This window comes from Barbus barbus (genome assembly GCF_936440315.1).
Source record: "Barbus barbus genome assembly, chromosome: 14".
Lineage (NCBI taxonomy): Eukaryota > Metazoa > Chordata > Actinopteri > Cypriniformes > Cyprinidae > Barbus > Barbus barbus.
This window is the reverse complement of record NC_136742.1, coordinates 1,019,044-1,163,222: the sequence shown is the minus strand read 5'-3', so window position 1 is coordinate 1,163,222 and position 144,179 is coordinate 1,019,044. Positions and strand designations below refer to the sequence as shown.

General features: G+C 40.8%; 4 protein-coding genes and 1 pseudogene across 5 annotated transcripts; 4 read left to right on the top strand and 1 right to left on the bottom strand.

Moving 5' to 3' along the window:
- Positions 1-14,202: 14,202 nt before the first annotated feature.
- On the top strand, positions 14,203-23,602 carry LOC306879993 (annotated as a pseudogene). The gene is made up of 7 exons: positions 14,203-14,325; positions 14,581-14,709; positions 17,342-17,534; positions 19,590-19,706; positions 20,461-20,637; positions 21,788-21,903; positions 23,398-23,602. The product of its transcript is annotated as an uncharacterized misc_RNA (transcript).
- Positions 23,603-25,401: 1,799 nt separating this feature from the next.
- LOC306880708 (serine/threonine-protein kinase pim-3-like) lies at positions 25,402-28,588 on the top strand. The gene is made up of 7 exons (XM_079434432.1): positions 25,402-25,767; positions 25,918-26,175; positions 26,489-26,851; positions 27,042-27,190; positions 27,299-27,680; positions 27,760-27,936; positions 28,037-28,588. The coding sequence occupies exons 1-7, from the start codon at positions 25,698-25,700 to the stop codon at positions 28,129-28,131; spliced, it is 1,494 nt and encodes a 497-aa protein (XP_079290558.1). The 5' UTR covers positions 25,402-25,697; the 3' UTR covers positions 28,132-28,588.
- Positions 28,589-30,774: 2,186 nt separating this feature from the next.
- On the top strand, positions 30,775-41,552 carry LOC306880709 (ribosome production factor 2 homolog). The gene is made up of 6 exons (XM_079434433.1): positions 30,775-30,898; positions 34,116-34,324; positions 34,411-34,510; positions 36,039-36,141; positions 36,219-36,354; positions 41,249-41,552. Exons 2-6 carry the CDS (start codon positions 34,253-34,255, stop codon positions 41,399-41,401), a joined length of 564 nt encoding a protein of 187 aa, XP_079290559.1. The 5' UTR covers positions 30,775-30,898; positions 34,116-34,252; the 3' UTR covers positions 41,402-41,552.
- A 24,380-nt stretch (positions 41,553-65,932) lies between these two features.
- On the top strand, positions 65,933-113,735 carry LOC306880444 (monocarboxylate transporter 10-like). The gene is made up of 6 exons (XM_079433944.1): positions 65,933-66,280; positions 92,884-93,028; positions 94,261-94,690; positions 100,235-100,378; positions 106,345-106,573; positions 111,214-113,735. Exons 1-6 carry the CDS (start codon positions 66,025-66,027, stop codon positions 111,441-111,443), a joined length of 1,434 nt encoding a protein of 477 aa, XP_079290070.1. The 5' UTR covers positions 65,933-66,024; the 3' UTR covers positions 111,444-113,735.
- A 15,429-nt stretch (positions 113,736-129,164) lies between these two features.
- LOC306880088 (interferon-induced protein 44-like) lies at positions 129,165-143,685 on the bottom strand. Its single transcript, XM_079433383.1, has 7 exons — positions 143,467-143,685; positions 142,003-142,036; positions 141,697-141,895; positions 132,079-132,225; positions 131,757-131,922; positions 131,373-131,473; positions 129,165-130,478 (listed from the first exon to the last, which is right to left on the bottom strand). Exons 1-7 carry the CDS (start codon positions 143,495-143,497, stop codon positions 130,299-130,301), a joined length of 858 nt encoding a protein of 285 aa, XP_079289509.1. The 5' UTR covers positions 143,498-143,685; the 3' UTR covers positions 129,165-130,298.
- Positions 143,686-144,179: the final 494 nt, after the last annotated feature.

The following is a 144,179-nucleotide window of genomic DNA, read 5'->3' as shown; positions in this document are numbered from 1 at the left end:
TACTAAATTTATATTATTATTTGATGATTGTTTAATATAATAATTGATGCTTTTGATTTTGGTACCCAAATGTTGACTGGTATGGTCCTGGTAATGTTATAGCGAGGGGTTTATTTCATGTCGGCTCCTGCTCTTATTTCAGATCCAGGAGCAGATGGTTGCGCTGCACAGGGAGAAAGTCCAGCCCTACAGGATTGAAGTGGCTAAAGATGCGCACCGAGCTGAAGAGCTCCGGCTGGAGTTTGAGGCTTCAGTATACACTCACGCCATGGTATGTGACCGTTTAAACGCGTGGTTCAGGTTTTACACACATGATGCGTACCGTACTCATCATCAGCGTAGTACATGTGTTCTGTACATGCACAATCAGATCTTTCTAAATGTCCGTACAATTCGTGAGCCGAGCGTACATGCGCTTTGGTTTTCTGTTGTTTTTAATTAGTTTGTCCACAAGGTGGCAACACTGGCCTGAGATATTGTTTCACATTCTGTGTTCACACATGCCATTTGAATTATGGTTGTTTAATTGTAAGTATTTGCCTCAAAACTGAAGTGTATTTTGGGCTTCAGTCTGATATCACCAGTTCAGATGTCTTTGGTCAGATTCACAGAAACCGACTCTCTTGTCATCTTGTCCTGTTTTCATCAGGCTGTTGAATAAGACCTTTATGATTGATTCCTGTGGTCAATATCTGATGTTTAATGAAATGAAAGGCTGTTGTATTGATCTGTATTAATGCAGTAATTTTCCAGCTGCACAGAAACGGAGCATGAAAAAGCGGTCGCATCCACATGCCTGGCAGAGTTTGTGTATGACCGAATCTCTTGTGAGCAGGCGCTGGTTCGCCGTGCGGAGGACGTGATGCACACGTTAGCGGAGACGGTTCCGCTCAGCGAGAGAGAGCCTGCGGAGCTGTGGCTGGAGGATTTGAACCTCTGCTCTGCTGTTCAGCATCTGTACCAGACTCTGTTGCAGGTGTGATGGAAGTCAGACACAGTCCTCAGAGTATGTGCTATTCGGTGTTCGGTGTTCAGGCAAATCAGTGATTCTCTAGTGAGTCTTTAACAACGTGTAATTAACTTCTGGAAAGTGCTATTGTTGGTCACGCGTCAGAACTGTACAATAATTTGGTGCGGATTCATGTGATAGAAACTGCCCTAGTAAAGAAGTAATATACTGTGGATGGATCAAAACCTTTCAAAGGTGTCCTAAAACCAAAATGTGTTCTTGTCTTAGGACAACTTAGATTTAACCTTTTGATCCACTTCAAATGTTAACGACTGCATATAAAATGCATTTATTTCATACTAAGTAAAGTTTAGATCTATTAGCACTATTAGATGTACGTGACCCTGGAGCACAAAACCAGTCATAGGGGTCCATTTTTTAGAAAGCTGGATAAATCATCTTTCCATTGATGTATGGTTTGTTATGATGGACAATATTTGTCTGAGATGCAACTATTTGAAAATCTGGAATCTGAGGGAGCAAAAAAATCTAAATATTGAGAAAATCTCCTTTAAAGTTGTTCTAATGAAGTTCTTAGCAATGCATATTACTAATCAATAATGAAGTTTTGATATATTTATGGTCTTTATTTTTATTTAATATCCTAATTATTTTTGGCAAAAGAAAAATCAATCATTTTGACCCATACAATTTATACAAATATGATATACCTGTGCTACTTATGACTGGTTTTGTGCTCCAGGGTCACATCTTACAATTAAACTTTATTCGAAGGACTACTTGTGCAGAATGCACATTTCTTAATATTGAACTTAATGTGTTTTAATGTCACTTTTATTTAAAGTGGACATTTACCACAATCAGATGTGCTTCAGTATATCTTTTAGATGGACTTCAGCACTATTTCCTTACAATTAAAGTGCATTAAGCACAAAATTAGTGGTTCCAGTTTAGTGTTTTATATACGTACGTGTGTGTGTATGCATATATACAGTGCCCTTCAAAAGTATTGGAACAGCGAGGCCAATTCCTTTATTTTTGCTGTAGACTGAAAACATTTGGGTTTGACATCAAAAGATGAATATGAGATGAGAGATTAACATTTCAGCTTTTATTTACAGGTATTTTCATCTGGATCTGATACACAACTTCGAAGATAGCACCTTTTGATTGAACCCACCCATTTTTCATGTTACCAGAAGTATTGGAACAGATAGAATTAACAGATTAAAGTGAAATAGACGTAATATTTAGTTGCAAATCCTTTGCTTTCAATAACTGCATCAAGCCTGTGACCCACTGACATCACCAAACTTCTGCATTCTTCTGTTGTGATGCTTTTCCAGGCTTTCAGCGCAGCCTCTTTCAGTTTTGGGGGGTTACTCCTTCAGTCTCTTCTTTAGCAGGTAAAATGCATCCTCTACAGGGTTTAAGTGTGGAGATGGACTTGGCCAGTCTAAACCTTCCACTTCTTGCCCCTGATGAACTCCTTTGTTGTTTTGGGTCATTATCTTGCTGCATGATGAAGGATCTCCCAATCAGTTTGGTTGCATCTTTCTGTAAATTGTCAGACGAAATATTTCTGTAGACTTCTGAGTTAATTTAGCTGCTGCCATCATGTGTTACATCATTAATGAAGATTAATGAGCCTGTCCCAGAAGAAGCGATGAAAGCCCAAGCCATTACATTACTTGTGTAATGTGTACTATAATGTACACCTGTGTACACTGTGTTTCAGATGAGCTTAGATCCTTTCTTTCTCCAAATCTTAGCCTTACCATCACTTTGGTCCATAAAATCAGTTCATAAAACCTTGTCCCAGAATTTGAGGCTCGTCTCCTATTCTTCTTGCTAATGAGTGGTTTGCATCTTCTGGTGTAGCCTCTGTACTTGTGTTCATGAAGTCTTCTGCGAACAGTAGATTGTGATGCCTTCACTCCTGCCCTCTGGAGGTTGTTGCTGATGTCACTAACAGTTGTTTTAGGGTCTTTCTTTACAGCTGTCACAATGCTTCTGTCATCAACTGCAGATGTTTTCCTTGATCTACCTGTTTGAGGTGCGTTAGTACAGCAGTGCTTTCTTTCTTCCTCAGGAGATTAATGGTTGTACTTGCTCTTGCCAGTGTTTCTGCAATGGTTTGATTGATTTTCATCTTCTCTCAGCTTCACAGTTGCTTGTTTTTCACCCATAGACACCTCTCTGGTTTTCATGTTGGTTACACGTCTAACTAACTATAAATGCAGTCTGCACGGATCTGAAACTGAGCGCAGACATTCAGTGCTATTTATTGTTTGCATAATTAATTAATAGGACACACCAGGGCAACAAAACACACCTGTCAGTCACATGTTCAATACTTCTGGTAACATGAAAAATGGGTGGGTTCAATCAAAAGGTGCTATCTTCTAAGTTGTGTATCAGATCCAGATGAAAATACCTGTAAATAAAAGCTGAAATGTTAATCTCTCATCTCATATTCATCTTTTGACGTCAACCCCAAATGTTTTCAGTCTACAGCAAAAATAAAGGAATTGGCCTCACTGTTCCAATACTTTTGGAGGGCACTGTATATACTGTATATGTATATGTATGTATGTGTGCATATTTATGTGCATGTATCTGTAGAGAGATGAACAGTGGGGCATTTGACAAACTACGCAAGGCCAAAGATAATGAGACCCAAGCAAGGGTCTTGTGTGTTCACAGTGTGGTATTAGTTGCTTCACACTGTAGACTCAGTCCACATCGAAGTGAAGTGTGTAGGCTGAGTTGTGGTTTGGTTCTCTCCAGTGTAAGAGCTGGTACGATGCAGTGCTGTGTGAGAGCCTCCTGCAGGAGCTGCTGTGGAGTGGACACTGTGAGGTCAGCCGGTCCCCGGACCTGTCCAGCTGCAGGCGACGAGTCCAGACCTTCCTCAGGAGAAACCCCTGCCCCGAGGTGCAGGAGCTGGTCAAGCTGGCGCATCTCGCTACCGCTATAACCGACCCACACCTTCGGCACACTGGCACGCAGCTGTCTCACAGGTACACAGAGAAAACTGTGGGTCTCTTTCGTGCGTTCTGTGCTATGGCTAGGACACAAACATTTGTCAACATGTGAATTGTCCAATGCATTAGGGGCATGCAGCCTTGTTCAATGTGGAACCTTGGGTTGCTGTGGTGGTAAGAAACCTCAATGCATTGAATAGTTTACCCAAAACTGAGAATTTGCTGAGAATGTCCTGCTCTGCGGTGAATGGGTGCCGTCAGAATAAGAGTCCAAACGGCTGATTAAAAACATCAAGTAATCTACATCAGTCCAGTCCATCAGTTAACATTGCAGCTCGCGCATTTACTTGCATTTAATTGTGGATTACTGGGATGTTTTTATCAGCCGTTTAGACTCATTCCTGACGGCACCCATTCACTGCAGAGCATCCATTGCTGAGCAAGGTATTTAACGGTCATAAAATTTAAACTGCAATTATCTTTAAACTGATGCTCTATGACCGTTTACCTTAAACTGAAAACTGGCCACAGAAAACCATTTGCACCCGTCAGCAATACTGACAAGGTCATGCATGCAAAAGCATCTTACTAAACCGTTTCATTACATTTAATCATTTAGCAGATGGTTTTATCCAAAGCGACTTCTAAATGAGGATAATAGAAGCAATCAAAACCAACAAAAGAGCAATGATATGCACGTGCTATAACAAGTCTCAGTTAGCTTTACGCAGTACACGAAGCAAGGGTTTTTTATTATATTAGAAAAAAAGAAAATCGATAGAATGGAGCAAACTAGTATTAGAGGCCTTTATTTATTTTTTTAAATTTTTTGGAAAGTCAGGAATGTTGTTGTGGATTGTTATTGGGGCAAACGGAATGCAAAACTGATTTGTATTTTCTGTTCATCACTATAGAAGTTTAACTAACTTCTGCTTCTCGAACCCTGTAAACATGAACTATTGGTTGGTTGAGATGCTGTGCATTTATATATTCAGAAACGCATCCTACAGTGTGAAATCAAAGTCTTGTGCAGCATGGAGCTTCTGTTTGAGTGTTTTCATGACCGTCCACAGATGCATGACTCTGAGGAGACTCTTGACCTCACCTGGAGCCGTTCCCCTTCACGACCTTCAGCTTGCCCTCCAGTGGCAGTACGAGTTCCTCAAGGGTCACCACAAGACCTCTGACATCACTTCCCCCGAGGACGAGCATGTTTCCTGCGGCCTGCCTCCAGACTCTCTTTCTCCGTGTGAGAGCTTGTGTGATTTAGCCAAGTGGCCTTCTGTTGTTGATCACCAGATCTCGTCCACTCTGGGGTCTTCTGCAGGCAAACCTCCCTCTCTCAGCTCCTTTGACTCTGGTTTCGATGGAGCGGCTAGCAGTGACCTGGAAAGCAGGAGCAGAAGAGAGCCGCTGCCTAGGATTCTGGGAAACGGAGACTCCGCTCTCAAGTCCAAACCTCTGCATGGACAGATCCACGAGGAGAACATTGCAAGCGTGTCTGATTCTGAAGACTCATGTGAAGAGCTATGGTTTAGTTTAAAGAGGGACTCCACTCGTGCCAGCATTCAGATCGTTCCCACAATTACCTCCAACTCTCTGAACCTTGAGGTCAAGGTGAAGCGCTCTGCTACGCTTCCCAAGAACCCCTGGCTGAGCCTCCTGATAGATGATCTGGAGAGCTCTTATACGATTACCATCACGCCCAGCTCTTCCAGAGACCCGCGGAGCCAGACACAAGATCGAGACCGGCCCTCTCCGACTGAGGAGCTGGGATCCGCTCCGCTCCAGAGTCAGGAGAGCTTTGAGGAGTCTGAGCTGGATCCTGTGGGAAATGTTCTGTCCAGTACCTTAACGGATAATGAAGACAAGCCCAGCAGCACGGTGGATGGGGACGCTTCTCTTCTCTGGGACACGTTTGATCTTCACAATCTCAGACAGGACTCTTACGAACGGTTAGACTTTAAGTGTTTAAAACATTAGTTCACCCAACAATTAAAACTTGCTAATAATTCAAACTCTTCTACATCTTGGATGCCTGAGGGTGTTTCTTGATGGGATCAGGTTTGTAGAAATGTGTCTCTGCATCAGTGTCTCAGCAGTGGATGGGTGCCAGATGTTAACTGATGGACTGGAGTGGTGTGGATTATTGAGATGTTTTTATCAGCTGTTTGGACTCTCATTCTGACGGCACCCATTCACTGCAGAGCATCCATTGCTGAGACACTGATGCAGAGACACATTTATACAAACCTGATGAACAAACACACTCATCCTGATCTTGGATGGCCTGAGGGTGAGGGTGTTTTCAGTCAATTTTTATATTTTGGGGTAACTCTTTAATAGCACACTGCAGTGAGCAGTAACACAGTCAGAAGTCCATGCTCTGCTTTCTGCAGCATGTTTCAGATGTTTCTTCTAAGGGTTTGTGTTCTCTGGTAGGTTGGACGTGTCTCTCGGTGACTGGGTTCAGAGAGAGCAACAAGAGCTGAGGGAGGTGGAGGAGACTTTAGACAGAGCAGCTGAGATACTACAGGTGTGTGTCTTCAGCATCTCTCAAGGTGGGGTTTAATTTCTTCTTTTTATCAGAAGTAAAGCACAGCTGTTGTGGTTGTTGGATGGAATGTGTTCTATATAATGTCCTGTTAAATCCTGCATCATCTTAAGGAGCATAGATGAGAAGAATATTGATTCTTAAATTCCAAGATCAATCTAATTTGTTTGTTTGCTACACATGCATACTGAACCAAAAGAATACGTGTGCCATTAAAACTCCACTCTGCACGATTATTCAGGAGGAGGAGAATGTGCTTGAGCAGGAGGAGGTGCTGGATGAGCTGTTGAGGTCCGAGGACTTGCACAAACACTGGCCCTTATGGACTGAAGGACACCAGCTCAGTACGGTGAGTCGGAGTCCGCCTGGACTCTCAAAATATGAAAATGGATTTTAATTATGAGAGAAAATAGTTTCTTTTTAAAAAAAAAAAAAAAAAAAAAAAAGGCAGTTGCCAAATGCATAGGCTTTCTAGCATTAATTTTATGCTACTATAGCAACAATTTAGCACAGTCCATTTCACAAACTCACATTTGAATTGTTACATTTGAGACAAACATCCAGTGCAACTAAATGCATGCATGAAGTAATTTGTTTAATAGAGGGCTAGATGATCGTATTGTTCGTTGCTGTTCAAGTTACTTCAGTGAAGCAGGCACAAGGAGCGTGTTTTCTAGTAAAGCAGACACAATTCAGTTTGATGGTGCCGGTGGTGTCACAAGCAGCATTTTCACCACAAATACAGACATAAGTCATTTATATCTGGTGATCTAAAATGTTTGATTCCTCTGTCAACTTTTCGAATATGTTGGCCTGTGCAATTTTTGTTTTGTGATGTTCAGTACTCTGCCATCTGTATTTGCTAAGTAGCTATTAGTAGTATTTCCATTGTATTTCAATGCAAGCGCGCTATGGACGTCTTTTTGAATGCTGCGCTCTCATCTCAGGTGTTTATAGCAGCTTCTGGCACATGATACAACATTTATAAAACACAGTGCTCAAGTTTAAAGTTCAGGTTTTAAAAACACGTCGAAAGACCTCCCCCCCCCCCCCCCCCTTTTTTTTTAAATTTTATTTCACTGACAGGTCTTGCATTTTAACAGCCCAAACACTTATCTGTTTGAACCATTATCCAAATAGTACGGGCAGTGTTGTTTACAGGCCGATAAGCACGTGAATGGGACGGAATTCCTTTTTTTTTTTTTTTTTTTTTTTTTTTTTTTTTTTTAGGGGGTTAGAACGCCCTATCTGAGGGTTGTCCCCCCCCCCCCCCCCTAAAAATATAATTACAAACCACTGTGTATTGTATATAATATAATGGACATATACTTAAAATAACTAAGTAGTAAAACAATATAAACCACAGAAGTGTTTTAAGTTTAGAGACGTTTGGAGTAGGGCTGCAGCTACTGATTATTATACAGATTATTCCATCGAGTAAGCGGATAAGTGATTTTTTTTCTTGATTAAAGAGCAATACTAAATACAATTTACAATTTGCTTAAAATACTAATAATTCTCTTAAACTACTTTGTTTCTTTTTTAGAATGAAAATTATTGCTGAAATTGCATACATTAATAACTGTTAAAACTCAATCCATTTAATGCATTTTAATTGCTATATTGCATTTTAAAATGCAAAACCAATACATCAATAATTTAATAAATACAAAAATCAATTTCACATTACTTTAAAAAAAAAAGGTAAACGGTACAAACTAAAACTAAGGCATGAATAAAAATAATAGTAATATAAATACATAAACGTTGCATTTGTTGTGCAACTTAACTTTCAAGTTTCAGCCTAACTAAAGCTGAAGCATGACGAGCCTTTACGGTCTTCTTGGAAGGGTTTGTGGCTTTTGTAAGAGGCGTAAATCAGTGGAGTGGAAGGTAACAAGAACAAGAGTCCATACACAAGTTCTAAACTAATTTTTCTGCAACATGAAATTAGATCGGAGAATAAACCCTCTTAAATGTCTGTGTGTGAAACTTGTTTTTGATCTCCTTCATATTCTATGTACTGGTCAGCTCACAGCAGTGATGGAAATTAATCTGTTCCAATAAATTTAAATTGATTTTTACATTTTACAGGCATTTTTTTTTTTTTTTTTGTGTGCATGTTTTGAGTCAAATTCTTATTTAATCAGTGAATTAGAATAAGATATTTGGGCTGTTACCAGGCAAATGAAATCCGTATCAACAATATTCATCTTTGCAATGCATAGGAAACACAGAAGCTGCATCTGAAAGGGCATTTAGATGTAGGCCTATTTACACACTATTACCCCACACACACACACACACACACACACACACACACACACACACACACACACACACACGGGTCTGTGTAGTGCTTCAGTAGTTGTGTGTAAGTAGGCTGTCAATGCTATTTCATTTACTTTAAGCATCGGATGAAGTGATTCTGTCTCTATTAATGATCCAGCATCATCTGTATTAAATTGGTCATGACGATATCTGATGTATTTTTCTGAGTGATTAGGTTACCTAGCTTAGCTTAACATCATAGCTTATCACTTACTGCAACTAACACTGCGATAAGCTGTGTGTGAACTGATATTAGGCTAATATTGTAGACCAGATGTGTTGGGTTATGCTCAGTATCATGTTAAGTGGCAGATCAGTGGGCTTGCTGCAGTTGAATATCTAAATAAGAGACCGTCTCAGTCCCAGACCAAACCTAATATATTATTTTGCATCCTCCACATAGTAATTATAATATGACCGCATGGTGAACCTATGAACTGAACTCAGATGTGTACACAGCATGGAGACAGGGTTTAAATATATCTTCACAAGTACAGTTTTGTACCCTGACTCTGAGACGCTGAGATCCTGTGAGGTTTGTGAAGACGCCTCAGGATTATACGATAACGGTCCATCCACACGTGAAGGGCCTGTGCCGTGGGACACGGGATGTCCTGAGGAACACCGAAGCGGGATCCTTCAAGAGCTGAGACACATTCAAGCTCTTGAGGAGCAAATTATGGAAGAGCATGTGAAGCTGGAGGCACTGCGCTGCAGAGAGACGGAGAGCCTGGACCCCGAGGAGCTGGATCAGGACCATGTCAGGAAGCGGAGCGTGTTCCTGCTGCAGCTGGAGCAGGAGAAACGGCAAGTGGAGAAAATGGAGAGAAGCCTGAGCAGAGAGATGGAGAGAGCGGGCAAGGCGAAGAAGAGGTCGAGCGAAGGCTGCAGAGTTGTGAAGTGTTCGGTCACAGAGAGGAACTCGATGCTGAAAGATCTGGATGACGAACTGTTGAGGAGCTGTGGGCTCCAATCGCTTCCAGACTCAGACGAACCTCAGCGTAAAGACTCTGCGTTTGAAACCAAATCAGAAGAGGTTTTCTCAGAGGAGTGCACCAGTCCAAATCCAGCTGATCTTACAAACTCGAGTTTGACTTCTGAGCCTGCTTCTACCGCGAGCCTCAGGCAACTTGACTCTGAATCCCTTCAGTCTAGTCACAGTGAGCCTGTTGCCTCGAGCGGTTTGTCTGAGACTGGAAAACTGGAAGAGCCCAGTGCAGTCTCATCACTCCCGGCCAGCGCACACGTGTGTCCTGAGCATTCAGAGGATGAAGAGTCTTCCTGCGCCGGTGCAGATCTGCTGGAGATGGGTGAGGCCTGCTCGACTCAGGACAGCGCTGATGTGCGAGGTGCGTTTGATCCTGGAGGCGTCTCGATCACACCGCGGAGCCCGACGCCGAATGACCACGTCTGTCAGCGAGAGGAGAGACGTCCATCAGACTGTGAAGCACTGGCGTCAGTCGTTCCCTCAAAGCTCATGCAGAACAATAACACTGCAGTGCTGCGCAGCAGAGACAGCCCAGGGAGCTCTGTCTCCTCCACCGAGACGCAGGAGGACTTCAGGTCTGTGGTCTGTGACAGATCCATGAGAGCGGCCTGCGCATCTACTCTCCAGCTGCTGCAGCTCCACGCATCCAGCAGACAGGTGCACTTCCTCAGAAAACACTGGGAGACACCAGTGGTATACGATACACTAATATCATAATTATAATTGTTTTAACCATAGTGAAGTCACTCACTCTGCAAAAAAACAAAAAACATTTCTGACAACACCTTCACTCTCATAATGCGAATAAATAAAATAGATAAAAGAAATTACTCTAATGCTAGTAGAATGTAGTCACTGAAATTCAGTATGGTGTGAAAACGGCCCTGTATGAGTTATACATTTCTATAAGATACAGCATTGTCACATGAGCAAAAGTGCTGTTTTGCACTAAATATCAGCATGATTTGCAAATATGATTGAACTTTTACAGTTATGGCCAAAAATATCGGCACCCTTGGTAAATATGATCAAAGGCTGTGAAAGTTAATCCTTTTGATCTTATTTAAAAAACAAAAATCACATCTAACCTTTCATTGGATAATAAGAATTTAACATGGGGGTAAATATCATTATGAACTGTTTTTCTCTAATACACATCGGCCACAATTAACGGCACCCTTTTATTCAGTACTTTTTGAAACCTCCATTTGCCAGTTTAACAGCTCTGAGTTTTCTCCTATAATGCCTGATGAGGTTAGAGAACACCTGACAAGAGATCAGAGACCATTCCTTCATCCAGAATCACTCCAGACCCTTTAGATTCACAGTTCCATGACGGTGCTTCTTCTCTTCAGTTCACCTCACTCATTTTCTACAGGGTTCAGGTCAGAGGACTGGAATGGCCAGCAGAAGCTTGGTTTTGTGCTCAGTGACCCATTTTTGTGTTGTTTTTGAGGTTTGTGTTTGGATTATTGTACTGTTGGAAGATCCGAATTATAAGATTTCTAACGGAGTCAGTCACTTATTGATTTTTAATTTTTTTTATCTGTTGGTATTTGATAGAATCCATGATGCCATGTGTCTAAACAAGATGTCCAGGACCTCCAGCAGAAATATAGGCCCACAACATCACAAATACAGCAGTATATTTCATTGTACACATGGGGTGCTTTTTATCCCTGTGTTCACCAAACCCATCTTGAGTGTTTGCTGCTAAAAAGCTCATTTTTAGTTTCATCTGACCATAGAAGCCAGTCCCATTTGAAGTGCCAGTCCTGTCTGATAACTAAATATCCTGGAGTTTGTTTTTGGATGAGCTAGGAGTTTTCTTGAAACCCTCCCAAACAACATGTGCTGATGTAGGTGCTGTGGTCCTTGGAGAGTCTTTAGCCACTCAAACTCTCCTCCTCACCGTGCATTAGGACGATATAGACACATGTCCTCTTCCAGACAGATTCATAACATTTTGTTGATTGGAAATTCTTAATTATTGCCCTGATGGTGGAAATGGGAATTTTCACTTCTCTAGACATTTTATTTTTGAGAAACAAATTATTATTGTTTAGCATGCTATTAAAATCTATTTTTGAACAGAGTAGGCTATTAATAATAAACATGTTGTAAACATACTTAGACTCGTAGCATTCATCATGTTACAATGTACTCTCATATTACTTTTATTGTTTTATAAAAAGCATGAAATTTAAATATAATGAATTGCCCATCATATTCAAAATGTTTTACTGGATTTCAAACATTTTAGTCAGGAATTATAGTTTGGGGAAAACCCAACTATGATTTTGTAGTCATATAGCCATCCTGAACATCATGTATGATTTTATAGTATAGAGGATATGATTCTGCAGTCATAGACTCACCCATGCTTTATACTATAAAAGGATGTACTTCGTACTATAAAAAAAGGATATTTTATATCTGATAACTAATTGTTATCGTTTAGCACACTATTCAAATATATTTGTGAACAGATTATTAATAATAAATATGGTCTAAACATTCTTAGATGCGTAGCATTCATCGTGTTGTAATTTAGGAACAACCCAACTAGTAATGTGTTCAAGTTTATGTCACAATAACAGTTAACTAATGCAGAACATAAACATTACTTACTCATTAGATCATCAGCAGCCTTTACTCAGCGCGTCTTCTTCCAGAAACTAACAGTATCAGCGTTGAACAGTCTCCGTGTTTGTTGTTGGGCGTCTCCAAGCGCGCGCGGGTCACGTGGTTATTTGCATGTGAACACGAGGGGGCGGGATCTCATTAGAAACAATGAGTTAGACGGGACAGACTGAACATGGTGTTGGTTTCATACGGATTACTTCATCACAGAATATTTGTTTTCGATATGACTTACTTCATTTGAAAGAAGACACTTCAGGCTTTACTCTAATGATAACTCTCATGTGTCTGTGTTGAGTATTCGCTGAGTTACACTTCATTTTAGTGACGCATTTCTGAAAACAGATCGCGGAGACGGAGAAGACCGAGAGCGCACCCTGTTTGTTTTCTTTATTCTTCAAAAGCACAACATTTAGTTGTTATTATGTGTATACAAATAAAAGACCCCTTACAGATTCGAATGGTGTATTGCTCTTATCTGAACGATCAAAAATGGCAGAGTAATTCAAGCTCTTTTCTGCCTTATCAGGAAAATCTGCCCCAAAACGCGTATTCGCGTTTGTCGGGCTCAGAGGGTTAAAGCCACTTCACTAATTTGTGAAGCTCATTTATCTTTTGCTGCACATCAGAAATATATTCTTTGGTTATGGATTATGGAATTTGGGCTTTGTTTTCCCTCCTATTTATATTTCTGTGAAACAGGAAGCCATGGCTGGATAATTTCATGTTCATAATCACCCTGGAGTGCTCAAAATTGTGAATATAAATGAGAATATACTTCAGAGATATTTTCCTCATAGGTTTTTCTAGGGGTGCCTATAATTGTCCAACGTGTATTTGACAAACCTTTATTTCATAATGATACCCCCCCCCCCCATTTTAAATTCTTAATCTAAAAAAACAAAAACAAGTCTAACCTTTCATTGGAGAATAACAAGGATTAACAATGCAGATTAATTTTCACAGCCGCCTTTGATCATATTTTTTCAAGGGTGCTGATATTTTTGGCCATGACTGTATCTAAAATAAGATAATGTTGTTATACTGATTCCGTTTGATTGGTAATGGCCTATGCCGTCTTAACTAAATGTCTAAAATTTGATCGTTAAATTTAAAAGATGCATACATCTAAGAAGTTCTGAAATTGTCCTCAGTGTTGGGGAAAGTTACTTTTTAAAAGTAATGCGTTACAATGTTACTCCATAGAGTAACCGTGTAATGCATTGTTACTTTTTTTTTTTTTTTTTTTTTTTTTTTACTTTGTCATCTGGACTTGCTTATTTGTTTTTAGTAACAAAAAACCCAAAAGTTTTGGCAACTGTAAAGGCCCTTTCACACCAAAAGAGACTGAAGGAAGCGCTTCTGTCTCCTGATTTCTCTCAACACAGGACGGGACAGGCGTCAGTAAAGAAATGGGAAAAACAGTAACTTACTTATTTGAAAGGTAACTCCAATATTGTAAATTAATGCAGAAAATACCCCTCAATCAATCAATCAATTCGGTGGAGAAAATAGAGCTGTCACAGACAGGTCTAAACCAGCCAAGATACCAGCACAAAAGCAATCGGCAAAATATCTAATTATAAGGTCTAATTAATGTCAAAACCACTTAAAATATTGAAATCTGTTTTGTCTATCACTCAGCCCTAGTTGTCGGTGTAGTTGCTCTCGTTTGCAGTAGAGTGTCTATTATGAGACGGCTGTTTGTCTGTTCTCTGTTGTGAGATAGATGAGTGATTGTAAGACGCCCATCGTGCTGGACACGGGCTCCGGTCTGATGAAGGCTGGCTTTGCAGACCAGGACCTTCCAACTACAGTGTTCCCCACAGTCATCGGCCGTCCCAAATATGAGGTAAACGCTTTCTCCTGCTTTACCTGAGTGCACTGTATGCATGTGGATAAAGCAAATCTCAACTGCTAGATTGTTTGTCACACAATGGAACTATCATGGCTTTAACACAATAAATATGACTAAGGCATGAAGTGGTTCTAAACGACATGGTTTTCTGTCCAGCTGTTTTGGTGGTGTTTTGTGAAGGTGAATCGGAGCCGGTGTGAGGTCCTCAGCGCTTCTGTTGGTCTGGACTGAACCGATCTCTTGTTGCAGGAGGTAATGAACGGCTGTGTGCACCGAGAGCTGTATGTGGGTCATGATGCGCAGCACATGAGAGGAGTGCTGACCCTCAAGTATCCCATCAGAAACGGCATTGTGAGCAACTGGGATGAGATGGAGATGGTGAGTCCTGTCACTACGCCCAAACAGGCAGTACTATTGGATAGGGATGCTCCGATCAGGATTTTTGCAGCCGATACAGAGTACCGATTTCTTGTCATGGTGATCGGCCGATACCGATTCTGATGCTTCAAGCTTTATATAACATATGTAATAATATTATATAAATCATAAAAATTATTCCTTATACAGTGAACATTTTAATATTCCTTTAAAATGGTGTTTATGCATAACATTATGTATATCAGGGATACTTAATATAAGACAAAAATAAATGCAAACAAAATGTCTGATGCAACCCAAGGCAGAGATGGGCTCGGACTAGAGTCGCAGTTTAATAGCCTTCAGACTTGACTTGACCTGAAATGACTCCAGACTTTGTTCGACTCGAGGAAAAGGACTTGTGAATATTTTAAAGCAACTCGAGTCTTTTATCCTTAAATACTTCTATAAGTGCATCCATCCGGACTGCGAGCCGTAACAGCAGCACCATTTTAATTTAAACTTTGAAACTGTTATTCTTTTCTGCTCAAGATGAGAACGTTTTGATTGTTAGAGAGAGGACAAAACATAGAAACATTTAAACTTCAATATGGAGAAGTCTGATGTAACTCATAAGGTTTAATGCTGTCCAATATAAGACTGAAGAGGAAAAATTGAAACATTTAAAACTACTGAAAGAACAAAACTGAGTAGTGTCACGGTTATCCACGGGCGCTGCAGATAATCCGCGGGTCGGGTAATAAAACAATGCATTCTGATTATTTGCCGGTGGATAAAATAAATCACAAATGATGGAATATTAACACAATTTTTTCATTAGGCAGATGATTTCATTTGTGTGTGTGTGTGTGTGTGTGTTCGTTCGCCTGATCGGGAAGTTGCAGTGACAGAAACGGTGACATTCCAGATAAAGTTTAAAAGGAGTAAAGCCTCTGTTAATGCTATTGAGTAGGCTAATATGGCCAAAGATATTGTTTTATTAATAAAGGTTCATAGAGTGGCCGCGATCAGCTCCGGTGCCGTTAAGCCTGCGCTCCACAGACACGTGCAGTGATGTGCAGATCAGCTCTAACGTCACTGAATCTGCTGCTAAAAATGAACCATACATTCATAGTATCATGATGCAAAACATACACCACATAGTTTACACGACATAACAGTTTTTCATTGTTTCTTGAAATGTCACAGGATTTCCACACTGGCGATGACTGCAGCAAATTGTGATCTGTACATGAGATCGGCTAAATGTATGAGTACCGATCGAGTCATAAAATGTGAATATCGGCCGATGCCGATCGATCGGAGCATCCCTTCTATTAGAGACTAGGTAGTCATTCTTTGACCTGAATGAAGGATTTTATCTGCCAGATTTTCTTAACCCTCATAACACATTTGGGTGCATTTTGACCCAGAAGACACAATAAAAAATTTTTTTTAAAGAAATGCAGTATTAGTAAGGGAACAAACCTTTACAAATGCTTTGAGACCCTCAATTTTTCTTTTCTTTCTGATGTATAGCGAGTAAAACATTGGACAGAAAATGTTAAATTATAGAAGAGAAAAGTTGTGACTGGGGGATCTAAACTCTTGACATCTGGCAACCGCTACCATGAACGCTTGTGGAGGTTCATGACCAGTGCAAGATAATGATAAATTAAACTAGCATTCAGATATCACCAATGCTTATCCTTAAATCATGAGAGGCAGAAATGATCAGGATTAAAATGATTGCTTCATCAGGTCTGCTCAAATGACTGAAGACTGACCTGGGGCATAACACAGACTAGTTAAGACGGTCTTAACATGGTGTCTGAGTAACTAGTGGTTACCAACGGGTAAGGAGTTATTTTTTGGATTCAAGTTAGACCAATTGACACTTTTAGATTAGATTAGATTAGATTCAACTTTATTGTCATTTATGCAGAGTACAAGTACAGAGCTAATGAAATGCAGTTAGCATCTAACCAGAAGTGCAAGAATATAGTGTTTTATATACATATAAGTGCAGAGTAAATGAAGATAAGATTTACAGAATGTACAGTGGAATTGCTATATACAGTATTGAGCAGAGTATATACAGAATATAAAATAGAAATTTTATGTAACAGGCTTGGTTGTGACAGTCTTAAGATGACTAACTTGTAAGACTAGTCTAGGGGCCAGATTTACTAACCGCTTGCTCCAGCGCAAACCATCTTTTGGCTTTAAAATAGTACTGTCAGGATTTACTAAAGACATGCAGTGATGAATCAGCGCTGAAAAGATGTAGACGGTTATTTTTGCACCTGACTTTATTTTAATATGCATTTGTAGGAGTTTCCCTTTCAGACGCAAAATTTATGGGAGAGAATTAAAACTAATCATGCAACGAGATTTTACTAACGTTCACACATCAAATTACTAGCATTTGTGGCATTATTTAAAGCAGGTGGTAATCTTGTGCTGCTCTTGGTGGGTTGCGCTGGTAATTATGGAAATTAACTGTTGCGTCTGCGTTCTTTAATGTGCACATTGTTAGTAAATTACACGCAGTTTCCCCTCCCATCTGCTAATTTGCCCTGTTTAATAAATCTGGCCCTAAGCCTTTTATGCAACTGGTGTTTAAGTAAAGTCGTTTGTGTGTGCGCTGCAGATCTGGCATCATGCGTTCCAGCAGCTGCGTGTGTCTCCTGAGGATCATCCGGTGCTGCTGACCGAGGCTGCCATGAACCCGCTGCAGAACCGCCAGCGCTCGGTGGAGCTGATGTTAGAGGCCTTCAGCGTCCCGCTCGCCTTCGTGGCCCTGCAGGCCGTTCTGGAGCTCTACCCCTCGGGACGAACCACCGGTCAGTCGGCTCCGCTTGCACACTTATTACTGCTCTAGAGTAGGGTTCATTTTGTCAGCTCTTTTTAATTTAGCCTTAGTCTTGTCTCAAATGTAATTTTTGTTTTTAGTTTTTATCATATTTGTGACCCTGGATCACAAAACCAGTCATAAGGGTCAATTTCCCAAAATTGAGATCTATACATCATCTGAAGCTGAATAAATAATCTCTCCATTGATGTATGGTTTGTTATGATAGGACAATATTTGTCTGAGATACAACTATTAGAAAATCTGGAATCTGAGGGAGCAAAAAAATCTAAATATTGAGAAAATCTCCTTTAAAGTTGTTCAAATGAAGTTCTTAGCAATGCATATTACTAATCAAAAATGAAGTTTTGATATATTTACAGTAGGAAATTACAAAATATCTTCATGGAACATGATCTTAATATCCTAATGATTTTTGTCATAAAAGAGAAATGTATAATTTTGATCCATACAATGTATTGTTGGCTATTGCTACAGATATAGCTGTGCTACTCATGACTGCTTCTGTGCTGCAGGGTCACATGTTAGTCAACTTGTCCTTGTCAACTTTAGTTTTATGTCTGAGCATTTTAGTCTAGTTTTAGTCAGTGGAAACTTAAACACATTACACATTTTTGTCATTTTCGTCTTACTGTATAATGGTTAAAATTATAAATTATTTTGCTAAATTTGAGTTTGAGCTAGATTGTTATTTGGGAAATTTACTTTTACATTTCATCAATTTTCCCTTTCACCGATAAGCACAAATCAGTAGAATTTTGCATCATATGCATGGTTTTTACCTCATCTAGTGTACATATTTATAAAAGGATATCAGAGGCTACAAACACCAAAAACTTGAGATATACATTTGTCCTGTCTATGTTATGAGAACTGATGTAAAACAGAAATTCCTACTAGTAATTCCAAATTGCATAGTTTCTCTTAAAACAATGGCAAAGAACGACTTGCCGCACCGAGGCAATCACACACAATACAGTGGAGATCCACGACAGAACAGACTGGATAAATGACACTTGAAGCACAACACCTCAAATAGAGATTGCTGAACTCCAGCTTACTTGGACAGAAAAGCTCTGTATAGTACTTGCTGTCCATGTAGTACTGTTATCCGTTTAACAGAAAAGCTCTGATTGGGGGACTTGAGCTCTGGATGTGTCAACCGCAAACATGAACATAAAGCAGTCTTGTACAGCAGTGTGAAATGTTTTGGCTCCACTTTTATTCATCAAAAGATTTAGGTAAAGTGTTCTTCATTTAACTACATTTTAGTCTCGTCTCATTTCGTCAACAATATTGCGTGTTTATATAGTCTCAGTTTTCATCTAATAACCTTGGCGTCTCATTTTAGTCAGGGGGAAAGATCTTTGACGAACATTTTTCGTCGTAGATTTCATTAACGAAATTAACCCGTGTTGAGCTCGTTTGGATTCCTCCTCGTGCATTTACAGTCACACCTTTACCATGTTAAAGGGACCGTTCACCCAAAAATGAATGCTTTTATTTACTGACCTTCCGTTTGTTCTTTGAGTTTGTCTTCTGCTGAACACAAGATATTCTGAAGAATGTGGGTAAACAAACAGCTGATGGTAGCTCTTGCCTTTCATAGTATGGCAAAAGTCATGGAAGTCATTGGCTAGTGGCAGTTGTTTGGAAACTAACATTATCGGTTAAACAAGATCTTTTGACTAAAGAATGCCACGCAGGTTTGGAACGGCATGAGAGGAGTAAACCATGACAGCATTTCCATTTTTGAAGGAACTATCAGTTTAAGTTTAATTTAAACCAGGATCATTTCACATGAAATTCTCTAATTTTCTCCTCCCCTTTTGTCAAATGTTTCAGTGGCCAAAATGTTGGTGTATCTCTAATTATAAGGACATGCTATTTGGTGGGATTAGATGCTGTTTTTACTGTAGAAATGTTCTGAAACCTAATGACTCATCTTGCTCTGAGCTCTCTGTGAGATCTGTGTCCGTGATGTCTGACTGTGTGTGTGTGTGTGTGTGTGTGTGTGTGTGTTCAGGGGTGGTGCCGGACTCTGGTGACGGCGTCAGTCACTGTGTTCCAGGGTTACTGTCTGCCTCAGGCCGTGCAGCGCTTTGACCTGGCCGGATCCCACGTCACCCTGCAGCTCCAGAAGGTGCACAAGAGCACTGCTGAGAATTACTCGCGCACTCAATTAGCCAAACTGTAGGGCAAACATCACAGAAACAGTGACACTTAGTGTTTCTCCAATGGTTCGTTTCAGTGTTGGTGAAAGTTACTTTTAAAAGTAATGCATTACAAGCTTGTTACTCGATGTAAAGTAAGTAATGTTACATTTTCATGAAGTAATGCATTGTATTTTTTGCGATACTTTGTCACATGAGTTGGGCTTGCTATTTGTTTAATAAGTTGTATTTTTGGTGACCGTAAAGGCCCTTTCACACCAAAAGTGAAAAGCCTCAGTCTGGAGGAAGTGCCAGTGCACTGAGACAGGAGTCCGTCAATAAACGGGAAAACAAAGTCATTTGCGTTACTTATTTTAAAGCAACTGCGATATGTCTTTTGTAAATTAGAAGTTAAAAAAAAAAAAAAAAAAAAGTTTTACTAGTTACTTGACTAAAGTAACTGATTGTGTTTCTAGCATAGCATCACTTGTAATGTGTTTTCCCCCAACACTGGTTAGTTTCGACTGTCAGCATGGATAAACGATAACGGGTAAGCATGTCATCTGTGTGACGCTAGTGCTGAATCTTAGTCTATGCAGTTTGCTATTATTTAAGTGTCACAAACAAATCAGCCACTCTTGTTTTTTTTGTGTTTTTTTTTTAACAAAGAATTGTAGGAACGTTAAGAGGTTGATAAGAACTGCCTTGTTTTTCCTGCAGCTGTTTGATGGTGTTTTGTGTGTGCTGCTGCTGGAGCAGGGTGTATGCATGCAGACGTCTGCCGAGCTGGAGATCGTGCGCGAGATGAAGGAGAGGTGCTGCTGTGTGGCGCTGGATTACGACTCTGAGCTGAAGAGCGCCTCAGAGGTGCACTACACTTCCTGATGGGCGGATCGTCTCGCTGTCCTCTGAGTGCTTCTGGTAACTGAGTGCCTCCGCTTCTGCTGGAGTCTTGCGTTCACTGCAGACCAGTGTCTGAAGCTCAGATTCTGTTTGACACTCTTTTTCATGTTTTTTTTATATAGCTTTTTCATATACTGTAAAGCTGCTGGCTCTAAAGCAATTTAGACAGAACATATCATTTATTGACATGCTTTTTCTCCAAATTAACTTCATAAGGCCAGTGTTTGAAATAACTTTGTGACAAAGACGTGGTTTCATATTACAGAATGAGGCAGAAAGCTTAATATTTTATAGTATTATGTACAGTGATAAAGGCTAAAATGTCGATTAGCATTGCGCGTGTGTGTGTGTGCATGTTTATGTGGTTTATGAGGACACTGCCTATGTCCCCGTAATTCAAAAGGCTTAAAAAACATACTAAATGGTGTTTTTTTTTAAATCTAAAGATGCACAAAGTCTCCTGTGAGGGCTAAGTTTAGGTGTAGGGTTGGTGTAGGGCAATAGCACACACAGTTTGTTCAGTATAAAAACCATTACGCCTATGGAGAGTCCCCATAAACCACAAAAACCAACATGTGTGTGTGTGTGTGTGTGCCATGTATTGTTGCAGTATGCGTTTATTGTCTTCAAGTTTCCTCAGTCAATTTCTCTCTCTGCATTTTTTAAAGCGGCTACAGCAATAACTGATACCTTTGTCCATATCAGGGATTTCCTGGAGTGTCGTCTTCAGTCGTATTACTTCTGCTATGCATATGTGGAGCTCAACGCGCTGCAACTTCAGAAAACGCATGCAAATAGAAAAAACACCTGCAAACTAAGAAAACATCTTCAACAGTTTGACAGCAGGTGCTGCAAATACTCAACACAAACAAATAAATAACTTTATTTGCAGCACCTGCTGTCAAACTGTTGAAGATGTTTTCTTAGTTTGCAGGTGTTTTTTCTATTTGCAGCACGTTGAGCTCTCTCAGCCACCGTACATTTACGTTACGTGTGTATTACATAATGTTCACAACACCCTATTTTGCTGATCTAAATACCAGAAATTACCATGATGTATTTTTAAGCTCATATTGCCCGTCCCTACCCCTGAATGAATTGGCTGTGAGTCTGTGTTTGTGTGGCACAGGAGTTTTATTGAGATTGACCGTCTGTTATGGTCACACAGGGCACCGGAGCTGATCGGGCGAGATCATTATGGGATGCACGAGAGCGTCTTCAGATCCGTCCTGCAGTCAGACATCGACCTGCGGCGCAGTTTTGTGGGAAACGTCCTGCTGTCAGGTGAGTTTGCGGTCCTGTGTGACGTGTACTTCTATTCCAGTATTCGATTTTTAAAAATCCTTTCATTTTGCCTGCATCGAGTAATCTGCTAAATACCAGAAGTGGTGCATTTCACCAATAAGAATCCATGAAACGCATTATTAGACCGTTTTCCAAGGCTGCATGATATTAAACCTATTTAAAAATCATAAAACAGTGCTATTGTGAATTCACAAACGCTACAATTCAATTAAATAAATGTATGCGATGCAGGTTTAGTGTATTTACATGCGTGTAGGTTACGTGCGTGTCAGGCTCGGTTCACAGTAAATAAACGCTCCGCACAAACTGCTATTTACATGTGTGGAGCGCCTCACTCCATCTCTGCATGTTGTTGTGTGTTTGAGTTTATTATAACATCTGGGAACGCAATGTGCACCATTTCATCAGATTTGTAAGGTAAATCATTTATAAACCTACGCAAACACAGGAGAATACATCAATATCTTTATCAATATGCTAACTGTTCATCGCCATTTCAAAATAAAATGAGTTTACACGTTTTGATGTTCACATATTCAAGAAATTACACTGGCTGTAAAGAATATGGTCAAATATTAAAGATTAAATGGACATTTGTCTGTGTGTGTCTCTGTATCTGTCTGTGTGTCTCTGTGTCTGTCTGTCTCTCTCTCTGTGTGTGTGTGTGTGTGTGTGTTTGTGTCTCGGTCTCTGTGTGTGTCTGTCTGTCTCTCTCTCTCTCTGTGTGTGTGTGTCTCTGTGTCTGTCTGTCTCTCTCTCTCTGTGTGTGTGTCTCTCTGTGTCTGTCTGTCTCTCTCTCTCTCTCTGTGTGTGTCTCTCTGTGTCTGTCTGTCTCTGTGTGTGTGTGTGTGTGTGTGTTTGTGTCTCTCTCTCTGTGTGTGTGTGTGTGTGTCTCTGTCTCTGTGTGTGTGTGTGTCTCTCGGTCTGTGTGTGTGTGTCTCGGTCTCTGTCTGTGTCTCGGTCTCTGTGTGTCTGTCTCTGTGTGTGTGTGTCTCTCGGTCTCTGTGTGTCTGTCTCTGTGTGTGTGTGTGTGTGTGTGTGTGTGTCTCTCTCGGTCTCTGTGTGTCTGTCTCTGTGTTTGTGTGTCTGTGTCTCGGTCTCTGCGTGTGTCTGTCTCTGTCTCTGTGTTTGTGTGTCTCTCGGTCTCTCTGTGTGTGTGTGTGTCTCTCGGTCTCTGTGTGTGTGTCTCTCGGTCTCTGTGTGTGTGTCTCGGTCTCTCTGTCTGTCTCTCGGTCTCTGTGTGTCTGTCACTGTCTCTCTGTGTGTGTGTGTGTGTCTGTCTCTCGGTCTCTGTGTGTCTGTCTCTCGGTCTCTGTGTGTCTGTCTCTCGGTCTCTGTGTGTCTGTCTCTCGGTCTCTGTGTGTCTGTCTCTCGGTCTCTGTGTGTCTGTCTCTCGGTCTCTGTGTGTCTGTCTCTGTGTGTGTCTCTCGGTCTCTCTCTCTGTGTGTGTGTGTGTGTGTGTGTGTGTCGTAGGTGGAAACACGCTGTTGCCGGGGCTCCCTGTGCGTCTGCAGCAGGAGATGCGGCTCCTGTGTCCGGCGGATCTGAGTGTGAGGGTCAGGAGCCCGAGCGATGTGGAGCGGCGCTGGCTAACATGGCTGACCTCTGCGGCGCCTGGATCGGTGCAGACGAGTACGAGGAGTTCGGCCCGCAGATCGTCTTCAGGAAGTGCTTCTGAGCCGTCACCCATCTTAAAGTGCTTTTAACACTTTTAGACAGGGTCTTTGTTGTTTTTGGTGCTCTAGAGTACAGTAGAGTATGTGCCAAGTGTTGATGTGAGTCTTGTAGGACTCTTCTAGAGCCTGTGTTTTTAGTTTCCAAGAGAATTACCTTTTTAAGCTCAACATGAAGAGCTCCACATGCATACACTGGTTGTATCAATAAGATTGTTTGTCTCTTTGCCACGTTAATTATAATCTAATCAATCGATTGTCTATGTAAATGTATGTGTGTTTTAATATATCTGAGATATTAATGTGACCTTTTCAGTGTTTTGATGCTTTTCATGAGGCTCACATTGCAACCGTGTCTCATGTCAATATGAACCAGATTCATAGATATGATTAAAGACATGAGGCTTCACTGTATTAGACGTGCCACGGATCCTTTCCTCCATGTGTTTCTCTGCTGTTCCTCAGACACCTGTGTGTGTGTGTGTGTGTGTTTCTGCTGTGTAGAGTTGATTTGCATGAATCTCACTTCACCTATTTGAGTTGTATTTTCACTGGGGTTTTGTTATCTGAGGTGGTTGAGCTGCATATGGATCCGTCTGTTGATCTCTGTGAGGTTTGTTTACATGAGGTTCATTAGCTGATCCAAATCCTGTGATGTGTTCAGTTTAAAGCACTCAATGTGTTTGCCTTGAATACACTGTGATCCCAGCATGTGTTTGGCATCGGTGTCTGGCTAAAGTCTGGGCCTTTTTATAATAAATATGATTTCTAAGCAAGACTCTTGTACTCTGTTTGTTCTTGTTGACCTTCTGCTTGATGGTTAAGGAGTAGATTTGTTTGTGGCAGGATGTCGTGCTGATCTCTCTGCTTTGAGACTGGACTCTTGTTGAAATGAATGTATGGGACAGCACATTAATAAGTGACCGCACAAGCATACTAAACACTTGACAAATTACACTTTCTACAAATTACTACAAGACAAACACTAATGGAAAGTTATGCATGACCGTCTTAAATGGAAACTGAGGACTGGATTCTTGACCGTTTGTCCGGTCTGGTCCTTTCTGCTATTAAATGTAGTGCTCTTTCTGCTCTGTGTTTGGTTTAATTTGTTAATAAAACTCTCTCCAGCTCTCGAATCACCTCACATTACAGTGGCTTACACAGGTCTGTTTTGTGTGACCCATGCTAACGAGCTCTTCTCATCACAGCTGATGATGTGTTGGTGGCTGTATTATACTCTTCAAGCACATTTGATTTTGTGAAGTCTGCATGAACCATCTGTAAAAACATCAATGTTTACTCAGAAATGTTTCAAACCTATACGACTCAGTTTTGCTGAACACAAAACACTTTAGAAATAAAGTGTCAGAAGCAGTTTGTGGCTCATGTGCCATGTCTTGTGAAAAATGAGTTTAGGAGCACAGCAGTAATTCAATTATATAATGATGTTAAGGAGCGGACTGGACAGAAACCATCTCAAACATGCTCGTGTTTGCAGTGCACACATCAGAAAATGTTCAATAAAGTATTGTCTTGTATTGTTATGGGTGCTTCTAAAGGTTACTTATGCATCTCATTATGCTGTGTGTGAAATAATGTCTGTGTGCAAAACAACCTGACGAGTTATATGCTTAATCATATGTAATTGTTTACATTGTTGTGATTGTGGCTTGGAATAATAATGTAGCAGTAAAAATGTTTGAGATATACATCTTCATGACTAGATAGACACGGTGAGTTTGTGTTAACTATACATAGTCACTCAACCCAAGAGGAATCTTTCAGCCTCCAGCTAAGCCCCGCCCACAGGAAAACTTCACAATGTTTACTAACAGGAAAAGGGTCTATTAGTGTTAATTTTAAAACAAAACAACTACGAAACAAAGAGAAAGCAGCGCGAGCGCCTCGAGTGTGACGTCACAGCGCAGCGGCTATATAAAGGGCTGCTGAAGATTCTAAAGCAGACGCGGATCTGATTGAGTTCGTTTCGAATCAGCGACCGATTCCACTTCAACTCTTTAGATTCACGGTTTACAGACAGTCTTTGTAGACTTTTCAGTCACACTTTACAAACGTTTATCAGACTAATCAAATAAGATGTGTACAGCTGAGCCTGTCGCTCGAGGCGCCTGGGCCTCCATCGATCTGAAGAAACACAGCCCAGCAGGTGAGATGATCAACAGCAGTTATCTCTGTAGGGTTGCTTTGCTTCTCTCGGTCGGAGCTCAGTGTCAGCTGTCAGGAGTTTGTTGTAAACTGTGTCTGATCTGCAGTCAGAGGTGTTTGTTTCTAATCGTTTCTCTTCTTCCTTCCAAAGGCAAGCAGGAGAAAGCGGTGCATGTCTTCTTCCGGAAGCTGTGCGAGGCTGTGAAGAGGCCAGACAGAGTGGTGCGTCTCTCAGCACAGACGGATGCTCATCTGGACGACCCCGAGGTGACGGCTGTCCCGGGTCCGAAGGCCGCTCCTGAGCTGCTGTGTCTGCCGGGTCAGGTGTGTGAAGATCCGGAGCCACGTTCCTCCGGGATCAGAGAGCCGACGCTTCTCCCAGATTCATCCGCTCTCCATCTCTGTCACAGTGAGGCACTATTACTTTAGCTCATGCATCTCTAGTAATAATAACTTGACAATGACATCTGTTGTACTTACTTTACTTTTACTTTACTTTTGTCATTTAGCAGACGCTTTTGTCCAAAGCGACTTACAAATAAGAAAAAGTAACTAAAACTAAAAAGTTACAACTCTATAAATACTATCTTCCCACATATTTAAGAAAATAAAGAAATTAAATAAAATTAACACATGCATATACTGTTTCCATGTTTAATTGTTGGTTCACATGTAATCTGTGGTCAGAGATGTTTCTAATGTTTGCTCTTCATTGGTTTTAGAAAAAGCTAAGAAAGGAAGGAAGAGGAGAGCGGTGCGTGTCTTCTTCCGGAGAGCATGTGAGGCTGTGAAGCAGTTCTTCCCCTGCTGCGACCCGGACAGAGTCCAGCCTCCTAAAACAGAGCCGGATCCGGACCAATCCCAGCTCATTCTGCCAGAGCAGGACCAGGTCTCTGCTGACCTCCGGTCGTCTCCTGAAGAAGACGGTCCCTCCAAGATCCAGGCCAATGATGCAGTTCTGTCCGGTCCAGTGTCCGGTTCAGAGTCCAGTCCAGTGTCCGGTCCAGTTCCTGGTCCAGTGTCGATCGTGTCAGAAACAGCACCGGACACAGTGTTGCCTGATCCAGAAATCCAGCTACTTCAAGGTGAGTCATTACTGCTTTGCATCATGTTATTTCTGCTCTGTTATCTTCTCTTTATCGATGCTTGATCTGCAGTGCATCTGAGACTAAAGAGAGTCTTTAAGACTCTTGACTTGGTGGTTCTTCAGCTCTGCTGTTGACAATCAAAGGAAGTCTCAAACCTGTCCATCTTCTGTTTCTGTGTGTTTTTCAGGATCCGTCGTGTCTTTGTTTGAAGTGGGACATTTGATCGCATCAGGGAGCTTCAGCAAGGTCTATGAGGGAACACACATATTCAGCGACAAAGTGAAGGTTGCTCTGAAGTGTATCCCCAAGCGCAGAGCGGACCGCTATCTTGGCATTGTAAGTTGGCAAAACCTGAAGAATATGTGGTGTTTTATAACCTGTAGCTGACATACAGCTGGAGCAGAAGACCGCAAGCTAACTGTTGTTGTGTTTGTCTCTTCTCAGCCTGGTCACTCCAAACCTGTGCTTGCTGAAGTGGCTCTGATGCTCCGGCTGGGAGAAGCTCCCTCGTGCCCCAACATCATGGCGCTACACCAGTGGCTGGAGGATGAGAGCAGCTTCACTCTCATTATGGAGTACCCTGAACCCTGCAGGACCTTGGAGGATTACATCTTGTTCTCCGGCCCCATCAGTGAAGCACAAGCACGCTTGTTCATGCTTCAGGTGCTTCAAGCGGTCAAACACTGCCATGAGCGTGGAGTTTATCATGGTGATATCCGCTCGAGGAACATCCTGGTGACTCTCCACAGTCTGGAGCTCAAGCTCATCCACTTCCGCTGCGCTCGTCTAATCAGCAGCGAGGGCTTTAACAGCAGCCAGTACCAAGGTGAGTCTGGCTGATGATCACGTAATGTTGTGTTGTTGATGAAGCGTACAGAAGCACTGAAGCTGTGTATCTCTCACAGGATCAGACGCATACACCCCGCCTGAGGTCCTCGGCCAGTCCATATTCCACGCCGCAGCAGCAGACGTCTGGGCGCTGGCAGTTCTGCTCTTTGAGATCATTCACAGATATCTGCCCTTCGAAAGCTTTGATGCCATTCAGCACGGCTACCTCAGGATGGATCCCACCTTATCCACAGGTGAACACACAAACAGCTCCACATTATGCTGTTCTGATGATGTTTACTGTTCATGTTGGATGTGTGGAGACTAACCGCTCTCTCTCTGAACTCTTCCCAGCGTGCCACGACCTGATTTTCCACTGCTTGAGCCGTAATCCAACTCACCGGCTGACGCTCCAGCAGCTGGAAGAGCACCGCTGGATGAAATCCTAGACGGGAAGAAGGCAGGGATCCCAATGTGCATCAGACAGCAGAGCTGAGGAGTTTAATGAGTGAGCAGCGGCGTCTCGAGGAGACTCTGGAGCTGCAGGTAAAATGAAGACTGTGTTCAGATGCACAGCAGAGCATCGGCAGACAGCAAAGCAGTGTTTGTTCACATGCTCATATTCTTAACCCACGAACACCTGCAGCTCCGTCAGTGATCGGAAAACACAGAACCACAAGAAAACGCTGCTCAATACTTCAGAACACTGCTGTCTGTAGAAATTAGAAAGATCATAAGAAATTCTAAAATTAGAAATTCAGAAGTGCATGTAAACATAGTCACATAATTAGTGCTTCACAAATTAACGTAAAGGAATAAAAAAAAAAAAATAAAAAAAATTTAATAATATTTCAGAAAGTAAATGTAGTCAGTCACTAATTAGTGCTTTATTAGTAACACTGAAGTAAAAAATGTAAAAAAAAATAAAATCAGAAAGTAAATGTAGTCACTAATTGGTGACTTATTAGTTACATGTAAGAAATATAAAAAAGCCTATTTTTAATTTCAGAAAGTAAATACTATTTTTAATAATATTTCAGAAAGTTATTTTTGTATATTTAAAAAAATAAGTGTAGTCATTAATTGATGCTTTATTAGTGACATTAATGTAAAAAAAATGCTATTCTTGTATAATATTTTGTAACATTTCTAATAACTAATAATTTATTAATGTAGTAATTTATAAATGTAATAAAAATATTTTTAATCCAACCAGTGATCATTTCATTGCCAGTGCAGGCAGTCAGAGTGATGAACGAGTCTCTCATTGCTTTACACTGATGACCCTGCCATCCTGTAATCCTCCGTGTCCGATAGACTGATACCTGAGATTTCACAACATTCGCTGACAATGTGTTGAATAAAATAGGATTGAGATCAGAAAAGCTGAGATCGCATAGCTCAATATCACACATAGAGCACCCATGAGACATAATAAGATCGAGAGTGTGTCCGTGAATATGTGTAGGTCCTTTAACATGCTGCACCAAATCAAAGGGTTCTGTTAGGCTATTAAAGTCTTGTGCAAATGAGTTTTGAGGGCAGCATATATGGATGTTAAAATCCCCAATAATTAAAAACCTATCAAAATTGGGGATGATTCCCCCAAGAAATCTGAAAAATCTGTTAAGAAGTCTCTATGTGGCTTAGGAGGCCTGTAGACCACAGCAACAGCTAAAGGAGTGTCCGAGTCCAACACTACCATCTGCAGTTCAAAACTGTTCTATGCAAGATCCGACATTGAAAACAATCTTTAAAAACTGAGACCAGACCGCCACCCCTTCTCCCAGAGCGGGGGGAATTAAAACATTTACACTTGGGCGGGAATAGCTCAGAGAGAGGAGCTAGATCTCCATTGGGAAACCACGTTTCCGTGATAAATCGAAAGTCCAGGTCTCGTGACGTGAAGTCTTTAAGAATTAAAGTCTTATTTACCGCAGACCTCGCGTTGACCAGCGCCATCTTTATCTGCAGAAAGTCTTCAGGCAGCTGCGTTGTTCTGCGCAGCGGGTGAAGATGATGCATAGAAACGCCACGACGGCGGATGTGTGGTGAGCGGTATAGAGGCCGTTGATCCTGCGAGCTCGGTATAACGGGGACGTTCCAGGAGTAAACCCCACTAATGAACGCCAGCTGATGGAGCGGTTGCCATCACCTTCCCTCGTAGGCAGATCCTGAAGAATGTTACACTCACGGCTTGTCCGAAGCAGAAGCTTGAGCTTGACGACCGCACTGCTCCACTTACCACTTACATGATCTTCAGAAATCATAATAATATACTGATTTACTGATCAACAAACATTTCTGATTATCAATGTTGAACACAGCATCTATCTGAAATAGAATAGTAGAATAAATAGTATAGTGTATAATGTTACAAAAGCTTTTATTTCAGATAAATGCAAATCTATTCAAAGAATCCTGAAAAAATGTACTCCACTGTTTTAAATATTGATTATTAATTAAAAGTTTTTCGAGCAGTAAATCAGTATATTATAATGATTTCTGAAGATCATGTGACACTGAAGACTGGAGTAATGATGCTGAAAATACAGCTGCAGATCACAGACATACATTACAGTTTAACACATATTCACATAGAAAACAGCTGTTTTAAACTGTAAAAATAATTCACAATATTACTGTTTTTGCTGTATTTTGGATCAAATAAATGCAGGCTTGGTGAGCAGAAGAGACTTCTTTAATAAAGCTTTTGACTGGTAGTGTATAATATAAAAAGCGAAGCCTGAGATGGGCTCACTAATATAGTGAGAAACCTGTTTGTGTACCTACTTGAGCATATTTTGATGTCATCACTTGAAAAAAACAGTATGAAGGAAAATATTTGAGTGTGTAAGAAAGCAGTAATGTTTCTGTGAGGTGACTGGACCGTAGAAGAGCAGGAGTCAGTGATCTACGGCTCTGTGTAATGCTGCTGTATCTGAAGCAGGTGAAGGAGGTTTACTACTGATCACAGAACCGGCTTTACTGACGAGATGCGCATGAACATCACATTTGATTAATTGTGCAGCCCTAAGATACTCCTTCCTTCACTGCTTGTGTGTCTTCATCTGTCTGTCTGTTGTTCTCAGAAACCCAACGCTGTGCTCTACAAGAGGTGAGTGTGCAGCGCCGCAGCAGTTTGAGCTCGAGGTGGATGTGATCGTTGTGTTGTCAGGAAGAACATGGTGCGGCCGGTCGACGACTCCGGCGCTGGTGACCTCATGATTCACGACTCTGACATATATAGCGTCTGCGGTAACATCATAACTGTTGTTTGAATGAGCGGTCTGACATCATTGTGTATCACAAAACACCTTCAGAGCGCACTCTTGCATTACGTGAGGAAGTCTAGTAGGTTAGATTAGTGCGAGTGTGCTCTTTCACTGTCAAAATACACTTAGAATGAGCACAAAATCAACATATGGGACAGAAAATTTATGTAGTTAATGACAAAAAGAGAGCTGTTTTTTCTCCAAAAATCGACATGACTACAAATGTAATATTGATTTTATGCAACAGTTCAATAAACAGTAAGTTAATTAAGAGACTTAGACACCATATCACCTGTATTTGCCATATTTCAATGACATAAATAATTCTAAACACGGCCACAGCGCTGTTTTGAGTCTCTGAGCAACATGACGGTGATTCGTTCCTTAATGATTCAATCCTTTAAATGATTCGGTTCAATCGCAGTGACTCATTTACTAGGTGCGTTCGACTTGAAGCACGGCTACAGACGGTGGTCAACTATGGAAAGCCAAAGTGTTCTTAAAAGTACATTTTTAGGTTTCAGGATTTTTTTTCTTCTAAACTTTAAGGATGATTCTCAACTATGTTATAAAATATATAACAATGATTTTATATACCATTTTGTTTTATGCAATATGTCTGTAAAAATTTCCATAAACTGGTTTTCCCTTTAAACACAGTGTATCTATACTATATCTAATTTGCATATTAATGTGTTGCTGTTGGGACAGAATGTTGAAAAAAGAATTGTCATAATGGGAGTAATAACTGGCCAGATGTTCATAACAATATATAATATTTAATAAGAAAATTGATATATATAATTTATTTTTCTATTCAATTGTTATGTCTCCCAAAATGCACAATATCCTCCTGAGAGCCAGCTATGGAGCTTTTGCCTCTGTAGTGGATATTCTATTTCAGTGAGTTTCTCTGAGACCTCACATGTCACAGCTGTAAGTCTGGATGTCCTGTTCAGAGCACATTCAGGGCTTTATAGAGATACTAAATGATTGGAAGTTTCACCAGGACCACTCCTAGGTCTTTAAAGATGGCTAAATTTAATTTAGTGAAACATTTTACATCCTTATGGAAATATGATTATATTTTGTAATTGTCATTTAAATCTGAATAATTTTCTAATTGTTTGTCATAAAGCAACATTGCAGGAAAATGTTATGGGTTTTCAAATTCAAATATGACTTCCAGTTATGATAAACGCACGTCAAAAACGCGCGTTTATGGTGACTCCAAAGCGCGTCAAGAACGCGCGTTTCATAGGAAATCACACGTCGAAGACGCGCGTTTTGATACACAAAACCGTGCGTTTCCGACGCACGTTCGCCATAATCCCAAAGCGCGCGCTAAGAACGCGCGTTTTCATGGCAAAACGCGCGTCCACGACGCGCGTTTGCTGTCAAAGCGCACGCTTTTGACGTGTCAGTGTGCAATCAGACGCCCGAGCAGGCGTTTATGAATACATTGGCTTTCCATAGTCAGCACGGCTACAGACGGTGGTCAACGAGAGTAGCTGCTTGCAGTCAGGGGCGGAGTTGAAAACGGAGTCGTCAAGTCGGACACTTCGGGGCTCTCGTAGTTTGCTGCATCTACCTCAGTCATGGCAGATCACGTGGCGTTTGCTTGCTTTATTGCAGACGAACTGGAAGCTATAGAAATGCTGTTATTGTTGTATGAAATTGAGCACAATGAGCAACGAAAGTGAGTAAAGGTTCAATGTAATAAGTATTGTTTTAATAAACCTTTAAGATGTATGTAATATTTTGAAAGGGTGTCATCACGACAGAAACAAGTTTTAAGTAAATAAACAGAACATATTGAAAATTTGACTTGTGCAGTATGATTCATTATGTGTGTTTTTGCTACTGCAACTTAATAAAAATAATCTATGAAGATAATAATTGTATGTACTAAATGTGGTTTTCATTACAGATAAAAGAATTAGGATGTTACATATTTGTTTACTTATTTTACTATTTCTCCAGTTAGGTAAGCACATTTTAGTAAGACAAAACACCATGAACATTCATACGTGAACACCATGAACAGGCCTACGGATAAACCCAATTTATTTGCCTTTCTATTATGATTTATACCAGCTTATGAAAGTGATCTGAATGTTGTATTAAGTTGACATCCAGCCAGAGTTGTTGGCAGTAATCACATGCAAGTGAAGATGGATGAACCCAGCAACTAGACAATTAGTATCAATCAGAATCCATGATGACCACATTATATTAAAAGTCTGTAAGATTGACATTTGATTTATTCCATAACAAAATGATTATCTAAATAGGTTATGCAGCAGGGTCTGTATGAAAAAGGTCCAAAATAAACCTATGCACAAAACCTATATAAACGAATAAAAAGTGATTGCAGTAAAAATAATTGTAATCTTTTAATAAACATGATTTACGAGATGAAGATGACATGAAAAGTTAATTTATTTTTATTTTTTATTTTTTTTTAAGTCCGTATATGAGCATTAGTGGGACTGAAGTTGTCAGAATAAACCCGAAACACACGTCGTTGTTGTCATGTGGTGAATTTGGCCAATCGTGAAACAGCTGTGTCGTCATCAGCGCTCCCGCAGTCGCTCTGGAGTCAGCCGGCTGCTCTCGAAACGCTATCGCGGTACTTTGTTGCCACACGTGACAGTGACGTGTGGTCGGCGCCGGTTCAAGTCGGACTAAATTTCTAACCAGCATGCACTGCTTCAAGTCAGCCGCCGATCGGTCTGCGAAGTGCTGCATGAAGTCGAACGCACCTATTAACAGTGGCTTGCTGCCACCTGCTGGCGGTTTTAATTTCACATTTACAGTATCTTTTAAAGAAATTAATAATAATTTCAAATATCAGTATTACTGAAGAGGATTAGGGCCAAGCAATAATACAAAAATTAAACCATCTTGAACTTAAAGTACTAGACCACCGCACAGAATAGAAGAATATCACAAACTGTAGGAGTCAGCTGTCCACAACAGTCCTTAAGATCAGAGGCACAATAACACTCTGCTAAATATCGTCTGATTATTGTTATCGATAAACTCTCAGAAAATATGGAGAGAATCTGTCCGTATTGCACAGCCCTGCTCTGACCGTAACGAAGCGCCATGTGGGATCCTCAATGCCTAAAACTCGTCTGTTTGCTTTCCTTCAGGAATTCTTCTCTAAGGAATCAGACTGTTCCTTGTTTCTGTTCGGCTCGCACAACAAGAAGAGGCCCAACAACCTGATAATCGGTGCGTGAGAGCGGTCAGAGGTGAGGTTAGAGGAAGAGCTTGTGTTGACAAACGCATGTTTGACTTCCACCTGCTGGACATGTTCGAGCTGGGCATCGAGAGCTTCGTGTCTCTGAGAAACCTGAAGGTACGCCGCAGAGAAGATGACCTCATGAACATCATTATCTGTGACGCGTCTGACCCGAGCTTCTGTGTGTGTGTGTGTGTGTGAAGACGGACATGTGTCCTGAGGGGACCAAACCCCTGCTGGTGTTCGCCGGGGAGCTGTTCGAGACGGACCGGGAGCACCAGCGCTTGAGGAACCTGCTGACAGGTGATTGACCTCACTGACACACACACACAGGGGTCACTAATGTCTCACTCATCATGACTGCTGCTCGTTCCAAACATCAGTTTAGAGCAGGAACAGAGGACTGAGTCAGTGAGGCAAGACCTGATCAGAGATGATAAAAGGTGATTCAGTGGGAAAAACATGGACATTCTTCTGTTGATGGTTTCTTTGCTAAGTGGGTTTTTTGGGAGGAGCATCTCGCTGCAGCCCACAAGATCCAGGGGGCGTGGTCAGATTCAGATCCAGCTCCTCCCACCATACTTATACCTAAACCCACCCATCTCCACCCCCTGGAACTTGTGGTCTGCAGCGAGCCCTACTTGAGTTTTGGTTCTTTTGCGCTTGTTTTTATATTTTGGTTGACTCCTAAGTTTTTTTTTTTTCTTTGTGAGGCCAGATTTATTCTTTGAATTTTTTTTTTTTTAATCGAAGATAACCTTTAAAAACCTATTAATGTTATGTTCTTTTTTTTCTCTCTTTTTTCTCTTCTTTCACCATAAATATATCTGTAAATTATAAACAAATTCTTTTTAAAAAAGTCAATTTTTTTGCATCCAAGATAGTCAAAAACCTGAATATTATTTTAGTTTGAGACATATATAAACTAAATTATATGTAATACTTGAAATTGAATGTTTTTGTTTTTTTTTGTGAGCAAATGATAATGTCCATCGTACATTTTTACCCTGATTTACAGAAAAACTGTTGTGTAACTATAGTTTATATATCAGAAAATCCTGTCCGGCGTATTTAATCAAGAATTATTAGATAACATTTCAAAGAATGTTTAAGGATCACAGTGAGGCCCTAAAAAACTAACTTAATAGTTAATTTAAATCTTCCTTGAAACCACAAGGTGTTACGTATTTGCCAGGAAGAAGTTTGTAATCATTTAAAATATCATTTAATCTGATCATTTTTCTTTTAATAAGTAAAAGTCAGAATAAGCATGTTGTTTAATTTTTACATAAATATGTGCTACACTGAATAACAATGGAACGTTTTCACCATATTGTGACATTTTATCTCAAACAAAGTAGGCTACGAGTAAGGTGGCACTGTTTGCTAATGAACGCTGGCGCTGCCCGGGACACATCACAGTGAAAGAAACTCTCTGGGCAGCCAGTGCTGTCGATATCTGCCCGTCTCTATAGTCAGAGTATGACCGCTCAGTCTGTACCTCGTCATCTGTCTTCTTAGTTTACAGTCTTTCACTGTACTCAGATATTCTGCAGTTGTGTAATCTCTATTTAGGGCCAAATAACATTCAAGTTTACTTTGTGTTTCTGTTGTTTCTTTCCAATAGGTTAGATAATTTTCTTTTTGTTCTTTTATAATTTGGTTGGGCCAAATGTTGTGGCTGATTATTTCAGTGTCCTGCTGCTGGATGTTAGTCATGTTAGTCTGTGTTTGCAGCTTCAGGACCATCTGAATCAGGGGACTTTTTTCAGGGTTCACTTCATGGTTTTTAAGGGCTTTAAAATGATCTCTCTCTCTCTCTGTGTGTCAGATTTCTTCTGCGGGCCGCGGGTGTCAGCGGTGCGTCTGGCTGGACTTGAGCACGTGCTTCACTTCACGGCGCTGGAGGGCAGGATCTACATGCGCAGCTACAAGTAAAACCCCTCGGTCCGTCAGACGGCTGCAGATGTGGATGAGTGACGCTCTCCTGACGCTCTGCTCATGTTCACAGAGTGCTGCTGAAGAAGTCCGGCTGTCGCACGCCCCGGATCCAGCTGCAGGACATGGGCCCTTCCCTTGACTTCGTCATGAGGAGAAGCCACATGGCCTCAGACGACCTGTACAGAACCACCCACAGAGGAGTGAAGGTAACACACACACACAGTCACACACACACACACATATCCTTGTCTATACTACTTTGTGGGGTTCTTTATTTGGACAACATCTTACAAATGATTATAAAGAATGTTTTAAATCAAATCAAATCACTTTTATTGTCACATCACCACAGCACATGTGCCTTCGTGAGTGAAATTCTTGAGAGCGTGCTCCAGACAGTGCAGAAACAATTTACATATAGACATTACCATACATACGTACAGACTTATACAGATGACAATGTGTAATATACACATACATATACTCAGTACACACAGTGTACTATTAGACAGACATACAGGAAAAAAGCTATCCCTCAGTCGGCTAGTGCGGGATCGGATGCTGCGGAGACGTCTTCCTGAGGGCAGCAGAGAGAGCAGTCTGTGGGACGGGTGGCTGGAGTCACTGATGATCCTCCGGGCTTTCTTTATACACCGCCTGGTGTAGATGTCCTGGAGGGAGGGAAGCTCACCTCCAACAATGTGACGGGCAGTTCGCACAACCCTTTGCAGAGCTTTGCGGTTGCCAGCAGTGCTGTTTCCAAACCAGGCGGTGATGCAGCCGGTCAGGATGCTCTCCACAGTGCAGGTGTAGAATGATCTGAGGATGCTGGGGCTCATTCCAAACTTCCTCAGCCGTCTCAGGAAGAAGAGGCATTGGTGTGTCTTCTTCAGCACTGCATCTGTGTGAGCGGACCATGTGAGATCCTCAGTGATGTGAACACAGAGGAATTTGAAGCTGTTTACTCGCTCCACAGGTGTCATGTCGATGGTGATGGGTGTGTGTTCTCTGCTCTGTCTCCTGAAATCCACCACCAGCTCCTTGGTCTTGTCGATGTTGAGTGAGAGGTGGTTCTCTTGACACCATTTAGTCAGGGTTCTCACCTCCTCTCTGTAGGCCGTCTCATCGTTGTCAGTGATCAGGCCTATCACCGTTGTGTCGTCAGCAAATTTGACGATGACGTTGGAGCTGTGTGTTGCTGTACAGTCGTGTGTGTACAGGGAGTACAGGAGTGGGCTGAGGACGCAGCCCTGAGGAGCACCAGTGTTGAGGGTCAGCGGGGATGAAGTGTTGTTGCCCATTCTGACCACCTGACATCTGCCTGTCAGGAAGTCCAGGATCCAGCTGCACAGAGATCCGTTTAGTCCCAGAGTCTGGAGCTTCTCAACCAGTGTGGCAGGCACTATGGTATTGAATGCTGAGCTGTAGTCCACAAACAGCATTCTCACATAGGTGTTCTTATTTTCCAGGTGGGAGAGAGCAGTGTGCAGGGTGAAGGCAATAGCATCGTCTGTGGAACGGTTTCTGCGATATGCAAATTGTAGGGGATCCAGTGAGTCAGGCAGCACAGAGCAGATGTAGTCTCTGATGAGTTTCTCAAAGCACTTGCTGAAGATGGGTGTCAGAGCAATGGGCCTCCAGTCATTCAAGCATGTGATTTTATTTTTCTTTGGTATGGGCACAATGGTGGATTTTTTGAAGCATGCGGGAACCACAGACAGAGAGAGGGAAAGGTTAAAAATGCCAGTTGGAATGCGCATGCTCGGAGCACACGGCCTGGGATGCCATCGGGACCCACAGCCTTGCGGATGTTCACCCGTCGGAAGGATCGGGTTACATCTGCGACAGAAAAGGAAAGTGCGCTCGCCTCTTCTGCTACAGCCGCGGGAGCGCGCTCTGTGTGGGCGGTGTTGTGAGCCTCGAAACGAGCATAAAAGTGATTAAGTTCGTCCGGTACAGAGGCGGCAATGTTCACAGTAGCTGGTTTATTCCCTCTGAAATCTGTGATGTTATTGATACCCTGCCACATGCTTCTTGCGTTGTTGGTTTTGAATTGTTCTTCAACTTTGTTTTTATATTGTCGTTTGGCAGCTTTGATTGATTTCCTGAGATCGTAACTGGCTTGTTTGCGATCGTCAGAGTTTCCGGATTTAAAGGCAGATGTCCGCGCTGACAAGGCTGCTCGAACATCGCTGTTAATCCACGGTTTTTGGTTGGGGTAGATGCGGATTGTTTTTGTCGGTACTACATCCTCTACACACTTCCTGATGAAACACGTTACAGTATCTGAGTACGCCTCTATGTCGTCATCAGGCGCTGCCCGGAACATGTCCCAGTCCACGTGATCAAAACAGTCCTGTAGTATAGCGTCTGATTGGTCCGACCAGCATTGAATTGTCCTGAGGGCGGGTGCTTCTCGTTTCAGTTTCTGCCTATAAGCAGGCAGGAGCAGAACGGAAGTGTGATCCGATTTGCCGAAAGGTGGGCGGGGGAGCGATTTGTAGGCGTCCCGGAATGGAGAGTAGCAGTGATCAAGTACACGATCACCACGCGTGTTGATGGTGATGTGTTGGAAGTATTTTGGAGCTATTGTTCTGAAGTTGGCTTTGTTGAAGTCCCCCGTAACAATAAACGCCGCGTCTGGGTACGCGGTTTCCTGCTCACTTATATTCCCGTACAGTTCCTTGAGTGCCTGGTCTGTGTTGGCTTGAGGGGGAATGTAAACAGCTGTGATTATGATCGCTGTAAATTCCCTCGGTAGCCAGAATGGTCGACACAGAAGCATATGAAATTCCAGATCAGGGGAGCAGGAGGATTTAATAGAGTGTAGGTTCCGTTCATCACACCATGAGTTGTTGATAAATAAACAGACGCCCCCACCTCTGCTTTTCCCTGTGAGCTCTTTCGTTCTGTCCGAGCGGTGCACGGAGAACCCCGTAAGCTCGATGGCTGAGTCTGGAACCACTGCAGACATCCAGGTTTCTGTGAGGCAAATAATGCAGCAGTCCCTTGTTTCCCGTTGGTATGAGATGCGTGCCCGCAGTTCACAGAGTTTGTTGTCCAGTGACTGAACGTTAGCCAGCAAAATAGTTGGGAGAGGAGGTCGGAGGTCAAGTCTGAGTCTGACAAGGACGCCGGCTCTCTTCCCCCTTTTCCGGCGGCGTTTCTTCGGTCACGATCGTGCAGCCCAGACAAAGGGCTCTGATGCGGTGTCTGTAAACAAGGCGCCGGCGTTCAGGAACTCAAAGTCCGGTTTGCGTTGCGCGACGAAGGAACCAATGTTTAAAAGCGTGTGTCTATCGTAGACAGTTATACTGACAACATTTAACACGTGAAACAACAAAATAACAAATAAAACATAAGAAACATAAGAAAAACTGCAGAGTTTTCTTGGAGCTCGCAACACGGCTGCCATGCTCGGCGCCATCTTGGTCAGGAACATTTTATAATATGTTAAAGGGATAGTTCACCCAAAAATGAAAATTGTGTCATTTACTCACCCTCAATTAGTTCCAAACCAGTATGAATGTCTTTTTGTTCTGCTGAACACAGAGGAAGATATTCTGAAGAATGTGGGAAACGGAGCAGTTTTGGGGCACCATTGACTTCCATAGTATTTTTTATTATAATTTTTCCTACTATGGAAGTCAATGGTGCCCCAAAACAGCCTGGTTACAAACTTTCTTTAGAATAACTTCATTTCAATTTCACAAAGAAACGTGCATCATTTTGTCCAAGCAATAATAAAAGCACACCTATTCATTTAGAATTTCTCTTGAATGAATCGTTACATCCCTGATGATAAAACTCTCTATAGTATGTTCCTAACCTACACCAACCCCAAACCTACCTGCCACAGAAACAGAACTTCATTTTAACATTCATATTTTATATATATATAAACATTCCTTATTTTACTATCTTTGTGTGCGGTCTTTTGGTCTTCAGAAAGTAAAAAAAAAAAAAAAAGCTCTCCTGTAGCTCAAATAGTAGAGCATGGCGCTAGCAACACCAAGGTCATGGGTTCGATTCCCAGGGAAAGCAAGAGCTGGTAAAATGTTAAAACTGTAACTTGAATGCAATGTAAGTCGCTTTGGATAAGTGTCTGCTAAATGCATAAATGTATATGCAAGAAGTTGACAAAGTGGACGGATGGCTCAAAGATATTTAAGCTGTGCTGATGTCTTCTGTTTTCATGTATATCTCATACATAATTGGTTCAGAAATGAAAACAAAATCATAACATTGAAGGCATCGTAAGTAAACACAAAATACAGTTTTAAATGAAAATGTTACTGAAGCAGGACAGGTCTCAAACTGACAGGCTGCGAGTGAAAATGTGTTTGCAGCTGCGGTGACTGATCTCCAGATCTGTGAAAGTGTTCATGTCTTCTCACTCAACTCATGATGCCATACAGGTCACAACACTGATTCCATCAAAAAGGCACTTTTTTTCTTTTCTTTTTTTACAATATATATATATATTTTTTAATGATTTTCTCAACTTTTTTTCAACAAAATATTTAAGACAAATTATAAATGAAAAGGTGCTCTTTTGTTAGTTCTCAGTCAAAATGCTGCACATTTCTTTGTGAAACTGACATGCGTCAAAAAAATCCCCAATCAAATAAATGTAGATTTTGCCTGTGCTCTTTCCAATTAAACTTAGAAGCAACCGCTGCAAACAAAGATGAGCTGTTTCTGATGTCAATTAGACTGTCAAATTGAGGCAAAAACTGAATGCTCTGAAGTTAGTTTTGTGAAATGAAATGATGCTACATAAAACACAAAAGAGCAGCAGCAGACGGCTAAACGAGACGCAGATTCTCTCTCTGACAGCAGGTGGCGCTGATGAAATTGCCATGCTTTTTGACAAAATGAAAAAAATGCCATTTTGTCATTTCTGCTTTTAGTATAAAATTTAAGAAAGGAGTGAGTGACATTCAGGGTCCCTCGCCTCGTAGAGCTGTTTATCTGTCAGGTTAATGAACAGAGACCTGACGCTGCAGATTAAACTCAAACCTCATCTCAGCGAGTAAAGACTCTCCAGCCTCTCATCCTGATGTCAGTGCTAATCATCTGCTTCTGTTTCACTCACAGCCCAAGAAGAACATTTCCCACGATGCTTTCGGCACCAGACTGGGCCGCTTGCACATGCAGAAACAGAACCTGGACAAGCTCCAGACGCGCAAGATGAAGGGCCTGAGGAAGAGGAGGGGAGAGCAGACGGCCGAGACACCGGCGGACAGATGAGTGACGCCTGAGACTTTCTACAAGATCCTCCTCCAGACACTAACAGTTAAAGGACTAGATTGACTGGTTGAGTCAAACCATTGTTTTTCCTGCTAGTTTCTGACCTAATTTCATTTAGACTTTCCAATAAAATGCATTTAATTGTTATTCTAAGCTTGGCATCTGTTTTATTTTTCACTGCTGTCATGGATCCACCTGTGCTCCGTATTAATTCTCAGCTTGTGTGCGTGCGTGTGCGTGCGTGCGTGCGTGCGTGTGTGTGCGTGCGTGTGTGTGTGTGTGTGCGTGTGTGTGCGTGTGTGCGTGCGTGCGTGTGTGTGTGTGTGCGTGCGTGCGTGCGTGCGTGTGTGTGTGTGTGTGTGCGTGCGCACATGCGTGTGTGATATGAAGCCTTAACACTCTTGATTCTTCACTGATTGGTTAAGACACTTCAGTTTAGCTGTGTTTTGAATCATATTAGTAGATCATAGAGTTTCTGTTTGAGTTCATCAGGTCACTGAGAATGAATGTGCTTTGCAAACGAGTTGATTGTCTTATTTCATGATTATCCTCTGATCAAATGAGCTTTAAAGCAACATCACTGACCTTCAGACATCATTGTTCACAGCTGCCAGCATAAAGACGACAAACAGATTCACAATCATAGCATGACATTATATCACAAAGCACATTAGTGTTGAGAGACAGAGTGAAGTCAGACTGAACCTGAGTGAAGATGATGATGATGATGGTGTTTCTCTCTACATACAGCCCAGCTAAACCCATCAGAGAAGCACACAAGATAAAGACTAGTTAGAGCTGGGAAACATTCACCGTTTATTTTACTGACAGCTCAAAAATAAATCTGCTAAAGATCGTTTACAAACTGAGAACCAGGTTTAGGTTGTCATAGAAACAGAAATGAACCTGTAAGCTGAATGGTGCTGATGAGAGTAATTTGATGGAGAACAACATTGATAAATCTGAGACTCCTCTGGAGCGCTGGCAGTGTGTTTCTCTCATCAGGACTGTACGCTGCTCCACAGAAACAACACATGCTGGAAGTCAGGATCAAACGCTGTAGAATCCAATCATTTTGTTGAGGACCAATGTGCTGGCTTTGTTTGCAGTATAAATAAATGAATGTATTCATAATTTTTATTTTAACCACAAATGGCTTTAATTTTCCATTCCAGATAATTTATAAAAAAATCATTTCTGACTTACAAAATGTTGATGCTTTCAGTTTTGGTTCAGTTTGTCTGTATATATGCCGCTCAAATGTTTTGTATCAGTAAGATTTGTAATGGGTTTTTTTAATGGAGTCTCTTCTGCTCATCGAGGCTGTATTTATTCGATCAAAAATACAGAAAAAAACAGTAATATTGTGAACAATTCACACAGGCTCACCAAAACTGGACAATAGAAGATTGGAGAAACGTTGCCTGGTCTGATGAGTCTCGATTTCTGCTGCGACATTCAGATGGTAGGGTCAGAATTTGGCGTAAAGGACATGAAGGCATGGATCCATCCTGCCTTGTCTCAATGGTTCAGGCTGGTGGTGGTGGTGTAATGGTGTGGGGGATATTTTCTTGGCACACTTTGGGCCCCTTAGTACCAACTGAGCATCGTTTAAACGCCACAGCCTACCTGAGTATTGCTGCTGACCATGTCCATCCCTTTATGACTACAGTGTACCCATCTTCTGATGGCTACTTCCAGCAGGATAATGCACCATGTCACAAAGCTCAAATCATCTCAGACTGGTTTCATGAACATGACAATGAGTTCACTTTACTCAAATGGCCTCCACAGTCACCAGATCTCAATCCAATAGAGCACCTTTGGGATGTGGTGGAACAGGAGATTCACATCATGATGTGCAGCCGACAAATCTGCAGCAACAGCGTGATGCTATCATGTCAATATGGACCAAAATCTCTGAGGAATGTGTCCAACACCTTGTTGAATCAATGCAAAGAATTAAGGCAGTTCTGAAGGCAAAAGGGGGTCCAACCCGGTACTAGCAAGGTGTACCTAATAAAGTGGCCAGTGAGTGTGTGTGTGTGTGTGTGTGTGTGTGTATATATATATATATGTGTGTGTGTGTGTGTGTACGTGTGTGACCCTGTGCCACAAAACCAGTCATAAGATCTTTCCATTGATGTATGGTTTGTTATGATAGGACAATATTTGAAAATCTGGAATCTGAGGGAGCAAAAAAATCAATCTAAATATTGAGAAAATCTCCTTTAAAGTTGTTCAAATGACGTTCTTAGCAATGCATATTCTAATCAAAAATGAAGTTTAGATATATTTATGGTAGGAAATTTACAAAATATCTATGTATGTATGTAATGTATTGTTGTCTATTGCTACAAATATACCTGTGCTACTGATGACTGCTTTTCTGCTGCAGGGTCACATATACATCACTAATCAGGCTACTTATATCTGTCTTGCTGACCTAGTGCTTATGCTTTACCCCTGAAAGCAGTAATCAGTGCCGGTGTTTTCCGACACTCTGTGCTACCTCTCAGAATGAGCTACCCATACACAATGCGCATGCGCAGTACACCACTACTCTTGGAAACACTCTGTCTGAAGACCCGCACATAAATTTGAGCTACCCTGTCTGAGTGGTGAACGGGTGCGTAAGTAAAATCAATTGAGCTTAATTAAAGTTTTTTTTGTTTGTTAAATTCAATCTTTCCCATTAAATATGTAATAATTTCTTCATTGTCTAATAATTTATAACAACGAAAATGAGTTTTCTAATGTTATCAAGAGGGCGCTTCTTCAAAAAAGCATGCGTTTTTGACGAGTCCCTGATTTACTAAATAAAATTTGTCTTTGTCTTAAATAAAACACTTTTTCACTGTACGTCGAATCTTTACATTAAATATGTGATATTCTTTCATTGTCTTTCATTCCAATGCTTAATTTTATCACAAGGGTTTTATTCTCCCTAAAAAGCATGCGGTCTTGATGAGCGCATGATTTAAATCGATCTTGCTCAATTAAAATACTATATTCAAAATCGAATGGCTCCCAGTAATAGGGTGATAATTTCTTCATTGTCTGAGATTTCGATGAGCATAACGTTATCAAAAATATTTTCTTAAGCCCGAGACACAATGCACGATTTTCGGCTGTCCCATTTCTATATATATATATATATATATATATATATAGTATATATTCAAAAACATTATAGTATTTTTTCGTGTGGGTGCTAGCTAATATATATATATATTAGCTAGCACCCACACGAAAAAATACTATAATAAATACTATAATGTTTTTGAACCACTATAGTAAAGTGTATTTTACTGCTTATATTATAGTATTTACATGTTGTTAATGTATGCTACAGCATACTGTATTAACTATAGTGAACTGATAAACTGTAATAAATACTGTAGTTTTTACTACAGTAAACTGTAGTGTATTGTATAATATTCCCTATAGCTGTAGAAAACTTACAGTATTGTGTAAAGTCATTTGTTTATATTACTATAGTTGTTATATTACCACAGCAACTATAGAATTAACACAACAAATTAATTCAAGTACTTTTCTATAGTATGGTTAAAAAACACTACAGTATTTACTATAAATTACTATAGTATTTGTTTCATGGTTATTGTATAATTTTTAGTAACGTTTGTGACATAACCAATAAAAACAATAACTGTGAGTAATCTGTCTGCTTCTGAATTTTCTTCTGAAAGCATTGTAGATAGTATCATGGAGAGAAGATATGAAGAGGTGTTCGCTTTCCTCTCTACAAATGTGTACCCAACACAATATACTAAAACTGAACGTCAAAACTTGAGGCGATACTCATCAAAGTTCAGAGTCACAGGTTAGAGTGAAGGCAGTGTTTTGCAAAAGGTCTCTAAGGTTAATTTATATTACATATTTATTAAATTTAGTCAATGTTACAGATGGTTTGCTGTATTATGGAAGAAGGAAGGCAGTTAAAACCAAGGACGAATGCAGGGCATTGCTAATACCCTTTATTATAAGGCTTCCCTACCGAAACACAATTTAATGATTGACATATTGATAAAGTACTTTTGGTAAATGCCCATCTCTTTATCCAAGGTGATGTTTCTTCCATCTGCACAGCTTGCAACACGACAAACCCAGACAATATCTCTGACAGCTTTACCATGGTAAATAACATGTAGATTCACACTATGTTCACAGGATAAACTTGAACATACTTGATGTATTGTAGATTTAATTAAGTCACTTGACTCTTTATAGGTTCACGGTGGGAACACCTAACTTGCATCCCTGGTGTCGTGACTACAGAGGATCTTTCGACAAAATACAATTGCAACCATTGCAAATCATAGTCTAGTGTTTAATTATTTTCAAGATGGCTATTTTTATCTTTTGCTTTAGTGTGCCAGTAAAAAAGCATTTCCCAACAATAATTTTTTCCATTTATTGTAATAATTATAATTACACTGACACACTAAAGCAAAAGATAGAAATAGCCAGCTTATAATAAACATTTTTTGTTCTAAATAAAAACTAAAACACAGTAGTACATATGTATGTAGTGTATATTATTGTGTACAGATTTTAATTAAATTTCTTTCCATAATATACTATGCTTACACTTTTCGAGCATTAAATGCTCAATTAAAAGGAATTAATGCTGAATTCAAATTAGTTATCTTGTGACAATAAAATAGTATCTTTGTCTGACAAAATATTCTACTCATTATTCTACCTTAAGGTACCATTAAGGCGGTAGTTCATTCTGATAGGAGCTTACAGCTGACAAGATGTGCTACCTCTGTTTCTCCATCCTTTATTAAGGCGGTAGTTCATTCTGAGAAAGAAGCTCATGTCGTTAGAGTTGCACAACAGCTTGAACTTCTGGTAGCACATCCTGAGCGGGTAGGACAGATCGTCAGAACACCGGCCCCTAGAGTTTTGGGTAAAACTGTCACAGTAATTTGATGAGTGAAGAGAAAGCACATTAAAATGAAAATTTCAATATTTAAGCGTAAATGTTTTCTTATTTGTAAGTCGCTTTGGACAAAAGCCTCTGCTAAATGACTAAAGTAAGTAAATGTCTGTTAAGTGTAATACATCCAACATACATATGTGAAAATATGTATAAACAGATTAAAAAATAGGAGTGCAAGTGAGCTTCAGTAAAAAATAAAATATAAATGAATTGTACAAACCTAAATAAAATAAACGGAGCATAAACAAAATAAACACACATATGCGTAAATGACTAGAAACACAGTCTATTCTGTTTGTTTTTAGGGCCTGATTGATGCTCAAAATTCTTTTTATTGTATTAGACATTGGATGTTGGGTGTCTTGTTCTTAGTTGGTTATATTTGTAGCACAGGGCGTGCAGTCTTAAATAAGGAGACGAACAGTGAGTACTGAACAAACCTTTTCATCTCTTACATGCAGCTGCATTCACATTACCAATCACTGCTAATCTCTTTCTGTGATACGGTCACAGATCTGCCAGGCTCTGCCACCACAATCACAGCGATCACTCTCACCTGTGTCCTGATTACACTCACCTGCTCCTTGTCACGCTCCCTATAAAGACACACACCGTCAAACACTCGATGTCTGGTCTCGTTCATGAGAAGGAAGACTGCTAAAAGCTACCACAGCCTTAGTAACGATTGCACTTTGGGTACTTACCTGCTTCTAGGATCCTAGTACGTCCAGCTCCAGCGATTCCCGAGTGTTCGCTCCTGGTAGGCGGTGTGTGCCTTCTCTGGTTCCCCGTGATTCCAGCTCCACCTGCAAAAGACAAGATTCAAGTTCAGCCATCATTACACCTGTCTGCTTCTACCGGTTCTATACCGACCTGCCATCTCCTGCACCCGCCATACTGTTGTTCAATAAAACGTAACCATCTCTCTTGCCTCCAGTATGTGTGTGTGTATATATATATATATATATATAATATACTTGAACCACTGACACATTACTCTAGCATGAACACAGAGTATGCTGCATTCGAACACAACTGACACTTAAGGGACTATGCAACATTTAGGACCAAAGTGTCCATTCTTCTCAGGCAGCCCATGCCAGATATTGGACTCTGTTCTCTCATAAGTGCAGTGATCTGCCTACACCCCAGAGGAACTACAAATCACAGATCAAGAATTGCTCTTGACTGCACGCTCAACCTGATCTGGTATGTATTGTATGGGCTGGATCTGTCTGTCTTGAATGCTGTGCTGGTACCTGAAGCATTGACGATGCATTGATGTTTTGTTCTTCCTCCTTAATGTTTGCAGAAATGCAGGTATTTTCCACGGGCTCCTCTTTTGTGCTGAGAAGGTGACGATGGTTTCTGCGATACACCTGACCATCTGAAGTGTGAACATGATAGAATCTTTCTGTATGGACAGGTGGAACAACAACAGCGGGCTTCCAGAGGCGTGCTCTTGTATGAGAACGAGTTGTCCAGTGTGAAGCTGTGACAGCGGACAAGCTGAGCCATCATAATACTTCTTCTGATGCTGCTGCTTTACTCTTCTGGAGCATGTCTCTGTGAAACTGACGTTTCCAATCTTTATTCCTAGATTCGATTCCAAAAAAAAGCAATTAAAACGTGTTCAAACATTTAGATGTCAAACATATTTATTCAGTCTTTTTACAAAGTGCTCTTTTGCAGCTGAATAACATGAGCAAAAAGGGTGGCATTGGAGGGCATATATATATCTCTCTCTCTCTCTGGAGGGCATCGGGTTTTAGATGGATTGTGCACTCCCCTGGAAATAATCCGATGCCATTTAAGACATCAGCATATTCCTCCAGGATGGTCCTCTTTAAGTGCATTTACTGAGAGCTCTAGCTGGATGAAGTCCAGGTCCAGGCTTGTACACCTCACTCAGGCGGTGCTTGTGTGTTGACTGTGTAAATGTGTATCAGTGTTTCTCTATCCTTGTATCTGCACAGTAACGCACATGTCCCTTTTACTGCGTGCATTTGACCACTATATCCTGAATATCCAGCGACGCTGTGCCTAGTTAGTGTGAGCTTGCGCTGAGCTTCTAGTCTATTAAATGTGTGCAGTGGAATAACATTTACCTGTGCTCCAGTGGCCATCTTGAAACTAACTTCAGGTTATCTTTTCCCAGCACTGTCACATGGCTTTTTGCAAGACTGAATCCATGAAAAACTGCAGGTTGGTCTTCCTCATCATGAGAAGCCTCTTTGTTCACTGCCTGTGGCTATATCCATGGCCACGTCTGGGGTTTACTCAGAGCCGATGCTCAGCAGCTTCTCATGGAGCATGAATGCCAAACACAATGCAATCTCTTACCATTTCCTCGCTGTCTGCATACGCAGTCTTTCATTAGTAGTCTTAGTTCAGTCACAGATTGCTCAACTTTTGTTGGCTCCCTGTCCCATACTTGTCGTAGTATGTTTGCAATAGTACCTTTGCTTCATCTGTCGTCAGCGCCCAGGTGTTAGACAGATCTCTTCCTTTTTCTCTTATCCACAGGAGCAAATAACTGCACTTTTCGTCTTTCCCTCTTTTCTTCAATGGACCTGTGAACATGAGCTCTGCATGCTGTCTGAACGAAGGCCATGCATCCGGTAAGTTAGACAATTCCTATTGTGTAATTCAGTAGTAAAATACAGAAATGTTATTATCTTATTAATATTACTGAAAAGAGAATGTAATATCAAAGTATTGAATAATGTGTTAAAGTAGCATAGACTGAGTTCATCGTGAGTTCACATGCTAGTTCATTGTGAGTTTACATGATGCCAGGTGCAGACACCAAGGGAAGGCCACCAGACATCAAAGAGGATGAAATGGCCTCCAGACAAGGGGAGGCCATATATTTTAAAAAGGGAGATTCAGCAATATTCCACCATTAGATAACGGATCAAAAGGCGTGCAAAATATTGGTGGCGAGCCAAAAAAGATATGGCAAGTAAAAAATAGAAAGAACCAAGGTCGATACATTGGTAGAGTGTATAAAATGGAGCATCTGAACAAACAAAGACCAGAGAGACAGTGGATGTGGCGGCTTCTCTCTCGGCTTTGTTACTTTGTAATAAAGTCTTCCTTTGACACCTGAAACTCTGCTGTTTGAGCCTTTCTGACTGCACTGACTGCGACCAGCAACAACCGCGGCGGGCCACAACATTCCCAGGTCATGTGCGGCGATGGTACTCCTGCAAAATCCATTGTAGTTACTTTTCTTCTGACACCATGTCTTGTTCTTCGTTGGTTACATTTGTTGCACAGGGCATGCAGTCTGAAATAAAGAGACGAACAGTGAGTACAGAACAAAACTTACAGCTTTAATGATAATCCACTGCCTGCAGCCGCATTCACATTACCAGTCCCGGCCAATCTTTTGCCATAGGAACCATAAATTAATGTCGCAAATATTCAGTGCTTACATGAATATTACAGTGGGTTACATCCGAATTTGGAAGGTTTTTGGCATGGAGGATGAGGGATCGATAATAATTCAGGCCAAGTGCTAGTGCTTGCTAAGCACCCCAGTCGAAGCTGTGATAGAGTACTGGCGAATCAGATTTGGCAAACGCTCCATTGTGTATTTGTGTTTGAGCTCTGTGGAGCACCAAAGGTTTCTATTTACATGTTTTTGCAGTGTTAAGCAAAGTAGCTAATTGACCATTCGCAAAGAGCTTGATTGAAAGGCGATCTGACCAATCAGAATGCATTCTCCGTGTCCGTGGAGGTGTGAAGAGAAGCACACAACAAAGATAATCATTGCACAAACCTTACTTAGTAAAGCATAACTTTACAACAGTGGGGTTAATGCTCTTACCCAGTGCTGATGGGTTTGACTACAACCATCCACACCGGAGCCTACAAGCATACTGACACTCAACATAAACAACCAGTGAACTAGTCCCTCTGTAATGACCTAACAGCATCTAATTGGACAATACAGAACTCATTATTAGAATATATGAAGTAACAGTAACTCCACTTATATTTAATTAACTAACACTATAACAATATGTAAATGCACATGCTCAGTAGCTGCAGCTGTATTCCTTCCAGCCTTAACCACAAATCTGACCAATAGATAACTTCGGTGGATTTAAACTTGAAAAATGATGTGTTCCACGGTTGAAATTTTATTTTTTTATTTAACCTTTATTTAAACCGGAAAAGTCCCATTGAGACACAGTCTCTTTTACAAGGGAGTCCTGTATAGCACGTTCAAACATAGGTTACAAGACAATAAATTACAATATAATACAAGACAATAAATTACAATATAAAATACAACGCAGATTTACACAAAATTTACAAAATATTTGCATGTGAAGATGCAGTGAATTTAAAATATATAAACAAACGAAAATAGTGGCTAGAAGTCAATGTCCACCCACCATTAATTAAAGCAATTACACATGTCCGTCCGCATATCCGATATTCTTTTTTTAAAAGCAGCTAGTGAAATTAGCGCACCAATCTTAAGCCCAGACTGGAGTTCATTCCAGGACGAAGGACCATAGAATGACAAACCCCTCTTTCCTGCTTCTGTCCTCATTCTTGGTACATTAAAAAGTAGTACATCACTAGATCTTAATCGATACGTACTTTGGGTACGAACAAATTTTAAACAAATATAAGACGGCAAAATACCTAAAATCGCTTTATAAATAAAAATGTACCAATGTCGCATCCTGCGCGATTTAAGTGACGGCCAATTTACCATATTATATAAGATGCAATGATGTGTCTGATAGCCAGCATTTGTAATGAACCTGAGAGCCGCATGATAAAGATGGTCTAATATTGACAGAGTAGATGGACAAGCAAATTGATAGATGATATCCCCATAATCTATCTGAGACAGGAATAGTCCTGCAACCAGTCTTTTTCTTATAGCCCTTAAAAAGCAAGATTTTAATCTATATAAGAATGCCAGAGTGAATTTAAGTTTCATAGCGAGAGCTTCAATGTGTTTTTTAAAGGTAAAACCTTTATCAAGCCAGATACCCAAATACTTGTAAGTATCAACAAGTTCAATAGCTTCATCTTGGTGTGTCTTAATAGCAAGAACTGGGACTTTAGTATCTACGGGGGCAAAAATCATTGCCTTCGTCTTTTTTGCATTTAAAAAATCCAAAAAAGTAAAATACATTCTGATGTTTATTCGTGTTCATTTCATGCTTTAAGTAAATATGAAAAGACGATCGTTCATGTGTTTGAACTGAGGCAATAGAGTGAAGAGCCACAAAACGGTATTTATTGTTTGAATTTTTTTTTTAATTGACACATTTTACAAGCTGAGAGATTTTGTGTCATATCAGAAGTAACTGCGCTACTCTCAGTCACTGAAGCCCTGCGAATTGCAAAGGCCGAGTCCAAATCATGCTGGATCTTTCTGCTGCTTTTGACACTGTCAATCATCAGATTCTCCTGTCTACCCTCTCATCACTGGGCATCACTGGGATTCCTCTTCGCTGGTTTGAATCCCATCTCACTGGTAGATCCTTCAGGGTGACCTGGGGAGGGGAGGTATCCAAACCACATCAACTGGTCACTGGAGTTCCTCAGGGATCGGTTCTTGGACCCCTCCTCTTCTCCACATACACTACATCGCTGGGTCCCATCATACATGCACATGGCTTCTCCTATCACTGCTACGCCGATGACACGCAGCTCTATCTCTCTTTTCAACCAGATGACCCAACGGTAGCTGCACGGATCTCAGGCTGCCTGGCAGATATCTCGGCATGGATGAAAGAACATCACCTACAGCTCAACCTGGCAAAGACGGAACTTCTTGTCTTCCCTGCCACTCCGACTCTACAGCATGACTTCACGATTCAGTTCATCAATGATTACCCCCATCAACTTTGGTCAGAAATCTTGGTGTAATCCTTGATGACCAGCTTACCTTCAAAGAGCACATTGCAAAGACTGCTCGATCCTGCAGGTTTGCACTACACAACATCAGAAAGATCAGGCCCTTTCTGACAAAGCATGCTGCGCAACTTCTTGTCCAGGCCCTTGTTGTTTCTAAACTGGACTACTGCAATGCTCTTTTGGCTGGACTGCCATCAAACACAATCAAACCTCTACGACTGATCTTCAACGAGCCCAAAAGAGCGCATGTTACACCTCTCTTCATCACCTTGCACTGGCTACCAGTGGCAGCTCGCATCCAGTTCAAGACACTGATGCTTGCGTACAGAACTACCACAGGCTCAGCACCCTCCTACTTCCACTCACTATTACGAACCTACATCCCCTCCAGAAGTTTGAGATCTGCTAGTGAGCGACGCCTTGTGGTACCATCACAGAGAGGCTCAAAATCACTCTCCAGAACATTCTCGTTCACCATTCCTGGCTGGTGGAATAATCTTCCCACCCCTATCCGGAACGCCGGATCCCTGGCAACCTTCAAGCAACAACTGAAAACTCATCTCTTTCGGCAGTACTTGACTTCATCCTAAACTCAAAAAAAAAAAAATGCTCTGTGATGTATTTTTCACTGCGTGAGAACGTGTAGTGTGAGAGCGGAATTGTTTGTCGGACATGGCAACAGTAACTACAATTACAGACAAATCTGTTGATTTGTTGAACAACGTGGCCAATCAGAAGCTTTTAAGTTAGAATCCATGCTCGCTATCATTCTTTCATTTCAAATGAATTAGAAATGGCATCGATGTATGTGTAACGAGACTTCATGTGTCACGGATCTGTCATCTCTCCACCAGTCACGATGCACTCACGCACCTGTTTTCCCCTAGCCACTGATTGAGCACACCTGCACGTCATCTGTTCACTCATTAGCCAAGCCTTAAAAACACACACCTCACAGCACTCCAGTGTCCGGTCTCGTTACAACCTATACGTGAATCGTTCATTCGAAGAGGACTAACATTGCTATCACAGTCGCTAAGCCTGATACTTACCTCCTTGTCTACTTACCTGCTGTGTTTCTTCCCAAGTGTTCTCTCCAGCGATCCCCAGTCCGTCTGCTCCCGAGTCCCGTCCAAGTCCGCCGCTTCGGTGAGGTGTATGTTCAGCTCCTGTTCCTGTCACCTATCAAGAAAGAGATTCTCAAGTTAACGCCCCACCCATTCTCCGAAGAACACCTGTTTATTTAGACATCACGCCATCTGTGTCCCTATTCTGTAACATGATGTTAAGAGACAATTCTGAGAGGCAATATCCAGTGAATTCCGTAACGAGATACACTTTTTCTTTATTTGCCAAAAGTTAAAAAGAATACCAAGTTTTTGTTGTTCCTGTTTGTAGGGCTGCACAGTTTGGCCAAAAATGTCGTTTATGTCATCAATGTGACTACTAATAATTAGGATTATTGTTATTACTAAAACATTGAACAAACAATAATTGATAATAATTATTTATATATTTTACAGAAAATTGCAGCATGACCTGTTAATTATAATATATATTAAGGCCTATAATTATAAATGTTTATATAACTCCGGGGTGGGCCACATCAAGTTTTCCACATTAAGTGAGGGGCTGCATGATGTTTATGACAAATGAAGCTTTGATTTTTTTTTAAATTGACACTCACTTACTACTGTACTGTATGTCTACTTGTACCTACATGGCAGTTCTTTTCTTGTACCATCTCTACCTATTTTTATGAGCACTTTATGACACACAGATAAGCATTGGTGCACAAGTCTATGTATAAGACACATTTTATAATTTCATTCAGAAATAATGTAAAATAAACAACGTTTACAAACATTAGCAACATGTTTTTATATTCCCTACACCCCACAAAAAGTCCTGTAAATTTAGCAGTGTTCAGAATAGAAAAAAGAACGAAAATATAAGTAAAAAAACAAACAAATTATAGTGGCATTCACCATAAACATATATTATAAACGCCCAGCCTTAAATATTTAAAGCAAAACTGAAACTAGCGCGTGTTTGCTGGAATATGCACAATTTAAACTCACATGCCTTTTCTCATTCATCACCAATCCTGATGAGCTTGATCTTGATTTCTTTATATAAGTCACCTTGGAAATTACAGCACGTTTCAGATGAAAAAACGCGATTTGTAATCCAGTACAGAACTATACTGTTCTGGACAAAACAGAAGAAGAAATCATATCTTTGCGAGATTAAATGACAAATTATTTCCATGTTTTCCCCAAATGCCAGCACCCGTGAGCAGGAGGCTAACTGTCACGAATCTGGTCCATGCTCTCCCGGTTTACCACTACCAGAGGTCACCCGTTCACCACATTCACTCTCACACTACAAAGCACATTGGACTCCATTTCCCACCATCCATTGCACTCCCTAATCACGCACAACTGTTCTCAATTATCACACCCACACCTGATCACCATTTCACAATCACCACCACTCACTACTTAAGCCTGGGACTTGCTCTTGCTCTGGGCCGAGTATTGTTAGCCTAGTCTGCATACCAAGCGTTTCCCTGTTTTCTAGTCAGTTTTCCTGTGTTTTGATTCCTGCCCGAGTTCTTGGATTATTCTCTCTGCCTTGCCCTGTCTGGATTTTGTACGCCGATCGTCGACCCACGCTTGCTCTAGGATTGCTCTTGTGTCTTGCCTCTGCCATACCTGTCTGCTGTTTATTGACCCTGCCTGTCTTGACCATGTTTTATAATAAAGCTTTGCACATGGATCCGCACGTCTCACGTCTCGTCATCCCCGTAACAATAACACTGCCATTTGTTCTGATACTGCATAGTCTTAATCATTTTTAAAACAGTTCCAATACAAGGCGTTTTTCAAAACAAATGAACACTTTCACATTTTTAAAACATGTATATAGCTATTTTGGCTTTTTATTTTGTATTCGCTGTGCGGCTTGAACGCGGCGTCCGTCAGAAATAGACACGGCGCCTGTGTTTAGTGAAGCCGCGCGGAGAGCCGCTTCTGAAACACGCCGCGGAGCGACTGGAGCGGCGGGATGGTATAAATTAGGGGTTATATACTGCACTACAGGTACAGCGCCATCTATTGATTTTACTGATATTGCATATTGGAACAACTGCATCATGGATGAAAACGCCCGTAGTTTGCCCACCTCTGCAGATTCGTATCATGTTTTTAAAAATCCCTCGTAGTTATATCAGGGGTGTCCCGTAGTTTGGACACCCCTGATATAACGGTTTCATGTTTTAATTATCATTAAAACCGTATTTGATTACCACGATTTGAACAACTCAGGATAAACAAATACTATCTCAGGTGCGCACAGCAGCAGAGTAGTTTCATTTTGTGTGAAAACATGGAGGAAAACTGCGAGGTTATAAAAGAGTGCTAAGGGAATTATACAAATGAATATTTTGTATGTATAATATATATAATATATTTGAATGAAATAATCATATGAATGTACTTCTGAAGGTCCTGACTCTCTTCAGAAACGATTCGATGGCATTTTGTTTCCATCTTCGCTCCATGTAATACCTAAAGCAGTGTTTTAATCGCAATACTGCTTTGTGCACAGAGATTACGGGAAACAGCTGTAATTCTGCTGCTCCATCAGCGCCACCTGCTGTCAGAGACTGGATTTACAGAGACTTATTCACATTCAGCCTGTGTGCAGTTTCTGTCTGGACTAAAACAGACTGAATTTGCATGCTTTGCTGTAGATTCTGACCATTCGATGAAAAACAAGCTTATGTGGATTCTACACATTTAAACAATTCGGATAAGCTATATAGAATTATTTATGGAGCAGATAAAATACATACAATTTATTAATCAGTTATTCATTTTTAATCATTAATCATTTTGCTCCAACCCTTTTCTTTATTTAAAGGCTGAAATGTGAGGTTTACTATTTTATTAAACATTTTCAAAGTTTTATTTGAACATTTCGCACGTTATTAGATAAACTGTTGTCAGTCATGTTGTCATTTAAAATCCAGACATCATTGGTAATGTTAATGTTTTAGTGTTTATGCAAACAAAAAGTCATTTTGTTTGTTGTTTGTTGATTTAAAAAATATAAAAATTGGTGAAACAATTAAGTGTCAGTACTTCTTGAACATTTGTAGCACATTTTAACAGTACTGTAATAATACTGATAAGCATGATAATTTTGATAATTCTAATCATGGTAAGAGTTGTTCCTATGTTACGTCTGTCCCTCTATCAGAGCCTGTTCTCAGTTTCACCGCTGCAGCACTAGGCGACGGTATTGAACTGAATATCCTCTGTTCAAGACTCAGTTGGCACAGAGTGAAGACTTCTTTGTGATCGCTATAATTTGAGCAGTATTGTGTTTGGCAAGTAATAACACAACTTATAGTTGTTAAATGCTTTAATCAATATGATTGTTTTTCTTGAAAGTGTATCTGTCATCTGGTTCTTACATAACTCATGATAGTTTGGCACTGGTCCTCACTGGTGCATCTTTGGAGTACTGATTGTTAGCTAATAGGTGAGGATTTGCAGTGTTTATCTAGGACGCGCTTCAACGACGTATTTAATACTGTGTGTAATGTAATGTGGATTTTGTTTTAATCATTAAATCTTACAACACACACACACACACACACACATTAATTGACTGTTTCTATACATTACATTGTTATGCCAATGGCAAGTCACTTTCACTTTCAAAGCACTGAATCATCCAGGAATTAAAAAACCTATAGTAGCCTACATACGCCATGTAAATAGTGTGGCAGAACAGAACAAGAATTTTGCATTAAAAAAGCTAATTCAAATTATTTGGTTCTGGATGATTCAGTGCTTTGAAAGAATCAGTTTAATGACTGATAAAGACTCATTTATGTCATTGGCATGTCATGTACAGAGACAATCAACTTAAACTCCACACTACTAAATTTTGTAGTGAAAACCAACATCATGTTTGTAATAAATCCTTTATTAAGACATTTTATCTTTCAAGTCCGTAATAACTCTTCCTCCAGTGAAAAAGTGCATCTGCTGTTGTCTCTCACATCAAACTCCAGCCACATATTAGTTGAGAGCTGTTTTGTCTTGTAAACGCTGCTTGATCTGTGCAGATTTCTCTCCTGATTCAGACCAGAACACTTTTTCACTGGAGGAAGTGTTATAATAGATTATGGACTCATATTTTAGTTAAAAACATCTTAATGCTGGATTTGTTTGAGCTTTTGTCTTCTCCAGATGTTACCTGATGGACTGGAGTGGTGTGGATTATTGAGATGTTTTTATCAGCTGTTTGGACTCTCATTCTGACGGCACCCATTCACTGCAGAGCATCCATTGCTGAGACACTGATGCAGAGACACATTTATACAAACCTGATGAAGACACAAACTCATCTATATCTGGGATGGCCTGTGGATGTTTCTTTTTTATTTTTGTGTGAACTACTCCTTTAATAAATTAACATACTTGAAACTGTCAGAAAGGCGCATTTAGGGGTCGGATGAAGTTACAGCATCTAGCAGCAGAAGATCACTGGACCATGATGAGCAGTCAAACCCAGTGAGATCTGTCAGGTACAGTGACATTATACGTGCCATTTAATTCCTAACACTTTGAAGGCCAGTGGTTCCCTCTCGAGCTTCACTCGACATCACAGAGCTTTTCTCCGCTTATGGGAACTCCTTCCCTTCCAACTTTTCCTGAAGTCTTATTGGCTCACACCAGTTCAATTGACTGGCCAATTGTCACGAAATATGCAAATCGCATGCAGACCACCCTGTTTCAACGGCATGGTGCAGTCTCTAACATTGTCTCAAAATGCTCTGGTTCAGCGATAGAGCGGGTTTTACAGCTGCTATTTCGTGGTGCCCAGGAGAGATGAGGGACTCCACCAATTCTAAATCTCAGGCCCATAAACAGAGCACTTAGCAAGCATCCGTTCAGGATGATAACGCTGAAACCGTTCCTGCCCCGGGAACTGGTTTGCGTCCGTGGATTGAAATGTACTTTCACAATCAGATAGCTCTGCATTACAGAGGCTTTCTGAGGTTTGCTTTCGAGGACACAGTGTACTAGTATTTTAGTGCATTCACGGGACGTGCTAGTAGCGATTTAGACACACTGCTTCGTCACTTGGAGTCCCTAGGGCTATGTGTCAACATGCAGAAGAGCATTCTTTCCCCGAGTCAGTCTACAACATCAGGACCGCATTAAGACCACACTGGGCCCCGGGGCTATGACTTACTGCAGAGCCCCATCACAATAACATGTACAGTGGGGCAAATAAGTATTTGATACACTGCCGATTTTTTAAGTTTTCCCACTTACAAAGAATGGAGAGATCTGTAATTTTCATCGTAGGTACACCTCAACTGTGAAAGAAAACCCCCCAGAAAATCACATTGTATGATTTTTGAATAATTAATTTCCATTTTATTGCATAAAATAAGTATTTGATACAATAGAAAATTAGAATTTAATATTTGGTACAGAAACCTTTGTTTACGATTACAGAGGTCAGACGTTTCCTGTAGTTCTTCACCAGGTTTGCACACACTGCAGCAGGGATTTTGGCCCACTCCTCCATACAGGTCTTCTCCAGATCTGTCAGGTTTTGGGGCTGTCGCTGGGCAACACAGATTTTCAGCTCCCTCCATAGATTTTCTATTGGGTTAAGGTCTGGAGACTGGCTTGGCCACTCCAGGACCTTGAAATGCTTCTTACGGAGCCACTCCTTAGTTGCCCTTGCTGTGTGTTTGGGGTCATTGTCATGCTGGAAGACCCAGCCACAACCCATCTTCAATGCTCTTACTGAGGGAAGGAGGTTGTGGTTGTTACCCAAAATCTCACGATACGTGGGCCCATCCATCCTCCCCTCAATACGGTGCAGTCGTAGGATTTTAGTCCATGACGGTGTAGTGTGGTACTAACGGTAACCGTTGAGACTGTGGTCCCAGCTCTCTTCAGGTCATTGACCAGGTCCTCCCGTGTAGTTCTAGACGGATCCCTCACCTTTCTCAGGATCATTGATACTCCACGAGGCCAGATCTTGCATGGAGCCCCAGTCCGAGGGAGATTAACAGTCATCTTGAATTTCTTCCATTGTCTAATAATTGCACCAACAGTTGTTGCCGTCTCACCAAGCTGTTTGCCTATTGTCCTGTAGCCCATCCCAGCCTTGTGCAGGTCTACAATTTTGTCCCTAGTGTCTTTAGACAGCGCTTTGGTCTTGCCCATAGTGGAGAGGTTGGAGTCTGATTGATTGAGTGTGTGAACAGGTGTCTTTTATACAGGTAACGAGTTCAAACAGGTGCAATTAATACAGGTAATGAGTGGAGGATAGGAGGGCTTCTTAAAGACAAACTAACAGGTCTGTGAGAGCCAGAATTCTTGCTGCTTGGTAGATGATCAAATACTTATTTCATGCAATAAAATGGAAATTAATTATTCAAAAATCATACAATATGATTTTCTGGATTTTTAAAAAATATTGTTTCTCACAGTTGAGGTATCGGCAGTGTATCAAATACTTATTTGCCCCACTGTGTGTGTGTATATATATATATATATATATATACATACATACACAAGATGAAATGTAAATTGTCAATGATATATCACTGATCATTTAAATTTCATCTTGGCCCATATTTCTGCCAAAGAAGAATAGTTTCTTTTTTTAAAATTTGGATACACATAAAAAAAGACAATAAAAATGGTCTGTGGTTCCTTTTATAGTCTTTATTCTAAAAGATTAAAACACTTTACAGTTTAAACTTTAAATAAGATTAAATGGCTCTGAAGGAAAGAAATTTTAGATACATTTTGAAGTAACACCACAGATGTAATATTGCAAGTTACTAGAGTTGGTGTTGTTACCAGGAAAGACAGTAACACCACAGACAAATCAGCCTAAATCCAGACTTTTCTAAAATGTAGGCTGCCATCATGATGATTTCAAGATCAGGGGACTGTTACTGAAGGAGAATCAGACAGAGGATTAGAAAATATTCAGGTATCTTTATTTACAGCCACTGAGGCAGATGGTAATGGCAGGTGCGTATCAAGGGCAATGGAACAGTTCTTGGATAGATGGGGAGTATAATCTTGTTTCTTGTTTCACAGGAGATCGTGGAATGGAGACTGGAGATAGCACATACCTCTGATGATGAGCAGAGACAAGATCCACAATGATAAGGCACCTGGAACAGACGCTGGAGCAAGGAGCAGAGGAACACACTGGAGGAGACACAAAAGGTAAGTACATAAAGTAGGAATTTCAATATACACAGACACACCCGGAGCAGTGGGCAGCATTTATGCTGCAGCGCCCGGGGAGCAGTTGGGGGTTCGGTGTCTTGCTCAAGGGCACCTCAGTCGTGGTATTGAGGGTGGAGAGAGTGCTGGACATTCACTCCCCCCACCTACAATCCCTGCCGGCCCGAGACTCGAACCCACAACCTTTGGATTACAAGTCCAACTCTCTAACCATTAGGCCACGAGAAATTTAGTTAACTTTAAGAAACTTAATAGGAAAGAGTGTACTCCCCATGCACCCCTCAGATCAACCAGCACCTGCAGTGACCTTTACACACAGGAAGTAGTCCAAATAGCATTCCCATCATAAAATCCATTGTTGTAACACCACAGACATGAATTTGGGGGACACAAGTTTTTTCTTAAATATAACAAAATATGTATTTTTTTAAAAACAATTGTAAGTTTATTAAAATCTATATTCACAATATAACCACTTTATTTGTGTTAAAATGTTATATTGTTGCAGTTACACTCATAGAAGGTATGGTGGGAACATCCACATTTTCTTACAAATGCAATCTCTCAAACATATGTATTTTAAAACAAAAATGTAACTATTAACAATGCACAAATTGTGATTACTCTACATAATACAAACATGCAAACATTTTATGATTTATTAGTATTTAAAGTTTATTTCGACTGTTCTGAAGTAGAGGGACACCACTTGCCACCACAAATGAAGAATGACCCAGCTGGAGATTTTACTGACTAATTTGCTTTCAGTGTTTGCCTTTTAAGTTTTTTAGTTTGAGCCCCTCTCTCTCAGAATTGGTGACATTTTTACTTATTGGACCATTTCCAGATCGGAGTGAAGAGTATCATATCGTTAAATAAATGCATTTGATTGGTAAACCAAATTCAGATTTATGTTTTAATCTCTAATGGTGATGCATGGAATTTACGTAAAAGCTCCACTAAATAACAGCGCTAAGAGGGGGGTGTTGTGGGGCTTTGCCGATCGGCGCTACAGATGGCCCACAGCCAATCACGGGCCCCCTACTTGCTCAGGCCCCGGGCCTTCAGCCCCGCCTAGCCCAATGATTAATACGGCCCTGCATAACATATCTGGGAGTGTGTTTCAACTCGGTGGAGATGCGCACCCGCCTCTTCTCTGTGCCATTTCAGACTGGGCAGCTCTGTTCACTTGAAGGATTTCCAGAGGCTGCTGGGACTCATGGCAGCAGCAGCGATATGTCATCTGGGGTTACTACACAGATGCTACATGTTACATGCTACATTACTACACATGCCCACTGCAGTTATGGCTGAAATCTCGGGTCCCATGGAGGGAATGGATTGCGAGCCGTTTCTCCCGTGGCTGCATTGAAACTCTGAGGCCATGGCGCAAACAGGATCTCTTCAGCCGGGGGGTTCCCCTGGGCTTGGTGACGTTGCCCGTTGTGGTCACGACGGACGTATCGACTCGCAGCTGGGGAGCAGTGTGCGAGGCATACCAGCTTCAGCACTGTGTCAGAACCTCAGGAAGGATCTGCTGTCTCAAACGAGCGGCTCGATGGCACCCAGACCCGGAGTAATGCAGCCTTCATGTGTGGCTGCTTTGGGGATATCAGAGGAGCTGAGCGCCCTGCATTCTCGTGTGCTTGACACTCTCTCAGAGCCACGGGCACCCTCCACGAGGTGTTTGTATGCTCTAAAATGGGGAGTGTTTGTGAAATGGTGCCGTGATGTTCATATCGACCCAACTGCTTGATCTGTGTCGGATGTTCTGCGTTTTCTACAATACAGGCTGGATAGTGGATGCCCGCCGTCAACACTGAAAGTCTATTTTGCCACTATTATACTCGTTTTGTTCCCCGCTGGGTGGGCAATCAATCGGTAGGCATGCGCTGGTGGTGAGATTTCTTAAGGGGGCGAGGAGATTGCACCCCCTGCATCCGCCTTCAGTCCCTCCCTGGGACCTAGAGGTGGTGTTAAGAGGTCTTTCACAGCTACCATTCGAGTCTTTAGCATCCATTGCTATAAAGGAGCTATCTCTCAAGACTGCACTTCTTCTTGCCCCGCTTTGGCTAAGCATGTAGGGGGTGTACATACGTTTTCTGTGGACAGCGATTGTATTCGCTTTGGAACCAGTAACTGTAGCGTCATCGCCATCTACCCCCTTCAGAGCGCAGACTGACTCACTGTCTGCCCTGTCTTCTGAGTCATTGACCTCGCGTGATGCGGACACTCAGGCTTCTGTGTGCCACATCAGGGCTTTGAGGATTTACATTGACCATTCGGCCAGCTTTCGGCAGTTTGACCAGCTTTTCGTGTGCTACGGTGGTTGTATGAAAGGCCAGGCCGTGTCAAAACAGAGGCTTTCCCACTGGATTGTGGACGCTATCACGGCTGCTTATACAAGCCAAGGTTTGGAATGCCCTTTTCACTTTAGGGCCCACTCAACAAGAGCTATTGCCTCCTCCTGGGCATGGTCGAGAGGTATGTCTTTTCAGGATATATGGTTTGCAGCCAGCTGGTCTTCTCAGAACACCTTCGCCAGGTTTTACAAGCTGGACGTCCAGTCCTTAGCTTCCCAAGTGCTGTTGGTGAGTCACTGATTCACGTCAATGCTTTCCTCAATGCTATTGTTGTTGTTGTCTGCCCTGCACTCAGTGCATATTCCTGTTATTCAATGTCTGATTCACTTCGAGCTACCATCATCATGTTATGCTGCTTAACAGAGTTATCTCTGTGCAGATCCCTTCACAATGCTGTTGATGTTGTTGCTTCAGTCAGGGCCGGATCTAGACATTAGGAGGCCCTAGGCAAACTTCATGTTGGAGTTCAATATGAAATTCAATATGATTCTGAACCATTTTATTTATACAACATTTAATTAAAAGATTTGTATATTTTTAGTTATACAGTACAAAAGTTTGGACGCATTACTATTTTTTTTTTTGTTGTAAAGTCTCTTATGCTCATCAAGCCTTGATTTATTTGATCAAAACTATAGAATTAAAATAATGGTTTTCTATTTTACTATACTTTAAAATAAATTTCTGTGATGCAAAGCTGAATTTTCATCAGCCATTACTCCAGTCTTCAGTGTCACATGATCCTACATAAATCATTCTAATATGCTGATTTATTATCAATGTTAGAAACAGTGCTTAATGTTTATTTTAAAACTTGTGATCCTTTTTCAGGATTTTTTGATGATTAAAAAGTTGTTAAAAAAATAACAATATAAAAGAAAACTCAGTCTCATTACTATCACTTTTTTCTTTTTTTAAAAATCTCAACTGTGCTATTTTGAGAGCCCATGAATATGAACTAAAATGCACTTTTAACATACTATCTTTGTATTTAAAAAATATATTTATTTACCACTTGTAGTACACTTGTACATGGCTGCATCAACATTACTGCGGTTACTGAACCAAGCCTTCTTTCTTTGCGTGAACATTTGGGCGGCATTACACAAATATTTCCACATCGTGACGTAGACATGTGGGGCGTGTTTGAATGAGCTGTTTTAGGAGGGCGTGGCAGAGTCTTAACTTTAATGAAGAATATCTCTTTGGTATTGAGACTTTAGTCTTTGCAACTTCAGGGATCTTACACTCCAGCTTGTAACACTCCAAAGAGAAAGGAAAACTTGAAATTGCATCATATGACCACTTTAAGAAGTACTAAAAGATCCTTTTTATTATATTAAGTACAAAATTAGTGTGCGAAAATAGAGCACTTTAAGTACATTATGGAAGTGGATTTGTTTTTCACCTGGGTGTACATGCAAATTCAAAGCATCGCATCTGAGCGCGTCAATGGCACGCCCACTCTTTTAAACTTGTAATAAAGCAGTGAATGATCTGTCCAGAAATTACGCTGATTGATAGAGAATACATTGCATAACTCTAAAATAGATGACATCATATTACACACCTGCATTAGGAGCTGTACTTCTTTGCGTGCCTACTAGCCGTTTACATCGCATGGTTCTCACTCTCAGCACCTGAAGGATATGTTTGTTACGCAAACATTTAGAAGGCAGGACTCGCTTTGAAACTGCAACACTAATTGGTTTGATTGCAGATGAGTGACAATTCAACTATATCCAATAAACAATGAGGCGGTTTTTGCTGCCCGTCTTGACTTGAACTGGCATATAGGGGATGCTACGGTTATGGAGGCCCCTCCTCAAAGCCTGAGGCCCTAGACAATCACCTGTTCTACCTATAGTTACAGCCGGCCCTGGCTTCAGCTCTGTTCTCAGCGCTATATTATTACCAACCAGATATGCAAATTTAGTATACCTGGGTTTTAGATGCTCATTGGCTTATCTCCACCTATCAGCTGACAGCCCGCCTACCAAACATCACTATTCGTTATGGGATTTATATGTGTATTATCATCTATCATCGCTGAGTGTGTAAAACTTGTACAGGTTGCTTTTAGCCTCTCTCATGGCGGGATTGACCATAACCAGAGAAAAGCTCTACAATGTCGAGTGAAGTTCAAAAGGGAACGTCTCCGGTTGTAATCTAGGTTCCCTGAGAGCAGGAATGAGACATCGTGGAGATCGCTGTGTTCGCTGCTCGACCAGCAAAGCAGCATTCAGTATCAGATTCTGATGTAATTTTTGCATGCACCACATTTTATACTGCGCGACAACTGGCCAGTGAATTGGACTAGCGTGAGCCAATATGCCTTCAGGAAGGAGAAGGAGTTCCCATAAACAGAGAAAAGCTCCGTGATGTCTTGTTCCTGCTCTCAGGGAACCGAGGTTATGATAGTAACTGGAGACATTTTTTTTAACAACTAGTCAGAGCTAATTTTCTTTGCATTTGTAGAATGTCAGAGTGTGTGTGTGAGTCAGTGTGTAGTGTGCGCACGTGTGTGGTAGTGTGTACAGGGCCGCCCTTAGGGGGGTGCAACTGGTGTGGTCGCACCGGGCCCCGTGGTGAACGGACCACCCCCCCACCTGCCCTGGAATGCGATGGCGAATGGACTAAAGGGAGCAAAAGTGCACGATGGTGCCTGGATTGGCTACCCGGAATGCAATCACGAATGGATCGACGGGGGCCCCCCACCACTACCTTGCACCGGGCCCCGCGTCAGCTAAGGATGGCCCTGAGTGTGAGTGTGTGTGTGTCTGTGTCTGGCAGTGACGTAGGCTGATGCAGTCCAGCTGTGGGAGTCACTCAGTCTGTGAGTCTGCAGATGCACTATTGTTGAGCTGGAGCTGATGCTCATGTGTTGTATTCAGCAGCGTGGATCTCCAGCAGGAGACTCTTCTGATCCTGCTCTGTAGCCCCGCCTCTGCAGCCAGATCTGTATTTATAGCTTATTGCAACAGTAGCATTCAGTCAATCATTCAGCGAGTGAGTGAGTAACTGTAGTGTAAGATCATCAGCAGGTCTCAGCTCTCTCTCTCTCCTCATCAAGACCGGACCAGCATGACGGAGACTGCGTCAGACCCCGCTCCAGGCGCCGCGGAGGAGCCGGAGGCGAAGCAGGAGAACGGAGATTGCGCAGCGGACGCGCCGCAGCAGCTGGAGCCCCCGGAGGGCGGATGGGGCTGGGTGGTGATGCTGGCCTCGATGTGGTGTAACGGATCGGTGTTCGGTATCCAGAACGCGTTCGGTATCCTGTTCGTGTCTCTGCAGAATAAGTTCGGATCCGAGACCGACGAAGATATCAGCTTCAAAACAGGTAATAACGCAGGAGAGCGAGCGATCCACGTGCGTCTGTGAGAGAGAGAGAGAGAGAGAGTGTGTGTGTGTGTGAGAGAGAGAGTGTGTGTGTGCATGTTTATGTGGTTTATGAGGACACAAATTTGTATAATGACATGGGTATGACAGAGGTATTACAATATGAAGGTGGTTTATGAGGACACTGCCTATGTCCCCGTAATTCAAAAGGCTTAAAAAACATACTAAATGGTGTTTTTCTGAAAATCTAAAAATGCACAAAGTCTCCTGTGAGGGCTAAGTTTAGGTGTAGGGTTGGTGTAGGGCAATAGCACACACAGTTTGTTCAGTATAAAAACCATTACGCCTATGGAGAGTCCCCATAAACCACAAAAACCAACATGTGTGTGTGTGTGTGTGAGAGAGAGTGTGTGTTTGTGTGTGAGAGAGAGAGAGAGAGAGAGTGTGAGTGAGCTGCGAAGTGAAACATTACACTGCGTCGGCTGCTTTCGAAACAGTCATACACAGAAAGTACGGTGCTTTAGTGTCAGGAAATCGCATCATATTTATAGCTTATTGTCACAGTGCATGTTTATCAGAGTGGATTTAGTTTCGAAAGTCAGTTCAGATCCTGTTTGTGACCCCGGAGCACAAAACCAGTCATTTTTTACCTACATATGTTTATACATCATCTGAATCTGAATAAATAATCTTTCCATTTATGTATGGTTTGTTAGGATCGGACAATATTTGTCTGAGATACAACTATTAGAAAATCTGGAATCTGAGGGAGCAAAAAAATCTAAATATTGAGAAAATCTCCTTTAAAGTTGTTCAAATGAAGTTCTTAGCAATGCATATTACTAATCAAAAATGAAGTTTTGATATATTTATGGTAGGAAATTTACAAAATATCTTCATGGATAATGATCTTAGTATCCTAATGATTTTTGGCATAAAAGTCAAGTCAATATTATTTGTATAGCACTTTTAACAATGCAAATTGTGTCAAAGCAGCTTTACATCGTTTAAAAGAGAAATGTATAATTTTGATCCATACAATGTATTGTTGGCTATTTCTACAGATATACCTGTGTTACTGATGACTGCTTCTGTGCTGCAGGGACATACATATATAGGCACAAACCTGCAAGAAAACCTAGACCAGGAAAATATTAATGCGAGTCGTGACAACATGGGGATCTATTATAGGCTTTTCAGCTCAAGCTCTGTGAAGCACAAAACCCGTGGATGGTATTATGATAATATAAAAGATGTTAAATCATTGTTTTGACCTGCAGAAATAAAATCCACATAAGAACTCCTGCTTTGACTTGACTTGTCCTTAGAAAATCCTCAGTTCATATGTGTATGTCAGTTGCTGTATCAAACTAAGAAAACGGTGATAATGATGCAATTCTAGTTTAGAGAACAGACTCAGTCTTATTTTAGACAGTTTTGGCCAAGCACTGCCAGAGACTCTTTAACAACTCCACTGTGTGACAACTAGCCCCGTGTTCATATTCCATGACAGTGTAGTTATACCAAGAGAGGAGCGGAGCTGAATGCATGTATGAGCTGAAATGTTGTAGTTGTTGAGTTATTGTTACTGAGGGGAATGTAGTGAAATGAGGTTTTTACATCCCAAATGATGAGTTCTGACTGATCGCACCAGAAGAGAACGAGGAGCGTGTATTTCTTTCTCAGTCACGTCACGCCAGTGTTTCTGTCAATGATTTGTTTACCCTGTAGATCATTAAAGTGAACGTATTCTCACTACACGACTGTAGTCGACAGGAGAGTCTGGAAGCGTCTGTAATGCTGTCAGTGGTGTGATCGTTAGCAGAAGGCCTCGTGTACGGGCTGTTGTCATGTGTTTACAGCACTTCTGTGCCATCAGGGGCTTTCGGATCATTCTCTGTGAAAGTGTTTGTGTGAGCTGCGTGAAGCTGCTCATCTACATCTGAATGACAGCTCAGCTCAAACCAGTGATGAAGATCTGAAGCTGCTCCAGAGTCATCATGCAGCTCTCGCACATGCCAGGGTTTCTTCAGGTCTTAAAACTCTATCAGAAAGACAAATGAAGGCCTTAAAAAAGGTCTTGAATTCATAGTCACGGCATTTAATGTTACATGTACTGCCAAAAAAATACCTTCCTTGCTATTTTTGCATATAAATATGCAAATGTTCTTAAATCAAAGTACATTTATTTGAGATGCAAAATGAATATATGAAGTCGTGTTTCGTAAATTGAACAAGATCTCAGAAAACAACACTTTTTTTTATGTGTACACGTAAAAATAAAGGTGCTTAAAAGGTTCTTCACAGCGATGCCATAGAAGAACCATTTTTGGTTCCACAAAGAACCATCTCTTACCTTTTTATAATCTGAAGAACCTTCTTTTGCCTCAAAGAAGCTTTTGTGAAACTGAAAGGTTCTTCAGATGTTAAAGCTTCTTTATGGAACATTTAGCTTCTTCTGTGGCATCGTGAAGCAGCTTTATTTTTAAGCTTTAAGTGTAATTTTCTTTCTCCAGTGAATTTATCTCGATTTAAGAATATTAATGCATTTGCAGTGCAAGAGAACAATACTGAGGAAGATCAAAATTCTGTTCACATATGTGACCCAGGACCATAAAACCAGTCATAAGGGTCAATTTGTCAAAATTGAGATGTATACATCACCTAAAAGCTGGATAAATAATCTTTCCATTGATGTATGGTTTGTTATGATAGGATAATATTTGTCTGAGATACAACTATTTGAAAATCTGGAATCTGAGGGAGCAAAAAAATCTAAATATTGAGAAAATCTCCTTTAAAGTTGTTCAAATGAAGTTCTTAGGAATGCATATTACTAATCAGAAATGAAGTTTTGATATATTTACGGTGGGAATTTACTAAATATCTTCATGGAACATGATCTTAATATCCTAATGATTTTTGTCATAAAAGAGAAATGTATAATTGTGATCCATACAATGTATTGTTGGCTATTGCTACAGATATACCTGTGTTACTGATGACTGCTTTTGTGCTGCAGGGTAATATGTAGCGTTTGTGAGAAAATCTGTTGAAATTATAGAGCTCTATTGAAAATATTTTTTAATAGAAGACATGGAAACCATATCGTGTGAGGACATTGTGATTGTAATGAGCTGCTTGTGCTCAGAGTGCTTGACGTGCTTTCAGAGGAAATCTGGAAGTCATTAACACAACAATAGAGCAAATATAGCTGTGAAACGCTCCTGCCGTCGTTATCTGACAGACTGGATCTGATTTGAATAGTGCAGTCAAACCATGTCTTCATTCCCTCATTAAACGCTTCCTGCGTAACGCTGCTGAGGATTGCGTCATGTCCAGCTGTCTGTGGACATATTTCAGATAAATGCTGTTCTTCTGAACTTTCTATTCATCAAAGAAACCTGAAAAAAATCTACTCTGCTGTCTTCAACAATAATAATTATATATATATATATATATATATATATATATATATATATATATATATATATATATATATATATATATATATTTATTTATTTATTTATTTTTGTAGTAAATCAGTATATTATTATGATTTCTGAAGATCATGTGACACTGAAGACTGGAGTAATGTTGCTGAAAATACAGCTGCAGATCACAGAAATAATAAATTACATAATAATAATAAATTTTATTTGTAACACACTTTATATTTCAACGAAATCCCAGAGTGCTACAATATAAGAACAGAGGAAAAAAATAATAAGTAAACTATATCACCATCCCGCTCTAATCTGCTGAATGTGACTATAAGGCATGAAGACATTACAAACATTAACATTGTGATTTTCTGTAAAGCTGTTTTGCAACAATGTTTTTTGTGAAAAGCGCTGTACAAATAATTTTGACTTTGACTTGCTTAATGCTCAGAGTCTCATGTTTGTCAAACAGTTCAAACAAAACACACACAAGACCTGCAGTATACTCACTCTAGCCACCTTAGCAACCACTCGGAGCACCTTAGCAACCGTTTAGCAAGGCTGACATCCATTGAGGCCTGTGTGAGCCGAGCGAATCTTTCTTTCCGGTGTGATCTGACTGTATGTGGCAAACATCCCACAGTACAGTTAGAGTGAGAAATGAGATTTTCTGTGGGATTTAACCTTCAGATGACATGAGTAATGATGTTAGACGTGTGTCTGGTTTATCCGGCGTTTACCTCGTTTCTGTCTAAGACACATTGAATTACACAGGAACTGCAGGATGAAGAATAGCTGAATACAGAGATACAATTTTCCAAGCCAAGCCGCCTGTGTTTGTCAGATCATGTCGGGCTCAGGTGAGCTGATGGACTCCAGATCATGATTCTGCTGAATAACAATACAAATCTATAGAACATCTGTGCATTCTACAAAAAAACTATATTTACAAGTTTGCATCATAATAATAATTGCAATGAATAGATTCCAGCTCAGTCCAACCTGGAAACTTCTAAAAGTCTTTTGAGCAGTGTTGTTGGTAACACATTACAAGTAACATGAGTTATGTAATCAGATTACTTTTTTCAAGTAACTAGTACAGTAACGCAGTTCTTTTAATTTCACAACGAAATATCTGAGTTACTGTTCCCAATAAGTATCACAAGTTACTTTTGTTATTGACTGATCTCTCTCCTGGAATCAGGATTGAGATAGAGACACTTCCTTCAGATTGAGGCTCATTGATTTCACTTTTTGTGTGAAAGGGCCTTTACAGTTGCCAAAAATATAATTTTGGGATTTTTTTGTTATTAAATGTAAAGAAGCGAGCTCAGCCCAGGTGACAAAAAGAAACATTACACATTACTTTCCATAAAAAGTAACTAAGTAATGCAATTAATTACGTTATGGAGTAACGCAATATTGTAATTCATTACTATTAAAAGTCCATTTCCCCAACACTGCTTTTGAGGATGAAAGAGGAATAAAAGTGCTTGCTTTTTAGGTTTACTGTCCATTTTCAGTGAGAAGTCCTATTTTATAAAGTGTAATCATTTTTTGATGGTGTCAAGTTTCATTTTCGGTAAGCAAAAGCCTATTATCTTTCAGACTGAGCTGATTTGGCCATTGGGATGCAGATGTGGAAGTTAGACGTGTTAACTGATAGTACTTAGTTAGTGGTCATGTTTATTATAAGTGACTGGACTTGTTTTGTGCAGTTTCAGAATACAGTGGGATACTCGACACGCACAGATCAGTAAAGCATTATTCTTCTCAATCAGTCGTGACATCCCAGCATTCACGAGCAAAGAAACGGGTTTGATATGGCGTGTTCATGTGAGATGAGCTGCAGTGTGCATGTGTGCAGTCATGTTGTGCTCATGTTCCTGAGATAAGAGCCAACACTGGGCCGATCCATCTCCAGTCATTCTGAGAAGTGAAAACCTGCCAAAGGAAATGTTTCCCAGCATCAGCAGACTGATATCGGCTCAGTTCCTTTGCAGTCTCTGTCAAACACGTCTGGGTGAATGTTTCCAGAGCACTTTCTCTAGAAAAGCTTCAACATCTCATTAATGGCACACAATATCTGACACAGCAGGAGAAACACAACCAACTAATCGTCTAATTAACTAGTTTTGTCTAGTACTACACTCTTTTCATAAACCAGATGATGAATCCCAAACAAACCCAGTCCAAGTGTGCTACAGCATTTTAGCAGAAGTACAGTTGGGCAAAAAAGTATTTAGTCAGCACCAATTGTGCAAGTTCTCCCTCTTAAAAAGATGAGCGAGGCCTGTAATTTTCATCATAGGTACACTTCAACTATGAGAGACAGAATGGGGGGAAAGAATCCAGGAAATCACATTGTCTGATTTTTAAAGAATTTATTTGCAAATTATGGTGGAAAATAAGTATTTGGTCAATAACAAAAGGGCATCTCAAGACTTTGTTATATACCCTTTGTTGGCAATGACAGAGGTCAAACGTTTTCTGTAAGTCTTCAGAAGGTTTTCACACTGTTGCTGGTATTTTGGCCCATTCCTCCATGCAGATCTCCTCTAGAGCAGTGATGTTTTGGGGCTGTCGCTGGGCAACACGGACTTTCAACTCCCTCCAAAGATGTTCTATGGGGTTGAGATCTGGAGACTGGCTAGGCCACTCCAGGACCTTGAAATGCTTCTTACGAAGCCACTCCTTCGTTGCCCGGGCGGTGTGTTTGGGATCATTGTCATGCTGAAAGACCCAGCCACGTTTCATCTTCAATGCCCTTGCTGATGGAAGGAGGTTTTCACTCAAAATCTCCCGATACATTGCCCCATTCATTCTTTCCTTTACACGGATCAGTCGTCCTGGTCCCTTTGCAGAAAAACAGCCCCAAAGCATGATGTTTCCACCCCCATGCTTCACAGTAGGTATGGTGTTCTTTGGATGCAACTCCGCATTCTTTCTCCTCCAAACACGACGAGTTGAGTTTTTACCAAAAAGTTCTATTTTGGGTTCATCTGACCATATGACATTCTCCCAATCCTCTTCTGGATCATCCAGATGCTCTCTAGCAAGCTTCAGACGGGCCGGACATGTACTGGCTTAAGCAGGAGGACACGTCTGGCACTGCAGGAGTTGAGTCCCTGGCGGCGTAGTGTGTTACTGATGGTAGCCTTGGTTACTCTGGTCCCAGCTCTCTGCAGGTCATTCACTAGGTCCCCCCGTGTGCTTCTGGGATTTTTTCTCACCGTTCTTGTGATAATTTTGACCCCAGGGGGTGAGATCTTGCGTGGAGCCCCAGATCGAGGGAGATTATCAGTGGTCTTGTATGTCTTCCATTTTCTAATAATTGCTCCCACAGTTGATTTCTTCACACCAAGCTGCTTGCCTATTGCAGATTCAGTCTTCCCAGCCTGGTGCAGGTCTACAATGTTTCTGGTGTCCTTCGACAGCTCTTTGGTCTTGGCCACAGTGGAGTTTGGAGTGTGACTGTTTGAGGTTGTGGACAGGTGTCTTTTATACTGATAACGAGTTCAAACAGGTGCCATTAATACAGGTAACGAGTGGAGGACAGAGGAGCCTCTTAAAGAAGAAGTTACAGGTCTGTGAGAGCCACAAATCTTGCTTGTTTGTAGGTGACCAAATACTTATTTTACCGAGGAATTTACCAATTAATTCATTAAAAATCCTACAATGTGATTTCCTGGATTGTTTCCCCCCATTCTGTCTCTCATAGTTGAAGTGCACCTATGATGAAAATTACAGGCCTCTCTCATCTGTTTAAGTGGGAGAACTTGCACAATTGGCGGCTGACTAAATACTTTTTTGCCTAACTGTATATAAATGGTCACATAAAGTTTCAATGAATTTGGATTACACAGTTTTAACATAAACTAATAAACTCAATGTGATGCATATTTGTCAGCCATACATATATATATAAAACATATACATATACAAAAGCATTTCAATTAAGATATACATCATTAAACTCAAAACGTCTGGCTGTGCTTAATGGGTACATTTTTGTACCCTTCCCCTGTTCCCATTAAGCACACATCATGTTTTATTAAACATTCTTGTTTATTTTAAGGAAAAGTTTTAAAGAATAATTGTAAAAAATATATATTTTTAAAGGTACAAAGTCAATCACAAAAAAAAAAAAAAACAGAACACAAATCAAGCAACAAGGCATTCAATTCGATCAGTTATATATTCATAATGAAGTGTCATCTAAACACATATCAACATCTAGACTAGTCCACGTTCAGCTAAATAACACATTTAGAAATCAAATAAAACAAACCAATAAAACATTTCATTCATGGGGATGAACATAGAAACTAGCCTCATTATGAAACCTCTTATTAAATGGATGTAATCTTATCTAAAAGCTCTTAAGACTGGAGAACACTACATGATTTTCCACAGATTTCCAGTCTGGAGAAGATGATGCTAGTTACCAACGATCAGAGCCAGTCTGCAGATTTGAGTCGACAGAATCCATAGAAAATCCATTAACTTAACTTAAAATGACAACCATCAGTTAATATTTAAAGTCTGTTTATGATGTATTTACAGAGACGTTCAGTGTGGAAGAGCTTAAAGAGAGAACACTGAGCGCAATGGCAGCAGCAACCATTTTTAATAAATGTCATGTAATATTTATTAAAATGACAGGATTTTGCTAAATAAATAGTCTAGGTCATGTAATAAGTTCATACATATTTTAATACGAACAACTATTATTAACAATATCTTTGAAAAGATACTTTTTCTTATTGATGTCACACTGAAGCTGTGATTTTAATAGTAGTGCACCCTTTAAGCTCTCCTTAAAATAATATGAAATCTTTCAAAATTACAGCACTGTAAAACCACAGACCAGCAATAAACTGTCCATTTATAATATTATGGATGTTAAAGTACAAGCCAGTAATGTCTGTGCAGTAATATGTTAGCGTAGCACACAATCTAATACAGCTAGTCAGCTAACTGTGTTCTGTAGCATCTGCGATGTGTTGCTAAAACTATCTTTTGGATCTAATGGAATTATTTCCCTCATCCAAGTTCCTGGTTATAATATGCAAGAGTCTGAACATTAATCTCTTAATTTTACAATAAGTAGTGAAACTTACCCAAAATAAAGGTTTAAACGTCTAAAAAATGCACATTTAAGGGACTCCTCTTTTGGTGAGTTTTTAGACAGCTTTCAAAATCTCCACCAGACAGAGTGAACACATGGAGACTCATATCTCAGCGTGTGATGATCTGATTGACTTCACATTACAGGACGTATATCGCAACAAACACATCAATTGGTTAAGACATCAAGTAGGATAATAAGTTTCTTTTTATAATCTGAGCTTTTTATAATCTTAAAATGGGTACGTTTACCCGAGTTAATAAAAAGCTATAAACCACGATTTTTTGATTGCAGAAATCCAACCTGTTTTATTTATGTATGACTGGCAAATATGCTTTTTTTTGTTTAATTTAAAACTGTGTAGTTCAAATTGATGGAAATTTTATGTGCAGTTCAAATACAAACTTGATCTTTTTCGATCAAATTTGATTCAATTGATTTTAAATTCAAATGAAATCTTAAATTTAGGCCTATTTTTGAGGATTTATGTTTTCATCTGTTTATTTGAAATCACAGTAAGCTGGCAAGACTTAACGAGTTCATAAAGACTGACACCACACAGCCGTTGATTTCTGTTTGATGAATTCACAAACACACACACTACAAAACTAGATTAATATCTTATAGCAGTAGAAAGTGCACAGATTAGTTAATAAAGCGACTGCTTTATTTGCTGTCAGACCCAGAATTGTAGGAAAATAGTTTTTTATTTTTTAAATTTATTTTTCATGAACTTCAATAGATGGGAGATCAGTAGCTCTCTCTCTCTCTCTCTGTGTGTGTGTGTGTGTTGTGCACCGCAGCAGTGTGTGTTTGAGGCTGATTGTTGTCGTTCCTGTAGAAACACTGCTTGGGCGTCTTTTATTGACTTTACCTTGACAAATAAGAAGAAAGGTCTGTCAGTCCAGCCTTATTCTGTGCTGTGAGCCCAGCCCTGGTCTTCTGGGATGTTCTCTGTGAGTTTGTTTATGGAAGCAGATGTTGAACAGGACGTGTCCAGTTCTTCCTCAGTTCCTCCTTCATGTAAGCAGTGCCGTCTGGCCTTGGCTCTGTCTGCGGTGAAGCAGGTGGCATTGGTGACAGACGACACGTGCTCTGCCGCACATGTGAGTTAATGGTCAACAGAGCGCTTGATCTGTGTTGACACATGCTTTAGGTGAAGGTTCCTGCAGATAAACAGGTAAGGTAAACACGGGAACGGCGAGGAGCGTCCTGTAGGAGCACCAATCGCTACCACTCTACAGCATCGCAACATCACCATATAAGTCCAGCGCTCTGTGGGAAAGCAGATGTGGCCGCTGCTCGTGTGTTGATAAGGGCCTGATACGAGTGGAGAGAACATGAGTTCAGATGTATCTGAGGCCTGGAGGAGCTCCTGTGGACAGAGAGCAGCTTTATGACCAACGCTAAAGTTTCTGCCGTATTTCCACACGTTCTTAACCTGCTAATGTGTTTCGGGTCAGTCTGACCCACACATTAGTTAGATTATTTATTTTTTCTTGAAATTATGTGACTCTTTTTCATGTAGGGCCTTGATTGTGCATGCAAAGATTTAACATACACCTTTTCTAAAGGTACAAATATGTATTATCGAGGTACTAATATGAATTTGTAGGGATAAGAAAAGGTACAAATATATAATTTTTTTTTAAAGAATATAGCTTTTGTTCTTGTTTTGTTTTTTTCTGAGATTGTATAGATGAGTTTTGGAAAATCTGTAATTCAGTTGTCATGTAGAAAAACAGCAACAAAAACAAAACAAAAAACACTTTGTTGAAACTTTTTATTAGAACAAATATTACAAGAAGAAAACAAATAATTACACAATATTATCACTCTGTATTATCTGTATTATCTTTTTTGTAAGATAATACACAACCACAAATGAAGAAAATATAGACAAAGCAAAATAAATAAATACATTCAATAAATAAAATATACATAAATTATATAAACATAATCATATTAAACGCAAGACTTAAAGTAAACTACCGAATAAAACGATTCCGTACTATAAAACAATTCAATTTACTAAAATAATTACTTTTCCCAGAACATCTAATTTTTTCCAATTTCAGAAATAACATGGTATCCACTAGCCATTAAAAGATATTTGGAGGCTTGTTAGATTTCCAGTGGAGCAAAATACAGTGCCTAGCTAATAAGGAGGTAAAAGATAAAATATCCAATTATTTAGAATTAAACTGAGACCAAATCTTTGAAAGACTGCTATAGCGGCAAACTTCAATTCTAACTTTCATCACCTCAGACACAATGGTAAAACAATTAATTCAGTCAGTCAGTCTCCTTTATTTAATTAGTGCTTTTAACAATACAGATTGTGTCAAAATAGCTTTACGGTATTAAATAGGAAAACAGTGTGTCAATAATGCAAAAGGACAAGATTAAACACTCAATTTTCAGTTAAAGGCAGTTCATTGAATTCAGTTATGTCATCGTCCAGCTCAGTTCAGTTTTATTAGTATCCGTGCAATCAATTCGACAATATAGCTGGAAATGAAGTGTCCCCAACTAAGCAAGCCAGAGGCGACAGCGGCAAGGAACCAAAACTCCATCGGTGACAGAATGGAGAAAAAAACCTTGGGAGAAACCAGGCTCAGTCGGGGGGCCAGTTCTCCTCTGGCCAAACGAACCAGCAGTTCAATTCCAACTGCAGCAAGTCAGATTGTAAGGGCTCAACTGGTTCCAGTGGTCTTTCCCGATGGCTGTCTAAGTGACGGGGTCCTCACTGGGGATCTGTCTCTGGCGCTCATCTCGGTGTCCTGGTCTCCGCTGACGTAGAGGTCGCTGGGCTGTAGAGGTCGTCTCTGGGTGCTGATCCACCATCTGATACGGATACTGGATACGGACTGGATCTGGTGACTGCAGTGACCATCTGGGTTGGATACGGACCGGATCGGGTGGCTACGGTGACTGGGGATGGGGATATGTCCCTGGGGCTCATCCAGGTGTCCAGCCTCCACCGACAATCAGGGCCACATACATCATCTCCCGGCGCCGATCCACCATCTGATCCGGACACGGACTGAGAAACAGAATAGAAACAGACAAATATTAGCGTAGATGCCATTCTTCTTATGATGTAACGAGTACATCATGTGTTATGGGGAGTGTTCCCGGTTCCGGTTGATCTAATTAATGCAGCCTAACAATCCTTTAACGGATTTGAATAATAGAAGTGTATTAGTGTGTTATGTGTAAGCCAGGTTAAAGAAATGTGTCTTTAATCTAGATTTAAACTGACAGAGTGTGTCTGCCTCCCGAACAGTATTAGGTAGATTGTTCCAGAGTTTGGGTGCTAAATAGGAAAAGGATCTGCCGCCCGCAGTCGATTTTGATATTCTAGGTATTATCAAATGGCCAGAGTTTTGAAAACACAGCGGACGTGGAGGACTATAATGTGATAAGAGCTCGCTCAAGTACTGAGGAGCTAAGCCATTCAGGGCTTTATAAGTAATTAACAAGATTTTAAAATCTATACGATGTTTGATGGGGAGCCAATGCAGTGTTGACAGAACCGGGCTAATATGGTCGCACTTCCTGGTTCTAGTAAGAACTCTAGCTGCTGCATTTTGGACCAGCTGTAGTTTGTTGATCAAGCGTGCAGAACAACCACCCAATAAAGCATTACAATTGTCTAACCTTGAAGTCATAAACGCATGAATTAGTATTTCTGCATTTGACGTTTAGAGCATAGGTCGCAATTTAGATATGTTTTTGAGATGGAAAAACGCAGTTTTACAGATGCTAGAAACATGGCTTTCAAATGAAAGATTGCTATCAAACAGCACACCTAGGTTCCTAACTGATGAAGAAGAATTGACAGAGCAGCCGTCAAGTGTTAGATAGTTTTCTAGGTTATTACATATGGGGTTTTTAGGTCTGATAATTAACACCTCTGTTTTTTCAGAATTTAGCAGTAAGAAGTTACTCGTCATCCAGTTTTTTATATCGACTATGCATTCCGTTAGTTTCTCAATTTGCTGTGTTTCACTGGGCCGCGAAGAAATATAGAGCTGAGTATCATCAGCATAACAGTGAAAACTAACACCATGTCTCCTGATAACATCTCCGAAGGGTAACATGTAAATCATGAAAAGTAACGACCCTAGTACTGAGCCTTGAGGTACTCCGTACTGCACTTGTGATCGATATGATACCTCTTCATTCACTGCTACGAACTGATGGTGTTCAGATAAGTACGATTTGAACCATACTAATGCACTTCCACTAATGCCAACAAAGTGTTTTAAAATGTACAGTTTTAGCTATATGGAGTTTACACAAGACTAGATAATGATCTGAGATATCATCGCTTTGCTGCAGAATTTCAACACCACTAACATCAATTCCATGTGACAGTATTAACTCTAGATTATGATTTCGACAATGAGTAGGTCCTGACACGTGTTGTCTAACCCCAGTAGAGTTCAGAATGTCTATGAATGCTGATCCTAATGCATCTTTTTCATTATCGAGATGGATATTAAAATTGCCAACAATTAAGACTTGATCTGCAGCCAGTACTAACTCAGATAGAAAATCAACAAATTCTTTAATAAAGTCTGCGTGGTGCCCTGGTGGCCTGCATACAGTAGCCAGTACAAACATCACAGGGGATTGATCACTAACAAGTGTTTCTCTACATAATGTTATAGACAGCACCATAACTTCAAACGAGTTATACTTAAAGCCTGCTCTCTGAGAAATACTGAGAATATTGCTATAAATTGTAGCAACACCTCCCCCTTTACCTTTTGTACCTGGCTCATTTTTATAGCAGTAATCTTGGGGGGTGGACTCATTTAAAGTAATGTATTCATCTGGTTTTAGCCATGTTTCTGTCAAACAGAGCAAATCTATATTATTATCATTGATCAAATCATTTACAAAAAGTGCTTTTGTAGAAAGGAACCTGATATTCAGTAAACCAAGCTTTATCAATTGTTTCTCTGTAAACATTTTTTATTTGTTGAACAACAATTAAAGTGTTACTCTTAATTTGGTTTGGACGTTTTCTGTATTTTCTAGTTCAGGGAACAGACACAGTCTCTATAGTGTGATATCTGGGTGAAGGAGTCTCTATGTGCTGAGAATTAACTGACTTCTGTTACGTGAGGCGGCTAGCAGACGGTCGGTTTAGCCAGTCTGTCTGCTTCCTGACCTGGGTCCCAGTTAGTCAAGTACGAACTCTAAGACTATGTGCCATATTTCTAGAGAGAAGAGCGGCACCACCCCAGGAGGGATGAACACCATCTCTTTTCAAAAGGTCAGGATTATGGTGACTGGTGTTTCTATTTTCACGTTCCGCACAATAGAATCGCCAATAACCAGAGCACTTTCATCAGGTTTCTCAGTGGGTGCCTCACTGAGTGGGGAGAACCTGTTTGATGTTCTGATTGGAACGGAAGAGTGGTGTTTTGACCCGCGACTAGGCCGCCTCACAGTCACCCAGCTGCCCTGCTGCATGGGATCTACCGGAACCGAACAATGTACAGGACTCCCTGAGCTAATCGCATCCAAAGCGGTATCTACAGCCCTCACATTCTTACTATCCTCAACTAAAGTTTGGATGCGTGTCTCTAATTCTGAAACCTTCTCTGTCAGCCTAACTATTTCCCTGCATTTATCACATGTGAATCCCTCATCGCCGACAGCGAGAGATAAACTATACATGTGACATAAATTGCAAACAACAATAGCAGGAGAAGAAGCCATTACTCACCGTGACTGATGAATGATACCAACTTAACTTACCACTCACCACTGTTGTTTGAAAAACTTATGAAAAACGGAGCGAGAGAGAAATGAAAACGGAGTGAGAAAAAAGAAAACAATAATAGGCGCGAATAGAAACGCAAATGGAACCGCGAGTAACAAGCTAACCAGCTGATGCGCTGCACTTGCGGTTTTAAAAAGCGAACGATCAAATTAGTTAGATTAGTTTGATAGAAAATACCAGAAATATGGTGGGAATTAAGTTATATATTATCACTTTAAACAACAGAGAGTAAAAGTAAGGTAAAGATTCAATAAAAAAGCGGAGCTACAAACGCAAACCTCTCAGCAGCACAACAGACAGGGACAGACTGAAGCAATCGATCCTCACCAGATGTTTAATGCTTGTATGTTTGTACAGTTAACATTTCACAGAAGTGCTGAGTAGAACTGGTACACAAAGATAAAGGCACTACGTACAAACTAAATACACAACACAAAGACAGGAAGCCTATTATGTACAACATAAAAATATATAATTTTCATAATGTTTGGGACTATATGTACAAATGCTTAAATTTTTTTTTTTTACAAACACTCAAAGCACATTAATGAGTATATGACGTTAAAAAAAACAGAAGTGCTTCTGATGCACAGGTCGTATGAACAGGTTTATTTGTGTGTTTAGGGCTCGTCAGCGTCTGACAGCAGGACTGGCGAGGAGGCCCAGGATGGTGGAGAGACAGTGGAGCTTCTCTTTGACCAGCTCTGGTAACTTTTCAATCTCTTTATACCTGGTGATGTGTCCATCAGGGGAAGTAAAAGTAATGCAAGAGACACCAACTTGGACCATCAGCTGGGATCCATCATTAAACTGAACCCATACCTCACCAGTTGTTAACTGAGAGGCCCAGCCAATGTTAGGCACAAAAATGGACTTGAGCACCTTTCTTGTGTTAATGGTGCGTTCATCTTTGCCTGATTGGGGTGAGCTGCCTTTAGCCACACTAGTTGTGGTGAAGTCCGATCCTGCACAGGAAATTATTGATGGCGTGATGTGGGGTGGCTGGGGCGGACTGAGGCACACCTGAGCCACCTCTGCAGATGCTGCTGGGCAAGACTCAGACGAACACTGAGGCTGATAAGCTGAAAAGGCTGGATTGGTGGGTCTCCTGCCGATAGTGATGGGGAGTGTTTTTAGCACTTCTCTGCTCCTCAGCAGTGATGGCCGCTTCCAAAGACAGACACATTCGGTGCCCCTCCTCAGAGAGCTCCATGTAGAGTCTGCACTCAGTACTCAGGCCGCTCAGCCCAACATCACCCTTCACTGTATACGATTTCCCATTCTTCTCCACCACACGCACCTGTTCTGTTCGCTCGACTTAGGGGTTTTTGCACCATCGTAGAAGCACACCTCCAGGTCTGCATTAGGAGTGTTCTCCATCAGCATGCACTTGGCAAATTTTGTGTATAGTGTTACTTTAGGGGTCTTCGATTTCACCAACTGGACAAACTTCGTGGCATACTGATATTTCTACCAGTATTTTTCTGGTAAGTCCTCATAGCTGCAGATGAGACTGTCTTCAGAGGACTCATCTGGTTCCTGTAGTCTTGTCCCGATGGCCGTCCAGGTGACGAGGTCTTCACTGGGGATCTGTCTCTGGGGCTCATCTAGTTGTTCTTATCTCTGCTGACATTCAGGGCAGTAGAGCAGTGGTTTTCAAACCTGTTCTGGAGGAACCCCTGCCCTCCACATATTGTATGTCTACCTAATCAGACATGCCAATTTAGTTCTTGCAGTCTCTACTAACGAGCTGATGAGTGGAATCAGGTGTGTTAGATTAGATTAGATTAGATTAGATTCAACTTTATTGTCATTTATGCAGAGTACAAGTACAGAGCTAATGAAATGCAGTTAGCATCTAACCAGAAGTGCAAGAATATAGTGTTTTATATACATATAAGTGCAGAGTAAGTGAAGATATGATTTACAGAATATACAGTGGAATTGCTATATACAGTATTGAGCAGAGTATATACAGAATATAAAATAGGAATGCAATGTAGGGATTGTATGTACATTATGAACAGAGCAATGTAGATTATATAGATTACAGATTATATATACACATTATGAACAGCAGAAACGTGAGAACAGTGGTAATAAATAATACAGCTGGATGAGTGTGCAAAATATTGATAGAACAATGTATTCTATGCAAAATAGCAGTAGTGCAATATTTTGTAGAAATAGTTTACTGTGCTTGTGCAGTAACAACTTTAAACAGTTCATAGTGTAATGACTTTGACAATGTGCAGTCTGTGCAAAATATGAGTAGTGCAAATGCATGTGTGTAAAGTACTGTGACCAGTGCAGTAATAAGCAGGTGCAGGTTAGATTGGTGGTGTGGCGTTCAGAAGTGTCACAGCCTCGGGGAAGAAGCTCTTCCTGAGCCTACTAGTGCGAGAGCGTAGGCCCCTGTAACGCCTGCCGGATGGAAGGAGGGTGAAAAGTCCATGGTTCGGGTGAGAGGCATCCTTGATGATGTTTCTTGCCCTGCCCAGACAGCGCTTATGATAAATGTTCTCAATGGAAGTTAGCTGGGTGCCGGTGATCCGTTGAGCAGTTTTCACCACCCGCTGGAGTGCTTTGCGGTCAGATGCGGAGCAATTGCTGTACCATACTGAGATGCAGTTTGTGAGTATGCTCTCAATGGTACAGCGGTAGAATTCCACAAGGATCCTGGGATTCAGGTGAACTTTCTTAAGGCTCCTTAAGAAGTAAAGGCGCTGCTGTGCCTTTTTGACCAGAGTAGAGGTGTTATGGGACCAGGTGAGGTCATCAGAGATGTGGATGCCAAGGAACTTGAAACTCGACACACGCTCCACTTCAGCTCCGTTGATGTAGATGGGTGTGTGTGCATGACTCCTAGTCCGCCTGAAGTCCACAATGATCTCCTTTGTTTTCTGGGTGTTTAGCTGTAGATTATTGGTGGCACACCATACAGCCAGGTGCTGCACCTCGTCATCCTTGATCAGACCTACCACCGTGGTGTCATCTGCAAATTTGATTATGGTGTTGGAGCCATAAACAGGAACACAGTCATGGGTGAAGAGGGAGTACAGGAGAGTGCTCAGTACGCAGCCCTGTGGCACGCCGGTGTTCAGGGTGATGATGGAGGAGGAGAGGTTATCTAACTTGACGGACTGAGGTCTGTTAGTCAGAAAATCTAGAATCCAATTACAGATGGGTGTGCTGATTCCAAGCTGGCTGAGCTTGGAGATCAGCTTGGAGGGGACTACTGTATTAAATGCAGAACTGAAGTCCATGAACAGCATTCTCACATGTGTGTTTTGACTGTCCAGGTGGGTGAGGGCAGAGTGAAGCGCTGTTGAGATGGCGTCCTCTGTTGACCTATTGTGGCGATAGGCAAATTGGAATGGGTCCAGTGTAGCAGGGAGACAGGATTTTAGGTGGGATGCAACCAGTTTCTCAAAACACTTGGCAATGATGGGGGTGAGTGCAACAGGACGGAAGTCGTTAGGGACCGAGGCAGTGGAATGTTTCGGTACTGGTACGATGGTGGAGGTTTTGAAGATAGTGGGGACAGTTGTTTGGGCCAGGGACAGATTGAAAATGTCCGTGAAGACCTCAGTTAGCTGCTCCGCACAGGCTTTAAGCACACGACCAGGTATTCCGTCAGGGCCAGCTGCCTTCCGTGCATTCACCTTACGCAAAGTGGAGTAAACATCTGATGTGGAGAGAGTGAGAGGCAGTTCACTGGGTTGATGCTCAGCTTTGAGTGAGATCTCCTTATTATTTTGATCAAAACGAGCATAAAAGTGATTGAGCTCGTCTGGGAGGGAGGCAGAGCTGGAGGGGGGTACAGAGTTAGGTGGTTTGTAATCTGTGATAGATTGTATGCCTTGCCACATACGCCGGGGGTCTGAAGAATTGAAGTGTTCTTCAATCTTCTGTTTGTGTGTGAGTTTGGCCTGGCAGATACCCTTCCTCAGGTTGGCTCTGGCTGAGCTGTAAGCCTCCTGGTCTCCAGACCTGAAGGCTGCATCTCTTGCTTTGAGCAGGAGGCGAACCTCTCTGTTCATCCAGGGCTTCTGATTGGGGAAGATTTTTATTTTTTTGTGTGTAGTCACTCTGCTCACACAGCTGTTGATGTGCTCCATGACAGAGTTGGTGTAAGTGTCAATGTTAATCTGAGAGTTTGTGGTGGCCTGGGCAGCAAACTCACTCCAGTCTGTGAGCTGGAATTGATGTTGAAGAGTGGAGTCAGCACCTTCCAGCCAGATTTTAACAGTCCTTGTTGTAGGTTTCACACGTTTGATGACTGGGGTATACTTGGGGAGCAGGAACAAAGAGAGGTGATCAGACTGACCCAGGTGGGGGAGGGGTGTGACTTTGTAGGCATCACTCACATTAGTATAAACGTGGTCCAATGTTTTATGTCCTCTTGTAGTGCAGGAGACATTTTGATTAAATTTAGGGAGAACAGATCTAAGAGTGCAGTGATTGAAGTCCCCAGCAACAATAAAGGCTCCATCCGGGTGCAGGGTTTGTAATTTGCTAATAGCAGCACAGAGTTCTTTCATAGCCACGTTAGCATTAGCGTCCGGAGGTACATAAACTGCAGCAGCAACAATGCAAGTAAACTCACGTGGTAGATAGAATGGCCTGCACTTGATAATCAGGAACTCCAGCTCAGCAGAGCAGTAGGTATCAACAATGACAGAGTCTTTACACCATGATTTATTTACATAAATGCATACTCCACCACCCTTGTTTTTACCAGAGGTTGCTGCTACTCTGTCAGCCCTGAAGAGAGCACGTCCATCCATATGCACCACGCTGTTTGGGACATCGTTGCAGAGCCATGTTTCAGTGAAGAACATAACATTACAGTCCATAAGCCATTTCTGTGTGAGGGTCCAGATCTTTAGTTCGTCCATCTTGTTCATCAGAGACCGTACATTGGCAAGGAAGATGCTGGGCAGAGCTGGTCGATGTGGGTTTAGCCTTAGCTTAGCACGCAGCCCTCCACGCTTTCCCCGTCTTTGTTTACGGTCTCGACGCAGACGCCGAGCACTTCCGGTCGGTACGAGTGATCCGCTTGTCCGCGGTGATCTCAGTAGCTCCGGCGGGAGTTCGCTGAAGTCGAAAGGATGAGGAAGTCATACAAAATGTGCAGGGATGGGGGTCACCCAGGACAGGTTTTAAAAAACCCTGCTGTAGAAGTCATCTCTAGGTATTGATCCACCATCTGATCTGGATACAGTCTGGATCTGGTGGCTACGGTGACCTCAGTATAAGAAAGAAACAGACTAATATTAGTGTAGATGCCATTCTTCTTATGATGTAACAAGTACATCAGGTGTTATGGGGAGTGTTTCCGGTTCTGGTTGACCTAATTAATGCAGCCTAATAATCCTTTGACGGATTTGAATTGTAGAAATGCGATAATGTATTATGTGTAAGCCAGGTTAAAGAAATGGGTCTTTAATCTAGATTTAAACTGACGGAGTGTGTCTGCTTCCCGAACAGTGTTAGGTAGATTGTTCCAGAGTTTGGGCGTTAAACAGGAAAAGGATCATCAGTCGATCAGAACACAGCATGTTTACACTTGGCAACATCAGCTGACTTCTCTATCTGGATAACCGATCGGATCTGTCTTTCCCGCGCAATATTTAAATAAGTCTGCAGAGAATGGCCCGGTGCAAAATCAACCTGAAGTGGTGGGTTTACTTTTGAAAAGAATTTTCAGTCATGGGACATTTTACAAATCAAAGATAAGTGTAGGAGTCTCACTAACACTCCACGCGGGTGTTCTCTGTCTTTTTTTCTGACAGTTCGTGAGAGAGGGGACGGGGTTTGCGTGATGTCGACCTGCGAATGCAGACACGATGACTGGATTGCGGTTATATTTCACTGAGATCCGATCACAATGCGTCCTCAACTACCTCTGGAGCAGGACACGCTGATCGGATAGCACTCCGATCAGAAGTGCGTTTACACTTGTCTTTTCCATGTGTATGTGGACAACATCCGGATACAGGTCGCATGTTAATGCCAAGTGTAAACGCAGCCTTTGATATTCTAAGTATTATAAAATGGCCAGAGTTTTCAGATCGCAGAGGACGTGAAGGACTATAATGCGATAAGAGCTCGCTCAAATACTAAGGAGCTAAACCATTCAGGGCCTTATAGGTAATTAGCAAGATTTTAAAATCTATACGATGTTTAATATGGAGCCAGTGAAGTGTTGACAGAACCGGGCTAATGTGGTCATACTTTCTGGTTCTAGTAAGAACTCTAGCTGCTGCATTTTGAACCAGCTGGAGTTTGTTTATTAAACGTGCAGAACAACCATCCAATAAATCATTACAATAATCTAGCCTCGAGTGAATGCATGAATTAATGTTTCTGCATTTGACATTGAGAGCATAGGTCGTAATTTAGATATAATTTTTGAGATGGAAAAATGCAGTTTTACAAATACAAGAAACGTGGCTTTCAAAGGAAAGATTTTCAAAGCACACCTAGGTTAGGTTCTTAACTGATGATGAAGAATTGACAGAGCAGCCATCAAGTGTTAGACAGTCTTCTAGGTCATTACATGCAGAGGTTTTAGGTCCTATAATTAACATCTCTGTTTTTTCAGAATTTAGCAGTAAGAAATTATTTGTCATCCAGTTTTTAAATTGATATGTTTCACCAGGCCACAAAGAAATATAGAGCTGAGTATCATCAGCATAGCAGTGAAAGCTAATACGATGTTTCCCGATGATATCTCCCAAGGGTAACATGTAAAGCGTGAAAAGTAACGGTTCTAGTACTGAGCCTTGAGGTACTCCATACTGGACTTGTGATCGATATTATACCTCTTCATTCACTGCTACGAATTGATGCCTGTCAGATAAGAACAATTTGAACCATGCCAGTATACTTCCACTAATGCCACAAAGTTTTCTAGTCTATTCAAAAGAATGTTGTGGTCGATAGTGTCAAACGCGGCGCTAAGATCCAGTAGCACTAATAGAGAAATACAACCACGATCAGATGATAAGAGCAGGTCATTTGTAACTCTAATGAGAGCAGTCTCAGTACTATGATATGGTCTAAATCCTGACTGGAAATCCTCACAGATACCATTTTTCTCTAAGAAGGAACAAATGAAGGATACTACCTTCCCTAGTATCTTTGACAAAAAAGGGAGATTCGAGATCGGTCTGTAATTAACTAGTTATTTGGGGTCAATTGTGTTTTTTTAAGAAGAGGCTTAATAACAGCAAGTTTGAAGGCTTAACCCAGAAACACTTCATTTATGCTTGTCAAACACAACAGTGTGAAATGAATAAGAACTTCAAAAATAAGTTTATAAATGTAAGACTCAAACTTTACTCTAAATCAAAGACTTGATTTTCAACATAAAAATATGCAAGTTCTTAATATCTAATTTTATGTTGTTGTTTTTTTTTTGTCTCTGACAAGCTACAATAGAGGTTTCTGTTTGTAGATGAGTCTTATTTTTTCCCATAGCGTTGATTTTTGGCAAATTGCATAGAAACCAATGGGGGTCAAATTAAACCCGCAGATATTCAACACAATGGGAGGGTAGATTTCAACACGGGACGCTGGAGTTTTAGTTCCATTCAGCTTCCCTCTGGATGCCTGTGGCCTGTCTGACATCCTGAAACAGGACACAGAAACATTAGGACTTGAGTTCTCTACATTGTGGGTGTGAGTCGTCTTCGTCTATGGAAAAACGTGCAGAGTGAGCTTACTTTCTAGCAGCAGCATTCCTGTCCCATATGTTACTGTACGCTACGCTCGTCTGCTGCCAGATCCTCCAGTGGTCAGCCTAATGTGTGCCAGCTGTGCACGGATCCCCATAAAGCCTGCTGCAGATTCTGCAGAGTCACGCTGAGGATCAGAAGTGCTTCTGGGTAACGAGCCGGGGTTAGAAAACGAGCTCAGAGCTGGAAACGCTCAACGGAAGGATTGGCTGATGCCATAAAGCCTCTGCGATCTTCAGGAAGAGTCTGAGGCAGCGTGCTGCGGATCCTGTGTGTGTGTGTCAGTCAACAGCAGTGCTGCTGTAATCATCAGCACTCATCTTGTTCCTGCGATCACGTTCTGTACTGAAAACTACAGAAACAAACTTCACCTACCCAGTCATGTGACCTGATCCAAAAGATAGGCCGTAGGAAGTTGAAATGGAATTACAGGAAATAGAATATGCTGGAACAGAGTGTACAGTATTTCTCATAGGGCTTTCTTAAAGCGTGATAAGTCGTGAACGAAAGCAGTCAGCTATGAGGAGAATCACAACGTCATGAACTTTGATTTGAAGCACGGAAAGTTTTGGAAAGCCAGACAAAAGTACAAGACTTGGACTTAACAGCTTTATTAAGGGAAAGAACTGCAATCCCATGAAGCACTATGGATGATATGTGTGAATGATGATGTGTGTATATCAACAAGCAATATCTTTTACATTTGTTGCAATAAATGCATATTATGCATACAAATATTTAAGTAGTTTGAGAGGTCACCAGGAGTTCAAATCATGATAAATTACAAAATAAACTGAAATAATGCAAACAGATTTAACAAAAGCACACATCATTGTTAACATCCTCAGAGTTCACATAAGTTACCATTCAAATCAGTTTCCTTATGAACACAAATGAATGAGAGTTTTTACTTTCAGAGCCCAAATCTATATGATTCTGACAAATTCAGCAGGTTATTCTGGGAATTCTGGGAAATAAAGTGTTCTTCCATTCTGATCCATTCATTTTGTTAAATTTTAAACAGATCTGTCTGTAAGGCCTATGATACCTCTAACTTTCTAAACCTATATAAACATTCAGACCAGTTGTTATGTCGATAGTAATTCATCAGAATCACGTGCCTGATATTGTCGACGCAGCGCTGTTGATCTGAAGTCTGAAGCAGTCAAGGCGTCTGCTCAGATGGGACAGGGTCTCCAGACGTCTCTGTAAAAGCTGGACTATTTTTAACTTTGGCATACCATCTTAAAAACACTTGTGCTGGGATGCTCAAAATATCAGCACGAGACGCGGCACAATGGCCAAAGACATGCATTTTTCTGATATTTTTAGTGGCAGTGATTTATAGTGCGTATCCAAACACACATCTATATTTATGCAAAGTTCACTAATGGCGTCGCCTGAAGTCATATTCACTGTGTAACACAATACAAGCTCTATGATGGAGAGAGAACACACTCAACCACAGAATACAGTCAGGAAATTGAAATCCAGTTACACTTCAAGAAATATATTACTGTTGTATAGTAGAATTCCCATCTCAAAAGGAATATATCACAATTTTTTCATTTTAATTTAAACTGTAAACCTCTTTGTGCAGCACATTGTTACCAAAAAATAAAAGGAATAGTTTCAGTTTCATTTGATTACATTTTAAAAAATGAGTTAAAAGGTTAAAGTTGTATAGGCTACATTCAGTTGATGACCAACTTTTTTGACTGAATTGCCTTTTTAAATTATCAAATGAAAAATCTAGAAAAATTAAAATACACATAGAATAAAACACATTTCTAATCATAGGGCATACACTGTAAAAAAAAATTATATATTTTTTTTATGATTTTTACTCATTTTGCAATATGACTAAAAATGTTTAGATTGTTATATTTAGTTTTATGCAAAACAAAATTTATTAATTAAATTGATTAGACATTCTTTTTGATTATTAGTTTAATTAAAACTGAATCCAGAAAAATTAAAGAGAGGGAAAAATGAATGTAGGAAAATATGAGAAGGAATAAAGCTGATTTCATTGAGCACTGAAGACATGGTCCTGTAAAGCTCACATGTCTGTCAGCATAAATACAGATCAACACACTCTTGACTTGATGATAACATCCACAATCTTATCATGAATTGTGATAATCTGAGCTGGACTCTGGGTGTGTCACTCACTGATGGATCTGATCGCAGAAGACAGAAACAGGAAATATATAGGATCTTAATCTGCTCTTCACGTCACACAGTCAAGTGTTTGGAGGCACGAGGCTTGTTTGTGGCTCTCAGGAAGCTGGTTTTCAGGAACAGGAGGACATAACTCTGTGTGAAGAGACAGCAACGCTTTTTCTCTGTTTCCGTAGTTTGGTGTTTCCATGGTCCAGAGTAAAAACACAGCACAACAGAAGTGTCTGAGCTTACGCTCGCGTTCACGCTCGGTTATGAAGGAGACGGACGAGAACTCAAGATGAAGACAGATGAAATGTGTCTTGTTGTCTCACTTCAATCAGTCACTATAAGTGCTCTGCTCAGTTTTGGCCACATGTGAAACGATAACAGACGTTTAGCATAAAAATGAAATCCTCAAAGATGGGATATGAAGGCTTGTAGTTTGCACTGTTTTGTCAGGGTTATTATAGTTAACTAAAACCATATTTTGTTTTAATATTACTAAGAATTAGATCCAGTGTGAACAGGAGTCACTCCTGCACTGTAAAAAGTTATGAAAACTTAAAAGTTTAAGGCAACCAGCTTCAGCAGATTTTTTTTTCTCAACTTGTATAAACTGAAAACAACAAGTTGAAAAAACTCAAAAATCAGCTGAAGCTGGTTGCCTTAAACTTTTAAGTTTTCACAACTTTTTAGTTTTTACTGTGATCTGTTGCCGAACATCTTTATTTTAAATCACTACTCATTTGTGAGCAATATTTTAATTGTATTCCTTGCATTTTCAGTTTTGCAATTCAAATTTTTTATTTTTTTTTCTTAATTAAAGAACTCAAGTAATTGAATTGTTTCAGCTCATCCTGATATTTCTTAACTGAAGTCAGTAGAGCTTTATTTGAGTTTCAGCTGGAAAATTCCTTTAAAATCGGCAGTGTTTATGCCGCAGCACAGTCTGGACTTCAGATGGGGTTTAATATTCTATATTACTATCACTTTGTACTTAAACTATCAGATGAAAACAGCACTTGAACTGAATTAACTTTGCAATATCAGTTGAAGTGCTGTTTTTGTTTGTGAAGCTGCACTGACATGATCTGTATTGTATGAAGCGCTGTGTTATGCGTTAGTCAGACGGTGAGTGTGTGTTTGGTCCGTCTGTCATCAGCCCGGTGTGTTTGTTCGGGACGCACGGATGTGAGTGTGTTTTGTTTGCTGTGCTAACAGTGTGTTTCCAGCATCTCTGATGCTCACTGGAGTGTGTGACGAATCATTACAGACCGGACACATGCCACGGTTTCACTCAGGTCCTCCTCTTCAGATGAAGCTGCAACACACTTTGTCTCACAGTGATGCCACATTGCTGGTCCTTGTCTTATTATAAAATTAATATAATTTATTTAATAAAAAACTTATTCATGCAAGACTCATCAGATTCTGGACAGTTTTGATGAAATAAAGTAGAATAAATAGGACATCTTCATGACTATCAAATGTGGTGTTCTTTAGGGAAGTTAGATGGATGTGTGTGTGTGTGTGTGTGTGTGTGTGTCCTTGTGTTTCTGTTGGAGAGAGACTTGCTCCATAACCCAGATCATCACATGATCGCTTTGACTTCCCATGTGAAACTGCAGCACGAAGGACAGTAATGTATGTCAGAACTCACGAATGAAACACAGGAGTGTTTGAGTGACGCTTGTCATCCAATGCATCCTAAAACATTTCAAAGCTCAATTAAGGACATTTAATTAACCTTTGTGCAACAGCTCTCTCCCCTTGAGATGTAATGTAAAATCTCTGTCCTGAAGTAAAAGTGGTGCATGTCATGCCACAGCAATATAATGGAAGTCTGTGTGTTAGATTAATGTTTCTGTCTGTGTGTAGTATCTTTCTCTCTGTGCTTCTGTGATCAGAATAAATAGATGCAGTATCCTGTGATGACTACTGAAATACAGTAGCACAGTATGAATCATTTTACAGTAAATCACAGAAGGGTTATACATCACTATATGCCTATTTCATGCTGGAAATAATAATGCTCATGTTATATGATCTGTTAAATTAATTGCTTTACAAATGAAAAATCTTTCATCCCATTTGATTATTTTCTTGTTTTATTTGGATTGATGGACACTGATGCACTCTTGTTATTGGATTCAATCTGGCCTGTGTTGTTGATTTTTTTAATGTAAATCTGTAAAACAGGATTTTATGATGAGCTGTTTGTTATCACACAAATGTTTAAATATTTACACATTTAAATATTTCAATTGGAAGTTTCATTTAGTCAGACTGCTGACTTCTCTCTCTGTGTGTATGCAGCATGGGTCGGCTCTCTCTCAATGGGCATGATCTTCTTCTGCTCGCCGATCGTCAGTGTATTCACCGATCTGCTTGGCTGCCGGATTACAGCGGTTGGAGGGGCAGCGGTGGCGTTTGTGGGACTTCTGGCCAGTTCCTTTGTCACGTAAGTGCATTATTTTCACCTCGGGTTTTAAATAAAGACTTTTTTTTATTGCTAAGCAGTTAAATTTAAGTTCTTATTACATGTAATTGGAAGTAGATGGTAAGTGACCATCCTTCATTGCGGAGTGTGCTTACTAGTGCTTAGCCAATGGACTATAAACAGGATGGAGTGATTGCTTTCCAGTTGCACTGAACCATCTGTTTTTATACCCTATTATCCTTCTGGTGTGATTTTATGTTCACTGTCAAAAGCGAGCAATGGATTTGTCTGTAAGCAGTGGATGGTGTATTGATCATCCACTGGATGATCAATAGAGATCATCCTGAACACCTGACAATAAAATGTTTTTATTCTGATGCATGATTTGAAGGACTGTGCGGATCAGCTCGCAGATGTCTTCTCATCTTACTCAGTCCTTTGAGACTCAGAGTTCAATTAAATCAATTAAACTGAAATATGCAACATTAAGCTCTTTTGGTCTGACACTGGGGCCCTCAAGGCTCTGTACTTGGCTCTCTTCTCTTCTCTTCTCTTCTCTTCTCTTCTCTTCTCTTCTCTTCTCTTCTCTTCTCTTCTCTTCTCTTCTCTTCTCTATCCACACACATGATCTCATTTTTGATTTTATATTAGTCTGTGTCAAGGTGAAGAGGGAAGACATGTTTCTGAGGCCTTCAACACTTAAAGTCACTTAAAGTAAGATTTTAAAGTAAGCTGATTACTTAACACACTTTGTTTGTAACATATTATCCCTAACAGTGCATATGCCTGTATGAGACGATCAGCGATATATTTATTACTTAAATACTCTTCACTAAATACATGCTGCAGTATGCTGCTGAACTGGAGAGCATAACAAGCTCCATATGGAGTTTAGCCGAACACAAAACAATAATTTAATTTTTACACCACTAGCATGAGCAGAACTGAACTTAATAAAAATCACTTTTTCCTTCTGGCATTGATCAGAGAAACAGATGAATGTTTTGAAAGCATCACAGAGTTGCAATGGTTCACTCCTTAGGAGAATCAACCTATTAATTCCTTACCTACCGTGAACTTTAAACAACAGAGACGGTGAAGAATTATGAGAGCACAGACATTCACTGGGGAAATTTCACAATTGTGTTTTGAATTACATTAATAGTAGCATTACTAATAGCATTACAGTAATATTAGCATTGATTTAAAATGTACCTTTGTAGCTAATGCGGTCTGATCGTCATTCTCTGCAGGTCTCTCGGGCCGTTGTACTTCACCTACGGCATAGTCTTCGCCTGTGGCTGCAGCTTTGCATATCAGCCGAGTCTGGTGATTCTGGGACACTATTTCAAGCGGAGGCTGGGCCTGGTTAACGGCATTGTCACAGCGGGCAGCAGCGTGTTCACCATCACGCTCCCGTTCCTGCTGTCCAGTCTGCTGGATCGCGTGGGATTCGCCAACACACTGCGTGTGCTGAGCGTTTTCATGTTCTTGCTCATGCTGGCGGGATTCACCTACAAACCCCTGCTACCCAAGCCCGTCAGCAGCAGCAAGTCGGGCAGCCGCTGTCCCTCGCTGAACAGGGTGTTTAACGTGCACATCTGGAGGTCTCTGGGATACCGCATATGGGCCTTTGGGATCCCTGCGGCCCTGTATGGATACTTCGTGCCTTACGTTCATCTGGTGAGTGTGCTGAATTCCTCTGTTCTGCCTTAGACTTCACAACGTCCTCACAGAAATATTACAGATAGTTCACCCAAATGCGAGCACTCTTACCATCTGTCATGCTGTTCCAAACCTGTATGCCTTCAAGGAATAATTAGAAATGTAAATTAGTTGAAAATGTGCTCATCCTCAGGCCATCCATGGTGTAGATGAATTTGTTTATTCAACATATTTGTAGAAATGTGTCTCTGCATCAGTGTCTCACCAATGGATCCTCTGCAGTGAATGGGTGCCGTCAGAATGAGAGTCCAAACAGCCGATAAAAACATCACAATAATCTACAAGAAATCCACAATGTCCTCAGAAGACAAAAGCTGAAGCAAATCCATCAAGACATTTTTAACTTCAAACTGTAGCTTCCAGCTAAAATATGAGTCAATAATCTATAATAACGCTTCCTCCAGTGAAACTATATCTTTATGGCTGGATTACACAACACAAATTTTGTAAAGATTTTAGCTCCGATTTACAGTATGGGCGAGCTGATGATAGTTAGCAAAAGTGAAAGTCAGTATATTTTATTTTATATATTTCACATTATTCTTTGTTGGTGAATGTTCTTTGGAGGAAACCTCTGGTCTCATGATATGTTCGCACACAGATACTGACAGCGTCATGATGTTGCGTTTCTGAAGCTGCTGATGTCTGCAGTCATACGCGGAAGCATCAAGAAATGCAGATCAGCACTTATAGCAGTCACAGTCCGTTCTTTATTCATTTATGATCTTGATCCAGCAGATAAAGGCCAGTGGTTCACCTGCAGTCACACATGAATCATCATCATCAGTGAAGCGTCATCATCAGAAAGTGATTCTGTCCAGTCGTCGGAGATCAGATATGTTTGCTATTTTTGAGGTGTTCCGATTTTATACTTTATTTCTTCTGCAGAACACAAAAGGAGATATTGTGAGTGAAATACTCAAGATTGCTCTGACAGGGACTGGAGCTTGCAAGTGTCTTCAGAGAGCATCATAGCAACAATTCACATGACTGTATTTTCAGGTTAAATTATGATTTGTGTGAGGAACAGACAAACGTCTACGTGTGTTTTGTCTAATGAAGGTTGAAGTTGTGATGTTGATTGGGAATGATCCAAACCTGGCTCAGATGGCCGAAGAGAGCCACGTCAACAGAGTATCAGTGCAGTTTCTTCATCTGTACGCTGGACTCCCACTTGGAGGGATGTTGATGCTGTGATTTTTACTGAAATAAAAGGTCAATTTGATCTGAAGAGCGTGGGGCGTAGCTGCAGACTGTGCTCTACACAAACATCGGCTCTGTTATTGTAGTATCTCCAGACGTGTTTTGCACAGGCTAAGTTGCCCCGCAGAGGGTGGATGATGGGCAGCACTGAAAGGAAAAGAGGTTGTTTATCTGTGGAGGGCCGCTCTTTCATCCGGAATCCTTTGGATGTTTTCCTGCCACTCTCTCTGGGTCGAGGAAGTTAGCGGTGGACAAACGCATATCTCAGCATGACTTTGTCATCTGCCAGAGGCTGAAGAGCTCACTTGAATTGTTCAAGTCAAAACAAAAGCATATTCCTCAGGGTTAGAGGGCACATGGCCTCGCAGGGTTTGGGTGTTGTTGTGAAGTCCTCATAGCGATCTCCACTCACTTCACATCAAGAGCGGTTTAACACCCAGAAGTGTTTTCTTCACGTATTTTCTGTTGATATAGTCTCTAGTAGTCGTAGCTGTTAGCATGCAAGCTCTGATATATTAGTGTGAGGTGCTCGTGTATGGTTGACTAAAGCTAAAATCTGGCACATGTCTTTTCCTGATCATTTTTATAGGATAGCAGAAAGGACAAGAAATGTTGGTGGAATCTTTCAACCACAACGTCTTTTGGTCGTTTTTTGTTCCCTTGTGTAAAAGAAGCACACTTTAGCTAACTTTTAAAAAAGAGCTCTTATTATGGAAATAATATATTTTAAAAGGATCAGTGAATGTGATGTTTTCAGACACTTAATTGCATGTTATTTACATTCAGTCTGGCTTTTGTTCTCATCATAGTACTGAGACTGTCCTTAACTTATTGGTAGCAGCTGACTCAGGACTTGTTTCTATATTAATTGTTCTTGATTTAACGGCAATGTTCATTACTATTTCACATAAATTCTTATTAGATAGATTGCAATCTATAGGAATTGTTGGTCCTTCATTCCTCAAATCTCTCAGGTTATACTCAGATCGAAACTGGCTTAGTTGTACAAACAAAGCCATCTAATCATGACTGGTGTCCCACAGGGATCGGTTCTGGGCCCTTTGTTATTTATCATTTACCTACTCGTGCTTGGAAGCATTTTCAGAAAATTTGGCATTGACATTCATAGGCAGACACACAGAGACGAGCCCCTCTGTCAATAATCATCTGCAGTAGTCTTAGTCATCCTGCAGCTCACCACATTTCATCACTTCCATTTTCTAAGCCATTTTATTTGGGACATGTTATATATTCTATGTAGGTGAATTTTGTTGGGACATGTTATATATTCTTTGTTGGTGAATGTTCTTTGGAGGAAACCTCTGGTCTCATGAAATGTTTGCACACAAACAGATGCTGACAGCGTCATGATGTTGCGTTTCTGAAGCTGCTGAGGTCAGCAGTCATGCGCTGAAGCATCAAGAAATGCAGATTAGCACTTTTAGCAGTCACAGTCCATTCTTTATTCGTTTATGATCTTGATCCAGCAGATAAAGGCCAGTGGTTCACCTGCAGTCACACATAAACCATCATCATCAGCACAGTTCATCAAAAACATTGCAAAATTTCATGGACTCGTTTCAAATCTCGTTTGTGATAGACAGACTCTCATAACTGAGCTTTACTAAGCCATTGAAGCTTTTTTGATCCATAACAAATTGCTTTAACAAAACAACAGCCACAAGAATGTTCATAAGTATAAGCAGCTCAAAACTCTATCATGCCTCTACTTTTTTAGCACATGGCTAATATAATCAACACACACTATTGCCCAAAGTAAAGACATAGAGTCAATTTAATGGACTCTTGTAAATGCAGTCAGTCTATTCATAATGAAAGCATCCAAACTGCATGTGAATCATTTACACACTAACTCCAGCACAATCTGTGTATTTTAAATGCTCAAGACAAATACCACAGCCGTTGCTGTTTTTCAGTTTGAGTATTTCTCAAACCTGCTTACATGTGCTGTCAGGGAAAACATACAGCCTTCCGAACATTTACATTTACACTCATTAGACATTGTTAATGAAAGTGGTGATGAAGCCATTGGAATGGGTTGGATTTCTGCATTGATTGGTTATAAAGTGTTCATTAAAGTCATAATATATACTAAATGTGTGTAAGCTAGTTACATGCAAACAATTATAATATTTCATGGACAACAAGTGGCTCATGAACAACTCATGACACTGAACACAAAACAAAAACTGTTGTGGATCATCATGGTAACAACAAGAATGTCACGTATCCTGTGGGTGTGCCCTGGTTGGCCACCAGATGTCACTGTCTTGTCTGAGCACATGGGTTAGTGTTGTGATTGTGCCATGTGTTCCCCTGTCGATTGTTTGACCCCGCCCTCCTTGTTATTCCCTGATTGTCTCAGTGTGAACACCTGTTCCTCCTCGTTTGTCTCCTTTAAATGATCCTGGTGTTTGCAGTCCTGTTCGGCCACATTGTCTAACGTGATGTGCAGTAAGTCCTGTGGTTTTCTAAATCCTGATCGTTGTATTGCTTAGTCTGCCTGTTTTTCCCCTCGGGGTAATTTATGTTGTGTTTTTGTTTCTTTTTATTATATTAAAACCCATCATTCCCCTGCGCATGAGTTCTCGCTTCTTCTCTCTGCACGTGTCGTGACAGATGCATGAACTCAATCAGGTTGAGCATTGCTGATGATGTTCAGACTGCCAGGGTTATGTTCTTCTTTATTTTTTACACAGTGAAACTCTGTGTGTGTGTGTGTGTGTGTGTGGGGGGGCCTCTCCCAGCCCTCAGATTGGTGTGTTTTGGGAGGAGGAACCCGAACGCTCAGGATCCCGTCTACAGTACATCTGTTCCTGTGTTTTTTGTTTATGTTTCATGTCCTCTTCAGTACTAATTGCACTCCTCTGGATCTGATCTGCTCACGTGTTTCTCTCTGAAGGAGCGTGTGTGTGTGTGTGCGCGCGCGTTTTTGTGACATATGAGGACATACATTTGTATAGTGACACAGGTATTACACAGGTATTACAAGGAGAAGGTGACTTATGAGGACATTGCCCCATGTCCCCATTTTTTCAAAACGCTTATAAATCATACAGAATTAGGTTTTTATTTTTGTTTTTTTTTAGAAAGTAAAAATGCACAGTCTCCTGTGAGGGCTAAGTTTAGGTGTAGGGCAATAGCACATACAGTTTGTACAGTATAAAAACCATTACGCCTATGGGATGTCCCCACTTTTCACAAAAACAAACGTGTGTGTGTGTGTGCACGCTGGCAGGCAGTAAGTAAGAATAATGAGCATTAACGACAAACGGCTGGGTGGTGTGTCACTCTTACACACACACACACACACGTAGCACTGTGCAGGAAGTGGGTAAATGTGTCTGTTTGGAGTGTTGTAACAGAACAGTCCCTAAAACAGGCCCCTTTTCCTGCCTGTTCACTCCGAGTGAATTCCTGTGTGTTCTACACACACACACACACACACACATGCACGCAAACACCAGCGGCGATTGATTGAGATACACGGGAGTCTTCTTACTAAATGCACCAACGGTGCTCTTTTACAAACAATATCTGTATGATTCTTCAGGCAGAGACGCTTCTGACGACCTGTGAGATTCTTCTGCTCCGTCTGATAAACAGACGTGGAATAAAGACCAGGGCTATGAACGTTTCCTATTACCTATTCATATTATTGACTTCCCTAATATTTTATTTCCATAATATAGAAGTCAGTACAACTATTTGGTTACTCACATTCTTCAAAGTATCTTCTCATATCTAAACATCTAAAACGGTCTGCATCAGTAAAGACCATGTGCTCATGTCACGTCAGACCCAAACAAAACACTTTCTGGAAAATGTTACCATAAAATGATTTACATGATAATTATGACAGTACTGAGGACTTGCTATTCTTTATGAAAATAAATATAAAGTGTACGCAACTACCAAATGAATTCAAAACATCTTTTTCTGTTGTTAGAAAAAGCCTTTCTTTCAGATTTTAGGGCACAGTTCTGAGTAAGACACTATTTTAAGTAAGTGAATGAAACATTTTTAACGCTCTTCTAATGTTTTAGATTATGGTGTGTGTGTGTGTGTGTGTTCAGTCTGTCATTGAGATCAGTGATGTCTCGTGGACCATCTGCGCTTTCACATACAGACATCTGAGGAAAACAAGTCTGTAGGAATCCTAATGGCCAAATTAATTATAAATTATAATTATGAATTATGAAATAATATTTAATTCAGTGATGTTTTTAATGCAGGTGTTTTGAGCCTGTCCATCACTGATCATTGTGTGTCTCTCAGATGAAGCATGTGGAGGAACGCTTCGGTGCAAACGCTAATAAAGAGGTTCTGCTCACCTGTATCGGCATCACGTCTGGAGTGGGTCGTCTGATCTTCGGGAGAGTGGCCGACTACGTCCCTGGAGTCAACAAAGTCTTCCTGCAGGTGAGACACTGATCTGAGAGCCATCTGGACCTGCTCTCTCTCTCTCTCTCACACCCCCACACACACGTTAGTTTCTGTGAATTGTGGACTTTCATTGTGAAATATTTATATTAACATTTACATTTAATCATTTAGCAGATGCTTTTATCCAAAGCGACTTACAAATGAGAACAATGGATGCAATCAAAATCAACAAAAGAGCAATGAAATGCAAGTGCTATGACAAGTCTCAGTTAGCCTAACGCAGTACACGTAGTAAGGTTTTTTTTAAATTATATAATAAATAAAAGGAAAACAGATAGAATAGAAAAAGAATAAGCAAGCTAGTGTTAAAGGGATTTTTTGCTTTTGTTAATTGTATAATAAATAAAAAGAAAACAAATAGATAGAATACAAAAAGATTAGAAAAGCTAGTGTTAGAATCCCTCTTTGGGATTAACAATAAAACGATGTTCACTTGCAGAACGCAAGCTTCTAGAGGCACATAAGGGGTGCAGACCCAGTGGTGGTTTTGTAGGCAAACATCAATGTCTTGAATTTTATGCGAGCAGCTATTGGTAGCCAGTGCAAATCCAGCCGCATTCTGAGTCTGAGCTGAGTGTCATCAGCATAGCAGTGATATGAAAAGCCATGTTTCTGAATGACAGAACCTAGTGATGCCATGTAGACAGAGAAGAGAAGTGGTCCAAGAACTGAGCCCTGAGGCACCCCAGTAGTTAATGTTTGACTTGGACACCTCAACTCTCCAAGATACCTTGATCGACTGATAGGTAAGATATCAGATTTATCTGATAGGTAAGACTCAAACCACTGGAGTGCGGTTCCTGAGATGCCCTTTCTTAATAGGGTTGACAGGAGGATCTGGTGGTTAACTGTGTCAAAAGCATCAGACAAATCCAGCTAGTTAAGTAATGAAGACTTGGAATCCGCTCTTGCCAGTCTTAGGGCTTCAACAACTGAGAGAAAGGCAGTTTTGTTCGAATGTCCACTTCTGAAGCCAGACTGGTTACTGTCGAGGAGGTTGTTCTGTGAGAGAAAGGCAGAGACTTGGTTGAACACAGCTCGTTCAAGTGTTTTTGCAATGAAAGGAAGAAGGGAAACCGGTCTGTAGTTCTCTAAAAGAGAGGGGTTAAGGGTGGGTTTCTTAAGTTTCTTAACTCGCCAAACCGGTTCAAAAGCAGATCACAGTATGGCCAGACAATGCCACCTCAGCACTACAGGACTGCTTCCAGGACACAGACTGGAACATGTTTAAAGAGGCAGCCACCTACAACAACCACACAGACCTGCAGGAGTACACTGAAACTGTGACTGCTTACATCAAAAAGTGCATAGATGATGTGACAGTCACCAAGACCATCACCACACGTGACAACCAGAAGCCATGGATGACAGCAGAGGTTCGTGGGCTGCTAAAGACCAGAGATGAAGCATTCAGATCAGGAGACAAAGCAGCCCTCAAAACAGCAAGAGCCAATATGCCTCATGGCATCAAGAAGGCAAAACAACATGCTAAAAAAATGAACAACAACTTCACAGACAGTAAAGACACTCAGTCCCTGTGGCAAGCCATTCAGACCATCACTGACTACAAGCCCCCACCACAGGCCAGTGATGATGACACATCCTTACCAGATGCACTCAACCACTTCTACTCACGATTTGAGATACAGAACGACACACCTGCACAGAAACTACTCACATCTCCAAACAACCAGGTACTCTGTCTCTCTCCAGCCGACGTAAGGAAGACCCTGTCCCGGATTAACCCACGAAAGGCTGCGGGCCCTGACAACATACCTGGACGTGTACTGAGAGACTGTGCTACACAGCTGACGGATGTCCTAACAGACATCTTCAACACCTCGCTGAGCCAGGCAATCATCCCCACGTGTCTCAAATCCACCTCCATAATTCCAGTACCAAAGAAGTCACCCGTGTCCTGTCTGAATGACTATCGTCCCATAGCACTGACCCCAATCATGATGAAGTGCTTTGAGAGGTTAGTCATGCATCGCATCAAGTCCAGTCTCCCAAACACACTGGACCATTCCAGTTTGCATACCGTCCAAACCGTTCCATGGACGATGCAATATCCACCACTCTCCACCTAGCTCTTACTCACCTGGAACAGAAAGACTCTTATGTAAGAATGCTGTTCATCGACTTCAGCTCAGCATTCAACACTATAATCCCACAACAGCTCATCCACAAACTAAACTTGCTGGGCCTTAACACCCCCCTCTGTAATTGGATCCTGGACTTTTTAACTGCAAGACCTCAGTCAGTCCGTGTCGGCCGCAACTCCTCCAGCACTACCACACTGAGCACAGGTGCCCCACAAGGCTGTGTGCTCAGCCCGCTGCTCTTCACACTGCTGACCCACGACTGCACTGCCAAGTCCAGCTCCAACCACATCATCAAGTTTGCTGATGACACAACTGTGGTAGGCCTCATCAGCAGCAACGATGAAATGCTCTACAGAGAGGAAGTGGCACAGCTGGCGAAATGGTGTGGTGCTAACAACCTGTCCCTCAATGTGAGTAAGACAAAAGTGGTTGTGATTGACTTCAGGAGAAACTCCGTTGACCACCCCCCACTGACCATTGACGGCTCAACCGTGGAGAGAGTCAGCAGCACTAAATTCCTGGGGGTGCACATCTCACCTGGACCACCAACGTCACGTCACTCAACAAGAAGGGACAACAGCACCTCCACTTTCTCCGCCGGCTGAAAAGGGCAAGTCTCCTGCCACCCATCCTCACCACTTTCTACAGGGGCACCATTGAGAGTGTGCTGACCACCTGCATCACTGTCTGGTATGGGAACTGCAGTGCTGCTGACCGCAAGACCCTACAACGGACAGTGAACACTGCCGCAAAGATCATCGGTGCCCTCCATCCTGGACATTTTCCCCTCCATCCTGGACATTTTCCTTGCACGATGCTCCAGCATCGTGAAATACCCCACCCACCCCTCCCACCACCTCTTCCAGCTCCTACCATCAGGTAGAAGGTACCGGAGTATCAAAGCTCGCTCTGTCAGATTGCTCAACAGGTTTTTTCCCCAGGCCGTGAGAGCTCTTAACTCCAATCTCCCTGTCCCCCTCTGACCCCCCACCCACCCACCCAACTCATTAATACAGTTGACAACTTTTCCTAAGTGCAATTCTGAGTGTGCTACACACAGGTGAGTGGGCTATACAAACCACCTGTAGTAATGCACTCATCCCACTATATGCACACTAGACACTTTCTATAAACACTCCCTGCTACAAAGACTCAATAAGGAAATGTTTACTTGAGCATTGCACTACAAAATAATGTTTACTTGAGCATTGCACTACAAAATAATGTTTAATTGAGCATTGCACTACAAATCTTTTTGCACTATGCGCTGCTTCCCACAAAATCTCTCTTTAATCTGCACAACAATTTAATGTACGAAATATATATACAATTTTTATTTCTATCTTTTAATGTACAATATCATTTCATGTACAGTATATATGTAAAGTTCTTGTACAGTCCCAGTTTGTGTATGTCTAGGCAACTAGGTATAGTATATGTATAGTCAGATGCTCTCTTTTTTTCTCTCTTATACTTGCATTGTTGTGTTTATCTTATGTTTAACTAGTATGTATCACCGTGGTCCTGCGAGACACGACATTCCGTTCCACTATATGTCCACACATGTAGCAGAATGACAATAAAGCTCAACTTGAACTTGAAGTAGTGGGGTTAAACGAGCCTGTTTAAATGCTGAGGGAAAAACTCCAGTTTGAAGGGATGTGTTAATTGTTACGGGGCTGACGAGACGTGAGACGTGCGGATCCATGTGCAAAGCTTTATTATAAAACATGGTCATACAGGCAGGGTCGGGAGACAGCAAACAGGTATGGCAGAGGCAAGACAGAGCAATCCGTGGAGCAAGCGTGGGTCGATGATCGGCGAACAGTATCCAAAGGGGCAAGGCAGAGAGATAATCCAGAGACGAGAGCAATAATCCAAACGGGGAGCGAACAAAGTCCAAACGGCAAAGCGAAGGTTAAATCCAGGAAACACGGGCAGGGTCAGACACGGCAAGATAACAAGGCAAGACTAGGACAAGAACAATGGCTCTGTAAAGTTGCTATCGCTGGGTGAGTGATAAACGCTATACAATACTCGGCCTTGAGCAAGAGCAAGTCCCAGACTTAAATAGTGAGTGAGTGATTGTGAAATGATAATCAGGTGTGTGTGATGTGTGAATGGTGACAGCTGTGATCTGTGCAATGGATTGTGGGAACTGTAGTCCAGTGTGCTGTGTAGTGTAAGAGTCAATGTGGTGAGTGAGTGACATCTGGTGGCGAGTTAACGGAAGAGCATGGCCAGGATTCGTGACATTAATGATGTAAGTGCAGGTACAACTGCAGGAGAAATGGCTTGAAGGAGATGAGATGGAATAGGATCAAGCGGACAAGTAGTAGGATGATTAGAAAGTATGCATTTGGAGACTTCTGCCTTAGAGAGTGAAGAGATGGATGTGAACAAGTGTAGTTTGCTGGGAAGATGTGCTTGATAGGATGTGGTGTGGAAAATTGTGCACTGATGGTTTTAATTTCATCAATGAAGAACATGGCAAAGTCGTCAGCTGTTAGAGTTGATGGGGGGGGGGGGGGGGGGGTTAAAGAGCATGCAAGAGTTAGACGAATTGTTCATTTTTAAATATAAATTTAAATTGTTAATTGTTAAATACATGTGTTAGGTGCTTTCTTCGGTTACTCCTTGAGCAAGACACTGAACCCCCAACTGCTCCCCGGGCGCCGCAGCATAAATGGCTGCCCACTGCTCTGGGTGTGTGTTCACGGTGCGTGTGTGTTCACTGCTGTGTGTGTGCACGTTGGATGGGTTAAATGCAGAGCACGAATTCCGAGTATGGGTCACCATACTTGGCAGTATGTCACTTCACTTCACTTGATGTAACCATAAGTAGATGTCATCGGGTGGTTCCCAACATTCATTGAGTGTTTCGACCCTTACCACAAAACTCTCCAGTTGGTGGGTCGGCAGTGGTGGCCAAGTCACTGCCCATCTGCTCATGGCTTCCAGCTTTCTTCCTCTCCCTTACTCCATATCCAGCATGAAGCTCGCTTAGCCTCCTCTCCCATCCTACGAGCAGCGTGTTTCTTGCTCTTCTCGTCCATGCCTAAAGCTGACATCAGCCGCCATACTGATTGGGCAGGAAAGCCTCTGCAGCCTATTTCCATAGGAAACAGCCATGCCTGCCATCCTTTGTCTTTACACTCCTGAATTAAAGGCTGATACTTCAAGGCCTTCCTCTCGTGAGCAGGTGCTTGTTCATTTTCCTCTTAACAACTGTTAGAGGGAACTCATAGACTGTGAGGAGTCAAATAAGCCTGGGCAGAAGGCCATGCTGGTACAGACGGGATTAAAATTTTCCAGGGAGTCCGGACCTATCTATCTTATTCAGTCACTCTTCTGTTTGCCTCACAGTGTCTGCAACATTGGCACCATCTTTCAGTGATGCATTGAACCACTTTACCAAGCACTTTATAGGGCTGTCCTCAATGGATGGAATGACTTCGCCTTGTATTTGGAGGCAAAACTTACTCGTGACCCTGCCCTTCCTGATGACCATCCTTCTGGACTTCCTAGTCTTAAATGACAACCTTGCCTAAGTGGCTACATTGTCCAGAGTTTCCAGTACCCATCTCGCTTGAACATGTGTCACAGTTGTTATTGTTAGATCATCCATAAAACCCCGCAGCACTGGCTGAATAATGCTTGACTCTAGGACAGGGCCACGGGTTATGCCTTCTGCTGCTGCTATTAGAATTAGGCTGACCTCTGGGCTGATATAAACCTCAGTTTAATTCCCTCTAGTTAGCTTGTATTACTTTTATACTGAACGCGCACGCACACACACACAAAACTCTCTCACTCTCTCTGTGTGTGTCTCTGCAGGTGTCCTCGTTCCTGGTGATCGGGTTTATGTCAATGATGATTCCTCTGTGTCATATGTTCGGTGGACTCATCGCCGTGTGTCTGCTCATGGGTCTGTTCGATGGCTGCTTCATCTCCATCATGGCTCCCATCGCGTTTGAGCTGGTGGGCTCCCAGAACGTGTCGCAGGCCATTGGCTTCCTCCTGGGCATGATGTCCGTCCCCATGACCGTCGGGCCTCCCATCGCAGGTAATGTCCCCTGCTGGCCAGAGTCAGTACTGTGTCACTGACCCCTCAGACATTCACACGTATGCATTCAAAAGAAGCTGACCACACAATAATATTGCAAACGATCAACACATCTTGTGAAATTCTTAATAACTCACACATACTTCCTGATCCATTGCCATGTGGATTCTGTGTAAATCTGAATGATTCTAAACTGTAAAAGGTATGGTAATAATATTAATTGGTTAACTTACTAAAAAATACATTTATGATACATTTCACAGTAATTGTACAGTCAAACACTGGTAAATATGCAGTTTGTGGAAGTGAAACCGAAGTCATCTTCAAATTTACAATGAAAATCTGTAAACTGTCATTCCCAGAATCCTCATTACGTTTTTTTTATTAGTTTTTGTCATCAGTTTTGTACATTAGGTTTTTATGTTACATTTCATGTTGTTAAATGAATTATTATTGCATTATTTTAGTTTAGTTCATTATGTGTTTTACTGTGATGGTGTTTATGGTTTGTTTGAACCATATTTGTGACGAGCTTTGATTCGTCACGCCATTCTTTTTATCAACTGTTTTAAGGTGGATGTCGGTATATTGTAGGTATATTACCATATTAACATTTATGTTAGTTTATAAAAATTAGAATTTTGAATTTTTTACTGTAAATTTAAGTTCTAAAAGTTAGTACTTGGGCACTAATAATGTTAGGTGAAAGCTGAACTTCACTTCAGTATGAAACAGGCACACGACTCAATTATTCAAAAGGCCTGTGTGTTGATTTAGTTGATTTAAGGTGTCTTTACATAATAGCCAAACTAAATAATGCCATCTCAGATCCTAGGATCAAGTTATGCAGTTGTTATTGCTGTGTACATGCGTTTATACCACTTCTGAAAAGGCAATGCAAAGATGCAATGCCGCATAAAAGTGGACTAAATTATGCTAGCTTAGAGCCACCTCAGCCCCTACCCAGCTGGCACACAATGTCATGAGACGTTGATATTTGGTTAAACTTCGGTTGCGACATCAGTTGACCAAAATTCAATGTCAATTCAACATCTAATGTCAATGTTAAATTGATGTCCATGACCGACATCAATTGTTGATATTTGTTGCATTTTAGGTTGTGTAACCAAAATCCAACCTTAAGTCAATGTCAAATTGGCGTCAAATACTGACGTCTTGTATAGTATCAAACTGGATAGTATCAAACACATGAAACACACCGCTGTAATTGCATTGTAAATGCATTCATGCCACCTCTGAGCTGCATTAAAGCGTCTGTGTAGAGACTCCTAAATGCAGATTCAGAAGCGTCTTTAAGTGGAAAAGTCTTTGCACATTGAGTCCAAAATTGTCGTATGCATTTTTTCGTATTCGTCATCCTAAAAGAGTCCATTGCATATTAATTAATCCGTTGGGAAAAAATTTGCTAAATAATACGAAACGGAGTCTTGTTAGGATGTCTTGTGTGGCTGATTTTGTTGACCTCTCTCTTGGATGGACCCAATATTTCTTCTTTCTTTTTCTCTTTTAAAGCAGAAATATTGGATCCATCCAAACCAGAGATTGTGTAGAGAGAAAGGAGAGTTCCATCTCCTTCTCAAGGAGCTGCGGGATTACCCCGAGCGATTCAAAGTTTATATTTATATTTCGTCTGTTCCAAACTTTGTTTGTCATACAGTGTTTTGTGCTGCGGGACGAAGTGGATCAACTTGCCATTCTGGATTTGGCGTTCGCTTGTACGGTGGCTCTGAATTGTCAAAACACCTCTCAAAATGCTTGCTACGGATGCGAAAAACGCAGAAAATCCGACCTGATCCGACTTTTTTTATTACGGACGAATGTTTCGGGGGCAGTGTGTAAAAGTGATTGACATAACGTGAGGTAATATTTATTTTTTAACGTGCGAACATTTGGGATGATAATTTCTTAAAGGCACAATATGTATGATTTTTTTATTAAAATATCCAAAAACCACTAGAACAGTGTTATATATCTTGCTGACTTATGTACTTACATTATCCCAAATGTTTCGAAGAATGTTTAAATTCAGAGAAATAAGCTATTTTAACTAGTGTAACAGACCGTGTCCTTGTGTCGCCTGCCAATGACGTCATTCGTCCTCGATTTCCGGTTTTATTTTGTAGAACATGGAAACCCCAAAGACACTTTAATGTGTGTCCCTGCAGCACAAAAGCAGTCATGAGCAGCACAGGTATATTTGTAGCAATAGCCAACAATACATTGTATGGGTCAAAATTATACATTTCTCTTTTATGACAAAAATCATTAGGATATTAAGATCATGTTCCATGAAGATATTTAGTAAATTTCCTACCGTAAATATATCAAAACTTAATTTTTGATTAGTAATATGCATTGCTAAGAACTTCATTTGAACAACTTTAAAGGTGATTTTCTCAATATTTAGATTTTTTTTCACCCTCAGATTCCAGATTTTCAAATAGTTGTATCTCAGACAAATATTGTCCTATCCTAACAAACCATACATCAATGGAAAGATTAATTATATATATATATAAATCTCAATTTTGACAAATTGACCCTTATGACCGGTTTTGTGGTCCAGGGTCACATATGTTATGCATTTTATTAGACAGGTGATGAACTCACAGAGTAGCATTATAACAGAACTTTTAAATGTACAGGTGCTGGTCATAAAATTAGAATATCATGAAAAAGTTTATTTATTTCAGTAATACCATTCAAAAAGTGAAACTTGTATATTAGATTAATTCATTACACACAGACTGATATATTTCAAATGTTTATTTCCTTTAATTTTGATGATTATAACTGACAACTAATGAAAGTCCCAAATTCAGTATCTCAGAAAATTAGAATATTGTGAAAATGTTCAATATTGAAGACCCCTGGTGCCACACTCTAATCAGCTAATTCACTCAAAACACCTGCAAAAGCCTTTAAATGGTCTCTCAGTCTAGTTCTGTAGGCTACACAATCATGGGGAAGACTGCTGACTTGACAGTTGTCCAAAAGACGACCATTGACACCTTGCACAAGGAGGGCAACACACAAAAAGTCATTGCTAAAGAGGCTGGCGGTTTACAGAGCTCTGTGTCCAAGCACATTAATAGAGAGGTGAAGGGAAGGACAAGATGTGGTAAAAAAAAGTGTACAAGCAATAGGGATAACCGCACCCTGGGAGGATTGTGAAACAAAACCCATTCAAAAATGTGGGGGAGATTCACAAAGAGTGGACTGCAGCTGGAGTCAGTGCTTCAAGAACCACCACGCACAGACGTATGCAAGACATGGGTTTCAGCTGTCTCATTCCTTGTGTCAAGCCACTCTTGAACAAGAGACAGCGTCAGAAGCGTCTTGACTGGACTGCTGCTGAGTGGTCCAAAGTTATGTTCTCTGATGAAAGTAAATTCTGCATTTCCTTTGGAAATCAAGGTCCCAGAGTCTGGAGGAAGAGAGGAGAGGCACATAATCCACGTTGCTTAAGGTCCAGTGTAAAGTTTCCACAGTCATTGATGGTTTGGGGTGCCATGTCATCTGCTGGTGTTGGTCCATTGTGTTTTCTGAGGTCCAAGGTCAACGCAGCCGTCTACCAGGAAGTTTTAGAGCACTTCATGCTTCCTGCTGCTGACCAACTTTATGGAGATGCAGATTTCATTTTCCAACAGGACTTGGCACCTGCACACACTGCCAAAGCTACCAGTACCTGGTTTAAGGACCACGGTATCCCTGGTCTTGATTGGCCAGCAAACTCGCCTGACCTTAACCCCATAGAAAACCTATGGGGTATTGTGAAGAGGAAGATGCCATACGCCAGACCCAACAATTCAGAAGAGCTGAAGGCCACTATCAGAGCAACATGGGCTCTCATAACACCTGAGCAGTGCCACAGACTGATCGACTCCATGCCGCGCCGCATTGCTGCAGTAATCCAGGCCAAAGGAGCCCCAACTAAATATTGAGTGCTGTACATGCTTATACTTTTCATGTTCATACTTTTCAGTTGGCCAATATTTCTAAAAATCATTTTTTTTGCATTGGTCTTAATTGATATTCTAATTTTCTGAGATACTGAATTTGGGACTTTCATTAGTTGTCAGTTATAATCATCAAAATTAAAGGAAATAAACATTTGAAATATATCAGTCTGTGTGTAATGAATGAATCTAATATACAAGTTTCACTTTTTGATTGGTATTACTGAAATAAATCAACTTTTTCATGATATTAAAATTTTATGACCTGCACCTGTATCTAGTATGATAAAACAGCGCTGCTTTACCCCACATAAGCATGACCAGAAGAAGCGGAAGCGCTCGACTGTGGCATAATAAAAGCTCCGCTGCTTTTGAGCCGTGTATCGCGCTCGTCCTTCATTAGCAATCGCTCCAGCGTCCTCGCTTCACTTCCACGACTTTCAGCCCCACCCTGCTTCATACTACACTGACCTTAATAAGTCTTTAATACATTAGCTCATCCATGAACATAATGATTCTACACTCAATCACGGCGTCATCAATCTAAGCCTTTGTTTTTCTGTTTGTTTTGAATATGCGCCCTCTAGCGGCGAAAACTTACATATTGTGCCTTTAAATCTGGTGTACCTGAGCTGGTCGCCTGTCCGGTTTTGTACGCAGGGTTCCTCAGAGACCGCCTGGGCAGCTATGATGTGGCGTTTTACCTGGCAGGCATTCCTCCGATCATCGGCGGGGCCATGCTGTGCCTGATCCCGTGGGTGGAGGCGCGGAGGAGGAGGAAGGAGGCACAGTCGGCGCCTGACACCACCGAGAAGATGCTGGAGAGCAAGAGCGGCGCACAGGTTGAGGTGAAGCCCGAGGAGCCCGAGGAGCCAGAGTCCGTCATCTGAGAGCACTTACAGCGGACAGACAGACTGACAGACGTGTGTGTGCGTGCGTGTGTGTGCGTGTGTGTGCGCGTGTGTGTGCGTGTGTGTGTGTGTGCGTGTGTGTGGAGAATCTTGATGTGATTTTCTATCCCTGCAGGAACATGCAGACCGGGCATAAAACAAGACTTCTCCACCAATGTCATTTATGAGCTATGCATCTTTCAGAAAGTCTCCTTGAATATTTTTGTACTGAACTTCGAGGCTTTAAAAGAAAAGTGAAAGTTAGACAATCGTTGGTTAAGAAGGGAAGATGTTTACTGGTGCTTCTGCGGGTGAAGCCCTGAGAGAAGTATCATGGAATTTTATTTTAACCTGCATTTCCTTTACTCTTATAATCTAGCTATGCATTGTGTTATGTCAGACTACATGAAGTCACTCATGTATTGTGTTAAAGGGAACGTCATCTGTGCCATATGTAAATATCTCCTGAGATTGGAAGATTGGAAAGCTGTTTTTGTGAATGCACACTTCAGCCTCGAGTGTTTATTAGAGGAATCGTCACTGCATGGCGACAGTGTTTTTATATGCAATTATCAAATATGTTTATTTTCACTGAGAAATACCAGTTGAGGAAACAGTCGTGCTGCTTTAATGCACAGAGCAGATAGACATGATTACGAAAGCAGATGTTTTATGATGCCGTCCCAGTGTTCTCAGCGAGGCTTTGTATTGAGCGCCGTGTTTCATGTTCGAGGAACGCTGCTCTGGTTTCCATGTGTTTTTGCCTAACCAGAGCAGATCTCAGTGTTTGACATGAACTGGGATGATTGCTCTTTGAAATATTATTTTTGTAACAATGTTTTAAGAATCTGTCGTGTCTGCTGGTTAGCTGCCATTGTGCAATGATCACCAAACGTGTCACCGTCACATTTACTGCCACTGAGGCCTTGACTGAAAAAGCACATATGCAAAGTCCTTTGCTTTAATTCAGCGAATGAATATGAATGTCCTCTGATTCCTAGTCACATGAAACAGTGTTTTCAAATGTCCCGCTGTTCTCTCGCGATCGGTCTGCAGATTGATCTACCTCAATTAACATGATTTTGGAAACACCAGCGGATCAGAGAAGGGAATCGCTGTGAACTCACTTGAAACGACAGCCACCAAGTGCTCATACTTCATACCTATCCCATGTTGTGTTTCTTTAGTTCTATATCTCGTGTTTCACAAATGCTTTGCAACTAGCTTTATTAGTGCCTTGACAATATGATTATTGACAGATGAATTATTGATTTTTATGGAATCTTAACCAGTGGCACAACCAACAGCTTCCAAAGCATGTATTCGACTCACTTCAGTGCGACACGAACACAGTTCACAGGAAATACAACCTTAGCAGCAATACGTGCAGAGGGGCATCTGTCTTTTAAATCCATTTACATGTTTTTGAGAAGATTGTCTCTTTTTTACTTTTTGTACATGCTCCTTTTTATTTTAATTAATACTGTTCATGTAAATCATTGTTGCACACCAAACCAGAGAAAGTTTTGCTACACACACTCACACACTGTACAAACTGTGTGTGCTATTGCCCTACACCTACTCTACACCTAAACTTAGCCCTCACAGGAGACTGTGCATTTCTACTTCCACCCGAAAAAAAAAAAAAACAGCGTTATACAAATTTATGTATAAACTCTCTCTCTTACGCACACACACGCACGCACGCACACACACAACACAAACACACGCACACACGCACACACGCACACACACAACACAAACACACACACACACACACACACACACATTTTGACGGTCAGCACACAGCAGTGATTTACTCAGGGTAATCATACGTTAAACAACTCCAGGCCTCAGCTAAACACCAAATGAATGACTTGTGTTCTTGAAGAATTTATTGAAAACCTTTTGTCCATCTATTTGTGATTGTAAAATTTACAAATTAAATTTACTTAATAAAAAGAAACCACACTTTAACACTTTATTTTATAGTTTGTGCACACACTTACCGTGTACTTGCCAGAAGGTAGTACCTAGTTATTATTAGAGTAAGTATACAGTATGTACATGCAAAAAAGTGCTGTAAAATAAAGTGCTTCTGAAAACAGACTAATGACAAAAACAGAATCACTTAGTAATTATTATGCTACTGCAGTTTCATTTCAGTGACCTTGATCTCTTGACCTGCATGACTTAAAGCTTCTGTTATTTTTTGTTGTTGTATGTACCACACAATTGGTTATAAATACAATTTTGAACTACAATAAAAAAACATTATTGGTTTTATTAATGAAATGTTTGTGTTATTGGTTTTATTAATTATCATGCAGTGATGCTGTCGAGGAACCCTTTCACCTTACACTTTCAGGAAAGAACCTCTCAGGGGACTGTTCTTCAGATGTAGTGTAGTCAGATAAAACACCAGAAGTGTTTTATAATTGCATTGCTTAAAAGTGTGGTACAATCGCTTTACATGAAATTTTAGTGGATGTTTATATACACTATCATTAAATTCTATTTGGATTTTCATGAAAAATACAGTAGAAATGTATTACTTCAGTAAAACCCTGTAGGTTACTGTGCTTAGGCTGCTATAAATGCACTAATATCACATGATTGGATTATTCATATGTGTATAGATACCAAAATTCACAATTTAACAGTAAGCATGCTCTTAGCAGAAAGTACTTGGTGCTATATTTTTAATGTGGAAATAGTGCTATTAATGACATAGTAATAGTGTACTTGATTGTACTATTTAAAGACACCATACACATGTAGTTAAGTATATCATATAAAGGGATTGTTAACATAGTCACATTACATTTTAAATTAATTATTTAATCTATAAAAATATGTGGGCAATGCATTATGAAGGCATTTTGTATATATTCATTATATCTTAATCTTGTATTTTCCATGTATGATGAGTTCATTTAAAAGTGTGTTAAAGATGGTTTCAAGTGTAACTAAATAAAATTTTTAATACAGAGAAAGTATGTTAAAAGCACATTTTAGTTAAAAATAGCACATCTGAGTACACTTAGATGTTCTTAAGATTATCTTAAAAAGTACAAAAGAATAAGTTTTTGTATATTAAGTACAAAAATAGAGCACTTTAAGTACATTATGGAAGTGCACTAACTCAAGTGTCCCAAACATGTACATTTAGCCATTTAGCAGACGCTTTTATCCAAAGTGACTTACAAATGAGGACAATAGAAGCATTCAAATCTTTCTGATAAATATGAATGTTTAAAAAAACAAGGATTTTAGTTTTTATAGTTTTGCTTTGAAGAAACCAATGTCACCTCAATCTTAATGTCACGCTTGAAAAGGCAGAACTTGCAGTGGCAAAATTTTTACAGAAATAACAATTGTTAACAGATTAAATAAAGTATTTACTGCACTGTTCTTTAGACCACTTCCATCTGATTTACTCAAAACTATAACTCACATAAAGAGTCTGATACGACCCTCAAACACAGACTTGATTACACAGACAAACACTGTTTTCATGCCAACGCTTCCAGCTCAATCAGTCTGCAGGGTTTGTGCTTGTGTACCTTCAGTGACCCCAAAAAAAGCATTTTAATTCACACTTTACAAATGTGCAAATGCTGTTGCAATAGACACAAAATATCAAAGCCAGTGTCAGTGATAATAAAGAATGACGCACAAACACACGTTACAATCAAAGCATGACAGAAAACAACAGATGAAGAGTTGAAGATGTGTGCAGCTGACTGCACGCCTCACTGGAGAGAGAGCCTTTCTTCTGATGGGCGACAGAAACAAGGCCTTTTGAGACACGACACTGCTGATCAATCAGGACTCTAGCGTGAACGATCTGTCCCAGTGTGCATCTGATTCAAGGATATGTACAAGACACAAAGAACATTCACACACACATCATATCTGTCTGATAGCGCTGCTCCATCACAGTCCAGATTGAGCAATAAATAAAAGTACAGGAACCACTCGCTCAGGTAATATCAATTATTAACAGAAACGCCTACTGATTGAGCCTGTCAGGAGCCGTGAGAAATTTGTATTGGGCAGTCGAGAGCAGATTAACTTTACAAGTTACACACACACACACACACACAAATAATAATAATAATAATTCAAAATATTACTATTCCAAATACATTTCACAATACCCACACATTTCCCACAAACCCTATTTCCTAATATTCAAAAAAGCAATTGATAATGGAATTAACGAGAATTTATACCTATTTAATTTACACGTTGTTATCCTGCCTGAGGGTATCAGCTCACACTGCTTATGGAGAATATGGCTCGGATCACCAATATTTTTAAGTCTCTACTTCTTTACAAACATCTCAAAGATCTCCTGAAAAGAAGTTAGGGGCACCATACCGGTTATTTTTCCGGCTCTCCTAACCACTTTTTGAATTTGTGACCTAGATTTGACAAAGAAATTACCAAACCATATTATAAAAGCATAACATATAATAGATCTATAGAACAGTAACATGTAACAGTAGAGTAACACTTTTATCCATAGATTGTTAGACCATAGACGTTTTTTGTTATTGTTTTTTTCAAATTCCGTTTTAATTTAAAAAAAAAACGTTTTTTCATGATAAATCAGTGGTTCTGAACTGCAGTCCTGGGGCTCCACTGCTCTGCACGTCTTGTATGTGTCTCTTATTTAAACACACTCAGTTCAGTTCATGGATCTCTCTCCTAATGAGCTGATGATCTCAATCAGGAAGACATAGAAACTCACAGAGTAGTGGGTCCGCAGGACTGGAGTTCAGAACCAATGGATTAGACGGTATTAATCATAAAGCATGTCTAATTAATTAAAATCATCAAACTTACACAATTTCACACCGATTTATTACAACCCGAATTCCAGAAATTTTGGAACGCTTTTTAAATTTGAAGACTTTCAAATCACACGAGCCAATATTTTATTTACAATAGAACATAGAGAACAACAAATGTTTAAACAGATAAATTTTACAGTTTTGTCCACTAAATGAGCTCATTTCAAATTTGATGCCTGCTACAGGTCTCAAAAAAGTTGGCACGGCGGCAACAAAGGGCTGAAAAAGCAAGAAATTTTGAAAACATTCAGCTGGAGAACATCAAGCATCTAATTAAGTTAATTGACATCAGGTCTGTAACATGATTAGCTATAAAAGGGATGTCTTAGAGAGGCAGAGTGTTGAGAGGTGCTGAAATCGTGTTTGGTCTCATACTGTATCGCGTATCTTGTCAGTGTGTGCACTTGCTTGGTCATTTTTTGTGATTAATAGGAAAGTGGGTTCAGCTGAATTCTAGCAGTGATTTGTTAGATAGGTATAAAAAAGGTTATTATACCGCGGCAGCGGTTGCGGCAGCCCTCGTGTGAAGCCCTCTTAATGTGAAGACCAAAGAGTGTAAACACCATCGACTCCACCGGGCTGGGACACCAGCAAAGATATAAGTATCGCTTTTTATTTTTATTTTATTTATTAATTTTTTTCCCTTTTTATGTTTACTATTGAAATGTTGTATGCATTTATCAATTTTATTTAATTTCTGTATTTTCTTAAATGGGTGTGTGTATAGAGTATTTACAGAGTGTTAACTTTTAGTTTTAGTTACTTTTTTCTTATTTGTAAGTCGCTTTGGATAAAAGCATCTGCTAAATGACTAAAAGTAAAGTAAGTAAAGTAAGTAAAGCAGAGTCTCTCAGAAGTAAAGATGGGCAGAGGCTCTCCAATCTACGTTTTACGTTTATGCATTTAGCAGACGCTTTTATCCAAAGCGACTTACATTGCATTCAAGTTACAGTTTTTACATTTTTATCAGCTCTTGCTTTCCCTGGGAATCAAACCCATGACCTTGGCGTTGCTAGCGCCATGCTCTACTATTTGAGCTATAGGAAAGCCTGTCTGTGAAAGAGTGCATAAAAAGATTGTGGAATACTTTAAAAACATCATTCCTCAACGTCAAATTCCAAAGGCTTTGCAAATCTCAACTTCTCCAGTGCATAATATCATCAAAAGATTCAGAGAAACTAGAGAAATCTCTGTGTGTAACGGACAAGGCCGAAGACCTTTGTTGGATGCCCGTGGTCTTCGGCCTTCAGACGACACTGCATCACTCATCGGCATGATTCTGTCAATGACATTACTAAATGGGCCCTGGAATACTTCCAGAAACCACTGTCGGTAAACACAATCCGCCGTGCCATCTGCAGATGCCAACTAAAGCTCTATCATGCAAAAAGGAAGCCATATGTGAACATGGTCCAGAAGCACCATCATGTCCTGTGGGCCAAGGCTCATTTAAAATGGACTGTTTCAAAGTGGAAAAGTGTTCTATGTTCAGACGAGTCCAAATTTGACATTCTTGTTGGAAATCATGGACGCTGTGTCCTCCGGGCTAAAGACGAGGGAGACGCGTTATCAGCGTTCCATTCAAAAGCCAGCATCTCCGATGGTATGGAGGTGCATAAGTGCATATGGTATGAGCAGCTTGCATGTTTTGGAAGGCACTATGAATGCTGAAAGCCGAGATGTTCACTAGTCTTTAACCTGGAGTCTGAGTCAAGTCTGAAGTCTTTGGTCACGAGTCAGATTCGAGTCTCAAGTTATTTATTGGCTCGCTAAAAAAAATCCCATTCATAATCCTCATGTATTGAAATCGTCCTATTTACGAAGCTGTTTTATAGGCTATAGACAAAATATATGATCTATGATCTGCTTTTTTTTTTTTTTTAAAGAGGTGTTAAGATGTAAGGTTAATGTACATCCAGCCTGTTACTTATGTTTCAATCCATTCCCATGTTCAAAACAGTTTTTCTGTAATCCAATTCTATAGTAAGAGTCCTATCTACCATGACATAAGGAAATATAGTGAAGTGAAGTGACATACTGCCAAGAATGGTGACCCATACTCGGAATTCGTGCTCTGCATTTAACCCATCCAACGTGCACACACACAGCAGTGAACACACACACACCCACACAGCAGTGAACACACCCACACAGCAGTGAACACACACACACACACACCGTGAACACAAACCCGGAGCAGTAGGCAGCCATTTATGCTGCGGTGCCTGGGGAGCAGTTGGGGGTTCGGTGTCTTGCTCAAGGACACCTCAGTCGTGGTATTGAGGGTGGAGAGAGCGCTGGACATTCACTCCCCCCACCTACAATCCCTGCCGGCCCGAGACTCGAACCCGCAACCTTTGGATTACGAGTCCGACTCTCTAGTCTAACCATTAAGCCACGACTTCCCCTAAATATATATATATATATATATATATATATATATATATATATATATATTGGATTGGATTCAATTTATTGTCATTGCACATGTAGGTACAAGGCAACGAAATACAATAAAGAAGAGAATACAGCACAACATGAGGAAAGAGAGGAGAAAAAAAATAGTTCTCACACTACGCTCCTGAACGAGAGTGCAGTGTGAGAACAGACAAAAACCTCAGCATAGAGCATAGTCAACACAGGAACATAACTTGCATAGTAATCCAATTCAGACGAAAACAGCCATCCGGCCTGCAGCCATTACAGCGCGAACACAGACCCGTTATCAACTGACGGGATGAAGCGACGAAGGCGTGGGATGGGGGTAGGGAGGTGAATATCTGTATGTGTGTATGTGTAAGTTCGTGTGCCTAGAGATCCGCCACGCTGGCACTCCAGACAAGTTGTCTCAGTCCGCAGATTGTATTGCCATGGAAACGACCTTGGCCGGAACCCAAACGCTCGACAATCACAAGGTGTTTGTTGAGGGGGGAGGGAAGAAAGAGCGTCTCTCTGCAGTATTCATCCGGGGAGTTAGATTCCAGAACAACCTTGCCAAGCTGTCTGTTGTTTTGGGAAGCCGAAAGAGATAAGATTGTTTGGTCTTTGGGCGAAAAGCTGCCTTTTAATTTCACAGCTTATTCTCATTGTCCATTCTGATCTCCTTGTCCATCAATTTTCTTTTCCAAAGCCGAGAGCTTAGCCGTGATCGAATCCATATTGCGGTTAATAGTCTCTGTCTCAGAGTTGACCGCTGCCAACTGCTTCAATCATGACGGGCAGCCTTGTGAGGTTTTGGACAGCTTTTCCCGTCTCCTGAATTCTCCGATAACAGGGTAACACCTAATCCAAACAGCAGAAACCCAGTTATCATGGTTCCGAATAGGTAGATGTCTTCAATGTCCTCCACGGAAAGAGCCGCCAGACACACGACCCGCCACCTCTCCCATGCGTCCATCGTGTAGCCAGCTGCGAAAGTCCCAGCAGGACATTTGGGTTCTCCCGATCCCAAGATGGTGTCAATTGCATTAAGAGACCAGTTGATCAGATCCATAATTTCGGTTTTGTAGAATATTGCGGAGAAAGTCTCTTCAGTGTCAGACAAGGACAAGACAGGAGAGAGCAAGCAGGGGTGATAAGGGCAGGGAGGGAAGAAAAATGCGACCGCCTTCGATGAGAGCCAAACGAGAATATGACACCGATATTACAAAACCATGCAAATCAAATATTTTTTTTTTTTATAAAAGTCAGGGGTATTCAATTAAAGTTCCAAGAGGTGCAGCCTCTATATTTTCTTCCAAACAAAGGTCCGGACAGTAAATAAATAAATATGTATTTATTAAATATTTAAAATAAATAAAATAATAATAAAAAATAAAAAAATACATATATATATATATATATTTTATTTTTTTTACTTGTATTGTACTTTTACATTTAGATACATGCGAGGCCATATAACAAAAAACACTGTTACTGTTCAGGGTTTTCCTCCTGAAATCTATACTATTTAAATATATTATTAGCATTATCTACTAAAAATGTCTACAATAATAGACATTTTACAATAATAGACATAGTCTGCTGCTCTCTTGTTTGTTTGTATGGTTGTTTGCCTGGCTTCCTAATTGCTGTACACTGCTGGTTTACGACCGACAGTCTCTACTGAACATTCGTACCTCATATATGGACATTTGCAAGTCGGACCTGCAATACGTTTTTAACCAACCACACGGGAGCTTTCCTACGGATATCCCGGAGTGTATCCGCCAGTGGCCTCTTAATTTAACGGAGGAAACGCGGGAGCTGGGGCGGATTTATTGTCAAGCTGAAAGCACATTTTCAGGCTGGTTTCTTGCTGAACCGTTCCCCTGTGTTGTTTAACGATGGCTCGGTTGCCTGGCGACCGCACGACTTGGCTTACCGGTGGCTTTGACCTGTTCTTCCCTTGTGCCCGTCTCCGGTCTCCCGGCATGGATTCCCTCGGATTGGCCTCTGTCGGCGACGAAATGACGTGTCTCCTGGAAACCTGTACTCACTGAGAAGAGCTTCGTTCTCCCCAGTCGTTATCCCTCCACCCAAAACGGCTTTGATCAATGCTCGATATTTGGTGAACAAGACCTTCTTGTTAAATGACTTTTTCTCCTCTCACAGTCTGGATTTTATGTTTATCACCGAATCATGGACAAAGGTGGGTGATCTTACCCCTTTTTCTGAATTAGTTCCATCTGACTGTACATTTTTTAATTCTCCCCGTCCAAACAGACGAGGAGGTGGACTAGTGACTATTTTAAAAAGCTCATTCCTTGCACGATGCCGGTTAGTTCCTGTAAGCCCATCTACTAGCTTTGAAGCTCAGCTTGTGCATCTGGACTGGAATGGCCCTGTTTTGTTAGGGGTGATTTATCGTCCTCCTCACTCTATTAAGGACTTCATACAACAATTTACTGAATTCATTGGTAATATCGCCACTAACTATGACCGTTTTTTTATTGGTGGGAGATTTTAACATCCATGTTTGTTGTCAGTCTGACCCTCTATCCAAGGAATTCCTTAGCCTCATTGAGTCTTTTGGCCTGGTCCAGTGGATAAAAGAATCCACTCACATCCAGGGACATACATTGGACCTAGTACTCATGGGTTTGCGATTAGTGATATTGTTGTATCTGGCTATATGCTTTCAGATCATAAGCCTATTCTGTTCTCTCTGTCTCTCTCTAAATTGTCTTACTCTACTTCAAAAGCGATAACACTGTCTCGGTCCTATTCTCCTCAGTTTGGTTCTAATTTTAAACAGCATTTTATGGAATCCTGCTCTCACCTGCTCTTAGATTCCTTATTACATGACGTGGATGTTGATCAACATCTACGTCTGGTAAACTCTGCCTGGCTGGATTCTCTCAATGTCACTGCTCCGCTCAAGCCTTATAAGCCTAAATCTAAGTCGGAACCGTGGCTAAATTCTGAGATTCGACTTTTAAGACAAGCCTGTAGAAAGGCCGAGCGTAAATGGAAAAAGGACAATTTACATATTTCTGTTCAAAGAAAGTCTATTGGTTTATCAGTGTGCTGTAAAGTCTGCTAAAACTTTATACTTCTCTAATATAATCAAGGAAAATCACTCTAGACCTAAGGTTTTATTTTCAGTTATTAATTCTGTTTTGAATCCCCCCGTTCATACTATGTGTAATGCTTCCGAAGCTCTATGTGAAAGCTTCTCGAGATTTTTTTATTGATAAAATCTCTAATTTGAGATCCACCATAAGCCCCTCTCGCACAGAACCCTCCATCCCGTTGTTGCATTATGCTTCTTGGGATACTTTTGAACCCATTTCTCTACATCTACTTAAGGATACTATTGTTAATACTAAACTATCTTTTTGCTCTTTTGATACTATACACCCCAAATTTTTTTAATTAATCGTTGATGCTGTTGGGCCAGGATTGGTGTCTCTTTTTAATAAGTGTCTCTGCACTGGCTCTGTCCCTGCTGACTTTAAAGTGGCTACTGTCACTCCTATACTCAAGAAGCCTTCACTGGACCCATCTGTTCTGAATAACTTTCGTCCTATCTCTGTCTTACCATTTATCTCTAAGGTATTGGAAAAAATAGTGCTTAATCAACTCCAGTCCTTTCTCAGTTGTAATGGTATTTCTGAAATGTTTGAATCTGGCTTTAAATCTGTACATAGCACAGAAACTGCCCTCTTGAGAGTGCTAAATGATATTTTTGTATCTACGGACTCTGGTGACTCTGTGGTCCTTGTGCTTTTAGATTTGTCAGCTGCTTTTGGCACTGTTGACCACACCACTCTGATATCTAGATTAGAGTCTTATGTGGGGATAAAAGGAACGGTTCTTAAGTGGTTTTTCTCTGTACATGTTACCTCTGGGATTCATTCTAAGAAGTCATGGGGTGTCTTTTAATTTCTATGCAGATGATACCCAAATTGATCTGCCTATCAAGAGGAAGGATCCCTCAGCTTTTACTTCTTTATTAAAATGCTTAGAGGAAGTTAAACTTTGGCTTGCCCAAAATTTTCTGTCATTAAATGAAAATAAAACTGAGGTGATTGTTTTTGGGCCCTCCGACAATTCTCGAACAACCTGCGTAGATCTTGGTAGTTTATCAGTGTTTAGTTCTCAGTGTATACGGAACCTTGGTGTTTGGTTAGATGAGTCCTTACACTTTGACAAACATATCTCATCTGTAATAGGTTCTAGTTTCTATCAACTTCGTCTGCTATCAAAATTAAACCTTTCCTAAATCATAAAACATTAGAGATGGCTGTTCATGCCTTCATTACGTCACGCTTAGACTACTGCAATTCACTTTATTGTGGTAGTTCTAATTCTTTAATTAATCGTCTTCAACTAGTTCAAAACGCTGCCGCTAGATTCCTTCATAATAGCCTTAAAAGCGCTCATATTACTCCTATACTGCGGATCCTTCATTGGCTGCCTATTAAATTTAGAATTGACTTCAAAATTCTTTTATTCGTATACAAATCTTTACACGATCTAGCTCCTATGTATTTATCTGAATTGTTGCACCCATACACTCCCTCCAGATGTTTAAGATCAAGTGATCAGTCCCTTCTTTTAGTCCCACTATCCAGACTTAAACATAGAGGGGATCGAGCTTTCTCAGTGGCCGGGCCACAGTTGTGGAACAGCCTCCCCCTTGAGATCAGACTTGCACCTTCTCTGCCCATTTTTAAATCTCTTCTAAAAATGTATATATTTTCTCTGGCTTTTACATAACTTTATTTTACTTTATCTCTATCTTATTTTTATTTTTTTGCATAGTTTTATGGGTTCATATTTCTTGTCTCTCGTGTGTTTCAATTTTTACTTACTGTATAGAGTGAGACCCTGTTTAAATTGTTTAGTTGTGCTGTTTTCTTTTAATTGGTTATTCAGTCTTTGAATCTCTGTGCAGCTCTTTGGTCAGCCGTGTGGCTGTTATATATGTGCTATATAAATAAATTGAACTTGAACTTGACAATAATCAAAACGTTCTCATCTTGAGCAGAAAACAAAGATAACTAGCAGTTTCAAAGTTTAAGTTCTATCTTAGCTATCTAACAACAATTTTGCCAATTATAATTACATGATTCTTTTGAAATGCTCTTAGCCTACAGATTAATAATGCTAAATGTAGATCAGAAACATCTTGTCACATCTGGTTTGAACCATCAGAGTCATAGGTTATTGAGAGATAAATAGATAGTAAGAAAAATAACTAGATTTGCAGCATTGTTTCTGTTGTTGTTAAAATAACCGCGTCAGCTCTTAAACTTGGCGCCGGCGCGTGTCTGGAGAGAGAGAGATAAAGCGCTCAGAGCTGAAAGGGCTTGAATTAAGCATGCTTGGCTTTAGATAAATATACTAGAGTATATAGCGCTGAAAGATATTTGCCATGAACGATGCTTAAGTTGGTTTGAGAAAGCCAACTTACTGAAATGCTATTTAAATTTATTATTATTATTAGTGGGTGCTTGCCAAAGGCAAGGCACTCACTACTGTTATTGCTCATAAATATTATTATTTTCTTCTTCTTTATTCCGCCGAAAGTTTGGCGCGTAACTCCTCCCGCAGCTTTTGTCACAGATCCACGAATGAGGCGTCAAATCGTGCGGATTATTCGGGAATGGTTTGCTATGAATTTTATAAGCGATAGGGGTACGGTGTTCGCCCCAGGGGCGAAAAAGCGGCCAAAAAATCCCATAGACTTAACATTGCGACAAACTTTGACGAGTCATAGCTCAGAGCAAAGATTTCACAGAAACTTATTTGCCACATTTGAAGAGGGTGGCAGGCTCTGTAAGAACATACCTCACAATGGGGTAAAAGTTGCACCCCTGGGGGGCAGGAGCTGCCCAAAATTTTCCATTGACTTATGGAGCAGGACGTCCCATGAAATGCATGCGTTTCACCTACTATGGGAAATTGCATAGGGATTTTTTATTGAACATAGCTCTGGATCACAGTGCCATAGAGACAAGAGGGCGGGCTCATTTTACTCAGACGACCAATCAATCTCTCAGGATCATTGTGAAGCTATCAAGCCACGCCCTAGCAACCATTTAGAGCACCTTAGCAACAAGTTCCATAGACATCCATTGAAAGAGATTAAAGGGATATCTCCGGACTGAATTGTCATAGAAACATGAGGGTGGTCTCATTTGACTCGGGGCAGCAAACAGCCAATCATGAATCACCTCAACACTTCCTAGGTCCTCCCAAGCAACCATTGTCGAGCACCTTAGCAACCAAAATCCAAAGAGGGATATCTTCCATTCTGAATGTCACACAGGCATGGGAGTTGTTAAATATCATTCATACTGATAAGCAGCCTTTGGAGTTTCATGATTGGCAGCTGCCAAGCAACTCCCTAGCAACCAAATATAGTACCCTAGCAACCAAAAACCAAAGAGGGATATCTTCCATTCTGAATGTCACAGAGGCACGGGAGTTGGTTTATATCATTCATACTGACAAGCAGCCTTTTGAAGTTTCATGATTGGCAGCTGCCAAGCAACTCCATAGAAACCCAACAGAGTACCCTAGCAACCAAAATCCAAAGAGGGATATCTTCAATTCTGAATGTCACAGAGGCACGGGAGTTGGTTTATATCATTCATACTGACATGTCAATGGCTGGTGCCGCGCAAGGACGGTTTGTTGCTGCGCACGAGCAGCGGAGCGCATCCTTGGTGAGCTTGCATGCGCGCTGCGGTCAAAGGTCAAAATAGTTGAACTTTCGCCACTGCGCTCTGTGTCGTTTACCCGCGCGGCCAATAGAAACGGGGCATCCAAACAAGGGTGGATAGCGAACTGGATGAACAGCTAGTACTGTGTGTGTGTGTGTGTCGGAATTTCCGAAGCTAATACAGAGTTTGCGTTTTTACTAGCCGTTTCTCCTCCTCTAGCCTTCTCCTCTAGGTTACTTCGTTGAAATAAAGCTCTGTTATCGAAAATGCAATGCTATAAATAGCATTATAACAGTTTGTAATGTGGTGACCTGCAAAGTAAATATGCAACTGAGCAAAAATAAGCATGTGTTGTATAAAATAAGCGTACGGTCCATACAGTTATTTTTTTATTAAGACATGGTACACAGTAAAATCCCCAGTGTTAAATCAACACTGCTCAGAGTGTATTTGGTCCCACTCCAAATAGTGTTAAAGTAACACTGAAGCAGTGTTAAAGTTAATGAGATAGTCATGTGATTAATTAAGTGCTGATTGCGCATTAGTGAGGAACAGCTGCTGTTAACAAGCAGAATAACTGAAGAAAAAGAGAAACACAAGAACTACAACTGACTTCAGCCACAACCTTTGATAAAATCACCTGAAATAAAAGACATTAAATCTCTCAAGATCTCAGCAGAGGAGGATTAAACAACTCCACAAACAGAATCACTCATGATTGACTTTATTTCTGTCAGATGACTACAGAAGCTCTTATTGAGAATTAACAGAGGATCAGATGTTGATGTTTTATTGGTCAAAAATTATGCCACCGTCATGGAGGTTGGTGTTTGCTGTAGTTGAACTCTTGACCCTTGTAGAACTTCTAAATAATTAGCTTCTAAGCAGTTGCAATTGTGTTTTGCTGCAAACACTTCAACATTGTTGAATCAGAAGCTTGATGTAGCAGATTACATCTTCTGCTTATAAAGAATTTGACTAATCAACACAAAGTGGTTTCTCTCTCTTTGGTAATTGACTAATATTCATCAACTAACAAAAAGCCCAAAAAATGTTAAATATATGGCACCGTAACACTTCAATAATGAAGAGATTCAGGTCAAGCTTTTAGACATCAACACTTATCATACGATCCACAACAGTGGTGACAATAAATATTCATACTGCAGAGCATGATGGGAGTTTTTACTATGGTGTTATCCAGCATGCATTGCAGTGTGAAGCGGTTTGTTGATTGTCACCATTGTTGAGATTCATATGCTTATTCTTGATGTCTGTGTGTGTGTGTATATACTATAGTTGTTCAAAACATTTTATGCACATGGATTTAAAATCATTCACGATAACTGTTGACTGCAACATTTTATTTTTATACTGTAGTGTCAGAGTTAGTTGTGCAAATCCTAAATATATAAATGGTGGTAGAATAACAATAAAAATTTAATCTGGCAAGTTCACAATGGTTATCTCATCACATTAGTGATGTTACGTTCGTGAACGAATCGTTCTTTTTGAACGAATCTTTTAGGTGAACGAATCATTCTCGTTCACGTAATCCATTGACTCATATTTCTCGTTCACTGAAATTCCTCCCTCCACCGCAGCGCGCCGCTATTGCGCGCATGCGTAGCTCTGGACCGTTTCATCTGTCAAAGAATGACTAAACCTCGAGCCAATAGCCTTCGAGTATGATACGAGGACGGAGCATGTGATTTGTTGAATCTAGTGAACGAATACGCCCTTCATTGAGTTGCTTTGAGTTTGAAAGAGTCAAATGAACTGTTACATACATGCATCTCGTCTCATTATTACGTTCGTCGTTCGAACAACTGGTTCTTTGTTTTATTTTTTTATATTATTGTTTTTTTTTTTTGTTTTTTTTTTTTATCATTTTGTTTTATTTATATTATTGTTGTTTTATGTTTGAACAGTTACATACTTTTAAATAAAAAAATATTTCATTATGTTAGTCATGTCATGCACTTTTGTTTGTTTAAAAACTGTGAAACATAAAAAAATATGGCAGTATTGATTATTTGCGTCACGTCATCCCATCTCATTTGCGTCACGTGACTCACGTCAGCAAATAGCATTTCAGCTCGGGTTTAGAAGGGGCATGTAATTGGTTGGATCGAACGAACGAATATAATAGCATCACTGACCGAGATGGCTCTGTTTTGAGTCTGAACGAGAGAGAGATCTCCCGTTCGTGAACGAATTGAACGAACTGGTAGCTATACCCAGTTCGTTGACCGGGTAGGTCGGCCATTCTGTCAATCTAGTTCATCAATCAGCAGAAAGCGGATGCAAAGCACAGGTATCCGTACTGTGCACGCTTGTTTATATTCATATTTTACATACAGAATAACTCCTCGTTTAACATAATCTCAGATTTGAACGTGTAAATATCTGCCTAAACAATTAAATGTTAACTAGCCTAGTATGCAAACAAATAAAAAAACACTTGTGCATTGGTCATCCGAAAAGAGTGTAATTTAAAAGATAAAAAGAGTAATGACTTTGATCACTTATTTAGACTTATTTTATTAATTTAATGAGAAGGGCACACTTTTTAATGAAGCCAAATCGGTTTTTATTTTGTAACAAGTAAATACGTTAGTTGAACAACACATTTTGCCGCACATGCTGACGTATTTGTGTAATATGGAAAAATGGTCACTGAACGAATTAGTGAACGAATCTGAACGAATCATTTTGGTGAACGAACGAAAAATGAACGAGTCTCTGGAAAGAATCAAAATTTCCACCACTACATCACATAGAAGCAACTATGTGTTCAGTGTAAAGCACTGACTTCTCTGCTTTACAGCAACATATGCACTGTTGCAAAGAAACATCTAACACAGCAAGTCAAGGGTCAAGAGTCCAACCAAAGTAAACACTGATCTCCATGATGGTGGCATTGTTTTTAACCAATAAAACATCAACATCTGATCCTCTGTTAATTCTCAATAAGAGCTTCTGTATTCATCTGACAGAAATAAAGTCAATCATGAGTGAAGCTGGTGATTCTGTTTGTGGAGTTGTTTAATCAGATTTAATGTCTTTTATTTCAGGTGATTTTATCAAAGGTTGTGGCTGAAGTCAGTTGTAGTTCTTGTGTTTCTCTTTTTCTTCAGTTATTCTGCGTGTTAACAGCAGCTGTTCCTCACTAATGCTCAATCAGCACTTAATTAATCACATAACTATATCATCAACTTTGACACCGCTTCAGTGTTACTTTAACACTATTTGGAGTGGGACCAAATACACTCTGAAGCAGTGTTTATTTAACACTGGGGATTTTACTGTGTAGGAACAATTGTCTCATAGACCGAGAGATTTACATTCAAAGTAGTAGTTTTGAAAACGTTGCCTACTTTGCTCTGGTCAGCGTTGCGCAAATCGCTTTGTATCTGAAGGGTTACGCTGAACTTGGTGGCCAGCGCAGCGCATGCGTCCACGTGTGAAAGGGCCATTACGCGCTTTGTGATTGTCAGTCAGTGGTGCAATCCTTTTTTCATCAGCATGGGTTTAAAAATCACATTTCACTGGTTTGGACTCATGTCATGGAGAATTCCACATAAATATTCACAAAGCTGGAATGCTGTGCTTTGCAACAATAGACCTGCTCTTGGTGAGAAACAGCAGCAGTCAAGTGAGCAGAGAAAAGGTACTCCCTCAGAAAACGTACAAATAAAGTTCATTGTAGATGTTTAATTCTCAGTTTTGTGAACTACAAATTCGACCAAAACTGACATTCTTCACTTTTGTTTTTTTTATCTGTAGCTCAAAATTATACCGTGCGCATGCAGACTCATTTTGCCAGCACGGGTTATACATAAAAAAAATATATAGCAAAAATATCAAGTATTGGGACAAGTCCCCCCCAGTGTCTATTGATATTGTTTTCGTGCAAACAGCGTAGTGTCACACAGTGATATTGCATGGCGGATCGATTTGATCCATGATCGACATTAAGGGCTACTTAAAAATAAACGTGCTCAAATTAGTAAGATTGTGTGAACTTAATTTGTCTTTTATGGAACCGCTTTAGCCCTGCTTGATTTCTTAGGAGAACGCGTTTGAGAAATACTTAAGAGAGGAGAAATCAATCTACATATAAAATATTGGTCACAGATTATTGGTCACTTTCAAAACAATAAAAGTGCATCCACTAGTAATTATATATAAATAAATCGATGCAAATATGTTAGAAACAATGCATCGCGATACAAATGCAATGCACACCTTTTTTTTTTTTATCGATGCATTGTATCGTTAAATGTTTTGACAAATGTTTAATCTTCCCATCCCTACTGCAGTTTGTTATTCTTTTATTATGTACCTACCTATAGCAGCTAATCACTCAGAAGTCTTGCTAATTCATAGAAAATAGCTTACTCCCATGTTGAAAAATAAGGTGGAAATAAGACAACAGCAAATGTTCGTAACAGAAATACTATGTGTCCAGTCCAGATTGAAATCAATATGCAAGATTTGCATGATATGAGGCTGATCAAGTGAAGATTGTGTTGGATCATGAATGAAGAGACCGGGAGATCCGGGGTGGAGATGAATCTTTTATTAATGTCGCTCACTAGTCAAGTGTCAGATGAGACGTGGCTGAGATCAAAGTTTGCTCAAGCATTGGCATGCCTCCCAGTTCCCGGTGCACAGTGTACTGGTTTATCTATTCTTACCAGAAACATAGGAGTCAGTTCAGCCTTGCGTATAAAGCTATGGTTATATATTACACAGCATGAAAAGAATTAAAATTCATGAATACACTTTCCCACAATTGCCTATGCTTTCTCTATTGTGTCAGATTCACTTAATCATTTTTCAGAATCACTTTTTTTTCTGTTCAGTAGATCATCTGCTATGTGCACAATCTGCGCCAGAGCCCTCAGGATCAGCACATCCATGTCATTCTGTGTATCAATCTCCTCGTGGTAGTTCTTCACAGGGAAGATGTGGCTCATAGGGACACCAACTGAATTAGAGCACTGCTGCATCTGTAGAATGAAGAACATGGGCTGAATATTTCTGGGGGTTGTAATAAATGAAAAAGAATATGCTATTAAATATATTTGTGACTGTCGTGAATCCGGTCTATGAACTTCCGTTCGCTCACCACCAGAGGTCACTCGCTCACCACATCGACTCTTGCACTATGCTACTGTTGCGTCACCCCCGGACTACAATTCCCATCATCCATTGCACTGACAACACACACACAGCTGATTCCCATCACACGCCTTACTTAAACCATGGACTCCCTCAGTCAGATCGCCGAGTATTGTACAGCGTATATCACTCTCCTAGCGAGAGCTACTCTACGGAGCCCGCTTAGTTGTCATAGTCTTGCCTTGCCTTGCCTTGCCTGTTTTCTAGTGTTTTGATTCTTGCCCGTGCTTCCTGGATTAACCCTTTGCCTTGCCATTCGGACTCTGTTTGCACCTCTCTTGGACTACTGCTCGTGTACCTGGATTATCTCTCTGCCTTGCCCTGTTGGATATTGTTCGACGATCATAGACCCACGCTTGCTCTAGGATTACTCTTTGTCTTGCCCGTGTTGTACCTGTTTGCCATTGCATGAACCTTGCTTGTTTTGTAACCACGTCACTGAATAAAAGCTTGCAAATGGATCTGCACGTCTCACGTCTTGTTCGCCCCGTAACATGTGACAAATCTACTTGTGTGTGTCAGTGGAAAGAGCAGCTTCAATTATTAAAACTCAATCGTCATTTTTTGGCTTAGCCAGACTAATGATTTGCAGAAAATAATTTAAATAATGCATGTATTATTATTATGTTGTAAAGCCCTTGACTATTAAACAAAATTGCAAGCAAAAGCCAGAGGACTGACCCCACATTCTATATCTGAGAACAGAGAGGACCTGTAATTACCTTCTCTTTTATCTTCTTACTAGTGTAAATTTTTCTTAGGTTTTTTTGGACACATGGGCATGCTTCGTCCACCCTCGTCATGATGACTGCCTGAGGAATTTCTGTTAAATGGAAACATAAATTTAAATACTGATTCATTGTGTGATGTTGCATTCTACCTCATTTTGCTAGATTTGTGTGGCATGAAGAGTTTCAAAAACTTAAAATAATAAAAATAATACAAATTATTTACATTTTGACCCATTATTTAAATTTTGGATTTTTAAAAATGTATTATTGTTTTTAGAATTTTACAAAAAACACTTTAGTGAGTCTTCTTTTAGTGAGTCGCATTTATCATGTGGATATTTTAACAGATTATTCAAATGTATTGCTGTTACTCACCCAGACTGCTGGCCTTCTGTCTAATATATCTAATCTTTTTGAAGATTTCATCATTCATCATAGATATCTTGTCAGCTGCTATGACATAAACCAGGCAGTATGTCAGATCCTCAGGGCTCGTTTCACTTCTGAAGGAGTCATTTTTAGCAGAATCAGTTGGATTGAACTGAATGTAAAAATAAAAGAGCAAAACAAAGAGGTGAGAGGAAAGGCATTATTTTATAATTATGCGGTGTCAATACATTGTTTGAATAACATTTAAATAATTTCACAAAGCCACTTTAAAGCTGAGTAAATTAATAGGCAAAACTTTCCTCCTCACCTTGTATCCTTCCTTAAGGAGACCCTCAAGGGATTTGACAATGTCTTCTGGATCTGCACCCTGCGACTCTCCACATTCTAAGCCCATGATGTCATTGAAGACAAAAGGCAGAACTGATTGTCCATTTCTTATGTAATAAGTTCTGTACTATAAATAAATGCAGAACAATAAAATAAACAACTTGAGTATTTCAAATGCATTTGATATGGACACATAGGCTGTGTTTGAAATGGAATACTTGCTTACTGCTTACTGCCCAGTACACAGTGCATACTGCCTACTATTTTTTTTAAAGAATAGTGTGTTAAACAGTATACAATATACAACAAATGTTTAACAACAAATGAGTAGTATGCTTATTTGTCAAATGCAAGCACAAACATGAATTCAGCACAGCTGTTAAGGTTATTACCTTACAAACAAATGTTTTACAAAGGCTTGTTAATAAGGCTTCATATTAGTAAACAATGCTATATTGCCCAATTAAACTAATTTCATAAATGAAGAACTTTACATAGGCTAATGGACAGAACTGAATGTGTTGTCTTTAACTGAGCAATGCTATTTTTGGCAGTTACACTAATTGGAAAGAGTGATATATTCTAGTTACACTAAGTGCAAATAATGACAAATTCTGTTTACACAAAAATAGCAGCATTTTCTTTAGCAACAGGCGTGTAAATAGTAGTTAAGTGGCAGATGTTTGTACTTCAGTACTGTATACATAATAAAACAGTATGCAATAACATATTGAGTGAAAATTATCATAATGATGAACCACTTTATTGGGACAAAAACCTAACTACAGCTAAGCACACTGTATTATTAACGAGGCATTTAATCTCCACTTCTCAAATATTTACTTAATTTTTTCATTGAAAATAAATGCCTTTCTGATCTGATATGTGATGGGAAAAGGAGTTGCACGAGTTTGACAAAAGCCAGAATGGAACTCTGATCGCTCGCATCAACAGCACACATTTCGCATCTTTTACTCACTGCGCCACTGATTATACAGAAAGACGTGTCTTTTACAGTGCTGTTTATCGTAGCCAGGCATTGGTGAGTGGAGTTCATGTAAATAGCCTCTGACAACAAATTGGTCTAATTCTCCTTTGAGTTAACACACTCCGTTTCTTTTTAGAGCTGCTTGACAGTGGAATTTAATTTACATCGTTTTAACCATGCAAAGCCACGTCCTATTCATCATGTTCATGTTTTTGTCTGCTTGACAGGACCATACAAATTTGTGTATCTTGTTTTAGAGCAGTCAAAATTTGGTGCTTTGAGTACAATTCTCTCATACTGACCACTGGATGTTCAACATGGCACCTCATGGCAAAGAACTCTCTGAGGATTTGAGAATTAGAATTGTTGCTCTCCACAAAGATGGCTTAGGCTATAAGAAGCTCGGTAACAGCTTGGAACTGAATTACAGTACAGTGGCCAGGGTCATACAGAGGTTTTCCAAGATGGGTTTCACTCGGAACAGGCCTCACAAGGGTCGCTCAAAGAAGTTGAGTCCTTGTGCTGTGCTTCAAAAAACTGACTTATGAGTGCTGCCAGCATTGCTTTAGAGGTTGCAGAAGTGGAAGGTCAGCTTGTCAGTGCTCAGACCATACGCCATACACTGTAACGAGTCAGTTTGCATGGCCGTCGTCCCAGAAGGAAGCCTCTTCTGAAGCTGACTCATAAAAAAGCCTGCAAACAGTTTGCTGAAGACAACTTGGCCAAGAGCATGAATTACTGGAACCATGTCCTGTGGTCTGATGAGACTTAGGTAAACTGGTGTGGTGACGCCCTGGTGAGGAGTACCAAGAACATTGTGCCATGCCTACAGTCAAGCATGGTGGTTGTGGCAGCATCATGGTCTGGGGCTGCATGAGTGCTGCTGGTACTGGGGAGCTGCGGTTCCTTGAGGGAAACATAGATTCCAACATGTACTGTGACATTCTGAAGCAGAAGATGATGCCCTCCCTTCAGAAACTGTGCTGAACAGCATTTTTCCAGCATAATAACCACCCCAAAACACAACACCAAGATGACACTGCCTTGCTGATGAAGCTGAAGGGGAAGGTGATGGAGTGGCAGGGCCGGCACCAAGGGGGGGTTACTGTGCCACCAAACGAGTTACTGTGCCCCCCCCCACACTTTCCATCCTCTCCCCTCCTTGCTGAACGTGATCGATTTAGAAAGCGAAAGCACATAAGAAAGCGATTGCACGCTTTAGCGAGCGTCAGCAACTGCACGCGATCACAGATTGCACGCTCTGTGCAATTCCCCCCCACACACACAACGTGATTTGTGCCCCCCGATGGAGGTTCCCTGGCGCCGGCTCTGTGAAGTGGCCAAGTATGTCTCCAGACCTGAACCCTATTGAACACCTGTGGGGCATCCTCAAGCGGAAGGTAGAGAAGCACCATGTGTCTAACATCCAGCAGTTCCGTGATGTCATTATGGAGGAGTGGAAGAGGATGCCAGCAATAACCTGTGCAGCTTTGGTGAACTCCATGCCCAGGAGGATTAAGGCAGTGCTAGATAACAATGGTGCCCCTACAAAATATTGACACTTTGGACACAGTTTTGACATGTTCACTTAGGGTGTACTCATTTTTGTTGCCAGGTATTTGGATAATAATGGCTATATGTTGAGTTATATTTAGAGGACAGTAAATTTGTACTTCTATACAAGCTGCACATTGACTAATCTAAAATATATTAGAGTATTAGTTTTTTAAATATATATATTTGTGTGGTATTGTCCCTTGAGAAAATATACCAAACTTTTTGCTGAAATGTGAGGGGTGTACTCACTTTTCAGAATCAGAATCAGAATGAGCTTTATTGGCCAAGTATGTTTACACATACAATGAATTTGTTGTAGTGACAGAAGCTCCACAGTGCACCAGAGAGACAGCAACAGGATAGAACACAGATAATAAAGAATAATACAAATATCCAAATAGGCAATGTACAAAATAGCAAAAACACAATATATAATACAGACAATTATGTGTGTACAGGTCCGATATGTGCAAATTTGAAAAAAAATAAATAAAAATAAAATAGATAAAAAAGTAAGCAAGTGTGGCGAATAAATAATAGTTGTGTGTTCTGCATTTTATTGCCAGGTGTTCATGAGATGTACTGACTGAGCGAAGAAACTGTTCCTGTGTCTGGTCGTTCTGGTGCTCAGAGCTCTGTAGCATCGACCAGACGGTAACAGTTCAAAGAGGGAGTGTGCTGGATGTGAGGGGTCCAGAGTGATTTTACCAGCCCTTTTGCTCACTCTGGATGAGGACAGTTCTTGGAGGGTGGGGAGGGTTGTACCAATGATTCGCTCAGCAGTCCAGACTACCCTCCGTAGTCTTCTGAGGTCAGATTTGGTAGCTGAGTTGAACCAGACAGTTATTGAAGTGCAGAGGATGGATTCAATGATGGCAGAGTAGAATTGTTTCAGCAGCTCATGTGGCAGGTTGAACTTCCTCAGCTGGAGAAGGAAGTACAACCTCTGCTGGACCTTTTTCACAATAGAGTCTATGTGAATATCCCACTTCAGGTCCTGGGAGATGGTGGTGCCCAGGAATCTGAATGAATCCACTGCAGTCACAGTGCTGTTCATGATGGTGAGTGGGGGGAGAGCAGGGGGGTTTCTCCTGAAGTCCACGATCATCTCCACAGTTTTGAGCGCGTTCAGCTCCAGATTGTTAAGACTGCACCAGACAGCCAGCTGCTCAACTTCCTGTCTGTAAGCAGACTCGATCAGTGTGGTGTCGTCTGCAAACTTCAGGAGATTGACAGAGGGGTCTTTAGATGTGCAGTCGTTGGTGCAGAGGGAGAAGAGCAGTGGGGAGAGTACGCAGCCCTGAGGAGCTCCAGTGCTGATGGTACGAGTGCTGGATGTGGATTTACCAAGCTTTACTAACTGCTGTCTGTCAGGAAGCTGGTGATCCACTGACAGACGGAGGTGTGGACAGAGAGCTGAGACAGTTTATTCTGAAGGGTTTCCGTGATGATGGTGTTGAAAGCGGAGCTGAAGTCCACAAACAGGATCCTCACATAAGTCCCTGGTCTGTCCAGATGCTGCAGGATGAAGTGCAGTCCCATATTGACAGCATCATCCTCAGACCTGTTTGATCTGTAGGCAAACTGCATGTCCTTCAGATAAGCCAAAACCAGTCTTTCAAATGATTTCATGACCACAGACGTTAGAGCCATAGGTCTGTAGTCATTAAGTCCAGTAATTTTGGGTTTCTTTGGGACGGGGATGATGGTGGAGCGTTTGAAGCATGAGGGGACTTCACACAGCTCCAGTGATCTGTTGAAGATCTGTGTGAAGATGGGGGCCAGCTGGTCAGCACAGGATTTCAGACAGGCTGGTGACACACCGTCTGGGCCTGGTGCTTTCATTCTTTTGTTCTTTTGATCTTCACTGATTTGCATTGTAGGTGTGGGGGAAAGGGGGGTTGCTGGAGGTGTTAATGGTTGTGTGAAGAGGTGTTCAGGACGGGTGTGGGTTGCTTTTTCAAACCTACAGTAAAAGTCATGCAAATCGTCTGCCAGTTGTTGATTCTCCAGAGCGCTGGGGGATGGTGACTTGTAACTGGTGATATATTTCATACCTTTCCACACTGAAGCAGGATCACTGGAAGAGAATTTGTTCCTTTTTTTTTTTTTTTTTTTTTTTCCCGGCCTGTCAGTAACACAGATAACACGTGACAGTACGTATGTGTAGCTATGCTATCATCATTCACAGCCTTTTTTTTTTTTTTTTTTTTTTTTTTTTTTTTTATATATTTATTTTTATTTATTTATTTTTTTTAATTAATTAATTAATTAAATTTTATATACCCTTTTATTTAACCATACTATGACCGACAAGACCAGGGGACAGAGAAAACAAGAGAGAGAAAGAAAAAAAAAAGAAAAAAATAATAATAATAAAAAAAAAAAATTATAATAATAATAATAATAATTATAATGATAATAATAAAAATAATAATAATAATAATAAAAAAAAAGGAATTAGAAAACAAAACAAACAAACAAAAAAAAATTGTGGATAAAGTCAACAGAGAAGGGGGAGAGAGAGAGAAGAAAAAAAAAAGAGAATGGGGGATAGAGAGAGAGAGGGAAAAAAAAAAAATAAAAATAAAAAAAAAACAGACAATTTGCTTCGATACCTGCTGACAAAAAGCGAAAACAACAGAAGACACAACAGAAGACACAACATCAGAGAAACTGCAGCAACAACCAACATCTGTATGAATCACAATAAATTCTAAATGTTAAATGTTATTGAGCAACACGCATAACTAATATTACAAAATAAGTTTTGAAGCAACAGCAGATCAGAACAATGTGTGTCTGTGAGCACCCGTTTTTACACCAATGTGAATGCTTGAGTGTATACCTGTGTGTGTGAGCGTGCTTGTGTTCATAAGGTTCCTCCATGTAAATGTTTAATAATGTGTGTGTGGGGAACAACAGCCCCATCCCGCAAGGCATGAAGCAGGCATGGAAGAGACCCAGGCCCCAAACATCCGGAGGCCCCCCAGGGCACGGGACCCCCAGGGGAACCACCGCAGGGACAACTGCGGCCCCCACCCAGAAAAGGGCAGAGGAGAGCCCGAAGGTGGGACATCCGACAGCCACAGTATAGACACCCCAGGGTGCCGTGGCGGCAAGCCCGCAGGCTCCGCCGGCAGCTGACCACACCAGGGCAGACCGAGCCCTGGGCCCGGAGATCCAAGGGCCCCCCACCCCCCAACCGGGGCCCAGCAAGGCCAGTAGGGCCAGGCCCCGCCAAGCGACCGCCGAGAGTGGGCCAGCGCTCACCCGAGCATCCTGCCCCGGCGCGAGAAACCACCAACGCACCGGCGGCATCCTCCACCGACAGGGCATGGTGGTGGGGTGGGGGTCGACTGAGATGATGAGTGAGGTGGAGTCTAAGGCCCGACCTGACACATAGACGTAGACGAACAAGCACACATATACACAAGCATACGTTCCCACCCTCATGCACGCAACGAATATTCTCACCCTCGCTCCACATGTAGACACACAAAAATGGACATGGTACCCACACTCACACTCCCTATATGCACTCTATACTCCTAGATCCAGGCACCACCACCCCCAGAGGGGTAATCAGCGCCCGATCCCGGAGCTGAACCCCCTTCGCTCTGGCGTGGGGACAGGAAGACCACCCCGGTCCCCGCAGCAGCAGAGAAGACCACCAGCCCAGACCCCGACCGGGCGGCCAGCTCATTCTCACAGCCCCCGGACAGAGAACAGAGAACAGGGGTGTGAGATAAAAGAAAAAAAAAAAAAAGACCCCATGCTTCACCTCACCCGCTCAAATGTAGTGTTGGTGTGTGTTGTTCTAAGGTGCTTTAAAACAGGGGTGCTTTAAAACAGGGGAGGGGCACCCTCCACAAGCTTGTGTCAGCTCGTCCCCTCCCTAGAGCCCTCAATGTCTATGTGCAACTTAAAATTGAGAAGTGGGCACTGGCACCAGAGGGAAGGCTGAATGAACAGACCGCCCTCCGGATGCCATTCAGTGTGCCCACCCCCAAGGCCCTATATGTATGTGTCATGTGACAGTAAGTAATGAGAATGTCTAAGCTGTAATGTGTGATTGAGATGCAGGTGGCCACGAGGAGACAGAGGAGTACCACCTCCCCCGCATCCCAGCGACACACCCGCACCTCAAAACCCTACCTATGTGTTGGTGTGATGGAGCGGGAGAAGTGAAGCCTTAGGGATGGGGAGGAAAGCATCAGAGGGGGCAAAATACCCCCCCCTTTGGAGCCAGCTCCCCCGCTGACCCCCATAGGCACCCCCATTACCCCAAATCTGCCCAGGGCGGGGGGCCCAGGCCCATCCAGACCAGGGCCCATGGCAGCCCGGGGCGGCCCACCAGACCCCACAGCAGAGGAAAAACTACCCCACCCCATCACTCATTCAACTCCCAGACTACATAAGACAATAAGACACCCAGGTTAAGCCCGTTTTCCCTGCCTCTATTGGATCCCCCCCGCGGAGGCACCGATGTGTCGAAGACCCCCACACCAGGGCCGGGCCCAAGCGCATGCACCAACCCATGCTCCCGGCGGCACACCAACCAGGACCCAAGCCCCCCAGGCCCAGCCGTAACCCCAACCGGGAGGCAGAGCACCCCCAGAACCCCAAGCCCCCCCCGGACCAACCCTGGAACAGTGCAGCCGCCAGGCCGGCAACCTACGTCCGCCGGCACAGGCATCCCCAGTAGCGCCGCATGCAGCCGCCAGAAAAACAGCACCCAAGAGTCACCAATACCCCATCCAGGCCAAGATCGCAGCCCCAGCGCCGAACCCCCCAAGAAACCCACCCCCAGGGAACTCCCAGATGCCCCAAGCCCATATGGCCACCCCAACAGCAAAAACCACAGCCGGACAGAATCGGGACCCCCACTCACACTAGGTGATGGAGCTGATCAAAGGAGCCCAGAGAGATTGATCTAATGTGGCAGCAGAAGCTGTGTCAAGACTAATATAATCCCACAAATGATTTCTATATTGGTTGATATTAAGATTATTTTTATTTTTCCAGTTCATGAGGACAGTCTTCTTAGCAATGCATAGGGCAGTGAAAGCCATGTGGATTGTGTTACCTTCTGTAGTGACACCATCTAGGTCGCCCAACAAGCAGACTGAAGGAGAGGCTGGAATAGAGCATTTAAGACACTTTGATAAATCTTCACAAATCCTGTACCAGTACCTCTGAACAGGTGGACAGAACCATAGAGCGTGGATGTAATTGTCAGGTGTATTGCCTTGACAGTGTGAGCAGTTGTTAGAAGCTGTAAGACCCATCCTGAACATCCGATGACCTGTGTAGTGCACTCTATGCAGGATTTTGTATTGTATTAATTGTAAACCAGGATTTCTAATCAGTTCAAAGGTTTTTAAACATATCTGAGACCAGAAATTATGGTCCCAGTTTACTGCTAGATCTGCCTCCCATTTTGCAATAGGAAGTGATACTGATTCATCTATTTTGGAAAGTGTCCTGTATATTTTAGACATTAATTTGGGGGTTTTGAGATTAAGAAAATCTGCCACACTTGGTGGTATTTGTAATTTGATATGATTAGATTTAAATTTAAAAAAGAGAATTTGTTCCTTAGCTTGTCAGAATAATTCCTCTTTGCCACTCTGATATCCTTTTCTAGTGTGCATTTGGCCTGTTTATACAAGACTTTATGCCCCTTTCTGTAAGCATCTTCTTTGGCCTGATGGAGCTGTCTGAGTTTTGCAGTGAACCATGGTTTGTCATTGTTGTAGATTAGATGAGTCCTGGTAGGAATGCACATATCCTCACAGAAACTGATATAAGATGTTACAGTCTCTGTGAGCTCGTCCAGATCGATGGCAGCGGCTTCAAAGACAGACCAATCAGTGAGAGAGAAACAGGCTTGTAAGTCCCGCTCTGTTTCATTAGTCCATCTTTTAACAGTTCTTAATACAGGTTTTGCAGATTTAAGTTTCTGCCTGTAGGTTGGAATAAGATGAACCAAACAGTGATCAGAGAGTCCTAAAGCTGCTCATGGGACAGAGTGATATGCGTCCTTTATTGTTGTGTAACAGTGATCCAGTATATTACTGTCTCTGGTGGGACATGTGATGTGCTGTCTGTATTTTGGCAGTTGGCGGGAGAGATTTGATTTATTAAAGTCCCCGAGAATGATTATAACAGAGTCCGGGTGTTGTTGCTCACTCTCTGTGATCAGATCAGTGAGTTTCTGTAAAGCTGTGCTCACGTGCGCTTGCGGTGGAATGTAGACACTCACGAGAATGAACGAGCAGAACTCCCGCGGCGAATAGAACGGCTTTCAGTTAATGAAGAGCGCTTCTAGATCTGAACAGCACATCTTCTTTAACACAGTTACATCTGTACACCACCTCTCATTGATGTAGAAGCACATCCCGCTGCTGTGCAATTTCCCCGTTGATTCTGCGTCGTGATCTGCTCTGATCAGTTGATAATTAGGCAGATGTAGTACGCTGTCCGGTATGTCGCCATTTAGCCAGATTTCCGTGAAACACAGGGCAGCAGAGTTAGAAAAATCCTTGTCTGTCCGGGAGAGCAGAAGGAGTCCGTTTTGTTGAGCAGAGAGCGGAGATTCGCCAGATGGATGCTAGGCAACGGCATTCGAAATCTGCGCTGACTAAGCTTCACGAGCGCTCCCACTCGCTTCCCCTGCCTACGTGTCCTCCTGAAGCGTTTGACCAGAGCTACAACTCCACCAACTACAATGTCCAGCAAAACGAGATTTTGTGGTGTGTTCTGCCGAATGTTCAGCAGGTCATCCCTGGTAAAACTGATCGTATTTGAAAAACAAAAAACAGGAAAAACAAACAAAAACAGTACAAACACTGAAGAGCAATGCACAGTAGCTGCCATCTGCGGCACCATCTCGAACAGAGAGAATTTCTTTTGTGAGATACTTTGTCATACAATTGTGTTGCCTCAATAGGTTCATTTGGTTCAAATGTTTCTTTGTAGAGTGTGTAGCCTACATAATTTAGTAAACAATTTTATTTTAAAATAAAACATATGGGTTCATATACTTACTGTTCTTGTAAAACTTGTACCAGACACAGAATCAGCAAGGGCTTCTGTTGTGATTCTTTTTTGAAAAATATTATTGACTGAGTTGATGAAGCTGGACTTTCCTGCTCCAACTTCTCCAGCTAGCAAGATCCTGATGTACTTAACATTTGAATCGCTCAGCTTAAGCTCCCTGAGGTTCGTCTCCAAATGTTCTTTCTTGCTGTTGAAAAAGGGTCCTTTTAGAAATCCACGTTGAAGCTACACACTTTTGCTTGTACAAATAGATTATCATCTTTCTTTTTTAAAGACAAATTATTTTCCACTTACTCCCAGGGTGTTTCCCTCCATGGCTTATCAAATTCTGTTAATAGAGATGGAAATAATTTATGATTATGATTACTGCAAAATAAAATATATGAAATGGAAAATCCATTCAGTATTCACTCAAAACCAAAATCAAAGGAATATTTCAAATGTGTCTTCCTTCAAAATTATAGTCTTAGATTAGATATTGACCAATCTTAGACTTCATAAAAGCATGTTGTGTGTTTGTCTTATGTTTGTCTCTTGCTTTGTCATTTTCTACTATAAACATGCACACTATACATATGTAAAAAAGAATATAGGGATTATGAATTTAGGTGTATCAATTCAACAAAACAAAAACAAAACAAAACAAAAAAAGCACATTATAAAAAAAGTGGTTCAACACAGACACCACCCACAAGGATAGGCGAGGTATCATCATAACAAATACAACTGACAACCAAGAACTGAAACACAGGGCTATAAATACACACAACATAATGAGAGGTAAAACAAGGAACTGGTGAGACTAATTATTTAATTAAACAAGGTAACAAATGAAGAGGGACAAAACAAGCAAAAAAACAAAATACCAAGAACTGACCAAAGAGGTAAAACGTGACGTGTGCTGGTAAAACAGAACTTTGGTAAACGAGTATTCCATTAAGCTAATTTAAAAGCTAAGTTCGAAAGTTCAAGTAGTTTTTTTGCTATTACTTTCAATACTTAAAGAATTCACTATAAATATGATTAAGTCTGAGCTGAGCTTTAATTTCTACATATTTTACTTAATCAAGTTCGTGTTTTAACCTGAAACTACTAATTATTTATATATATAGTAGGGATGCAACGAATTGAAAATTTTGGGCCGACACCGAAAATTCAGGATGCACTTGGTCAAAAACTGAAACCGAAAAAAGCTTTTCAATAATTATTTATTATTTTATTAAATAATAATAAAATAATTTTGCAAGACTTTTTAATTTAACTCAATTTTAATAATACTGAATCTAAAAAAATGCAAGCCAATAAAATAACCACATTTTATTAAAAGTAAAACAATGAAATTTGACAGAATATATATTGATATTAAATATTAATGTATTATTTTTATTCAGTTATATGCAACAGAATCAGATTTAACTGATTTTTTTTTTTTAATTATCCAAATAAGTTAAATTTCTACAAAGCTATTATTATCAGATCATGAGATGAGCAGAGCATCATGACAGGGTAGCATTATTTCACCAGCGTTGCCCAGTACATTTATTTGCAATTATTTCATGTGTTGACAAATTCAAAAGCAAATGCAACTTGCACATTTGTGTTTCAATGTCTTACAAGTGATCACCCTGTCATTTTGGAATAGCAGTAGAAAATCACACAATTGATCTTTCACATGTCCAGCCATAACTCTCACAAAATGATGTTATCACAGCTGGCAGACATGTAAAGACAATACAACCGCTCTAAAATTATACTTACCTTGTGAGGGTGTTGATTCTGATGCTCCCATTGTTTTCTGCTTCCCTGCTTTCTTTTTTCCTTATGAATTTAGGAAATTCCACACCAAACAGTAAATTAAAAACAAAGGTGACTTCAATTCAATACAGAGTAATAACAAGACAGATTTAGTGTTCTTCTCTTAGGGATGTGCAGGCATGCTGTGACAGCATCGCTGATTTCAGGCTATATTTATACCTCAGGTCCAACTTTCACTTTCACCTTGTTAATGTTTAGACTAAGTAGCCTATAACCTATACTTTGTGCCATGTCATACAATAAAAACAGATCTGGACAGATTCTGTTTTCAAGGTAAATTATATAATGGATTGAAATTAAAAGAGAATTGTAAGGCAAGGTAACAGATTGACAAACTCAAAACACAGCTTACAAAATGGAATAACTGTGTGTTAAGATGATTAAGGTTTTTTTTTAAATACACTTTTCACATATTTTTGACCTTTCTATGAAAATGTGTTTTGTTCACATCAAATAACCATAAGAAATGTATATTTGTAACAAAATATTTACATATGTATTTTGAACAGGATTTTTTTCTCCTTTTCATCACCTCCGACATCCACATTTACCATTGAGCCGTGGGCCACTTCTCATGTGGCTTCAGTTCTCTTTTAAATAGACCCATTGTCGTGTGTGTCATGTGTTCCTGCCTCTTGTGTCCATATTTGGCTTGT

Coding starts and splice junctions, on each gene's coding strand:
- LOC306880708 (XM_079434432.1), top strand. CDS start 25,698: ATGTGTACAGCTGAGCCTGTCGCTCGAGGCGCCTGGGCCTCCATCGAT. Junction 26,852..27,041: donor AGAAATCCAGCTACTTCAAG/GTGAGTCATTAC, acceptor TGTGTTTTTCAG/GATCCGTCGTGTCTTTGTTT. Junction 27,937..28,036: donor GGATCCCACCTTATCCACAG/GTGAACACACAA, acceptor AACTCTTCCCAG/CGTGCCACGACCTGATTTTC.
- LOC306880709 (XM_079434433.1), top strand. CDS start 34,253: ATGTTTGACTTCCACCTGCTGGACATGTTCGAGCTGGGCATCGAGAGC. Junction 36,142..36,218: donor ATCTACATGCGCAGCTACAA/GTAAAACCCCTC, acceptor TCATGTTCACAG/AGTGCTGCTGAAGAAGTCCG. Junction 36,355..41,248: donor CCACCCACAGAGGAGTGAAG/GTAACACACACA, acceptor TTTCACTCACAG/CCCAAGAAGAACATTTCCCA.
- LOC306880444 (XM_079433944.1), top strand. CDS start 66,025: ATGACGGAGACTGCGTCAGACCCCGCTCCAGGCGCCGCGGAGGAGCCG. Junction 100,379..106,344: donor TCAACAAAGTCTTCCTGCAG/GTGAGACACTGA, acceptor GTGTCTCTGCAG/GTGTCCTCGTTCCTGGTGAT. Junction 106,574..111,213: donor CGTCGGGCCTCCCATCGCAG/GTAATGTCCCCT, acceptor TTTTGTACGCAG/GGTTCCTCAGAGACCGCCTG.
- LOC306880088 (XM_079433383.1), bottom strand. CDS start 143,497: ATGGGAGCATCAGAATCAACACCCTCACAAG. Junction 141,896..142,002: donor TGGAGGGAAACACCCTGGGA/GTAAGTGGAAAA, acceptor CTTTTTCAACAG/CAAGAAAGAACATTTGGAGA. Junction 130,479..131,372: donor GTAAGAAGATAAAAGAGAAG/GTAATTACAGGT, acceptor TTCATTCTACAG/ATGCAGCAGTGCTCTAATTC.